Genomic DNA, 103,659 nt, shown 5'->3' on the forward strand with positions numbered 1-103,659 from the left:
AGAAAGAAGAAGGAAAGTTGCTGATTATAAAATAAATAAAAAATTACTATTTATTTTTTTAATTTAAGTTTAATATATGATTTTATAGAGCAAGTAACATTTTTAGAATATAAAGATTTTTGGTAGGATATTAAAATGTTTCCGAGCTCTATAGTCATTGGCTATAGATGGCAAAAGAGTACTGAGAGCATATTTAAAAATAGAAGAAAACACAAAATCCTTCAGAAATTATCTTAAGGAAATTGAATAGAGGACATCTAGGAATTGATTCCAGTGACCTAAATACTTTGAAACGATGTGGGAAACCACAAACACCAAGATTCATAGCACAAAAAAGGTTCATGAAGGAATGGCTAGTTGGGTTTTAGTCACTAAAAAACTAAAAGAAAAGTCACAAAAGTCAAAGGTTAGGTCAGATAGATGTGACCCTCCGTAGCAAATGTTTGCACAATTTTATTTTAATCGCAGTGCCAGAGTTTTTAGCGTAAAATAGTGAGAATTTATGAAAGTCTAAAAATATAATTGAACCACCACAGGCCACACTTTTCCGCTTCAGCAGGAAAACCAGATTTATCTTACTGACTGATCCAATGACATCATCTCTCTTTTTCTGACAAAGAAATATTACACACAAGCCTGATTTATGTTGCTTGTCCAACAGTTTGAATAAGGGGATCCGACTGTGAAACTGGACACTACAAATAATTAAAGGCTCATATAGTCTGTAGTGCACTTCTTTAATGGTTGATGCTTTGAGTCCACTTTTTTCTTTTCTTCAGAAACAACAAAAACATTAAGTTTAATCGTTCCGAGCGAAACCCGAATCAATGCCAAACTGACATTTCAGAAGAATTTGTGACCTGTCATTATCTCACATAGCCCATATTTGGTGCTTCTTTCACTTCTCATTACTCCAAAAAAAATATTTAATCGCACATACTCTTTTCTGACTTTTACAAGATTGGAAACTGTGTAAATTGCCCAAGCGGAAAGGAACATAAAAAATAAATTGGTAACAAAGTGAGAGAAACAGAAAAAATATATTATAACAATAAAAAAGATTTCCCTGGGGTCTAAGACATAAAATGGTTGAGATAAAATGGGAATTCTAAAGACTTCGAATAGCATTCTCTCGTTGTTAGCTCATAGAGTGCAATATCAGTCTGGAAGTCATTAGCTAAATGTTCCGTTTTAATGGCAGATATATGAATACTTTGGGAGGTGAAGAGAGGGGAAGGCTATCTGATATTATGTAATGTGGGCATCAGGTTCTGTGACGTAAGGAGGATCAGACTAGGTTATGCTGGGATCACTGAGACTGTAATATGGTTTAAGGTTTATTTGGGAATATAAAGCAAACGTGGTGCATGCAAAACCCTCTTAATATTGCAAGACTTTCCTAATTAAAATATCATGGCACATCAGTACAGAACACGAGATAAGTTTTACTCATGTCCGTCTTTTAAAGCTGTATCTGTTATGTGCATCGGTTTCTATATGCTTGCTTTTATTCCACATAGGTTTGAAAGTACAGTTTCTTAGAAAGTGTTTCTCTTTCTTAAAATCCCATCATTTATTATCCATACAAAGGCAACAAGAAAGAAAAAAGATTGATGAATCTTCTGTAGATTTCCTTTGAACATGGACACATATGGGACCAAAATCCATCTGGTGCACTTCCCAGATACCCCATTGGGACAGTCTATGGTCAGAATGTCCTTTCTTTTCGAGCTTTGATTGCTACGTATAAAGTACCTCCCACAGTCATCAGTTCAGAAAAAGTATTTTCAAAGACATGCCCTTTCCTCTGCATCAAAATTATAGTTCTATAATGCATTTAAGGAAGCCTTTATAAAATGTTATGTTTTTATTATTGCAGTTGGCCTTTAAGGTCAGAACTGACTGTTTTTAACTTATAGCTGCACATAAAAAGGTAAGCTCATGATCGTATGATGTACTTTGGCAGGGACTCTTGTTCTGCGTGTATTATGTAATTAACGAGGAACCTTTCTCAAGAGCTGATTATTAAACACACATCTTGGCAAAACAGCACCAGAAACTGTTTGAAAAACCTGGAACTGTAATTTAGACTCCATGGACACAAGGAAGGAAGAATTATTATTTTGTTCACTCTAATCATGCACTTTTAAAAGGGCAGAACTCATGGGGATACTTTCTCATTTCAGACATATGCGGGATATAATGTCATTTCCAGCATATAGAAGTGAAATACACAATGATGTCATCCTTTAGGCCTTTGTTGAGGCCAGATTTTGCTCTGATTTTTTTCACCTAGGGCATGTTGTAAACTTGTACATCATCTGTCTCATCTGCTGTAGTATATATCTCCACTTCACATGCTTTTGTAAGATGTTCCCACTCAACGCAAATGGACGGAATGTCTACCTTTGTGTGTTCAGAAAGGGATGGAGCATTTTTTCAAAGGAATGTAATGCTCTTAATAGAACAGGTCAAATTAAAGTCATAAATCTTAAATGGTAAATGCCACATTGTGCTGCCCTGATCTTTAACTGTGTAGTGTAAATAAGAATTCCAGCTAAGACCAGCTTCCTGTCTGTCTGTCTATCGTCTGTCTGTCTATCGTCTGTCTGTCTATCGTCTGTCTGTGGGACATATTTGATATTTTATATTGGACTACAGAATGGATACATACACATTACTGTTCAAAATATGTTTTTGTGTGTGTGTGTGTGTGGGGGGGGGGAATCAAAATTATCAGTAAAGACATCAAATAAATGCTGTTGAACTCTATTTAAGTCACACACAAGAATCCTGAAAAAAGATAACTCCGTTTTCCACTGAAATATGAGGTGGCGCAACATTGATAATAAAAAAATATTTCTTGAGCAGCAAACTAGCATTTTGGAATGATTTCTGAATGATCATGTGACACTGAAGCCTGCTGAAATTCAGCTTACATCACAGAAATAAATTAGAGTTTATAAGCACATAGAAAGCGATTTTAAATCAAAATAACATTTAAAAATATTATTATTGTGATTATATATTTTTGAGACATGTATAATTGCACAGTATAAATAACCCAAAAGGCTTTTTTTTGTGGGCGGGGGGGGGGGGGGGGGGTTGTCTGGCATTTGTCTAAGGACACTTCTTTTTTATTCCTTTTCGCTATAAACCTGGCCTTAATCTTAGCCTTCTCACATACCTATGCTCACATTTAGGTCTTCACCTCAGCCCCAGGCGCGATTCAGAAGTGCATTAGCTAATGAAAACTGTCATGACGTGCTGTCACAGAAACACCCCAAACCTCTCCAGCCACAGTGCAACCCGCCTCCAGTCCCCCAAACACCCTCCCGCTTGAAACCAAATATGCGTGCCCCTCATGATAAAATTGAAGAGAGATCAGTTATGAGGAGTGAGCCCGCGTGAGTCCGACATCATCTGGATTTATCACGTATCAGCCTTGGAACATCGAAACATTGTTTAGTAACACCTCCGGATTGACTGCATTTTTTCCGTGCGCGGTTTTTAAACGTTGTGCTTTGGGAACCGTGGCATCTCCAGGTTTTTACGCACTGACTTTTTGATCATTATCGTGGGTTTACCATTGTGGAACTGACTGAGGAGTAGCACAATTTGTTATTTTCGTCTTGTGCATAAAACAAAACTTATTTTGTTAGTACATTTTTGCAAAAACATCACGGAGTTCGCCTTTGGTTTGGGTAGGTGAGGTGCCCGTTACTCTTTTATTGTTGTTATGGGGAGTCAGAACAAATGTGGTGGGTCTTTTTAAAAGTATGTGTTATTTTTTATTTTAAAGAGGGCATATAACGGTTTTAACGGTGTTACTTATTGTTTTCATAACTACAAAAGTGAATACATTTTAATCAGAGTGCACCAAATAGACGCTCGTTTCTCAATTACGCATGCGATTGGACGGCGTGAGGCATGTCTAATAGTGTGTTTTTAATTCTAGGTGAGGTATCCTTTCAACCGCGGAGAGCCACTGTAAGGCAGAACAATTGATATTTGGGTACCATTGTGATCCATAGAAGAATGATTCTCCGAAGATGTCTCCGAATATTGGCCCTTTTGCTTCTGTTCACCTCTGTAAAATCTCAAGGTAATACTGTAGGATCTTTCTCTATAGTATCTAAATAATCTGTATTACTTTTCTGATGTAATGAATTTGTGTATCATCCTAATAACCAAAATATTTCTATAAAAATATTTAATATTTTTAATATACATTGCTTTCTATTTTTTATTTCATTGCTAACTACACTAACAATGTCAGGTATTTCTAAAGCATTTATTCATCTCAGTTAATGTTAATCTCAACATTTACTAATACGTGATTAAAATCAAAAGCTAAACCTAAACTATCATGAACTAACAATGGACAGTTGATGTTTTTTTATTAATTGATGTTAAAAAAGATGAATAACTATAGCAAATGTACTGCTAATAGCTAGTTAATATTAGTTAATGCATTAACCTTAATTAATGGAGCCTTCTTGTAAAGTCTTACCATTTCTTTTCATTTTACTATAACAATTATATCATTATTAAATATACAACAGTGTACAATTGGCGACAGCCTCATTTGTTTTCTTTTGGTATCACAGAATATCTCAGGATGTCCTCTGTCAGACAAGTAGTCTGGATCAAGGTTGTTAACAAATAACTTGACCATGAACTTTTATTCAAAATAATACATTTATAGCCTAGATTAAATACATTATTAAATACATTTATAGCCTAGATTATGTAAAAGGGAAAGTGCGTTTTCATGTCCTCTGTCCATCATTTACATTTTTAATCCATCTTTAACCACCTTTTGCCATCATTTTAAATGGCCCTGTTTAACAGTAAAAATAAGTCAGAGTTCATGTCAACAAATGTAAAATAATATCAAAACATATACCCTTTTTTAGATGCGACCCTGGAAGATGAGACAGTTTTTGACATGTTTGAAACCAGTGGGATCACACGCAAGACTATCGGTGTGAAGCTTTTCAAGGGTCTGGACAGCGATGCTCCAGCATACCGCTTCATCCGTTTCGACCAGCTCCCCTCTGTCAGCTCCTCAGCTCTACAACAGCTTCTTTTGCAAATTCAAAACAATGAAGGCTTTATTCTGACAGCCACTCTGCGCCAGGACCGCACATCCCGCGGCACCATTCTTGCCCTGGAAGGCCCCGGAGAGCGCAGGCAGTTTGAGGTCGTTTCGGATGGGAGAACCAACACTCTAGATTTGGTATACTGGTGGGCCGATGGCTCACGCAACGTGATCTCTTTTGAGGATGTAGACCTCTCGGATTCGCAGTGGAAGAATGTTACACTCTATGTGCATGGAGAGACGGCAACTTTGTACATTGGTTGTGGACTCATTGATAGCTTTATTCTTGATGAACCTTTCTATGAACACCTGAGTGCCACCGGTGCCCGTATGTTTGTGGCCAAAGGGTCGACCCGGGAAAGCCATTTTAGGGTATGTTTGATGTCAAATTATTAAAATAAAGCGCATGCAAGTAGAATACATTAGGGCATCTACAGGATATCAAGAATAATTACCACTAATACATTTTTGCTCATTGTAAAGCAATTTAGTCAGCATTAGTAGTTGAAGAGCAAGCCAAGCAAGTGGCTGGAAAGTGAGTAATAAATTACAGCTGATCCTCGAGCGTTCTGTAAATCTAACCCAACTTCCCAGTCCTGTGAGATATATGTGAACGGTTGAAAATTGGCAAAGTAACCTTGACAGCAGCTGTTGTTTCTTTCAGGGCTTGCTGCAGAATGTACGTTTTATCTTTGACACCCCACTTGAGGACATTCTGGAGAGCAGGGGATGTGATCTTGGAAACCCAGGTAGGAGGGGCTTGTGAGTCTTAACATTCTTTTAACAAGGTTAGCCAGCCAAAAAAGATTTGTGGGATCAAGATGAAGTTCCTGTTTAATGGGAACTGCTGTACTGAATGTATAACTCACAGACAGGAAGGGATTTGTTCAGTAATGATGTCCGTTTTTGATGGAATATATTTTGTGTTAATTTTTTTCCTCAGTGTCAGCCGTATGATGGCTGTGGAAAGAATGGGTTCTTGAGCTACAGGCTTTTGACATCCCATAGCTCAGGGGAAGGTTTTTGGCTCTTGACAGTTAGCTTTATAAATAAATATGCTTAGGGGTTCATGCTTGTGGAAACCTGTGCACATTCACTCAGACTAGGAGCAACCAGCCTGACTGAAGGAATTATTAGCATGGAATTGCCATAATGTGCTTGTATTACAAGCCTGTATTTATCTAAACGGGCCATCCATCAATCCGGTTTGACTTTGTATGTGTTTTAGAGCACATCGACCCTCTTGATTTAGTTTTAAGATTGGTATGTTTTTGTAAATGTACAAATACAGCGTTATCTTGTATTTAAATGAGTTTACATCGTTATAAACAAAATAAGTACAGATAGATGGGTCAGTAGGTCATATGATTATAAGTTAATGTCATATGAACAGTTAAAAATCAATGCAACTACACACACAGAGAGAGAGAGAGAGAGAGAGAGAGAGAGAGAGAGAGAGAGAGAGAGAGAGAGAGAGAGAGAGAGAGAGAGAGAGAGAGAGAGAGAGAGAGAGAGAAGAGTTATAACACATTTATAGCCACTTGAGGAAATGAGCATAGATATAAAAAAAGAGCCCTGGCTTCAAGGCAAGGCAAGTTTATTTATATAGCACATTTCATACACAGTGGTGATTCAAGAAATTACTCAAATAAATAAAAATATCATGCATAAGAAATAAAAAAATAAAAGCAGAGAATAATACTGATTAAAGCGATTTCTTCTTTTGACGGCTTCCACTGTCTCTTCACCTCTAACGGAGTGTGTAAACTTTACAGTGTCTTCTTTTGACGGTTTACACTGTCTAATGGACAGCAACTTGTACACTTATACACGTTTCATATATACAAAAATGATGCAGCTATCTTAAATGCAGATGCATTAATCTTAATTTCTTTGTTATCTGTCAATATCAAAAGAATCAACGTATTATATTTACAACATATAATCCACAAAGTAAATTCTGTTTCATGTTAGACCTAATAATAGTTCATTGGGTTAATTCACACTCCTGCCACACCCTGACTTTAAAATTATACTATGTTCCTTTGGAAATAACTTCAAAATTGTGCTTCTAAAAATGGCAGACAAGAATTGCTGAGATAGGTCTCTGTGCCTAGAAATAGTTTGCTCGCGGTTACATGTGTGTTACATCACAGGAGCCCATGAAATGTTTTAATTTGGCTTCCTATTACAATCTTCAAGCGCCTGAGTGTTGTGTATAAAGAGGCTTTATTGCAAACAGGTTTAGTCGTCACGCTGTGAGATACCCAATGTCTGAATTCTCCATCCTTGTACTTGCCTTAAAGGTGAAGTGTGTCATTTTTCGATGTTTAAAGGCTTCCTCTAATCCCTCGTAGCTAAGACAACTATAAGTAAGCCATATGATTACTTTGAAAAGTGTAAACACTGCGGCTCTGTGGCTGTATCAAAACATAGCTGTGTTTGTTTGAGCATCTCAACCAACCCGACACAACATTGGCTTAACCAGTTCTGTGATTTAAGGATAGAGCTAGCAGTTTGGTAGGTTTGGTTGACCAACGACAAATGCAATGTTTTTCAGTGTATACACTGCCGTTTAAAAGTTTAGGGTTTGTACGAAAAGTCACTTAAACTCACCAAAATGGCATTTATTTGTCCAAAAATACAGTAAAAATAGTAATATTATAACAATGTAAAATAACTGTGATTGATATCTGATTGATAGATGATTGATAACTGATTTTGATGTATTTTTTAATTTATTGCTGGGATGAAACATCCATTATTCATTCAGAAATCATTCTATTATGCTGATTTGGTGCTTAAAGGGATCCCATGGTGTTGGGACTTGTATGGCTTAATATAACATAAATGATGTCTCTTACTGAATTATGTGGTAGAAAACCCATGAAAGATCTACGTTATTTAAAAAATCGATTTTATATTTGGACCATGGGCGGCGCCATTTTGTTTGCGTTCTAGGTTGATGACGTAGAGTGGTTGAACTCCTCAATCAGCTGGCGTTACCCGTTGCTATTTTTACCACAACGCAACTCGAAAATTGTTTCAGAGTTAAACAAAACAAATGAATTGCTTTGTAATTGTACTTAAAACACACTCAAACATACATGTGCACACAAACTCACCTACACAAGTCACAAACAGATCGGCGGGCGCGCACACACACACCTGACTGCTCTGTCTCAATCGCATGCATCATCACCAAAACATCCTGCCTCTCTTCCTCACGTTACTTTATCCCATCGTCCTACCTAGATATTTCCCTCTGCTGGTCACATTAGGCATTATAGTTAATCTACTATCAACAGTCTATCTAGGGAACAGGATGTGTTGAACAGGATATCAACACAGGGAATAGATTGAGGGTTATGTATGCGCGCGCAGTGCGTGCGTGTGTGTGTGTGTTCGCGCCGATCTGTTGGGGTGTGTGTGTGTTCGCGCCGATCTGTTGGGGTGTGTGTGTGTGTTCGCGCCGATCTGTTGGGGTGTGTGTGAGTCTGTGTGAGAGAGAGAGTTTGTGTGCACATGTATGTTTGAGTGCGTGAAGTCGGACAGCTGTTTGTAAATCGGCTTTACTCGTTGCGGTGGAACGTGAGACTGAATGACTGCACTCGAACATGTCCACTATGGTGTCGGACAACACTACAAATGTCCGTCCCTTCAAATAATGCCCTATTTAAGGGTATAGGGTCGATTTCAGATTCAGCCCCTGTCGTGGAGACTGAGCAGCCCAACATCTCGATTGAGACAGAGCCTGTCGTGTGCGCGCCCGCCGATCTGTTTGTGACTTGTGTAGGTGAGTTTGTGTGCACATGTATGTTTGAGTGTGTTTTAAGTATAATTACAAAGGAATTCATTGGTTTTGTTTAACTCTGAAACAATTTTCGAGTTGCGTTGTGGTAAAAATAGCTACGGGTAATGCCAGCTGATTGAGGAGTTCAACCACTCTACGTCATCAACCTAGAACGCAAACAAAATGGCGCCGCCCATGGTCCAAATATAAAATCGATTTTTAAAATAACGTAGATCTTTCATGGGTTTTCTACTACATAATTCAGTAAGAGACATCATTTATGTTATATTAAGCCATACAAGTCTCAACACCAGGGGATCCCTTTAAGAAAAAAAAATTCTCTCAGGACCACTGTCCTCAAATATGATTGACTAATAGCATAAAGTTTGGATTGGCGGTATTGTTCTCTTCTGGGCAAGATGTCCCTACGCATCCATGCAGCCTATAAGAGCAGGGAGAGCAGCAATAACTCCTTTTGGGTAAACAGAACAAAACCAACATAACATATTTCATATTAATTAATTATTAATGTCAATATTATTAATGTCAATATTTAAACGTAAAAAATAATCAGGAAATTAGTCTGATTCAAAGGAAATTATAACACTGTAACGCGGTTCTTAGATGGGAAGGAAGGAGGCGGGAACCGGCGAACATTCAACAACTTTATTAAGTAAATAAATAAACAAACAAAGCGAAAGTAAACCGCGGGCAGCCCCCCACGGACGACTGCCAGCACACACACAACAAAACGTAAACAAAACCTAACATAAAATCCAGAACTGGTCCTCTCTCGTCTTCCGCTGCCTTCGCTCCTCCTTTTATGCTCTCGTCACTCGGGCCCCAAGACGAGACCGGTGTGGCGTGCAGCTGGCACTCATTAGCACTCGTCACCGGCCCGCTCTCACGGTCCCTTGCTCCGCTGCTTGCCACAAATACCAAATCCTGACGGATGAGAGTAGAGTAGGAGATGGGGATGGAGGAGGGTAAATGAGCGCTGGAGAAAAAAGTATTTAGTCAGCAACCAATTGTGCAAGTTCTCCCACCTAAAAGATGAGAGAGGCCTGTAATTTAATCATAGATACACTTATAAGAGAGACAGAATGAGAAAACAAAAATCCAGAAAATAACATTGTCTGATTTTTAAAAGATTTGTTTTTGTGCAAATTATGGTGGAAAATTAGTATTTGGTCACCTACAAAAAAGCTAAATTTCTGGCTCTCACAGACCTGTAACTTCTTCTTTAAGAGGCTCCTCTGTCCTCCACTCGTTACCTGTATTGATGGCACCTGTTTGAACTCGTTATCAGAATAAAAGACACCTGTCCACGACCGCAAACAGTCAGACTCTAAACTCCACTATGGCCAAGACCAAAGAGCTGTCAAAGGACGCCAAAAACAAATTGTAGACCTGCACTCGGCTGGGAAGCAATAGGTAAGCAGCTTGGTGTGAAGAAATCAACTGTGGGAGCAATTATTAGAAAATGGAAAAAAACACTGATAATCTGCCTCAATCTGGGGCTCCACGCAAGATCTCATCCCGTAAAGGTCAAAATGATCACAAGAACGGTGAGCAAAAGTCCCATAATCACATGGGGCGACCTAGTCAATGACCTGCAGAGAGCTGGGACCAAAGCAACGAACTCTACCATTAGTAACACACTACGCCGCCAGAGACTCAAATCCTGCAGTGCGAGACGTGTCCCCCTGCTTAAGCCAGTACAAGTCCGTGCCCGTTTGAATTTTGCTAGAGAGCATTTGGATGATCCAGAAGAGGATTGGGAGAATGTCATGGTCAAATGAAACCAAAATTGACCTTTTTGGTAAAAGCTCAACTTGTCTTGTCTGGAGGAGAAAGAATGCTGAGTTGCACCCAAAGAACACCATACCTGCTGTGAAGCATGGGGTGGAAACATCATGCTTTTAGGCTGTTTGTCTGCAAAGGGACGAGGACGACTGATCTGTGTAAAGAAAAAAAATGAATGGGGCCATGTATCGTGAGATTTTTAATAAAAACCTCCTTCCATCAGCAAGGACACTGAAGATGAAACGTGGCTGGGTCTTTCAGCATGACAATGATCCCAAACACAACGCCCGCTTAACGAAGGAGTCGCTTCGTGAGAAGTATTTAAAGTTATTGGAGTGGCCTAGCCAGTCTCCAGATGTCAACCCCATAGAAAATCGTTGGATGGAGTTGAAAATCTGTGTTGCCCAGTGACAGCCCCAAAACATCAATGCTCTGGAGGAGATCTGCATGGAGGAATGGGCCAAACTACGAGCAACAGTTTGTAAAAACATTGTGGTGACTTATAGAAAACGTTTGACCTCTGTCATTGCCAACAAAGGGTATATAAAAAAGTATTGAGAATAACTTTTGTTATTGACCAAATACTTATTTTCCACCATAATTTGCAAATAAATGCTTTAAAAATCAGACAGATGGATGAACTAAGAACTCTCATAGTTGAAGTGTACCTATGATGAAAATTACAGGCCTCTCTTATCTTTTTAAGTGTGAGAACTTGCACAATTGGTGGCTGAGGCTGACTAAATACTTTTTGCACCACTATATATGTATGCTCTGATAAACGTAGTATCCAAATAAGTAGACGTGATCAGCTGACAGTGCAAGCCTGACAAACTTGACCTGCCAGAACTGACGCTACGTCAGTTATTTTGTGAGAAACATGATACATTTTTTCAGGATACTTTGATCAGTAGAAAAAAAAATGTGTATATTGTCTAATACTAAAGACATAAATACTGATCTGTTCATCATGCAAAGTCCTGGTGTGACTTTAGAAGACTTTGAATATAATAGTGAAATGTGGTATTGGTGCTTTATATAACTATCTAATTATTGTCCAATGGCTTTTGAACCACACATCAGAATTAATTCTACATTAGCATTTCTTCTGTCTTTTCCCAGTGGAGGTGAATGTAGTCAGCGAGAGTGCAGAGGAGGTGGAGGTTCCATCTTCAATAGCCAGCAATGTGATTGGCCAGAATACAGATGTTCCAGCCACCAGCTCCTCAGAAATTATGTGTGAACGTTCCTGTGAAGAACTGGCCAACCTCTTCCAGGAGCTCAAAGGTCTCAGAGTTGTCGTTAGCAACCTCATAGATGGTCTGCAGAAAGTGGTAAGTCCTGTTGTGTTGCTTTGACAGATCCGAATGTAAATCTTGTGCTAGACCTTATCAGACCTAAACAAGACCAGGCACTTAAAACTGCTGTCATTTAGAAACGAGATGTTTCCCTTGCCTCTAAGATCTCACATGCAGATATAGCATATCATATTGTTGACGTTAAATGATTTTGTCAGATGTTTAAAAGAACCTGAGCTCACTCCAGCGTGGGCAGTTAAGTTTGTGGGCACATGAATGCGATAGTTGGACCCTAATTGGGTATCTACTCACATAACTGTGGCTGAATGTGAGCTCAGTAAATCACTGTTAGATGTTTCTGTTGGAAAACATAAAACATTTTCAATATATGAACGTTTATAGTTATTTTGACTGCTTGTTATGTTTAAATGTGTGGAAAGCCTGTATTACGTCTCCTAGCACGAAGACGGACAGTTTATCAGTTAATTTCAAACTCAAACTGATTTTTTTTTAGACAGAAGAAAACACAGCGATGAAGGAGGCCCTAAGTAAGATGCAGAATCTTTCGGAACAGAGCATGTGTTGGCAAGATGGCCGTATGTTTGAGGACAAAGAGGACTGGATTGTGGATAGTTGCACGAAATGTACCTGCCAAGAAGGAAAAGTTGTTTGTCGTCAGATCACTTGCCCTCCAGTGGCATGTGCCAGTCCCTCCTTCATCGATGGTGAATGCTGTCCAGTGTGCCTTCGTAAGTGCAACCAGTTGTTTTTTCTATAGTTTTGAAGTAACACTTTACAATAAGGTTTTATTAGTTATATGATCTAATACTGAACTGCACTACTACAGCATTTATTAATAATGTTAATTATTATTATTATTATTTTTTTACAAAGTTATAAATCATGCGACGTGTAAAAAAATAAATAAAGCATTTAAATTTGGTATATTTTCTCATGATGTTGTATGCGTCTTGTATATGTCTAGCAATGGACAGTGAGGACGGCTGGTCTCCATGGTCAGAGTGGACTCAGTGCACAGTCACGTGTGGGAGCGGCACTCAACAGAGGGGGCGCTCTTGTGATGACACAAGTAATACATGTTCTGGACCCTCGATTCAGACGCGCAAGTGCAGTTTGGGAAAATGTGACCGCAGAGGTATGAATACAAGCATTCTCTGTGTGGTAACTTCTCATGGGTCCTTCATAGCGCGCTTAGTAGTAACATTGTTTTGCACTCACAGTTCGTCAGGATGGTGGCTGGAGCTTATGGTCTCCCTGGTCGTCCTGCTCTGTGACATGTGGGGAGGGACTGATCACACGTATCCGTCACTGCAATGCTCCCGTTCCACAAAGAGGTGGCAAAGACTGTGAAGGTGACGGACGAGAGACACAGAGCTGCCACGCAGACCCTTGTCCGAGTGAGTGTTACATCCCAGCAATGAAACAAATAGGGTTTGCATATTTAAATTTCATGTAAAATTGAATAAATGTGTTAGCACCATTGAACAAATTTAACACTGTTACAAGTAACAGTCCTACAAAATTTAAAGCTCAACCCCCATAGATTGAGCCCAACTACACACACTCAATCTTATCCACCCAGCTGTTCAGATCTTAACTGGAAAACATAGAGAGAATGATGTCAGTCTTTCCATGGCTTATATTATCATTAGAGAAGGGACGCTACACAGATTTGGGCAATTTGTTCATCAGAGGATTATGGCAAAGATACTTATGACATGGCCAATTAATGAGATTCCCCTCGGAGACACAGCAGATGCCTGGAAACACTCTGAAATCAGGGATATTGAATGTTTAGGATCTGGGCTAACTTTTAGCGAACAGCAGCAATAGAGGAGGGAGAGCTATGTGCATTGTGCCTTAATATTCTGAGCATTTATTTGTTATTTCCACATTAGCAGGGAATGTGCAAGCACACAGATTGCATTATTTTAGAGGTGTTACATAACATATCAAGGGTTCCAAAATAAAATCCAAGTTAATTTAAATCTAAAAAATGGTATTTATTAGTTAGTTTCATCACATGAATATCAATATCTGTTCTTTGAAGTTGGCACTACTCTATCTTAAAATTGCATGAGCTGATCAAGGGCACAATAAAACTAAATAACAGCCAGATTAATACAAAACAAAGATGAATAACAAGCAGATGGACATTATCACAATAAAAACAGCCTAGTGCTTTACATTATGCAATAATATAAACATTAATTTCATGAGGTCACAAAACAGATGCTGTAAATGCCCTCCAGGGTCGTTGAGTCACTGCAGACAAATTTGTGAATCAAACTTTTGGCCTGCGACATCTAATAGTCGGAAATTTCACCACATGTGCTTGTTTCTCCATTTAGTTGATGGTGGCTGGGGTCCATGGTCTCCTGGGCATTGTGTTCAGCAACATGTGGAGGGGGTCTGAAGAGTCGTGTTAGAGAGTGTAACAGCCCTGAACCACAGCATGGAGGAAGGAAGTGTCTTGGAGACTCCATTGAAAATGAAGTATGCAACCGACAGGAGTGTCCAATTGGTAAGAAAAACAAACTTAGGAATATATGCCTTGTTAAAGTGCCTTTCCTTTTCAAACTCCTAACATCTCTTTCCTTAGCATTAGAGAAGTAAGAAAGAACTGTGTTGATTTCACAGACGGCTGTCTTTCGAACCCTTGCTTCTCTGGGGTCGAGTGTAGCACAGCTTCTGATGGATCCTGGGAGTGTGGGCCCTGCCCGAATGGTTACCGTGGCAATGGAACTTCTTGTGAGGATGTCAATGAGGTAAACAAAGGCCCTGTTCAATCAGATCACAATGAGGCGAGGATGACACCTAACTGATATTTTAATGTCTCTCTTGTCCACTTTATGGTCTATGGGTGTAAACAGTCATTCTACAATAATTTTATGAAGCGACGAGAATAGTTTTTAAAGGTGCACTATGTAGTATTTTTGCAGTAATATATACAAAAACCATTAGACCAGTGTTAAATATTTTGTTCAGTTGAGTACTTACAATATCCTAAATGTTTCCAACTATTTGTAAATCCTATTGCCAAGAGTGTAGTGATGTATGAATGACAGCTTACATAGAAGTCTCTTTCAAACCAAATTCTGTTGATTAATGCAGCAAATTCACTAAACCCGATGCGAAACCTTATGTGATATTCCCATTCACGTGGATATTAAAATTACCTTAACTTATACACCTTAACTTGCCCTTCATGTTTGTGCTACTCCAGACACGAATGATCACGGGGCTTGTTGAAGAGAGGTGTGCATTGGTTTTTTCTAAACTTTTCAATTGGTGGACGATAAAACTGGTAAAAAAATCACATATATTTACATGGAGGAAGGAACCAAAGCCATATCTAGAAACCAGAACATCCTGGAGACTAAGGGGCCAGTTATTGTAACATGGCAACTGCCTAACAATGCTTTAGCAACCACACAAAAAGCAAAAATGTATCCATTATCTATTTTCAATAGAGTAAAAATTTATGAAGCTCTGCTTAACTCAGAAATCACTTTCAAACCAAACGGCTGTCTGCAACAAATTAACATAACCTGAAGTGATATATAATGTTATATGAGCGCAAATCAATGTATTTAACAATGCAATTAGTTTTGCATGTGCAAGAACCTGCAGTAATATATATATATATATATAAAATCTGGCAATCCTGATCCTTGTATAACTCACTGTAACACTCTCTCTCTCTCTCTCTCTCTCTCTCTCTCTCTCTCTCTCTCTCTCTCTCTCTCTCTCTCTCTCTCTCTCTCTCTCTCTCTCTCTCTCTCTCTCTCTCTCTCTCTCTCTCTCTCTCTCTCTCTCTCTCTCTTTTACCTCCTTTGTGCAGTGTGATATGGTTTCAGATCTTTGCCATAAGGTGGGTGGCCAACAGCAATGTGTGAACACTGACCCTGGATTCCACTGTCTCCCCTGCCCCCCACGTTACAAAGGGACTCAGCCCTACGGCATGGGAGTGGAGTCAGCTAAAACCAACAAACAGGTCAGTCACACACATCACCTCACATACCACGTACCAGGCGGCTAATTTATGTCCATCCTGCAGCCGATACCCTCAGAGTCTCAAGGTTCTGCTTCATTTCAGTATCTGTTTACCCCACTCATGAATAGGTGTGTGAACCCTACAACCCCTGTAAGGACAACAGCCACAGTTGCCACAAGTATGGTGAATGCATCTTCCTTAGTCACTTCAGCGACCCGATGTATAAGTGTGAGTGCCGTATTGGTTATGCTGGAGATGGAATCATCTGTGGAGAGGACTTTGATTTGGATGGATGGCCCAACCAGGACCTTGCGTGTGGAGCAAATGCCACCTACCATTGCAAAAAGGTACTACATAACTCACGATTAACCAGTGTCATGCCCTCCATTTGGGACCAGATGTAAATTTTATAGCAAAAATGTATAAATCATTTAAAGGGGTATATCATACACAATATCTGTCAATATCGTGACATTCTTTAGTACCTATAGAGTAGTACTGCATTATTCATATATCTGAAAAGTCTTTAGTTGTAGTTTAAAATAATATAAAAGGCAGATCTGCTGTATAGAGTCTTTCCAAATAAAACTGAGCGGTATCATGTGGGCGGAACTAAAGAGTCACGTTCGTGTTGTTTACTTGATGTGCACTTATGCGCCGATAGCCAACAACACACAGACATTGGAAGCAGTTTTACTCACCGTCTGTGGTTCCAAAGCATGATTATGAACCTTTACCATTGTGACCGCTCCATCTTTTAACATTAGACGATCTGCAAATCCGTAGTTGAACTGGGCCTTGTTTATAAAACAATCATCGCCGAAATGCAGGGAACAAACATAAACATTTGCACAACTCCTTTGCTGCTCCAGAAAAATTAACTCCATGCACTGTCCATTAAGGTTACATTCTTTGGGAAGCTGAACAGGATTGTCTTGCCCTGAAAACAAAAAACAACTTGGGTTATGTTTATAACCCTTGTTCCCTGAGAGGGCATCGTGACGACACTTTGGGGAACGCCCCAGTGTAGCGCGTCTGAAGCATGAATGAAATCTGTCACCGATCCTGATTGGTGCTGCGTACTGATGTAGTATGTGAAAGCATACCTGGAAGCTATTAGAGAACGCTGGCACATAGTAGAGACAGCTTTGTGATGAAGCAGGCGCTCTCACGTGAGAAGGTGTGGCGAAGAGAGTGTCTCATTCCCTCTCAGGGAACAAGGGTTATAGTCATAAACCGAGACGTTCCCTTTATCGAGGGAACTCGCACTGCGTCATTGTGACGACACTCTGGGGAACGAAATACCCACTATGCCACACCATATCACGCCCGCCCAACTGTGAAGCTGGCCTCCAGGCACACTTAGGACACGAGCACCAGGAGACAGGTAGCTTGCTAGTTCCTCCTCGACACGAGGCAACGCCCCCTAGCCAGACTCAGACATGCCGATGACACAACCGAAATCCAGGACTGGCGGATTCGATAGGCCAAAACGGCAAGCCTGGCGTGGTGGCTGAGCCCGCTTTTTGAAAAAACGTCCATCCAACTTGCTCACAGGCTGGACTTCAACCTTTTCCTGTGACCAATCAATGCTTAACTTGGCCACAGCGCGGGTCAACACATCGACTAGCTCTTCTTGAATAGGAGGGTGAAGAGGTGAATCCACCTGCACTTCATCCGCCTCAATGCTGAGCCGATCTGACCACTCAGAATCAGACAACACTGCTCATTATCCACCTCACGGGAAGAAGCAACATTGCGGGCTTTTGCACGAGGCGGGAGAGCTATTGATTCCTCGGACGAGGAGTGGGAGGATGCCTCAGCATGCCCACATCCCGTTGCGAGAAATCCATTTGTGAGCCCCATGATCGGCGCTGCCTCAACAGGCCAGCCGTGAGCGCAGCACTCGGAGCAGCAGCTTTTCGCATTCGCTGCAGGTGACCCCCTCGAGAGCACCCTGAGCGTGCTGCAAGCCGAGACTACACACACAAGTTGTACACACACTGCATAGAACTGCACACACACCGGTATGTGTCATGGGTGCACACACCGTCTAATACATTGAAGTCAATATGTTTTCTGGTGAGTTTATTGCTATGAGTAATGTAGACTGTGCATTGATTCATTGGTTTTGTTTAATTTAAATCATGCCTCACCCTAGGGTTTAGCTGGTGACTGCTATTAGATGGTTTCTAAGAAATATAAAATGGAAAGAAATATCGTTTCACCTTAATAAACCCCACAGGACAATGGCATCAAGTCAGGCAGGGGTCCCAGTGACCATGAACTAGAGGAATGTTTTGATTTGGCCCAGTGTTTACTGTCTATTGTGCCTTTTGGGATCATATATTTTATATCCCTTAAATGTCTTTGTGGTGAAATGTTTAGCCAAAGGGAGGGAGAGCAAAAGTAATAATTACATCATTCTTCTCCTGTGATGGATAATTGCTTGATTATGTCATGATACACCGTGGAGAAAAACCAGGACCAGAATCTGCAAGACATCACAGATCTGAAGCCTGGGAACCCAAGAGAGCCAAGCGAGAAAGCAATAAAGGATAAAATATGTGCACATAGCAAATAAAGGAAAATATTGGTAATGCACACAATGAAGAATTGAGTACTCATAGCAGAAGAAACTTGAAATTCATAGTAATGCATGAGGGTGATTTGATGTGGTTCATTTGATATGTGTAACTATTAGATGGTTTCTGGAGTAAGACCTGTTCACATTGCACACATAAGCAAAGCGTTAGTGTGACAGCTAAGGCTCAAAATGAACTTAAAAGTACATTTACACACCCACATACACAATGCAAGCACAGGTGTTATATAGCCACATTATTTAAAATTCAAATTAAATATATCTTTAGCTGAGTCTTGCAGGTAGACAGAGATTATATATTAGGTAATGGTAGGGGAAGTGAATTCCATAATTTAGGAGCATTGACACTAAATGACCTACCACCTACAGTGGACAGCCAGAAACCAGGAGTGAACAAAAGACCAAGCTCAGATGATCTGAGGGACCGAGCAGGAGAGTAGTGGAGTAAATCAGACAGATATGGAAGTGCAAGACCATTTAATGCCTTGAATGTTAGAAGTAATGTCTTAAAGTGATGCCACATGTGGCCAGTGAAGATCATGCAGTAGAGGAGTTATGTGAGCAGAATGCCTGGTGGAGGTGAGGACTGAGTTTTGAACATACTAGGAAGACCAAGAAATAGAGCATTGCAATAATCCAGACGGGATGTGATAAATGCTTGAATTAAGATTTCAGCATCAGCCATAGTGAGAGAAGATCGAAGATGTGCAATATTACAAAAATTGACAAAAGAGTTTTTAACAACAGAAGAGATGTGAGAGGCAAAAGATAGAGCTGAGTCAAATAAGACACCAAGATTATGGACAGATGAAGAAGGTTTAACATAAGGATTAACAACCTTTTTACTGAGGTTGCAGAGCCAATAATCAGTATTTCAGTTTTGTTATTATTTAGTTTAAGGATATTTAAGGACATTCAATGCTAGATATCCCTATGCAGTGAGTGAGTCAGGCAAGGATGGCCTATCAGAGCTGGTGGTGAGGTAGATTTGAATGTCAGTTCATGCCTGCATATGATGTTAGGAAGTGGATATATATAAATGGCAAACAGAAGTGGACCGAGAACTGAGCCCTGAGGAACACCCTGTGAAAGCGGAGCAGTGGCAGATTTACCATATACCCTTGTATGGTGATACAATATTTTCTGTCGCTGATCTAGGAGATGAGCCAAGAGATAGCTGAACCAGAGATACCAATATTAGAAAAGCGAGAAATTAGTGTTTCATGGTGGACTGTTTCAAATGCAGAGTTAAGATCCAGAAAAATCTAAATGTTTTCTTAACCCTGAATACATAGACAGAAGAATATCATTTACCAAACGAAGAGCAGCTTCAGCGCTATGTGACGAGGAAAATCCTGACTGAAATGGTTCAAATAGGCCATTAAGATTGATCTCAATTGTGAAGCCACAACTTTTTCCAGATTTTTACTTAGGAATGGTGTCTTAAGAATGGGGGTCACAGAGACAGTTTTAATTCTGCTGGAACAATAGCAGATGTTAAGCTAGAATGTATAATATGTGTTATGAAAGGTTCAACTTCACAAACACACCTCTTAAGCAAAACAGTCAGAGTAGGGTCAAGCTGGCAGGATGTAGAGCTAGACTTCACAATTACATCACGTATGACAGCAGAAGTAGTGAGAGTAAAAGCAGTGAGAGAGTTTGTAGAGTGAGCGGAGTCAGCTGACATCAAGTGAACATGGATGCAGTGATTGACTTAAACTGACGCTGAACAGATGCGGGGTTAGCACCGCTTTTTACACAGGGTGTTATGAACCCGTGTTAACTCTGCATTGCGATGCCAAATTTGTACAGTGTGAAACGATCCAGTGTTAGAATGTTGCAACTGAATGCTTAGCAACCGACAACAAATCGTATTTATATTCACTCGCGTTGGGCAGTTACGTAAACACTGCGCAATGTATATAAACTTCACAATTTCAATTGTGAAAAGCCCTTTTCTGTTCCTCCATATTAATATCCATTGGTCATGCTTGCTCTGTGATATGTTTCTGTAATTAACATTAAACTTTATTCTGCAATCTCTGCAGGACAACTGCCCGACTCTACCCAACTCTGGTCAGGAGGACTTTGACAATGATGGGCAAGGAGATGCTTGTGATAAAGATGATGATAACGATGAAATTGTGGATGAAAGGGTGAGGAAGATTTAGTACATGTACATGTGATTTAGTTTATGGATCTGTGTTCACGCTACCAACATGTATTCATATTCACACATGTATGCTTTTATGATATATTTCTTCCAGGACAACTGCCCCTTGATGTATAACCCCAGGCAGTATGATTATGACAAGGATGATGTTGGAGACCGCTGTGATAACTGCCCATATGAACACAACCCTGCTCAGACCGACACTGACAACAATGGGGAAGGAGACGCCTGTTCTATTGATATGGATGGAGATGGTACAAAAAGCTCTGATTTGCCTTTTATAATCATTGTGACTCTTTTTAGAATGCAACAGATGTTTGAAACACATATTCTTTTCTTATTTCTGTTTATAGAGATTCTAAACGAGCGAGACAACTGCCCGCTCATTTATAACACAGACCAGAAAGACACGGATATAGATGGTGTCGGAGACCAGTGTGATAACTGCCCCTTAGTCCACAACCCACAACAGGTCTGGAGGAAAACAGAGACTGACTGCTTTTAAATATCCTTATTCATTCATTTTTTTAAGAATGTTACCATTTTGTGTTTGCAGACGGATGTAGATAATGATCTAATTGGAGACCAGTGTGATGACAACCAAGACATAGATGAAGACGGCCATCAAAATAACATGGATAACTGTCCATACATATCCAATGCTAACCAAGCCGACCACGACGGAGATGGGAAAGGAGATGCTTGCGATTTTGACGATGATAATGATGGCATTCCTGATGACCGTGATAACTGCAGACTAGTTTCCAACAAGGACCAACAGGACTCTGATGGTAAAACACTGTTAAACATACTACATAGAATTAGACACTCCTTATTTTGGTCTCTGATTATAGTATTGAAATAATAATCAAGTAGGTTTGTATGATAAATTATTAGCATGTCAGTTATTGGCCCAAACATTTTTTTTATCTGTAGGTAAAAAAAATCCTGGTTTATGAAAAAATGCCTAAAATAGTCTAAATTTAATACAAATCAATTAAAATATTCAAATATAACATTTAAATATATCTACATAAACTTTACTTTTTTGAACCACTGCATTAGCACGTCTTACTGTGCACTCATATCATATCTCACTTCTGCTGTTTACCATTTCATCCAGAGTAAGGAATGTGTGGAAATAATGATGTGTCTAATTATTGATATATGGCATTGGCGCTGAAGCGCCATGTGAACATTTGTTCTGCAGAATATCAGAGAATGGAGGTAACCGATAAACAACATCCAGAATTTTCCTCTGGGCTCCTCACACCTGTTTGTCTCAATACACAATCCTGCATTCAATTTTTGTGTCATGCGAGCGTCTGTTGTTTTGGACGTTGTTCATATTTCCTATGAGCGTCGTCCAAGAATCTGTCCCATAAAAAAGAAAATCAAAGACAAGGCATGAAAAGCAGGCAGATAAGAAAAGCGTAAATTTCTCGCTGGCATCAGAAACGCCGGAGAGTTGCAGTAGTCCCCGTCTCTTTGTGTTTTATGAGGAATTTTAGACACACACATATACAGTTTGACGTTAAGCCTAAATGGTATAATGGTGGAATAAGTTCTCTGTTGTCAAGCCATGCTTACTGCTTGGGTTTTCTTTTATAAAGTGGATTTGAAATTTAAGTGGGGTGAAATTTGCCTTGGCATTCCAAAGGGTGTTCATTTCAACGGCCCTCTGAACTCCAAGTGCTAGCTGAAGCCGTCACGGTCTGTGGGGAGATTGGAGATCTTTGAGGTTTTGTTGGCTTTAGAGAGACAATCTTAAAGCTTTGGGAAAAGCCATTGTTTTCCAGTTTTCCAAAAGTTAAAGTACCTCTTGGCTAGGATTGCACTATGATGCCAGTAGTTTGCAGATCAAATGATTGAATGTTTTGAAGCTTAAATTTGTATTTTCTAGGTCAGTGGCTTTGAGTATTTTATGAAGTGGTTACACTGATTATAAGTGGTTATATCTTAGCACGAGGAGTGTATACGGCCTCATATGTCTCATGAGCTCATAATGATTTGTTTTTTTAAATTGCCTGTTTTAACCTACTTTGACACTCAAGATGGAGGGCAAGCATTGCAGTTAAGCCGTTGGTTTAAACATTATTATTTTTTTCTCCCAGGTGATGGTCGTGGTGACACCTGTGAGAATGACTTCGATAATGACAATGTCCCGGATATATTTGACGCGTGCCCGGAAAACAACGGCATCAGTATCACAGACTTCCGGAAGTTTCAAATGGTTCACCTCGATCCCAAGGGAACCACGCAGATTGATCCCAACTGGGTGGTCCGGAACCAGGGCAAAGAGCTTGTGCAGACTGCCAACTCCGACCCTGGCATTGCAGTGGGTAAGTGAGCTGTAAGGCAAACATTTCCATACATAAAAAGGTGAAACGTTCCAATATTGATTTTGGATCTTGGTCTTTCTGCGCAACACGACAGGCTTTGATGAGTTCAGCGCTGTGGATTTCAGCGGGACCTTCTATGTGAATACAGACAGGGATGATGACTATGCAGGTTTTGTGTTTGGATACCAGTCTAGCCGGCGTTTTTACGTCGTAATGTGGAAACAGATCACGCAGACGTACTGGGAAGACAAGCCATCAAAGGCGTTTGGCATCTCTGGCGTATCTCTCAAAGTGGTCAACTCCACCACAGGCACTGGGGAAAATCTACGCAATGCATTATGGCACACAGGCAACACCAAGCAACAGGTGAACTCTCTCTTCACTTTTATTAGTCCTGACAGATTTCTCTTTTTATGCCATTACTAACAATAAACTGTCCAATAAATTCCCTTAATTCAAAGCAGTGCTGTCTGTCTTAGTGCTTAAAATTATGAATGGCTTTACAATGCATCGTTTAGGTACGCACTCTGTGGCATGACCCGAAGAATATCGGCTGGAAAGACTATACTGCCTACCGCTGGCATCTCATCCACAGACCCAAGACTGGCTTCATTAGGTATAGACGTCCATCTTGTTTAAGTCAGCAGCACACTGTCTGTCTGTCTGTCTGTCTGTCTTTAACATAATATAGAATATAATATAGTAAATAATTTTGTATATACTTTTCAATAACATTATTAATACAAATATAATATAACAAGATATGATATAATATATGATAATGAAATTATGACACAGTAAAAAAATATAAAAATGTAATATATAATTATATTATGTAAAAACAACGTATACAATTGTATAAATCACATTTATATATTATCATATAGTCTGTCTGTCTGTCTGTCTGTCTGTCTCTCTCTCTCTCTCTCTCTCTCTCTCTCTCTCTCTCTCTCTCTCTCTCTCTCTCTGTGTATATAATGTATACAAATGTATATTTATAAAAATATGTTTATAAAATAAATTTTCCCCAGGGTTGTTGTGTATGAAGGCAAGCAGATCATGGCAGACTCAGGTCCCATTTATGACAAGACGTTTGCAGGTGGAAGACTTGGGTTATTTGTTTTCTCCCAGGAGGCCGTCTTCTTCTCTGACCTCAAATATGAATGCAGAGGTGAACAAATTTGACTTCCAAAATTCTTCCAATATCCGGTAATCTTGATTTTTTTTCTGTTATTGATCATTTTCTTTCTTTTTGCAGATAATTGAGTGTGACTGAAGTACATATTGTATCTCCTGTCATGAACTTTTTTGATGAAAGCAAACCGGATCAATGTAGTGCCTTAATTTGTAAAAGAAGAAACCGAGGCATTCTGCAATAAGAGCCTGCAAATCAACAGACCAAGCGGTGTCTTCAAGCGGTGAACACACCGTCTGCTGGACAAGTGCGAATGGAAGCAAATATTTGGTCAGCATTGCTTTAGATTCTCAGTTAATTGTTGCACAAATAATATTTGTAATGCTACAACGAGTCCTGCCATCTTGAATATAAACCCAAGGCGTGTTGAGGGTTTATAGTTTTTCATTTCATATCATTTATTCTTTTATATGTCTTTCTAGTCATTCCTATGGAGAACATTTTGTGCTTTTTGTGTTTGTTGCAAGCGTTTAGGGGAGATGTATTATATTCAGACATTTTCTATTATCTACTGTAACTTATTTGTCTTTTTTCTGGTTATTAGTTAACATTCTTTTTGTATTGTGTATCCCTTGCTGATAAATTGTAAATACTTATTTATTTGTTTACATTGACAACTTTTTACAAATGAGGTTTAAAAAGATGTTTTGCATATGTTCTCAAAATGCATTCATGTCAGTAAGGCTCCGTCATTGGCTATTACTGTATGTATCTACATAAAGTGAATGTGACAAGAGGAACTGTAATGTAATATTCCTGAACATTTCAGAAGGTGTTTCACATTTCTTCTATTAAACTACAGAGGCTGCATGAAAGTAACCAATGCTTAACACGTGCCCTCAGTGACCCCAGCAGCAGAGACTTTCCTTGCTCTCACAGGTACAATGGTGACAAACCAGGATTGTGATCTCAGTAACTCTCCAGTTTCTAGGTCAGCCTAACTTGGCAATGAACCAGCAATATTCGCAGTATCCCCGTCTACCAGAACCCTCTTGTATGCCTTTATATTCAATAAGCGCCATTCAGGAAATGCTAGAGAGATTTAATATAAATTTCTTTCTTATTTAAATGAGATAAGGGAATATATATTATGTCTCTCATATACATGCTTTAAATCAATTAACTTGTTTCATTTACAGTCGTTGCATTCACTGCCTAACATGAAGCACTTCATTAGATGTTGGATTCAAGATTCGTCTACAGGCTTGCTGCTAATTACATTTTTATCATTTGTGTTTGTATTAACTAACAATTGTTGTTGTTTTTTTTCTCACGTGTTTTCATGGCAAATATTTGATGAAATCACTATTTGTCAATAAAATTATATACACAAATATAGTCTAATATAGTTTTAAGGAGTCCGCAAACACACACACATGCACACACAAAATATTTAGCCCTAAAGATATGATATGTGTATTTGAGTTGCATATAACATTTCCATCTATTTGTATATCATAAAGAAAGTAATACAATTAATATGATGCATATTTGTCAGTCATACATAAATGATTGATTTTTGCACTCAAAAAAAAAAAAAAAAGGTTATGGCATAGGTCATGCATCTGCACATATCAACATGATATATTGTATTAAAATAGCTTAGAATCAGCATGAATCTGGTAATTGTGAAAACATTTACATTTATTCCGGTAAAAGAAAATAAGGGGTTACACTTTATTTTAAGGTGTTATTGTTACAGTGTAATTATATATTTAAGGAGTGATTGCTACTAATTAACATGCACTTACTATAGGGTTAGGTTTGGGATTGGTTGAGGGTTAGTTGCATGTAATCATGCATAATTTATTGTTACAGTGCATGTAACATATGTAACGGACACTGTAAAAATTAAATGTTACCAAATAAGGTTAGCTGTGGAACAAGCTATATTTAATCATTATTTAAGATGACAAATATGCAAACAGTTGTTGTTTAATTAAGTGTATTAGCACTGCAGAAGTTTTACCTGTTCCTTGCATCATTTATGTATGACTGACAAATATGCATCACATTAAGTTTATTAGTTTAAGTTACATGTAATCCAAATGGATAGAAATTGTATATGCTATTCAAATACATAAATATTATGGACCCACTTTATATTAGGTAAGTACTATATTAACTACTTTGTACAAACATTTTAATTAATAATTTGATACAATACACTTATTGTTTGTACATTGCATTTTGAAAACTGCCTGCATGTAATTATATCTGTAATTCATTTCTAGTTACAATGTTGGCACTTCCCTTACACCTAACCCTACCCTTAAACTTACCCATACCACCACACCTGTGCCTATTTTGATGTAAGTACATATAGTTAAGGCCACTTAAAATAAAGTGGGACCAATATTACATAGAGGCCAAAGTGTCTGCTTTTTCATCAGTAACACCATTTCATTTATTTTTGCTCACAGAATAAATGAATCATGGCTGACTGTATTTAGTACATTTCTGCAATGGCATTAAGAACCAAAAACAATATTTTTGCATTATGCTATACATCCATGCTGCTAAGACTAAGTTGCCACTGCAACATACAAAATACCAAGTGCATCTTTAAGGAACCTACTCTTAATAATTAATAAAATTAATTTTAATTTGTGGTTTATTTATTCTTGAAAATAAAGACATGGACTACTAAAAATCGTCCCTAATGTTCTAACCATGTCCAATTTTGGTAGTGTTTTTCTGTCTTCCATCTGGTGATCCTTTAGGCTCTCTTTTGGAGCATTTAGAGGAAAACAGTGCTTGGTAGAATTAAGGCGGCATGCTGTCCTCTAGTAATTCTTGTCTCTGAAATAGTGCCCATATTTCACTGCTTTCAGATGCTGGAGAGCATAAGTTTTTGGAGGCTGATGTGGTAAAGATATGCGAGTGTGTTTTCGTGTGCATGCAAGCGGACACAACTGTGCAATTAGGGCATAATTAAGGGGAAGTGCTGTGTTAAATCTAATGACTGGGCCATATAGTAAGAGGAAAACAGACATTTTTGTTAACAGACATGGAGAAACGCATATGGAGGAACTGAAGCTGATTCTGATCACATTTCATGTGGGAAGTGTGTGGTTCTTGAAAGCAGAAGATTTTAGACATTGAGAACATCATGAAATATGCCATCCTTGGTGCACATAAATGAGTCTCTCTAACGCTTGGATGTTGTGTTACCGTTATTTAGTAGGCCTATAAACAGATCCAGCTGCGCTCACGGTACACTGCAAACCCAATCACACAGACAGCATTATGGTGCTAATGCTTCTGCCGTAATTTTCATGTGGAGGAAGCTGAGCTGCGTGTCTCCCGAGGAGATATAAGACGTAGCTCTTGTTCCAAGGACAGACACAAAACTGAAATAGAGGAAGAGAGAGAGATCTCAGAGGAAGCTTCTAAGAAATTATTTAGTCTATGTTTCAGGAAAGCATCATTAAAAATGAATGCTTTTGTAATATTTTACATGATTGAAGCATTTAGGTAATAAAATGAAACACTTGAGATATTGCTGGACCACAGTGTTTTTTACTATTTTGTACAACAACCATCAGGAACCACCAAGATCCATTTACCTTTTCACTTTTTATAAAGCATTCAATAAAATCATATAAAATGCACATGGATACTTTTTTCAATATTACAGAGATGTTCTTATAATGTTTGGGAAGATATTTACTGAAGTACAGCCAACAAAAGCTATCAATCTGCCAACATTTCCTCTTGTCTTGTTCAGAAAAATATATTTGAATGCATTAGTGCATGCAGGTTAATCATTATGAAAAAGAAATATGGATATAGAGAATATAGCAGTTGTGTTTTTATGAAACAGTATAACGACAATAATTTCTTATTTTTCTAAACAAAATAGAACAGTAGGAAAAATCTATATTAAATTTTACTTAAAACATTTTTTTCACAAGGATAATAATGAAAATCGTTGAGTATATAAATACACACAGACACACAAACACAGGCCACAGTTCCAACGTTTGGGATCGGTAAAAGTATTCATGTTAGTTTCATTATTTGTATTGCTCATCAAGGCTTTAATTTTGAATCAAAATATAGTAAAAACAGTGATTTGTGTGTTTTTATTATACACTGTATTGCCAAAAGTATTGGGACACCACTCCAAATCATTGAATTCAGGTGTTCCAATCACTTCTATGGCTCAACCCGATAGATCCAATCAAATTTCAAGCCAATAGAACACCTTTGGGATGAATTAGAGTGGAGACCGCGAGCCAAGCCTTCTAGTCCAACATCAGTGTCTGACCTCACAAATGCGCTTCTAGAACAATTGTCAAAAATACGACTGATTATCCGACGACTAGATTCAGTTTTTTTAAGCTAGGTTCAGGCTTTATTTTGTTATGTGAAGGACAAAATCCAGGGGGAACTGAAAAGTTGCAGTGTCCTACATCACTGGACTAATCTTTATGGTACTTTAGACTGCAATGGAAACACAGATGGCAGCTGGTCTGGAGGAAAAGAGTTCCTGTGAAAAAAGTTCTTGGGACAAATTGTTCCAGGTAATTTAGGTGGAAACGGGAATATAGTGTACTTGTAGAATGCAACATATTATTGTAGAAATACATTATTTATTACTTATCCTAAAATGCTGATTTTGGTGCTCAAGGCCCATTCATTTTTTCGAAGACCAATCCAGATGGAAAATCCACCCTGATGGTCCTAAATTTTATATTGTTTGCGGAGAGATAATTGATAGTTCAGATCAAAAGTTTACTATACTAAATGGAGTTTCACACTATCACCTTTATATCTTGTGCAGAAGGCAAAACTATAGCAGCACTACAATTTCCTAAAATCCATAGACCTAACAAAACTGGGAAAGTGGCCTAGAAATATCACTGCAGGTCTTAAGTGCGCAGACAGAATGACTCTTTCATCAAAGCTCTTTCATCACATCAGTATGTTTTTAAAATGATTTTGTCTGCTATTGTCGTTCTTGTTCCAGCAAGAGTAAAGTGCAGAAGATTAATGGGTCATGATGAATAGAGCGGTCCAGTGTTGTTTTTGAACATTAAAATACAGCCATCTGAGCAGTGCATTTCCTCTCAAGATGCAAAATAACTTCTTGCAAATTAGTCACTCGAAAATGTAATCATCTTTTAAAATATTATACTTTCATCTTGTTTTGGGAGAATATTGCAGAGGCCAAGCAAGCAGATAAGAAAACATTTTCCATTTCATGTTTTTTAGAATTCCTCTTTCAGAAACACAAGCCTGCCATATGCGGAAAGATGGGCCTGTTTTGCAGTAAAATATATTTTATGGAAATTCAGGGCAAAGATTAGGGTTTACGAACTTCTATTATCATCTGCTGAGACCACATAAAAGATGCAGTGGTTACATAAGATAAAAGACAATACAGTGATGTAATGTGGACCACCCAGTTGTTTTTAGTGACCTCAATATTTGGGCGGTGAACAAACTAATTATCACACAATGCAAAAATGTTAACAAGTTTTCCTCGATAGAACACAACAGAGACAGAGCAAATTATTTTTTCAATAATGTTTTTAACTTTAACTTTGTGTTTTGGACCCCATTGACTTTTTACATTTTTGTTTTTTTGTGTGGGGTGGGGGGTGGGGGTTGTCAAATATCCTATCAAATATCTGATAGGATCATCTATTTTGGAACATTTATTTAAAAAATAATTGGTTGTCTTCCAATTGGCAGATATTACTGACCAGTATAGCAGAGTCTTCCACACATGTTCTAAACATTAAGTGTTTAGGTTCATCTAACAAATACTAATGTTGGCAGATATTAGTGACCAGATAATTGGCAGATATTAGTGACCAGATAATTGGCAGATATTAGTGACCAGATAATTGGCACATTTTAGTGACCAGTATAGCAGAATAAAAGTCTGTCACACATGTTCTGCTATGTGACTGTTTAGGTTCATTTAGCAAATACTCGTGTTGCGGCCAAAAACAACAGCTTGTTTTGTAGAGACCCATAGAGTTAAGAGGAACTAAACTGTCAAAACAGTGGTTGAGCTCTCACTAATCACTCTCTATGGTTATTATGTGCTTAATTACACTGACTTACTCATGTTTGTCCTATAGGTCCGAAGTTATTTCAAGCGAACATTTAAATAAATCTCCTGACCCTGAAACGTCTAAACGAATTCATCTTTACCTTCATTAGTCATACTTTACTAACAGACAGACTCATTTTTTTTTAGCAAGATATAGAATCAGAAGGGGGGAAAAGTTCAAAATTGTAGTTTAACTTTAATCTAAAGTCGAAAAAAATTGCTTTCTTATGCTTACATCTAAACAAAACTAACCTTCATCAAGATTCTGTCAAAATACATGCCTTAACCCCCCTTCTTCTTTTTTAGGACCAAGGGAGTTTAAAAGAACTTGTTCCAAAGAACTCCTCAGCTCATTAGGGAACCACATGGAAAAACCCATCTGTTTCATTCATTCACATAAAGGTATAAGTCATTTGCAAAGGTAACGCTCATTTTAAGTTCGTTTGATGTTAGTGCAAACAACTTAATTAAAGACACCAGTCTGACTTCACTATTGGCAGGCAAATAAAGATGAATTAATGCAAGGGTGCCAGATTCAATGTTTTAAAAATACAGGGAACCACAAGACAGAGTATTCATTTCAGAGCATATTACAGATGCATCTTTTCAGTTGTCGTATAGAGGCATAGCAAATTGATGATGTATGTTTCAAGGTAGATTAAGAGGATATTAACTTTGCCACATTCTGGCCGTAAAATGAGCTCATAGAGGAAGTTCAGCACATTTCAAACTCCAGTGACTTTTTTACATTTCTGTGTACCAAGCCAGTTATCTGTCTGAGAAGTGAAGCTGATTAGCTCTGCACTCAAAACACACACACACACACACACACACACACACACACACACACACACACAAATGGTGTTGAGGTCATGAAGGTAGGTGGCAGATTAAATTAGAAACACTTTCCAAGAAGCAGACTCTCAAAATGTTAAGAGTTATTACAGTTTTTCTCAGTCGCTTTGGTACATTTCTCGAATCAAACTCACAATTTGCAAAACACTAAGTGCATTTCTCAAAACAATTTGTACAAATAGCAAAACACCAACCTGCAAAAGCCACTCTCTTACTCAAAATCCTTAGTTCATCTCTCAAAAGTAAATATCTGTGTCAATGAACATGTCAGTGTCATCAGAATGACAAGTCCTTGTGTCATTGTGTACGGATAAGACAGTCAAATTCTTTAGATATGTTGTCAATATAACAGTCTACTCTGGAGGGATGTTCTGATGGAAAATATGGCTAAAGTTTTGATGACAATTATTGTCAATAAGTTACATCTTAGTGTATGTGTGAGTGTAATTGCAAGAGAATGGAAAAGATTCAAATTCACACTCTTACTGTTTGTACTGTATTTTATTGACAGAGCATATATATATACATACCTGCTAGTTGATGCTTTATGAGAAGCACCTTCATTAGAGAAAGTCAAGATTCACCTGGAAGCAATTTACCAATTCAGGACAGATTTAGAAAAAAGTCTAATGGAAATATAGAAAGTATAAAAATATGCTAGACATATTATGATAACTTGTAAAGACTATAGGCTATGAACTAATGCCTAAATGTTGTTGGGGCTTAGACTATTTAACAGAGACCCAATATAATATATATAAGAGTATTGTACATAATCATGTGCATGGATGTAAGCATTTGCAACTTGTTCAAAGAAATGAGAAACTGCTTTTTTGATGTGCACAAGTGACACAATGATCTGAGAATTGAACAGGTAGTTTTGAGAATTTCAATTCTGATCTGAGAAATGCACCAAAGCAACTGAGACAAACTGTAACTTCATGTGCTCTGTGGTTACTCCAGCCTCTCTTTTTTCCCTCTTACATATTTAAAACCCAGTAGCAGTCAAATACTATCGATAGAATACAATTAATCGATTTCCCATAATCATTAACTTTATTTCAACTATCAAATGAACACTGTGCAAACTCACCTGCACTACTATGGATGGATGAATATGTGGTGTGATAGTTGGTTGGTTAAATAGACAGACAGACAGACAGACAGACAGACAGACAGACAGACAGACAGACAGACAGACAGACAGACAGACAGACAGACAGACAGACAGACAGACAGACAGACAGACAGACAGATAGATAGATAGATAGATAGATAGATAGATAGATAGATAGATAGATAGATAGATAGATAGATAGATAGATAGATAGATAGATAGATAGATAGATAGATAGATAGATCATGAGACATAAAGCGGTAATTGGAAATTATACTCGATTTTAGTAATTCTTTATTTTGTGATTCCTAACATAAACTGCAGAAGTGCATATAAGAATGCCAGTGAGTTTTCTGCCAGTGGCCTTAAAAAGGGGGCGATATAAATCAGAGGAGGTAATGCAGGCTTTATTCTCAACGGAATCTACAGAATGCAGCGTGCTGCTCACCCCAGCTCTTCATGAACTGGACCTAGCATAAGAGCCCCTGTGGGGTGGACCTGCCGGCTGAGATGTCTTTTCCAGATGCCGGCAGGGATGCCTTTTCTGTGTCCTGACTACAACCTACATGTCGAAAGTGAACCGCAGAAGTTGTTGAGCCAGGAAGCTTCCTCTGCGCTCAACCTGAAACATATGCACGTATATGCAGCATGTGGCCCCAATCAATGACGTTCCCCAAAAATTACAGCTGAAAACATACACGCTGAGTGGCAGCTTCTGCCAAAGCACGCAACCCGGCTAACGAGTGGCCTGCCTGGCGGGAACATGGCGTCAGGGCGTTTGTGCATCACAAAAGGATGACAACACTGAGGCCAGCTGTCAGATTCGTCCTGATCTTAATTTCAGCACTACTGCAACATAATCCTGGGAACTGGTCAACAGCCCAGGGATGGTCAAAACAACCCTAAGAGAAGGCACAAACACAAATGCCAACCATTGAGACAGAATGTTGACTTTGGCTAGAGAGCTCTGCACGTGTGAACTCATGTCCTGTCTGAGAGGCTATGCCATGGTTACAGTGAATAATAGGCTGTGCCATGTTAAGACGAATGATAGACTAATGTCAAGGTTAGGTGGAGACTCACAACATGATCTCCTTTGATTTATGAAGTAATCTCATGTTGGGTTTTGGGGAAATTCTTGTGTTCAACAAATAGGACATTTAATCCCTATGTGCGCACAGATATTTCATCTGTCTTTTTTTTTCAGCCAATAACTGGAAGAAAAAGGCCTTCTGTGAAGCACTAAAACGAAGTTGGAATGCTTTGAAGCATTTATGCTTCTCTGCTGTTATGCGCAGCGCACAGGTGTAGATCAACATAAGTGTCGACAAAGCCACCGATTAATCTTCATTCTGTGTCCTCCCTTTGACATAGGAAATATCACAGGTTTTTAAGAGTTCTGAAAAATATGATTAACGGAAATTACATTTGAATAATGGAATAAGCATGTGAAAATAGCTCTAAACAGTAGGCGATAACCTAATGGTAGCCTCATAAAACACAATCCAACCATTCAAAACACATTACAAACAACTTCCTGTGTATTTAAAGTGTATTTAAAGTGGCCAAACATGGAAATCACAAGCTTTTAAAATATAACACTTACCACAGCAGGCGAGAAGTACAGTAGACAAAGGAACATCAAAGGTCTGCGGGGCGTAAAACAGGAACGATAAATTATACCCAGGTGTAAGTTTGACATTGTTAGACACATTTTAAAGGACTATAACTCTACAGATGTGGTATAGTAAACTTATATATTTTTCCACTCACAGAAGAGGAATGCAAATATACGTGCTAAGGTGAACGACCGAGTTCGCTATATTAAAAAAAAAATTGTTGGAAGAATAAACAGACCAAGATTTAGACACTTTTTAGACACATTTCCCCCTACTTTTTGGAGTCAGAGCACCCTCTAGTGGTCATTCTAGTGGTTCAAACATTGAAAGACCCATATTTGTCATCCAGTAGGCTAATGGCCTTCTCAAGGTGTGTGACCATGGCTCAGCATATTCTAAAGGAGCTTGGACAAAGTACACGTTTTGGCGCATGACAGCGTTATAAATGTTTAAAAGGTAAAAGTAGGCCTATGGTTGTTGGATGGCCAGCAAATGATGATTATTTTATCAAGAATAACAGAGTTTTATATCAATCTTATTGTCGGTGACATTTATGTCAATAATTGTCATAGTAGATTAGTTTTAACATCACTACAGTGTAACAAGACATTGGCCCAATAACATTATTGGCTCTGAGTGCAGCGTCTAAGCCTGTGGGTGCACAACCTTGACTTCTGGCTCTCTGGTCTGGCCAGAGGTCTCACATTTCACTCGATCATCCAGAAATAACCCAAAGGAACAGAACAGAATATAAAAATAAAGCTCTAGCAGTATGCCTTCTGCTCAATATCAAGAATGAAGTGTACTGTCATCCAATGATGCAGCAATGCTGAATGGCAAGAGGTAGAGGAAGTACAGCTGCTACATCAAGCTGTCATCCACCCACACGATCTGGCATTAAAGCGATGACAAGAGCATTGTTTGAGAGAGTTTTTGATTGTAAAATTATTAAATAAGGTAAAAGTACAATGACAATTGAGACAGTCCTACAAGGAACTTGTCAACGTAAGCAGTGATGATCTCATATGCATTAGCCTATCTGCTATTGTGCATCGGCTGCTTTAGAATGTGCACAGACTGGTTTATTGAGATATGCATCTCCTGAAGTAATGCTGACACGCAGGGTGGAGTGATGTTTTTGAAATGAAGAAATGTTTTAAATCAAGGATGTGATGAGTTGACGGGACAGTTCACGCAAAAAACTGAAAACACTATCATCATGTCATTCCAACCTTGCATGACTTCAATTCTACTGGAACAAACTAAGTGAATATTTGAAGCGAATGAGGGCAGCTCCAACAAGGAAAAAACCCAAACAAACAAAAATATAGCTGACACCTGTGATGTCTCACACGCTTGAATATATATATATATATGTTGTAAAAGTGCAGGTCCATACAATTTCTGTGATATTCCATGTGTGTTAGCTATATGATAGTAATAAAAATACCTAAATTAAGTAATTATTTAATGACAATCTTGACATTAATCCTAGCTCTGTACATGTTTTGTGATTGTTCTTTTGTCAGCTATTTTCAGTAAATCAGATAACAGAATACCAAAACCGGACCAAATGTTTAATGTGTGATCAAACTGATGTTTTTTCTGGAATTTATAAGATTACCAGTGTATGATTTATAGGCCTTTTTAAGCCATACTGACGAAAACAGCACTACTTTTATGATACTATTACAGTATATTCCACTTTTATACTGTGGCTTCATTTATATTTATAGATGATAATAGACTGAAAAGGTCACTGATGTAGTAGGCCTAGCTAAAATGTAGATTAATCAGCTCTTCACAGAAACCAGACAAGAGTTTGGGCTATATCTATACCAAAAGCTTTTTGAGGAGGAGGCATATTAGGAAGGTCAAACAACACTGTAGTTTGGGGTCACTTTTCAAAAGTTTTGTTATGCCATAGGACCTCCCCAATCACCACCTGCATGTCAAACCTGTTCTAACAGAAACTGGCTATTAGCCTAATCTACTGGGGCTTTCACATATAATTGTCTCTTTGAGAGAGCTGCTTACTCGTCTCTGTCTTCTAAAGGCAATTTCCTCAGGTTTACCTTACTGGGTGTGCCCACCGTGATAAATGTTATGAATAGAGCTGACCTGCGTAAGGTGAGGCGCGGAGGAACGAGACGTCACGAGCCTGACGCAAAATATTAATCTACTACGGCGAAGGCAATCTTATGAATATTAATCAGGAAACGCTGACGCCGGTTGCAAACTTCCAATGGCGAAGCGTATCTATAAATATGCATTAGGTAGTGCTGACGTTTCGTTGTTACCTTCTACAGGCGAATGTTAGCTTCATGAATATTAACAAAAATATTTCACCATAGTACGTTTAGTAAACGCGGCTCCTGGTCGCCCGTCACATCAGCTCCGCAATACCGGCAGGAGACAAACAGGAAATTATAACTTAAAGACAGCCGCAGGAGTTTATTTATTAGTAAGAAACGATTTAATTCCTGTTATTGGACTACCTGTATTAATTATCTCACGTATTTTGCCGCGGAGACGATGCTTCAGTGTCTTTCGGGAGGTTCGTGTGTGCGTGTCATAGAAGGTTACAGGTCTACGTGGTATTTCGTTTTCTTGGTGCTGGCGTATGTGGTGTATCTGATATTCGGGGCATTGGTGTTCTCCGCGGTGGAGCTGCCGTATGAGGAGCAGCTTCGACAGGAGCTTCGGAACGTGAAGCTGCAGTTTCTAGAGGACAATGAATGTCTGTCCGATGAAAGACTGGAGGAGTTTCTGGCCAAAGCATTAGAGGCGAGTAATTACGGAGTGTCGGTTCTCAATAATGCCTCCACTAGCTGGAACTGGGATTTCACATCTGCGCTCTTCTTTGCCAGCACTGTGCTTTCCACGACAGGTGAGCATAGACATTCTCTTGACAGCACTATTCATGCTATCCCAGTAGTTTTAAATATAATTTAGCATCTGAAGTCATTCATTCCTTACCCAAGAGGCTCAATGACAGAATAGAGACCAGTGATGTCATATTCTAAGGTCGACCTGTCCTTTGTGATAAAAGCTTTAGCTGACGCCTGTGATGTCTCACACGCTTGAATGGTCTTGTTAAACAGCTTAACATTTACAGTCATATTTTTATAAAACAAAGATAACTCTAGAAACTATGGGCAATCACGTAGGCCTATATTCATTTGAAAATTCCCTACAACTTTTTATTAAATTCGCTGTTAATTAATTATATTTTATTAGATATGTAGCACACACCTGTACAAATAAATGTGTCTATTATGTTTTTTAAGCTATATTTAGGCTATATACACATTTAGTTTGATCTCTCTTATTTACATTTTCACAGATTCTGCAAGTGGTTCACATACATTTTCTTGCAGCTATATATATATATATATATATATATATATATATATATATATATATATATATATATATATATATATATATATATATATATATATATATATATATATATAAACCACTTGCAGAATCTGTGAACACTTGAATAATTGTAACAAAATAAGATAGATCATATTAAATGTGTTATTTTGTATTTAGTGGTGTCCTAAATAAGATATTTTACTTTTTTTTTTACATATAGCCTAGTCCACAAGACAAAAAAAAAAAAAGAATCCAGAATTTATTACAATTACATTGTTTAAAAGTTTATGAAGTTTATGAACATTGATTCTTAATACTGTGTGTCTTTACCTGGATGATCCACAACTGTTTTTTGTTTTGTGATGCCCAACGTTCTTCAGAAAAATCTTCAGTTTTCCAGCTTTTTTTTTTTTTTAACCCTCTCCAGCAGTGACTGTATGATTTTGAGATCTATTTTTTCACACTGAGGACAATTGAGGTACTTAAACACAACTACTGCCCTTCAGAAGCAACAGAATGTACTTACATGTTTCCCGGAAGACAAATTCAGTACAATTTACCTTGATCTTCAAATTCAAAAAGTTTTCACCCCCCGGCTCTTATTGCATTGTGTTCATATAGTCACTGCTGGAAAGGTTTCAAATATGCACAAGATGCTAGAAAACTGAAGATTTGGCTGGACCTGAAGGATTTTTCTGAAGAACGTTGGGCAGTTTAACTGCTCAGGACAAGGATTCTTATTCACATATCTTTGTTTTTTCTTTTACTATCTGTGTACTGTTGTTGTCTGTGAACTAGAAGCTTCATCTGCCACCAAAACAATTTCCTTGTGTGTGCAAAGTGCAAACATACTTGACAATAAAGCTCTCTCTGATGCTGATTCTGAAAAGAGACTTGCCTGTGTATGATGGCTTCCCACCCTCTATAAATAGTAAAAAGTCAACAAAGCTTTATGGGCCTGAAAGTTAACATTTACAATATATTACTTACATGTAGTAACATTTAATTAAACAATATATAAATGGAGGCATATCAAATATTTAAAAAAACATTAACTTAGCCTGCAAAAGTAAAAATACATAAACAGTAAAATAGAATAAGCTACATGGACATTATTAATTAATTAGATTTAAAATATCTGTCAGGGGTCAAGATGCTTTATTAAACATTAGTTTAAAAGTAGCAACTTGAATTAAGACATTATTTTGGCCCCATATTTGAGCCTTTTTTGTACTAATGATGTTGACTATCTTCACAAATCCATTTGAGAGGTTTTAGGATATTTATTAGGTTACTCTTACAAATACAGCAACAAAAGTGCATACTCCTATACAGTGCATGTGGAGCCCTAGTGGTTTTGTAATTCATTGTTAATGATCGGTGGGCGATTTGAAGGGTGTCTAAAGGATAAGCACGAATGATCGGTGGGCGATTTGAAGGGTGTCTAAAGGATAAGCACGTAGGGTGTGTATTTCCATAGATTATGTAACTTAATCCAGCAGGATTTAAGTTCTACAACAGGCAACAACCTTGACAATCCTGGAGACTTTTCTTTATGTCATTAAGATGGTGTTTGATACACAAACATAACTGCTTCATTTGAGTCAAATGCTAGATGTGATTGTCTCAGAATATACAAAAGACTTCTTCAAAGAGCTTTGTGTGTTTTCTATCCAGGATATGGCCATACCGTTCCTCTGTCGGATGGTGGTAAGGCCTTCTGCATCATTTACTCAGTGGTGGGAATCCCATTCACCCTGCTGTTCCTGACTGCGGTGGTCCAGAGGATCATGGAGTTCACTACCCGCAGGCCTGTGGAGCACCTGCACCGGCGATGGGGCATGTCCAGACCTTTGCTGGCCGCCCTGCACGCTGCCCTACTGGCCATTATAACCATCTCCTGCTTCTTCCTTATACCTGCCATCATCTTCTCAGTACTGGAAGAGGAGTGGAACTTCTTAGAGTCCTTCTATTTCTGCTTCATCTCTCTTAGTACTATTGGCTTGGGTGACTATGTACCAGGAGAGGGCTACCACCAGAGGTTCAGAGAACTCTATAAATTGGGCATTACCTGTAAGTGCACAGTCAGTTGAATTATTGATGTACAGAGCCATATATTGTGTTACATTATATATATTTCCTTTTAATTTTAATTTCATGCACACTACCCTTCAAAAGATTGGGACAGGGATTGTTTTCTTAATGTTTTTTAAAGTCTCTTTTGTTTTAAATTTGGTTGAACTTTAGCTTAGTTTCCTAAAGAGATCCCTCAGGGGTCATTCCCCATCTCTCGTTAACCCTATCTGTCTTTCTCCTATACAGTCTATCTGATATTGGGCTTGATTGCAATGTTGGTGGTTCTGGAAACCTTCTGTGAACTTCAGCAGCTGAAGAAGCTCAGGAAGATCTTCTACCTAAGGAAAAAAAAAACGGAGGACCAGCTTAACATCGTGGATCATGATCACCTCTCCTTTGCCTCTGTGTCTGACCAGGCAGCCTCATTTAGAGAGGATAAGAATGATCTTTTTCCTGATGACATAGTCTCCTCACCTACTGTTACCATTAATGGACCAGTGGACAAATGAGGCATAATGAAATTCCATATCTAGAACCCGACATGTTAATGTCTCTGAAGCATCTCCACCAAAAGCATAAATGTATTGTTAGTGTACTCTGCTGTCAATTTAGCTGAAACCTATTATAGATATAAATACTTGAAACACCGGCTGAAGGTAAGTTACAGTACTGTGGAAAGGATTGTATGAATCTGTAGAACAATGCAAAATATCAGATATTCTCCATGCAGCTACTGAACTAAAAAACGTGTTGTGACCAGGGTTTTTGGTGCGCGTGCATGTGTGTGTGTTTGTGTGTGTGTGTGTGTGTGTGTGTGTGTGTGTGTGTGTGTGTGTGTGTGTGTGTGTGTGTGTGTGTGTGTGTGTGTGTGTGTGTGTGTGTGTGTGTGTGTGTGTAACAGATAAATCCATCCATGCCTTCTGTTCTAAGAATAAATAATTAACTGGTAAGTGGTCATAGACTAGCTGTATATATTCCATGTACAGTTCTTATTAGGTAACTTAAAAGGGATATCCTGTATTATGGTTTTACTGTATTTTTTTTTTTTTTTTTTGATATACTAATTTGAGGAACTGCTTAAGGCAGGAATAAACTACACATCTTTTGCACAGGTTTTTGCACTGATTTGCGGTTTGGACAAGTCAATGCTCCGCTATAAAAAAGAAAGGTTCTTTATTGGCTTTGATAGTTCTGTTAAGAACCTTTAACATCCATGGAAACTTTATATTGCACAAGTTTCTTTATTGTGGAAAAGCTTTAGAATTTAAAAACGGGATAAGGGGAAAAAGGGGGTTATTTTATGAATGTCCACCAAAAAGGTTCTTTGGGGAACCAAAAATGCTACATTTTGGAACATTTATTTTAAAAGTCTGAGCCATTCTACAAATGTAAGGCAGTCAGTTTTAGCTTCAGACTTTGATTCTATCCAGTAAGAGGATATCAGACAAGTTATCAAACTTTTCATATGTCAGCACAATTATCCATAAGTTTGATCCTCAGCCGTTTACTGTAAAGTTTGTGTAGTGTATTCTAGCCTAAACCTTATTCAAAGTTTGCAAGTGTACCGATGTCTAGTTTTTTTTATTATTATTTTTTTATTAGATTTTTAGACAGGGGCAGGTCCCTGGTGACTTATTTTCAAGTTTAAACATTCCCGTAAAGGGAATTTTAAATATATTTATAGTAGAGGCATCAGACAATCAAAACGCTGTATAATTAATTTCTATACTGAAGGTACTGAAGGGATAATTTTTTTGCCTTAAGTCGTGTTGGCTCTTTTGAAGCAGTTCTGTTTTTTGAAGTAGGCATTGTCCACCACCTAAGGGTGCTGTAGTGCATTGAGTGCCATTACTTTTGTATTGTAAGCAAAGAACAGTCACATCAGTCCATCATTATGCATCAATTATGTGACTGGTATATTGCTATTGAAGGGAATAAATCTTATTTTATCATACATTTATAGTTTTCAGTTTTATACTTTAATTTTATTTCACATGCCTAAAGATGCTGTAAGTTGTGCATTTGTTTATATGTTTCCAATTGCACTTCATCAAAACAGAATAAACCGGTTATAGATAAAGTGATTGTATTGTGTCCATTCTTCAGCCAATTGCAAGATACACATACACAACAGAACAGCACACAATTAAAAACAATCTCTTCTCCACCTCTCAGAGTTTACCTTATAGGCTATATCGGTGTGTTAAACCTTGCTGGGGGTGAAGAGGCTTTGTGGACCTGAGCAGCTGTAAGGTCTGTTAACAGTATCAGGATGCCTGCTCAGTGCTGTTAAAAGAGATATTTACTCTGCTGTTTGAAAGCGAATTTGATGCCATCCTGTAATAGTGGTGCTGAAATTGAGCCGAGGTTATGTTAACAAGGCCCCGCAGCTGTGCTCACCTTGGACATATTTCAATAAGTTGTCCTCTTTTAAGAGCATGCAAAACTATAAATGACCTTCTTGAGTTCCACTAGACATTCATCTTAATGTTACGCTCATTATCATCACAGCATTAGATATTGTTGAGAACGATGAGTTTGTAAATGGACAATGCTTTTTGCTTGTAGGTGATATAGAGGTTATATTTCAGAGGGGTTCTCCAAAGGTAAATCATTTCTTCATATTAGCATGAGAAAATGTTGTTTTTGATTATATGTGATTTATTGTTATTATGTTTGTTTGTTTTTTATTTATGATGCACTATTAACATTGAAATGACAACTACATTTATTTTTGTACATAGCCTACCTCAGGAAAACTGATGGAGGTCTCAATAATGCTTTATTTACAGTAGATATTGACTTTTGAGGTGTTTCTCCTAAAAATCATGAGGATAAATAAAAATAGGCTAAATTGAGTCATTTGTTGACATGACAAACAGCAGAAGTACACGCCTCAATATTAATCTGAATATGGATATTAGCAAATACATAAATACATTTAAATAATAAAAAGTAATAGCAAATAATTTGGCTTCATAAGTATTTGACTGAAATATTGGAGATCTGTTTTAACAATCTGAGACATTGCAGAGTTTTTCAGAAGAAAGCTCAAGATAAAAAATCTCATGATGTGGTAGATGTTTTGTCTGACTGTTGAAAGATTAACACATTTAGTTGTTATACACAACATGTAAAATTATTCAAAGAGGTCATCTTACCCCACCACAGGCTTATATGAACTCAAATATCTGACCTCATATCCCCCGCCAAATCAATATGTATGCTTCATATTCAATTTTAGTTTAATTGAAGATATGCTATAACAGCAACACTATGCATTTAATTTAAATGAATTCACTCATAAGATAAAAACAAAGATGTCTAAAATGTAAAAGATGTCTAAAATTAATAAATAGTAACACTACCAACATGCAACTCTGGGCTTCTATGCCAAATTATGGGGGAGCCATCTTACCCCAAGGGTTTATTTTTATCGTTTCACTTTGAAAAAACATCTTGTCCCAGGTGGGATCTTACTCCATCTTACCCTGTTGTTCACCTTGAAGAGAACAAACTATTGAATATAGCAGTTGTTATTTATAAATGTCTCTATTTAACTTTGCCTTTGGTTTGTCCTTGATAAATGGGAATAATCTCCACCAGAGTGCTTCGATAGTTCTAACCCAAGATTTTTCAATTAAACTCCCTCTCCCATGGCCTGTTTATCCAAGCCAGTCAGCCTCATTAGATGTCAGGTCTCGCTACAGTGTGTGCCAAGCTCAATTTTGAGTTAAGCATATGCAGTGCAGACCTCATGGCTTCTCCCCATGGCATTCTCCAACTGAAGGTGTCGAGAGGGTATTGACGCCGCTATCAGAAGTTTTTGCTTAGCTAAGCACAGGTCTACTAACTGAGGCAGCTGTGTGGGGTGGAGACGGTTCTTCCGATCGATAGGTGCCAAACAGTTACAATGAACTCCCCTTCACACACACAGTCACACACACACACACACCGTGGCTCACACCCTCCTAGCCATCTTTCAAAACCTGGCTGTGGACCGTGAAGCTGCCACACTGCAGGGAAAAGATCCCCACACATGATGTGCCGGCGCAATGCAGAAAGGGGACGAAACTCCAGCACCCTGTGTACAAATGTGTCCTCAGAAAGACAGGTAAAAACTTTTACATTTGATTACGTGCTGAAAAGCTAATCTGAGTGACAGTTTAATGACAAAATGGCATAGTGATGCTTTTAAGGTGTTTTATTAAGACAGTCACCAGCATAGATCTTTTAATCCTCAACTTATTGTCTAAAGTCTTGCTATTCTTTCCTTTAATTTAAAAGTGTGGCTTTAAAATATTTTTAGCAACAGACAGCAATATCACAGGTTTTGCAATTGTGTTCATGTGAAATATAAAGTTGGTTATTTGTCTTTGTTAAATTTGCTAAAAGAATTACTTTACAATAAGGCTTCAATGATAACATTTCTTATATTAATATAACATGAGCAATAAACAATATTTCTACAGCAATTATTATTAAACTTAGCCAATGTTAATTTCAACATTTACTAATACATTTTTAAAACTAAATGTTGTATTCGTTAATGCACTATATGAACAAACAATGAACAATTACCTAATTACCTAAGATTAATCATTTAAAAATGATATTGCTTGGGTGGTTAGTTCGTTAATAATGTTAACAAATTAGACTTCATAACTGAATAAACTATGAAAAATGCCATTGTGAAAAAGTACATGGAACTAACATAACGTATGTGAAAACTAACATATTTCATGGTGCTTGCTATAAGGTCTGCATCACAGTTATAAATGCTAATTTAATAGTTAAAGATGTGAAAGACTGAACTTTTTGTATTCAACATTTGCGTTACATGTATAGGTTGCTGTGACATGCACTTTTCTTGGCAAATCAGATTTAAGATTTTTATCTGGTGGACAATAAAATGGGAGTAAAAAACCTCATAGATTCACACTGGAGGATTAAACAGACATTAGGCTAAATTGATCCAAGTTGTATGTGGAGACCATAGTAACACAAAACATATGCGTATAACCATTTAGAATGATTTAGCAGCTGCATAGCAACACCCTGGTAACCACCAGTGACACCCTAGAATTGTGGCATTTGTGGCAGTTTTGCATGGGCAGTTACCTTACACATATCTTCTGAAATGTAAAAAAAAAAAACATTATTAAGAGTTGAGATCTAAAACTTTGTGGATGGGAAAACAAGCTTTGCTTGCAATGTTGTCTTCCTGGGTAACTTACCACCCTAAAAGAGCCACTTCCTTGCACGTCTACTCTTGGCCAGTTTTCTTCGTTTCCCCCTGCCATGCACTGGCATCTCTGCTGTGCCAGACAGATGGGCTGTGCTGGGCTGCTGTGTTTGCTGCAATATAGCTGTTCACCTTAATACACTGAAGCAAGACACAAGAACAACACATATTTCCACAAATTATTGTGTAAAACGCGAACAGTGACATTAAAAAGTCTAGTCTAGCCCCCCAGGTTAGTTGGTCACTAAACTAATTTTTATTTTTTGTTTATTTTGTATTTATTTAGCCTATTTAAACATTTAGGAGAATTAAGGAGAAATGCAAACAGACATAGCTACAATACAAGTACTGCAAATGATGCGCAGCATATAATTTATAGCTGGTGCTAATTCTCTTAGTGACCAAATTGGTCTAAATTAGCTACACTGCAAAAAACAAAACAAAAAAACAAAAAAAAAACAAAAAAACTTGTGAATGTTCAGGGATAGTAAAAAGGAGATCCATAGCGGTAAGGGATTTTCCAATGTTTTCTTTTTAATTTGTTACGCTCTCTCTGCATCAGGTTGTGTTTTCAGGGTTAACAGACATTTCCGTAAAATTACTGGATGTCCTGGCAGAAAATGATCATCTTTTTCTTTCTTTTTTCTTCAGTGTAGACTAGTGCGAGTCTGAAAAGTGTGTTTTAAGAGAGTTCATTGGTGGTCCACAAGAGTAAAATCGTCAATAAAAAATTTAACATTATTGGAAGCTCATATGGGTATCATGGGTACATCTATCATATTTTGGGTCCGCGCAGGCGCACTGCGTTCACAGGTGGTCGTGTCTTTATACAGCAGCGAAGCTCCAGCTCAATGCTATGGATCTCCTTTTGACTATCTACCCGGAACAATTACGATTTCTAAACGCTAAATACTTCTTAAAATGGGCTCCTCAGAGTGCCGAATGAAACAGAACTTCTCTGTCTCAGTCTCAGAGTGAGTTACATTTCTTGGCAAATAAATATGAGAGGCTTTAAATTAAGCGCGTGCGCACGAACCGCTCATTGACTATAAATACATTCATCCTCAGACTTTTGAACAAATTCGTCTATCTTGTAATGATATGTACCAAAAACAAGTTTACACAATTGTCTGTTTAAGACAGCAGTTCAGTGCAAATGCAAGTTCTGCCTGTCGAACGCGCGCGCTCGCAGTTTTGTACAGTTTCATTGATTGGCAGCTTTTTGTCGTATTGCGTTGTGTCGTGCCTCAAATTTGCAGTGTTGACGGTGTGTTTACAAGCGTTGTGTTCTTCTAAGCTCTGCATTTCAGCTGAGACCCACTGTTGTCTGATGTCTCTTCTTTAACTTCAGGGGAATGATAAAGCCTTCAGACATGAGTCCGCGCCGCTTGTCAGATATCAGTCCTCAGATCAGACAGCTGAAATCCCTCGTCACTGATGAAGAACTAAATGAAGAACTGAAGTCGTCGAGATCGGTCGAGTACATCAACAACGCATCCATAGAAGAGCGGATTCTGAGGATCACTGGTTACTATGGCTATGTGCCCTGGAACGGGTCTGTCAGAGGTAACGTAGTACACTTGATTTATGCGTGTGTTTATTAGTTAAAGGTAACAAAATAAATACAAAATTAAAGTATCCAGGGAACTTTGAATAGACAGTTCTTTTTTATGGAATATTGTAGTATTTATTATAAATAATGTATCTGTGAGCATTGTTATTATTAGTCATGGGATGGGTCATCTGGGGCCTATTGCACAAAACTAGGATAAGGGATTAAGCTGGGATATCTTAGTGATCCTGGCACCATTTGTCCACTAATATGCAGTTATCTTTCGTTATCGTTATTTTTAGTGGTGTGAGTGTGCCTTCAAGACAGCGGTGTACTAAATTTTGCATACAGATGACAAGATCACCAAGATATCCTGGCTAAATCCCTTATCCTAGTTTTGTGCAATCAAAATAACTCCTCCCTCTTTCAATTATATCTTCTTTCTGATGATGGATGTGTTTACTGGTGTGGGGGCGGGACAACCACTGTCACTCACATGAGATCACAGCAATAGCAAGCCGCAACCATCCAAACAGTAGCCTGGTTTTACCAGACTCTCGTACATTTCATTTGTACATAGAGTCTGGCCACTCTCCATTGACAAGGGTTTATTTCCGCGAAGGCGGGCACCCTGTTGAGGTTTAAAACTATTGGATCTGCCCTGAGCCACTCTGGATCTGCCATAACCAATCGCTAATGTTTGGTTGTGACGTATGTCATGCGCACTTCGCCCTGTTTCACTCATGGAAATCCGACAAAATAAAAGTGCACATGTGACATGTGCATGCCACCTCAGTAATAAAACTATAGGATAAAACCTAAAACTCGTGCATTCGGATTGTGATTTATTCACGCCACGGTGGAGAGGAGAGCTTTGTGTTCGGGAACGCGGCGCTCACGTGGTCCGTAACATCATTTTATGCTGTAAATAAAATGTCATATGCTTGGTATGATAATAAATGCTGCTATAAATAACGGACCGATTCAAATGTTTAAGTGCTTTTATTTTAATTTGTTTGAGCGGTGATGAAATATATTGCTCTTCTAAATACTTGCCAGCATTTTAAGGAAATACAAGTCTATAAATGCATCCTAATAACAGCAAAGCAACCGTATGGTGTTCTGCAGTGGTCAAAACTGATTGCAAACAGTGAATTTTGAAGTGATATATTGATGAAAACTCAAGAGATGTGGATTCGGACAGCTGTTACATCAACATGACCTTGCGTTTGTCAAAAGCAGTAGGTAACTCGGCCGGGGATTTTTCCACGGGTGGTGAGACGGACGGCAATAAAATAACTGACCAGTCCCTGTAAATTAAATGATGGCAATACCTTCCGACCCCACGAGAAACAGTTACCGTCTGAATAGCTTCAGCAACTCCTTCATCACTAACGGAGCGAGCTGGAAAATCAAACTTTTCCTGAATTTACCCTGTTGGAGGGCCACCAACAAACCCCAGCAATGACTGTTATTGCTCCGGCTTTAACTTCTGGATATTCGGCAGCGGTGCCACAATGCAATGAATGGTTTAGTTTGCATCTTTTTCCGCCGCCATTACTGAACTACATCTCAAACTAGCGCACGACATCAACGTCATCGTTCTCAGCCACTCCCTCTGTTCGCTGATTGGACCGGTAAAAATTTGTTCGGAAAAAACCTAAGACTACACAGCAGTCCCAGACGTAGTACTGAAGGAAAATGAAAATTGAGCGGAAGTACGTAGGAGGGCAGAGCCAGGCTATCCAAACAGTTCCAAATGGACAAAATAAAGTCCTTCAATTTTACGCAATGTTTTTTAATTTTTATTTTTTTAATTTTAATAAAATATAATTTGCATTAAAGAGTACAGAAATCTATCTAATCTAGATGCACCCTAGCGGCAGCAAATTTAATCTGCCCGCGAGTGTAGTCTAGCAACTCTCAATACCCTTCTGAGCTGTAATCGCCTTGCCGGGCCAATCACATCGTGTATAGAGTTGGTGGGCGGGGCCATAATGACGACGGGCGAGTTGCGTTTGCGTGCTTCTAGTAAACACAGAAACTGGCGAACGGCGGTCTTTCGAATCAGCTTTGACCGTGACTCTGGAAGACTTGGAGTTAAGCTTTTCTCTGAGAAAAGAACAAAGTACGGTACTGAAGTTATTCGGAGTTCGGAGTTTTGCTGACCGGATACGGCGAATGTTTAATCTATCAACGAGCTCTGTTTCACCTTCTTTGCTCTGGTTGGTGGTTGCGCTATCCTATCGCGTGTAGAGGGAGTTTGAAAGACAACCGTTTATCCTGCCCCTCAGATTGAGCCGTCAATTGTGAGTTTCCAGACCAAACATCTTGATGTGGGTCTGGGTTGTCAAGCTACATATAACCATACATATTTGGTTAAACTAAAGGGAAAAAAGAAGACAGAAAGAAAAAAAGATTGAAAGAGAGGCTTTTTACAGAAAAAAACATGACCTTTTAAACTATATTTTGCTTGTTCGAGAAGCCATTTCACTCGGATAACATCACAATAGTGAAGAAAAGACTATCACGCTATCCTTTTGTAGAACTGTAAGGGTAATACTATATAATTCATATAGCAACAATTATATATTTTTTTTCCTTAACTTGTCCTATGTAGAGAAACAAAATAGTAATACTTTATTCATGCAGACCATGTGACGTCACTGTACTTAATCACCGCCATTTTTGTGTCCAGTCTTATAAGATCTCTTAAAGGACAACTCCGGCGAATTTTTAAGTTTATCTTGATCGTTATATCTTTGTGAGTACAGTCTATAGAAGAAGAAAAAAACGAACCGGATTGGTGCTTGCAACAAGGAGTTATTACAGTGAATGCCCAGAGCCCCCACTCAGCTAAAATGGCAGCTTTGGGGGCATTCACGTAAAGAGTGTCTATGGGCCTCTTAACAGACACAAAATGCAATTAAAATGTCTGTCCAACATGAACAGGTCTCTTACATGACAACGAGATGCGTTAAGCCACTTAGCCATTGTTTAAATTCACCTGTTTTAGGCGGCTAGCTGTGTCTCGCGCTGAAGTCCTGCAGTAGACGGAAAAACAGTCCAGTGGGGAAGAGCGTCGTGTGTATGAAGAGGCTCTGCTCATCGGCTCGACGGTTCTCAGTATTGAACGTGACCGAGAGAAACAGTTTTCGATTCTGTACTGCTGATCCTGAGGATAGGACCGCTCGTTCAGTTACTCGCGCATGCTCAGTATCAGTGGCTCGTGAGTTCATCAGATCTCTCAGCAAAACATGTCTCAGTTCAGTGAACGGTTGGAGTTACAACATATTATTCAAGACATTAGTTTATTTCTATTCGGAGGGACTGTCACTCATGTCAGAAAGTGAGTAACTAAAATAATGTGTGCGATCAGCGCTGATTTGAGACGCGAACCGTTTAGAACGATTCAGTCCGATTTGGTGAACTGGTTCGCCCGGTTCACTAAAAAGAGCGATTCGTTCATGACCGGACATCACTAGAGTGATGATCTGATCGGGCTCATGAGTGAAGATGAAATTGTTCGTGTTTGTGCCTTTCCGAATTGTATAAATTTGCAGCGAACACTTGACTAACTTACAAAGACACAACACAGCCGGCCGGTTGAAGAATAATGCCATTCCGCGGCACATGCATGTTGTTCCTTTATATGTAGCCTAAGTATATGTTGTTGTACAACAATATGTTGGCATTTAGGTATTTTATTTTATTTTATTTTATTTTATTTTATTTTATTTTATTTTATTTTATTTTATTTTATTTTATTTTATTTTATTTTAATGTTTAGGCAGTAGATTTTTTGGTAGCACTTTTTCTGGTGTACGGTGATGGATTGTTAAGATATATCCACCTTATTCTCAGGGGCGCTACTGTAGAAATGTTAAGAAAAGTAAGCTGGTGTCGCAGATTTTAAGGGACAAAACACAGTTGGAAGTAATAAATAAGGATCACAACCAACAAAAGTTTTTTCCAAATATCGATTCTGTTTCTCAAATTGTCTCATCTAAAATGCGCTGTGTTAATTGCCATATCGGACACAAAAAACGGCGGTGAGAATGGCGGAAAAGATGTCTTCGGTACCCATGAATTATACAGTGAATTCAGGGTGATTGAGGCATTTTTTGCCATTGAGATCATCCCAATTAAAGTAATCCCAATTAAAAAAGTGTCCCAATCACCCTGAATTCACCTCTATTACATTTTATGACTTATATATGCATTATGCAGTCCTTAAAAGTAGGTTCAAGCTTAAAGGTTCAAGCCGGGATCTTTTTGCATTTCAGCTGTTTGTCCAGTCTATGAGTTTGATAGATGTTTTTTTACACGAGAGGTGAACAACTATGCTGTATGGGGTAAACAAACACATCAATCAGAGTCCTACTTCACACCTCTGCATACCCCACACACAAACATTTCATCACTTCTTAAGAATACTGTTGACACAGGCACAAGCAACAAAATGTATCATCCATTTGAAAAACTGCTGAATCATTGGTAGACAACTTTCAATTACTTTGTAGTGTGTATATATAGTACTCAATAAAAACAAAATCCAATTTTTATGAAATTTTATTCTGAAAAATCTGTTTAGCGAATTGGACCCCTGATGTATCTTGCTGTATTTGAGAGTTACGATGTGCTGCTCTGGCAATGATTCTACTTTCCATGAGAAGGTAACTGAGTCAGAGCCCAGATTTGCTGAGTCATCAGGGGCAGATGAGGTCTCTCTCAATTCTCATTTCCATTCCTCCACTGACTGCGTCATAGCTTTTTTTATATTTTGGTTATAGTTCAAATTTTAGTAACTTAGTTGTGTGTTTTTGTCTTTTTAATACACTGTTTGTCTTATTAGATTTTATTATTATATATTTTTTTTGTTTTAGTTATTTTAGTACATCAAGTTAAACTAAATGAAAAATGCTACCTTGGCAAATTAACAGAAATGTAAGTATTTAGTTAACTAAATACTCCAAACACTGTCATGTCTTTGTTGCACAGTTAACTCTACCCTCTCCTGCACTCAATGAAATTCACCACAGCAGCTTCTTATATTCACCCTCAAGCAGTTGAGACCTTAAAGGGTTAGTTCACCCAAAAATGTAATTGATGTCATTAATGACTCACCCTAATGTCGTTCCTCACCCGTAAGACCTCCGTTCATCTTCGGAACACAGTTTAAGATATTTTATATTTTAGTCCCAGAGCATATGCAGTCTATGCACACTTTACTGTCCATGTCCAGAAAGCTAATAAAAATATCATCAAAGTAGTCCATACAGAAACGACATTTGCGTGAGTCATTAATGATATTATTTTTGGGTGAACTAACCCTTTAAGCTGCCAAGTCCCTGTTAAGGCAATTCTATGAAAAAATTCTAAACACATTATAAATGTTAGAAATGTATTGCTAAAACACATTGCAAAGACTGTGAACTGTGAAGTACTAAATTGTGGAGTTAGACCGTTAAACAGTTTTTGCTTTGCTCCGGATTTTCTAGATGGGGTTAAAACAGTGGCTCGATGACGCACTGGACCGTCTGAGCCCGGCCCCGCCCCTAATGTTGATGACGCACTGAGGCTCATAACTGAGCACATTCGCATCAGTTTGCTGCTCAATCGCAAGTACTATTAGTTACTATAGCCTACAGTTTGCTAGCTAGCTATGCCTTCGTCGCGGAAATGCGTTACCTGGATGTAGTCACTTACAAAACAGTTCGTCCTTATTTAAATTTCCGAAAAATGATCTTATCAAGAAGCGGTGGATTCATTTTATGAAGAGCCACTTTGAAGGAGAGCTGAGGATCGCCTCTGTAGTGATCATTTTACACAGGATAGTTTTATAAACTTTCGTCTGAGACAACTGGGATTCACTGATAATCTACTGTTACTGGTGAATGAGGCTGAACCGACTATCTCCCGCTTTCATCCTCCCGTCCCGCTGACAGCCGGTGGCGGCATGATCCGCAATAACGTTACATGCCCACCAATGAGTGTAAGTTTCCTTGTGTGCTTGTGTTATAATTACAGCAGACACGTTATTTTAGTCCACAGTAACTAAATCCTGCAACCCTCTAATGTGATTTTGTTTTGTTTATATGAATTACATCAATATGATTCCTTAGACAATTGATTTCAACTATTATATCTGTAAACCTGTATATATTATATCTGTAATATCTGTATTATATCTTTTAGTTTGATATGTGACTATAAAGTGGCAAAATACACTTTATTCTATGTTATTTATTGCTAGCCTAACTTTATTTGACTATGTTTATGCTAGTTACATAAGTAGCTATATTGCATAAAACGGAGAGGAAAAAAGCACGGACCATTCTGTGGCAGATCGAGGGGGATGATGTTGGTTATCTAATATGTCAGTGTCCTCTAACGCTGGTTTCACACTGCACGCGCAAGCAGTGCGTTGGCAGGGCAGGAGCAGTGCGTATGGAGAGCGGGAGCCGCGCGCTGTTGTGCATCATTCATCTCGCGCAGATGAACCGCGGCTCGTTCTCCTCCGACACTGTCATTCTCGTGATTTATGATGGGAAGCATAAATGCTGTCAATGCGACCGTTTTCTCATTTGTCTCAAAAACACATGCATATAACATGTTGTATAGGTAGCTTACATGATAAAAGTAACCTTAATATGCCTCTGGGTTTAATAATTTGTGTGATTATTAACGGTGAGTATTATTAGTAAACTGTGTGAATGCTCTAATCTTTTAACATGGGTGCCGAAAAAAACAAGGGGTGACATGGCACAATGGTAGTTGGGCTCTTCATCATGTTATTATAGTTCATAGAGTAGATTGCCAATGTACTTTGGCACCCAAAAATTAAAATTTGATTTTCATCTGCTTACCACCAGGGCATTCAAAATGTAGGTGTGTTTGTTTCTTCAGTAGAACACAAATAAAGATTTTTGACTCTACCAACTGAATGTCTCAACAGAAATCAAGACTCATCAGACCAGGCAAAAATTTTCCAGTCTTCAACTGTTCAATTTTGGTGAGCTTGTGCAAATTGTAGCCTCTTTTTCCTATATGTAGTGGGTATGAGTGGTACCCGGTGGGGTCTTCTGCTGGAGTTGCCGATCCGCCTCAAGGTTGTGCGTGTTGTGGCTTCACAAATGCTTTGCTGCATACCTCGGTTGTAACATATGGTTTTTTCAGGCAAAGTTGCTCTTCTATCAGCTTGAATCAGTCGGCCCATTCTCCTCTGACCTCCAGCATCAACAAGGCATTTTCACCCACAGGACTGCTGCATACTGGATGTTTTTCCCTTTTCACACTATTCTTTGTAAACTCTAGAAATGGTTGTGGGTCAAAAACTTTGTAACTGAGCAGATTGTGAAATACTCAGACTTGCCCGTCTGGCACCAACAACCATGCCATGCTCAAAATTGCTTAAATCACCTTTCTTTCCCATTCTGACATTCAGTTTGGAGTTCAGGGGATTGTCTTGACCAGGACCACACTCCTAAATGCATTAAAGCAACTTCCATGTGATCGGTTGGTTAGATAATTGCATTAATGAGAAATTGAATAGGTGTTCCTAATAATCATTTAGGTGAGTGTATATATGATCGTGCCGGGTTTTGACCTTCTTCGGCGGAAGTAATGGTGTTGGGAATGTTAGATGAGATTTGTCTGCTATATGAGGTAAAAAACCCCACATAAATCTTTTTTGGTTTCTCACAGAAACCAATCGTTTCGTGTCTTAAGACATCAATGTATTGTCACGAGCCACAGACTTTAATATGGGTTTGTATGTCTATGTGTTTTTAATTCTGATAGTGACTCTCATAAACACCCCACTGGCATGAGTAACAGTTATATGAGCAACAGTTGGAGTTAAATATCTTAATTTGTGTTCTACTGAAGAAGCAAACACACCTACATCTTATCCTGGGGTATATCCTGGGGTAAGCAGATAACATAAAATGTACATTTTGTACATTGTAGACAATGTGTGCCGCTCCGAGCTGGGACTCGTATCACATGGTCTATCCCAGACTTTGGTCAGTTGTGTGGTTATGATATTCAGGGGTCACATTCGTTCTGTCGACTGACTGTTACTTGGGGACGGTTCTGGACAGTACATACTAAATGTCTTACTACAGGCCATTAGGACACAAGTATGGAGGAGAAATTAGATGCCTTGTAATACACTTAAATGCTTTTCTACATTTCCATGGACAGCAATACTTTTGATGAACTTGTTTATGGTGTCTTGCTGGCTGTTGTTGTATCTTGTTTTAATAATGTGTTATAATCATGTCTTACTTAAAAGAAAAGCCTAAGGACAGGTCAGAAATCATTTCTGTTGCAATTGACTTAATGCTACAAATATGGAGGGCCATTTCCATCCAAGTTTTTCTTACTATTGTAATTTTAATCTTACAGGTGTGACTATACAGTTTCTTATAACTGCAACTCTTTGTCTCGCAATTGTAACTTTATATCAATTTCAATCTCAATGAGACTTCCTGGTAAAATAAAGGTAAATAAATAAATAAATAAATAAATATATTTACAGTATGACCTAACACAGTAATATATATTCAAAGACGCATTAAATTGATCTAAAGTGGCTGTAAATGCATTTATAATGTTCCAAAAGACTTATATTCTAAATAAATGCTTTTTTAAACATTTTTTTCATCAAAGAATCCTTACGCAGCACAATTGTTTTCAACATCGATAATTAATGTTTCTTGAATAACACATCATCATACTAGAATGATTTCTGAAGGACATGATTACGGCTGATGAAAATTTGATCACAGAAATAAAATGCATTTTAAAATGTATTAAAAGAAAACTGTACTTTAAACTGTAATATTTTATATCTTATTTTTAATCAAATAAATGCAGCCTTGGAGGGCATTAGAAGCTACTTTTATTTTTATTTTTATTTTTTATTCACCGACCTCAAACTGCTTGATTTCCTGGTGTCAAGTTTCAGGTTTATGTTGAAACATTACTTGATTTGATACAAGTGTATTCTAGACTAATGCATTAAAGTTTATTGCTTTAAGAAAAGAGTTGGCAGTACAGTACAGTTAAATGCCTGTGGCTATTCTTATGTCTTTGTATTATGCAATTATGTTGTCTGTATCTGCAGAGGAGGACCAGTCCAGCAGTGAGAAGGTGGAAGTGAAGGTAGATGGCCATTCTGCTACAGAAACAGTCAGATCAGATTGCCAGAACAGGCTTCAGAGGCTCCGCTGCTGTTTGTGTATGACTGCCGTCCACCTGCGCAGAGCACTGTGGGGCGTCGCTATGGTGATCTGCATCTGCGCGTCTTGGTCAGGCTGCACTCAGTTGGCCAAAATAACCGTCAGACACTTGAATATCCCATTCTCCCTCACTTGGTTCTCCACCTCCTGGAACTGTGCCATCTTCCCTCTTTACTACCTGGGTCACCTGTGCTGTAGCAAAGACAGACAGACCCCCAGACAGCGCTTCAGGTGAGACGGGTTGTTTCCTTTCATGCAAGAAGATCTTTAAGATTCTGTGGTCTGCGAAGCTTCAATGTGTTTCAAAATGAAACTTTGCAAAAGTGCTGCACTGTGTAATAGTTTGGATTTATGCAGACAACTCAATTTGGCTTGCAGAAGCAGAGTGACTGTTGACTTTGCAGTTCTTTTGGGCTAGGCTGCTCAGATAGAGGACTTGACCTTAACCTCATTTTCTTAACAATGTCCCCTGGCATTTTTGTCCTTTTCATGAGTTCAGCACAATATTTTTTTTAAAAGGTTTAGTCTTTTGTACTGAGCAGCACTTTTGGAAGTGGGTATAATTGAACAAAACCAGAGTTTCTAGGATAGTTGGTTTTATCACTTGTTCTCATTCTTAAAGTCATCATGAAATCAAAATCTATTTATTACTATGTTCTTAATGTGCACATTTTGTTGCGTTCATCGGTGTTCAGTATTTGTCTTTGTAATCTTAAAAATGTAATAACTTGCTCCACCTCTTAAATGACTTTCCTCGCCTGATGTTGGTTAATGTTACACAAATATTTTCCTTCACAAATTTCAGCAATTTACAGCAGTAATTTAATAATGGTTAATTTTAATATAATACATGTTACAGCATTATTAGAAATAAAAGCTTTGCTTACTAGAGACAGTAAGATTTTTGTTTTTAATATGGTATTACATGATTACAATTTAAAATAGATGTGATTAGATGAAATGCATAAAATAGTATTACAATTTAAAATAGTTTTGAATTTAAATACTTTTTTACATACATTTTAATATAATAAAACATTTGCAGCAGCCATAAGTCTAGTCTTCATGGTTACATGTTCCATCAGAAATTATTCTAATATGCTGATTTGATGCTAAAAAAAAAAACATTTCGGATTACTATCAATGTTGAAAACAGTTGTACTGCATTATATTTTTTAACCATGAAACCATGATTTTTAAAAATCAGTCTTTGATTAATAAAAAGGTCAAAGATCAGCATTTTGTTTCATTTATTTATTTAATGCATCCTTAAATATTAATGCTTTTAAAAATGGGGAGAAAAGTCTTGCTGACCCCAAACTTTTTGAATGGTGGTTTAAATTATTTATTTAAACTAAAAAAAAAAGTGTGATTATTGTACAAAATCACAATGCATCTTTTTTTTAAGCAATTAGGGGTAATATTTTGGATCAAACATCTTTTAAAGAGTTTACCCCAAAAATAAAAATTATGTCAATAATTACTCACCCTCAGGTCATTCCAAACCCATAAGACCCTTGTTTATCTTCAGAGCACAAATGAAGATATTTTTGATGAATTCTCAGCGCTCTCTGACCCCTTCATAGAGAGCTAATTAATTACCACTTTCAGGGTCTAGAAAGGTAGGAAAGACATCCATAAATTAGTCCATGTGACTCCAGTGGTTCAAACCACTGGAAAAGAAAAAAAAGAATGACGCTCATTAGAGAAATATTATAAAGGATAGGCATAATAAGCAGTGGCTTCTGCCTATACCTTTTTTGTGTATGTATTTTTTTTTTTTGGTTATTTCTTTGGTTATTTTATTTTAAAACTTTTGTCTTATTGATTGTGGAATTTTCTGTAAATTACAGAAAGAAAGAAATAAAGAAAAAAGTAATTTTATGAAGCAACAAGAATAGTTTTTGTGTGCAAAAAACCCCACAAAAATAACAACTTTCAATATTCTCCTATGCTGTTGACATAGTAAATACAGTGCAGCACTTCAGAGTCACGTCAGAGCTACACCAGCATGCAGGCTTACCATTGTCTGATACTGTTCACATGAGCACAACGACGCATGCGTGTGATACTGATGCAGGAGCTGACAAAAGTCAACAGTGTAAGAGGCTGACAAAGATTTGAAGAAATTGTTGAAAAAAGTAGTTACTTTTGTTTGTTTTTTTGTGCACAAAAAGTATTCTCATCGCTTCATAAAATGATGGTTAAACCAGAGGTGGTAAAAGTACTCAAAAGTTATACTCGAGGGAAAGTATATATACCTAAATAAAAAAATACTCCAGTAAAAGTAGAAAGTCCTCAATTCAAACATCACTTGAGTAAAAGTACAAAAGTATCAGATTTAAAACGTACTCAAGTACCGAAAGTAAAAAGTAAATATTCAAATTAACTGTAAATATCAATAATTAAGCAGATAAAATCTTTTGGGACTGATATGCAATGCTTTAATTGAACAAATGATAAGATTAGATACTGCAATTAAGATTGTTAAATTTGCAATTAATAGGAGACAATGAAGCACCTTAATGCAATATAGGGGTTAAACTTAAAATAGACATGTTCCATAACATTAGCTCCATCAAACAGATGAGGAGCAAGATACTATTAACTAATTCAAAATTAATTCAAAAGCCATAACCACAATGACATATTACGTAACAATACAGTGGAGGGAGAGTGAATAGTCATGTGCCTCAACAAGTAAAGTCATACTATAATTTTGCCAATTGTTATGATTAATGATGAATTAAACAGACAACTGAGAGTCGGAATGCATGGCTTTGAATACATGAATTTACATTATAAGTTAATGTAATATGTTATTAGGGTTTTAATGATGTCAATGGCAATTCATATATTGCTTAATCTATTAATCATAATGTTCATTAGTTGCTGATGCAGTAATCATTAATAAATGGTTTAGTTCTTCATTAGTAATACATTAACTCATGATTATCTGTGCATTAGTTAGGCATGAATTATAATAGTGCACCTGTATTGTAAAATGTTACTGATGTTTTCATAGTAAATTGTGTGCCGCAAAAAAAAAAAGTTTGGGAAACACTGAGCTAACGTGAGTGTGGCAAACCTGACTTGTCAGCTTTTCCAAGTCTATACCCGACTGGATCATCCATGACCGACCACACCGGTTTGGAAATCAAGTGTAATAAATACTTAATACTTGGAGCGGGCATGGGGAAATGTATTAGAGTAAAAAGTAAACTTTGCCTTTAATATTGCAGTGGAGTAAGAGTAAAAGTAGATGCAAATAAAATATACTCAAGTAAAGTACAGATCCCCGAAAAAAAAACTTAAGTAAAGTATCAAAGTATTTTTACTTGATTACTTACCACCCCTGGGTTAAACCACTGGAGTCACATGGACTATTTTAATGATGTCTTTACTATCTTTCTGGGCATTGAAAGTGGTAATTAAATTGAACTGCAATTCAATTTCTGTCAATGGAGGGGTCAGAAAGCTTTTGGATTTCATCAAAAATATCTTAATTTGTGTTCCAAAGATGAATGAAGGTCGAGTAATTAATAACAGAATTAAACATTTTGGGTGAACTATCCCTTTAAGATCAAAAACGTCAAACATTCAGTCAGTTGGCAATCAAAACAATTGGCAATCTGTATTACAAAAATGCATATTGTAGAATGATAAATGATGGTATGATACATTTTCTGCATGTGTGTGGCTTTACATAGAGAGTGTTGTCAGTTCTTGGGAGATGACGGGCTGTCACTGAGAATGCTGCTCTCTCGTGTTGCCCCTTTTGGAGTGCTGTGGACGCTCACTAGCTACCTGTACCTGCAAGGCCTTCGCAGAATCCCCGCCACTGATGCCTGTGCCCTTTTCTGCTGTAGTCGTGCCTTTGTCTTCCTAATATCCTGGATTGTCCTGCGGGATCGCTTCATGGGAGTGCGGGTGAGTCTATGATGTTTAAATTGTTTTATGAAATGTTTTTATAGCGACCATACTGTTGTGTGTAATTTATTATAATGTACTTTAAAACATTTTTCCGGTATTCTGTCTGAACACAGATTGTAGCTGCCATTTTAGCCATTGGGGGCATTGTTATGATGACATATGCCGATGGTTTCCACAGCCATTCTGTGATTGGCATCTCCCTTGTGGTTGCGTCTGCATCAACAGCAGCTATATACAAAGTAAGAGAAAATATACTGTAGCAACACATTATAGACCGTCGTACACCATTCACCTGTTGCAAATGAAGATTTAATTATTGCATTCTTTCTTTAGTTGTACAGAAATGTATACATGTAAATGTTTCTGCAGGTTCTGTTCAAGCTTGTTCTGGGTAGTGCAAAGCTGGGTGAAGCAGCTGTGTATCTCACAGTCCTCGGCGGAGCTAATTTGGTCTTCATTAGCGCTGTACCTCTGATCCTGCTTCTCACGGGGGCAGAGGACTTTGTTTCACCTAGAGATTTACCATGGCCAAGCATCTGTGGCATGTCCGCTCTTCTGCTGGGTAAGATGATGGACACAAATACATAAGCTTCTCTTATGTACTTGAATTGCCATCTTCACTTAAAATGAATATCAATGTTGATTTTCCTTTGGTTGCCCTCTTAGTGTTCAACTTCCTCTTGAATTTTGGTGTTCTGGTAACGCTTCCTACTCTGATTTCTCTGGGCGTTGTCCTCAGTGTGCCTGTCAACGCAGGTGAGTTACTGTTTTTTATTATAAGTTATACTGTATGTCCTGTACTATGTCCTGTACTACTAAATATTGTCCAACAAACGTTTTTTTTTTTTTAAATGTTCCTTCTGTTTTAAAATCTAATTTGTGCAATTTGAGAATGTTCATATTAGTATTTCGTCATTATTTACTTAAGTCTCATGTCAAACCTGTATAAGTATTTTAGTGGAACGCTGCTGATTTCCATATAATTAATGTGAAAATAGTGCTTATGACTTACTTCCTTTTGTGTTTCAAGAATAAAGCAGGCTTACAGGTCTAGAACAATAATAATATACACTACTGTTCACTACGTAAAAAAAAAAAAATGTTTTTGTAAGTATTTTATGCTCATCAAATCTGCATTTATTTGATCAAAAACATTAATATTGTGAAATACTATAACAATTTAATGGGGTCATGAATTGAGAAATCAGCTTTCCCTTGAGCTTTTGATATATAAAAGGTCGTGGTAATGTAAGAATATCCTGTAAGTTTCAGAGCTGAAACTGTCCTTTTTAGTCAAAGAAAAGCTTTTATTGACGCCAGGCCCAGCAAACGATCGATCTTAGAATGTGCCATGGCAGGCTGTGACATCAGCGTGTGGTGAAACACCGCCTGAACATAAGATGAACAAGGCTTGATTCTGGCATGACACAGGCCTACTTAGGCCGGGGACACACCCCAAGCGTGCTGTGGGCGTTTCGGCTGCGTGGCGTGTCCGTTTTTATTTCGGCTCCTATGTTAACCGGTTAGAGCTTGCACACTGCCTGCGTGACGCGTGCATGCTTGAAATAGAAGAGACACCTATTTTTCACGCAGCACGCGACCGTGTTGGAAGCGTTTCCAGGCAAAATAGAATTTTATATTAATAGATTACATTTTCATGTTTGAAAGTCTGTTGGTTAAAATAAATGCAAATATAGACCTAATTGTAATAATAAAAAAAACAGCATAATTATCGATTTTTAAATATTAAACCTGTCAATACAGAACGAAATATCCTGTAACCTATTTTGCCTTCAATACCATAGATATGTATGATCAATAGGCTACTGCCAACATCTTCAGTAGGCTATATAATTATATTTAACATGAAGTATAGGGCTTCCCTGTACATCAATAGCCGCAGCAACACTATGGTGTCCAAAGACAGTGAAAACGCCACGCAGCTGCCCCGCGGCTGACACGCAACAGAAGCGCCACGCTCACACTACGCTTGCAGTGTGTCTCTGGCCTTAGAGCTAAACCGAATCAAACTTCTAAGCAATAAACATGCCGCATAAGCTGCATTGGGATTCCAATATTATGAAGGCATAGATTAACTTTATTTTTAAAGAAGATTCAGATTCATGTTTTTTTCCAACTATATTTTTCAAATTTAAACAGAAATTTAAACAGAAATCTGTTGTAACATTTTAAATGTTACTGTTACTTTTTATCAACTGAATTCGTCCTTGCAAAATAAAAGTATTAATGGGAAAGCTCACACAAAAATGAAAATTACCCCATGATTTACTCACCCTCAAGCTATTTTCATTTTTGCGTGAACTATCCCATTACTTTCTTTCCCAAAAGAGAAATCTTACTGACTCAAAGCTTTTGAATGGTAGCAACATCAAATTATTTGAACGTTTTAACAAAATAACTGAATGACCAGCATAAATCTTCTGCACTCCAGTCATAGATCGCTACATGTGTGAGATCCAGCTCAACAGTGTACGCGTCATTGCGGTGTCCATCATTTGTTTGGGCTTCCTTTTGCTGTTGCTGCCTGAGGATTGGGACCAGTGCCTTCCACAGTTACGATCAATGCTGTACAAACGAGAAGAGCCACAAGAGTGCGCCAGAGACAAACACTCAGAGACTCTTCACATCAAGCCAAGAGAAGCCAAGAACTGCAACTTCAAAACTACTCCCAGTGTCCACTGACTAAGCATTTCTTCATCCCATAAGCTTAATATGGGCATCAATCTTCCACATATGAGATGCAATTTAGATGTATTGCAGATCAAATTCAATGGCAGTCCCTGCTTGGTACAGATCCATAAAGGAGGGTGTTATAGATATAGAAGATATTGAACAATTCTATCCCAAAGATTTAGGATTTGATTGGTTTATCTGTTACAGAGTTAGGGATGAGAAATTTTTCATTTTTAAGCACCACTGTGAATCTAGATTTGAATATTTCATAGTTGCTTCATATGTTTGTATATTGCCAATATCTCCAGTGCTGACACATCATCACACTCTTCAACATAACATACGCCTGATATGAGCTGTAATCTCAAACTGGTTCTATATACTCTGCATATGTATTTGACAGTGTTATGGCCTCTCATATAATCTGTAAGAAAGGCTATACCCACAGATTCTTCCGATTATTATCTTACATTATATCAGTGGCAATACTTGTTCAAATATTCCTGTGGAATTAAGGCTTAATGTAAACCTTTGTAAGGATGATTTTTGTTACCTCTCAGTAGCAATAATAAAGAATGAATGTATATCCCATGTTTATTGTAGCAGATATATATCTGGGGGAAAGAATTTATTAGTGTCAGTAAGATTTTTAAGATCGTACTATTAATCACCAAGGACATTTGTTAATTTGTTACAAAACATTTATATTTTAAATGCAGTTATTTAAAAAAATAATAATATATACAAAACCAGTCATTTGTAAATTTAATAGAAATTTGCTACAGGTAACATTTAAATATGTAAAAACAAAATCTCACATAATTTTGCATGTAACTTTAGAGCCATACAGGAAATTCATATACAGAATGTGCCTTACAGAAGCAGACATGAACACATATTTTTAGCACAAAGGATTATTTTACCTATTCATATAAAAAACGAGAAACAGGGAGCACAAGAAGAGCAAAAATAAAAAGCATGCAATGACAGACGTAGCAAAATTTCCCTCCACTTTACAATTTCTTGAACAATGATATCCAGTGATACTCATATGACCATAATGCAAAAGAAGGTCAACGACTAGAGACCTTTGACCTCACAGACATTTATTTATAATAAGTAAAAAAAAAATGGTAAAAGATACTGGCAACAAGAAGATGTGTGCTTTATACATACATGGGAGAACTTTCATACAAACTAAAGGCACACGATACATTGAATGTCAGTGCACTTTTCCTTTTAAGGAAGCTCAGCAACCCTCTTTCATCCAGCTCCCTAAAAGCTAAAACCTGTACTTATGAATTTTTATTTAATTGTTTTCATTTTTACTTTGAGTGGTCACAAAAATCACAAAGGAATGGGAAGAGAGTCTGAAGTTCCTTCAGTTTCATTGGAACTGTTACCGTTCTCTCTCCCAAAACCTGTTTATCCTTCACATGAGGTATGGTGTCCAAATAATTTGAAATGTAAAAACATTTAGATCAATTCAAAACATGATTTTTTTCTCTCTGGAGAAATAAACATTCAGTATTAAGAGACCACAGCAAAATATCGGTCTAAATTACGTCTTTCTGGCCTTTTCTAGAGGACGGACGGAAATACAAGTAGGCCAGAACAAGGAGCACAACTATAAAAAATGTGAAGAGGAGCATTAATGTGACGTATCCCCCATGAGGCATCAGGGGAGTGTCTGGAGCTTCAGCGGGGATCATGTTGGTCAGGTTAAGCATGTACCCTAATGTCCAGCCTGCATCACTGTCTCCTATCTGCACAGAGAAAGTGGTTTTCACAATTACTTTTACTTTAACATAAAAGTAGTGATTCTGTATTAAAAGAATAGAAATATATGAAATTGATTGTATTTTTTAACCTAAACCTAAATGTTTTTAAAGTGTATTAAAGGGTTAGTACACCCAAACATGTAAATTATCCCATAATTTACTCACCTTCAAGCTATCCTAGTTGTATATAAATGTCTTCTTTCAGACAAACACAATCAGAGTTATATAAAAAAAAGAAATATCTTGGCTCTTCCAAGCTTTATAATGGGAGTGAATAGTCACTAAGATTTTGAAACCAAAAAAACATCCTTCCATTATAAAAATAATTCATATGGATCCAGGGGGTTGATAAAGGCCTTCTGAGGTGAAACAATGGATTTTTGTAAGAAAAAATTCCATAATTATACCTTTATAAACCATAATCGCTAGCTTGCATTAACGTCTGTCCGTGCGTTCTCGAGTTCTCTTATAATGGATGTAGAGTAGCGTAAGCTTAGTTGAGACTAGCTTGCTTTCTTTTCTATTTTTGAGCAAATGTAAAAGAGCCTTTCACACCAAAAGTGAAATAAGCCTCAGGCTGAAGGAAATGCAAATTCACACGTGCAAAGTAGAGGCCGCAGCTCAGACTTACCTTTCAGCTCAGCTGCTATTCTATATAACGGAAGAATACGATGCAGGAGATAAAAACTAAAAAATCTAAAGTCATTTTTGTTTAACTCAATCATCAAAGGTCAGCAGCAAGGCATTGGTCAATAAAGTGAGGTTAAATCCACATTATTTGTTTTATTTAACATTTAATTATTGGATGTTTGCATAGTATTCTGTTTTGGCATTTTACTGTTTTTATTCATTTTGAGAAATACTGAATCTTTTCTTTTGTGCAAGTGAGATTAGTAAATGCATGCTCACACTTAGTCTAGAGAACTACAAGAACCATCATGAAACAACGCCTCTGCACTTATGTTTTGTCTCAACATTGGGACAAAAGAGCTATCAGTCAATACATGGGAAAACAAAGTCACTTGTGTTACTTTTTTGAAAAATGAACGCAGATATTTTGTTGTAAATTTTTAAATGTGTTATTTTACTAGTTACTTTTCAAAGTAATGAGTTACCCTCAACACTGTTTATAAAGTTATAAATATGGGTATTTTTCTTACAAAAATGCATTGCTTTGCTTCAGAAGGCCTATATAAACTTCCTGGACCGTATGGATTACTTTTATGATGTAGGATGTTTTGTTTGGGGCTTCAAAATCTCAGTTGCTAGTCACTCTAATTATAAGTACGGAGCCCCACACATGACATGCAGGAAAAAGTTTATTTAGCAAATTGAGAGAAGTAAATAGTAAATAGTGTGCATTATTAACTTTTTTCCCTTGTACTTCATGTGCGGGGGTCTGTAATAAAGCTTGAAAGAGCCAGGATATTATTAATATAACTAATTTAATATAAAGAAGAAAGTCATATACACCTAGAATGGCCTGAGGGTGCTTAAATTAGGGGATAATTTTAATTTTTTTGGTGAACTGATTCTTTAAGAGTCCACCGTATTCTGTGAGGAGAAATAATTTTACATAAATTTACACCATGCTTACCTTTTTAATAAAATGGATGTCGTCCCAGTTCTCAGAGGTGAAATTGTATCCATCTTCCAGAAGAGTGAGTATGTATGTTCCAGAAAAGCAGTATTCTGAAAGGTACTTCTCTTTTATTTTGGGATGGTTTTCTACAAGCTATAAAAGTCAAACAGGTTCACATTTAGACATCTTGTCCCAACAAATTGCAACTGTTTTAAAACATCTTTTAAAGACAGTAAATAAACCATTTCACCTTTTTCCATGGAGTAGAGCAGTACGTTGCCAGCTTCTGCTTTGCACTGGCTAATGAATCTTTGGTCAGATTCAAAAAGTCCATCACAAAGAAAAAAGCAGAAAAAGCCTAGAACATCATATAGCATGATTATCAACAATAGTTTTGATTAACATCCAGACATACAAATTCATTCAAACAATCTTCATTGTTTCTTACCCCAAATTGTCCATCAACAGAAGGCTGGAAAACACCACTGAAAGAGCATTTCGAGTAAGCACAATGGCTGACATTAAAAACCTTTCTGATTGATTGTTGGCACTGAGACCAATTCCCCAGACCCACATGGGAGAAATGTTCATTTGATATGTCTGCTTTATCCATACAAGGGGTATCAAAGACACTTTGAACTGTCTTGGTGAAGTTATATCCAGGATGAAAGCAAGGATCCCTTAACTCAATAGGGCCTGTCTTGAGGAAGAAGAAAAAATTCAAGAATATAAGATACAATAGTATTAGAGTCACATGTGGTCTATATATTTATACTTAAAATATGCATTAAAAAAACAATAGTTAACTTCAGCCAAAGCTAAAATAAAGAAGCCAAATGCACCTAAATGTTTGCTGTAAATTTAAATGTATGTGAATCGACACCAATAAAAAACATTTTAATGGCTTTGCAGGGTACGCATCATAAAATATGTACAGTAATGCATTAAAATGGTTCTGTACACATTTTGCTTTAATGCAACACTAAATTTGATACAATATGTAATAGGGGGACCATACTAAAGTCCCTACTTTTTTTAATTTACATATATTTTGCCTTTAATTAGACTGGACTAGGAAAGGACTACAAAGTGCACGCACAGCTATAAACCATATGCAAATTGCAATGACAAGCATACCTTGTCAGCAGCAAGTGTTGACGCTAATTTCTTGCCCATAGAAATCTTGAGAACTTGGTCCTTGCCGTAACAGAGAAAGCTGTGGGTGTATAGATGATAATCGTTTCCGTACAGCCTAAAGTCAATAGAATTGTCATCTGATTCAATATTCTGTTGAGGTACGAAGGTTATCTGAGTAGAGGCGCCGCCTAGGTCCAGAGCTCCAAGAGTCCCTGTGGGCTGCAAGATAAACACAGGAGCTTACATCTGAAATTGTTTGTTTCATTTCTCATGTTCATTGCATGTTCATTCTTATAATAGATGAGTAATTCACACTATATTCTGCACTTTAATTCAATGTGGAGGAGAACTTTGGGTTAAAAATGACTAAAATTTAAAATGACAAATGTGAAATGTTGCTAAACCCAGATAAAAAAAATACCTTATTTAAGTTTTCGCTCAGGTAATTGACAGTGATCCATCCGAAAGCTCCTTCCTCTTGGCCTGAAATGATACGAGCTCCTTGATAGGAAAAGGGATAAGTCTTCAGTGACCGTTCTACCGAGGCCAGCACCTTTTCTGAGGCTGTTTCGTCCTCCATCCTTGAGAAAATAGATATGATTGAAATTGTTATTGATCTGTAAACAATTAATTAAAGGTTTCATGACATGTATTTTTTTTAAATATTTTAATATGTCCCTTGAGATTCAATTATAATGTTAATGTATAATAAGTAAAAATATATATTTAACCTTTATGCTGAAATTATCAATTTTAAGGGGCAGCTCCATTAAATAGATTTCTGTGGTTTTTCAATTTACTCAACATCAAGCTGTTCCAAACCTGTATGAGTTTCTTTCTTCTGTTAAACACAAACAAATATATTTTGAAGAATGTTGGTAACCAGAGAGTTGTCGATAACCATTGACTTCCATAGTATTTTTTTATATGGAAGAACGCTCTTTTTTGTGTTCTGAATTTTCATTCAGAATTGTAATTTTTGGGTGATCTATCCCTTTAAGACTTGTTAGTAAATTGCCACTATTATGACTGGCTAACGTCATTGAATAGGAAACAGTATCCATGGCAACTCTCTATTGCACGCGAGTAATTATTTAAAAACGTAAATTAAAACATTTTCCATATAAAACCGTCTTTTACAAAGCATTATGAAATCGTTTACTTATGCTTTGCCGTGTTGCTTCTGTGAGATCCAATACAGCTGACTGTTAACAAACATTTCTTTGCAAACTCTCCATTACTCTATAGTTTTCAAGACAACCTGCAGTTTGGGGTGGACGGGTTATAGGTTGGGCTTGGCTTGGCTCCTTAGTTCCAGTGAAAGGAAATCTTAATACTTCAGCACGCCAAGACATTTTTGGACAATTTCATGCTCCTAAGTTTGTGGGAACAATTTGGGGATGGCTTCCTGTTCTAACATGCCTTGAACTGCACAGAGTCCTGACCAGAGTCCTGATCCAGGATGGCATTCAAAATAAACCATCCACTTGTTCCTGCCACAGGATGTGTCAAAGTGAAGGCTTCTATTTAGTCTTCCAATGTTCCTTTAGTCGACAGACTCAAGCGTGTGGAGTAAAGTGAACGTGCATCTGTATACTGTATCCAGTGTAGACAGCATCAGTAATTATAATGGGTTCTATTTGCTTTTGACAAGACACCCGCATCCAGTGTAGCATTAAGCGACTGAACGCTAGTGGGTGGCAGTCATATGACAATGCATTTGCCTATGTGACATCCCCCAATATCCAAACAAGATGTTTTTGGAGCTTGATTAAATAAGTGCTTTGTTTAAATTAAGCTCTGAATATTGCAGGATGTTTTAAAATAGTATAGTGACCATTGTAGGCTAATTTGATTTCTCATGTACCCCTTTAATAAAATTGTTCAAATAAATTAGTTGCAGTATATACACTACTAGTTAAAAGTCTGGAATAATTAAGATTTTCTTTAAGGTTTTGAAAATTATCTTATGCTCATCAAGGCTGTATTTATTTGATCAAAAAGTACAGTACAGTTACACAGTAAATTATGGTAAAAACTGTAATATTGAAAAATACAAATAACTGTTTTAATTGTCATGTTTTAAAATGTAATTTATTTTCAAATAAATGCTGTTCTTTTGAACTCTGTATTCATCAAATAACCAAAAAACACCAAATGAGCTTATTAGATTGATTTCTGAAAGATCGTGTGACCGAACACAGCAGTTATGTCTGCTAAAAAAAAATCAGCTTTGCCATCACAAAAAAAAAATCACAATATTACTGCTTTTTAAAGTGTTATTATCAAATAAATACAACCTTGGTGAACATAAGATAAAATTTATTTTATTGACCTGTAGGATGATTAGAGAATAAAAACAATTCATCATTGACTTATGAAGTCTTTAGTTTGAGTTCTAAGAGTACTATTTCAAATTATTTTTTTGTATCTTTTTGATTCTTAAGAATAGAGAATATTGAGAAGTGATTACTTGAGCAGTCTCATGCCTGCTGTTGCTCCCAGGTACACAGGGGTTTCGCTGTGTCTGTGAGCAGGTATTCTTTGCTTGGCGTCCACCATGCACTCCTGCAGAGATTGGCCAGCCCCATCTGGATTAGCACTGTAACCGGAGATGCCTTTGCCTACAGAATTACAAAAGTGTTATTGGAAATGGTGTTGACATAACTACTAAAGCGATAACCAATTAAACTCCTGACTTTGTCTTTCATGGAATACCAAAGGAGAAATTTAGCAGACTGTCAAAACTGTGCTACAATGAAAGTGGAGGGGGACCAGGAGTTGCCAAGCCACATAAGGAAGGACAAGATGTATCAAAATAATCATATTTTGTCAATCAATAAATATCAATCAATCAATCAATCAATAAAAAGTAACAAAAATTTTTTTAAGTGGTCCAAGACCTTAGGGGCACACACACACACACACACGTAGTGTTTCCATGTTTTACATTCCATAGGCCTAATGGATTTTATACTGTACAAACCGTATTTTCTTTTCCCCTACACTTACCCTACCCCTAAACCTACCCATCACAGGAAACATTCTGCATTTTTACTTTCTCAAAAAAACTCCTTCTGTGTGACAAATCCTTCCCTCACAATTCAATTCGACCCCATTAGAAATAAATGTAATGCTTCAGTATACTTAGAGAAAACCTCAAAATTAAATAAAACAAATTTGACTTTACCAAAAAGGATTTTATGTCTACATGTGTATCTAAATGAATTCTGAAAAGATAAACTAGAGAACTGAGTTTAGGTCCCAGCGGACAGCTCTTTTGCTATAAGAGTCATGAAATATCATTCATTCAAATATCGGGTCATTTTGATTTGATACACGATGTGAGGCAAGGATGAAGGTTCAATTTCCGAAAGACATATGATAGCTTTGTGTGGGGAATAGACTGAAATTCAAGTCATTATTTAATGAAAATCAGTCACTTTATGTAAAAAGAGCAACTTGGACAATCTGCTAAATATCTTTTTTGTTGTGTTCCACGTAAGAAAAATTCACAGAGACATGGGGGGACATATCATCAAAAGATTATAGTTTTTATTTTGGACTATCCCTTTTATGTAAAAAAACAAACAAAAAAACAACTGTATCCAGATTTTGAAAACAGTTTTAGTTTTAATACAATCTAGATTACATTCGATATTGACCTTGAAACACAGTAAATTAGGGATCCTGTACCTTTTACATTGCAGGTGTGTTTCTGCTGTACCATGCCCGTGTTGTTCTCCTTCTCGGCAGGCCATTCATAGATAAACACAGAGGTGTGCGAGGAGCCTGCATCCAGAACTATTCCATACTGTGTACAGAAACAACTGCATCAGTGAAGTCTATACAAATCTAATCTGTTTGATACACACAGTAAACTGCTCACTCATACCTTGTACTTCTGGGGTAAAGGCTTGTACTGAACGACAGAAACGGACACCATGACGATGATCCCAACAATGATAAAAACAGTCAGAATGACACACGGTGGCCTGTGCCACGGGTTCTTAACTTTTACTTCTGAAACGAGAAAATAAAGAGACATAAAGTTGACAATTTACATAGTATTCAACAGCATCTGTGCTTACTGTGAGTCTCTTTTTACAGTGTGAGCTGAATAAATTCATAAATGTTGTTCATTAAAAAGGTTGCATGTATCTCATATCAGTGTTACATAACTGAATATAGTAGTCTTTTAAATTATTAACAACAGTTTTACAGACTACTGTCGATATCATTCAATCCTGCATTCAGTGCAAACTAACTCAATCTGTAAACCTCCCATGCAGTCTAATAATAAATGTAAAGTACTTTTGTGTTTTGATGAGGCTTTTATTTAACCTACTGTCAGTTTAAGGGAAAAACAAACAGCGTTTGAAAGCATGACGGCACTGTGTCTGCTGGGCATTTCAGCTGTCTCCACACTGTGTATTGAGTAAAGCCCTCCTAGAGGCCCTTCATTTGTGTTGAAGTTTAATGTAGATATTTTACTGATCAGGAGAATTTTCCCCGCTCCAATGAATAACTTTGTAATGAAAGAAAATACCCTGTTCATATTTTCTGTGATGGACAGGACATCTGTCTGGGGTGTTTCCCTGCCTTTAGCCCAAAATGCTGGGATAGGCTTCAGCATTCCCACGAACATATGTAGGACAAGCTGCGTGGAGAATGGAAGGATGGATGGATAGTTTATATTTTGGCTGAATGTTATAAGCATACCCTTGGGAATTGCTAAATTCTGCTTTCTGCTTTTTCCATAAAGTGTGTGTGTATGTGTTTGTGTGTGTGTGTGCCCTTTTTTATATTACATTGTGGGGACCAAATGTCCTCATAAGGATAGTAAAACCTGAGATCACCTACATACGGTATAAAAACCGTTACGTCTATGGAGAGTCCCCACAAAGCTAGTGAACTGTGTGTGTGTGTGTGTGTGTGTGTGTGTGTGTGTGTGTGTGTGTGTGTGTGTGTGTGTGTGTGTGTGTGTGTGTGTGTGTGTGTGTGTGTGTGTGTGTGTGTGTGTGTGTAGGTTTTAATTGTACCCTTTAGTCTTAGGGTATAGTGCGGCCTCTGTTTGGGGTTTTAAAAAAAAAGAAAAAAACAATTAGGTACTTTTATTTTTTATTGACATGGAAAATTGTAGGAAAAATGACAGAATACATGAATATATACCAATTGACATTTAACACAATTTATAATGAAAACCAAGTTCCAGTGAACTCTTAATCCTTTATGTCTTTAGGTCCATCATTATGTGTGTTTTGAGTGGCAGGTCTCTGCAGATGATGAGGTTGTGGGATGTGACAGCATCTGAAATGCACACACACACACACACACACACACACACACACACACACACACACACACACACACACACACACACACACACACACACACACAATTGAATTTAGAGTTACAGTGTTTCTTTTCCAGTTGTTTATGTTAAAACAATTATTTATGAAGGCCAAAATTAGCAAAAATGTACAGTATGTGAGCCCTTTACAATATATTAAAAGGACAAGAGAGATAGCTTTAACGTTGTTTTTGTGACTGGGTATGTTTATGCATAAAGTACATTTTTAAAAAATCTAACTATATGGATCACACATTCAATATCTCTATTACTTGCTTAGAGGAGAAGAGAAGTACCCTTACCTGAGCAGAGCTCTCACACTTAGATTCTGTTAATCTAAAAAGAGAAAAAAGGCATGATTGGAAGGAAACCATTTACAATATTTTCAAGTTAAAATGCATAGAATAAGAAATAAATTATTTACCTGAGTGTGTGTCTAGTTGTAGCTGAGCTCCAGAAAATCATTATTGAGGTGCTTTTGACAGATTTGAAAAACAAAAGGCGAGAATAAAAAACCCTAAACTATAACCCTAAAGAATGAAAAAATCCAGTATATAAAGTGTTCCTCAAGAGTCAGTTAGAACTCTAACTACATGTAAAGAACCTTTAAAGAACCATCATTTTTTGAGTGTACTATGAGATGATTAAAAAAATGAAGGCAAACTTACGTCGTATTATAATAAGTTTATGAAACATCTGATGTTATTTTAATTGTTTTATTTATTTATCAGCTACTCAACTTTGTACATTAATGAATTTAGCAATACAGTAGTGGAAACCAGGGAATGTTGCAGTGATGTAACCGAGTTTAACTAATTAGAAATGAAATCACTATCATGACCATCTCTGAGGTCCACACATAAGCTGTCACTATGTAAAATTATAAATGATTAACATGAGAAAAGAAAGTCCTTTTCTTTTATGTCTAAATTTAATTTGTGATGATCATGTCAACTTAAGTTAAAATGACAGATCTTATCTAAATCAGTACTATGTTTAATGTATATAACGTTTTTATAGACTGATTTTAAAATATTTAAAATTGAATAAGGGTGGTGATGGGGTATGAAAATTTGAACAAGTAAATCTGATTACTACATGTGTGCACAACATTTATGTTTTAGTGTTCATACTCTGGTAACGTTTTGGGCAATTTACTCCAATTTTAACGAGAAATCTTCACACATCTGGAAATATTCTTTTATAACGTTGGAGGCACACATTAAAAAAAGAACAGATCTCCCCCTGTAAGCCAGTCTACTTCTAATCCTCGCATGCCCAATAAAGCCACATCTCAGCAGGTTTGCGGAAAGGTTCGCATGATTTCATGCAAGCGGAAAGTAGTTATAATGCCAGGATTGAAGCATTTCAATCAGAGCGCCTTGCTGCGTGTTTCACCTACCCATCAGGACACGCGCAGGCAGGGCGTTTGAAACCGGTGAGAACGGCGTGTCAACGACTGTCGAGGTTTGTGTGCTAAGTCCCAGTCAAAAGAGTGTCAATCGATTCCTGCCCACTTTTCGGTATTCGGTAGCTACATCAGTATCAGGATTTCACTGATTGACTAACGACCTATCACAACTGTGTGCCAAAATGCAGCTTTGCTTGGCAAGCGAATGCGTGTGATTTTGGGGAAACACCCATTGTGCATGTGGAGCCAGGCTTTCAGTGCGTCACGGGCGGTAGTGAGCGGAATTCCCTAGTGCAGTGCGCGGAATTCCCTAGTTGCAGTGCGTGCGCCCGTTTTGAGAATCTGTGTGTGAGCTGCATACAGATATGGGACTGAAGCTCCGTCTTTGGTATGCACGTCAGTGGGTTTCAAGTATTTAAGGAAACACGGCTGCGTTCACACTTTTAATGTTTGGTTCGATTAAAACGAACCCTGGTGCGATTGCTCGGTTAGTGCGATTAATTTGAACATATAACGCTGCCATCCGAACCCTGGTGCGCACCAAACAAGCGAACCGAGACCGGTAAAAATATGGGTCTCTGTCCGCTTCCAAAAGAACTCTATTTCGATTGAAATTTGAACGCAACACGGACCAAAAACATGTAAACGAACCAAAAACAGGACGTCACAAGATGCCACGCTACAAGTCAGTTGATTTGACGACGGAAAGATCGGTGCATCCAGAATGAACGAGCAGAAATGAGATCTAGGCCTACAGCTCTCTGCTTGCAGTGTCAGTGACGCTCGTCAGGTAAATGAGTGAAACAAAACACACATTTTTATCAAATCATGTCATTAATAGCGGTTCACTACCGCGATTTAGTATGATTCAGTGTTCAGATCAGCAACACACTACCGGAGTTCACATGAAACGAACCCCAGACCGCCTCAATCGATATATCAGTATATATCAGTATATATCGATATATATATATATATATATATATATATATATATATATATATATATATATATATATATATATATATATATATATATATATATATATATATATATATATATATATATATATATATATATATATGTGTGTGTGTGTGTGTGTATATATATATATATATATATATATATATATATATATATATATATATATAGCCTATATATATATATATATGTATATATATAGGCCTATATATATGTGTGTGTGTGTGTGTATATATATATATATATATATATATATATATATATATATATATATATATATATATGTGTATATATATATATATATATATATATATATATATATATATATATATATGAACTGTCTTCACACACTTCATTAGTGTCTTGCGCAAGCGTTGTGTTCGGTGAATGCTCGATCAACATCAGCCATCGTGCAAAAAGACAACCGCCTAGCAGCACTCTCCCCAAGAAGCGTTACATATGAGCCTCAAACATATCCAATGAGCTTTGGAATCTAGACGGGATAGATGTGAATTTGACACTCAGTTTGTGTGTCGGTGTGAACGTAGCATTGTGTTGAGCTATATAACAGTTTTCTGTCGATGAATGTATCCAAACAGCTGCTCGCTTGTCTAATAAAACACATAAAATATTAAAGCGTCCATATGGTTTCTACAAAATAAAACTGGAACATGGGTATGATGTCACTGACACAGACACAATCCATGTTCTGGTTAAAATAGTCTATTTCTCCGGTTATTAACATTCTTGGAAATCCAGTGTTTCTCAGAGGATCTTGAATACAGCAGATTAGATCATTTGGACCAGTTTATGACAGTTTTGTCATTTTTATGGCTTAAGAGCCCCATTTCCCTTTAGATGGAAAAGAAATTCCCAGGATATTCCTCCAAAATTCACCTTTTATGTTCCACAGAAATGAATACAATGAGGGCAAGTCGATTTTGTCCACTATCCCCTATAGCAAGAACAGCAGTGCTATTTGTTCTGCAAAATAGCATCTGCATGCCGTGAATGCAGTGCATGAAGAGAAGTGATCAGATTTAAGAACAAAGTTCTCCTTGTGTGTTCCGTAGACAAAAGGTCATATGGGTTTGGAACAACATGAGGGGAATTACTGATGAGGGTAATTAAAGTAAATAGAAAATTATTGCTTTGGCACTTGTGGAAGGTGCTATATTTCAGGACAAATTGTTATGTTGTTAACTTTACAGCATATTCCACCCAAATATTTTACTTGATGCATCAAGGTCATTTAATTGTCCTGAGATATCTCATAACGGAAAGTGATCAGTCTAATTTCAGGTTCCTTTTTTCTTGGTTTCCTTCCCTGAATTGAACGTCCGTTTGTGGATAGTCTAGTGTTGCCTGGACACAATGAAAACACTCCTTGTTAGATTACAGGGTTGGTAAGAATTTTTTTTTCTTTTCTTTTCTTTTCTTTTTTAAGTGTAGACACTTATGACCACACAGGCTGCTATTTGAACAAAATACAGCTAAGCAGTAATACAGTTTAAACAGTAATACATGTTACATTTTAATTTATTCCAATGATAGCAAAGCTGCTTCAGAAATCATTAGAATATGCTGATTTAGGGGTCAAAAAAATATTATTATCAATGTTGAAAACAGTTGTGCTGCTTAATAATTATTTTTACGAATAAGTCACTTATAAACAATTTTCAAGTTTCAACACCCTCAAGTTGTTTCAAACCTGTATTCATTTCTCAGTCTTCAACTGAACACAAGGGAAGATTAGGAACCTTCAACTGGAACCATTGACTTTCATAGTAGGAAAAAAAAATACTATGGAAGTCAATGGTTCCAGTTAACTGTTTGGTTACTGACATTCTTCAAAAAATCTCCCCTTGTGTTCAGCTGAAGAAAGAAATTCATACAGGTTTAAAAACTCTTGAGGGTGAGTAAAGGATGACAGAATTTTCATTTTAAAGTGAACTATCCCTTTAATGCAATTTGAAATATGTATTACTTTTTAATGATGGTAGCCTAAATATTAAATTATTTAACACCAAGATACACTGCTAAGTATCTGAAGTCACATCAATATAAGACAGAATACAGAGGATGCAAATATCCAGTCCTCACTGTCTGCTTTAGTAAGACTATCAGCAGATTTTGAACAGAACTAAACATATGTTGTTATATTGCACAGACCAAGACACTGCCTGGGGAAAACAGCTGTACATACAGATAATGCAATTTGCAGCTGTCCAATTTGGATCTCTTATACACAGAAGAGCATTGGTTGTGAGCAAATTGCTACATAAGGACTATGACAACTAATTTACTGAGAACTTAAATTTACATCCACGTGGTGGTTAAAGTCAGAGGAAACCCATGGTAAATGAGCCATCTAGGATGACCGACAAATTTCTCATTGGGACTGAACATCCCTGTTTTATTGCTCTGAAAACGAAGATTAACATTTAGTATTGTAGTATTGTATCCTTGTTTTTTTTCATACATGATTTTGGCAGTGTTCGTATTATTTTATGCAGCAATTCATAATCAAATAAAACTTTGGTAATACGTTTAAAGGCATGATATGTAATTTTCGCCGCTAGAGGTCGCTTATTCAAAACAAGGGAGTAGCTTGATGACGCCTTGATTTCACGGAATCATGGGAGTTGTTGTCTTCACCGTCGGTGGAAAAGAATCCGATGGGACTCGGGCAGAAATCATATTTATGGATGAGCTAATATATTAAAGATTGATTAATGTTACTGTAGTATGAAGCAGGGTGGGGCTGAAAGCCATTAGAGCGGAACGAGGCCGCTGGAGCGATTGCTAATGAGAGACGAGCGGGACACGCAACTGGAGAGCAGTGGAGCTTTTATTATCCGCTTCTGGTCATGCGTATGTGGGGTAACACATTTTATCATATTAGATACATTTGAGTGCGTTTAAAGTTATATTATAATGCTACTCTGTGTGTTCGCTCAGCAGCTACTATGAGACACTTGTTGCACACTGCAGTAAGCGAGATCGATATTAGGCCTGGTACTCACAATAAATCAGGAAAATGAGATTTAAACAATAAGACGCATGGAAGCATGGAACACATGGCTTGACAGTACAGAAAATTAGCAGATTGTGAAGAAAAACGGAAGGACCGCTGTTATGTTAACAAAATAAAATTAACCAATTAACTATTAACCGAACAACTCAATCAATGCTCTTTTTTGGACAGTCTTCTACACTGTTTATTGCATTCTTTCAGATTTCAGACAGATAAAATGCATCCCCTCTGAGCGTTTACTGTAAATGTCTCTTAGTTTATGCCAAATGCAAGTTGTTACGGATATACCCATAGAGACAATCTTAGGTACAATCTTTGGCACCAGTAGCATGTTGCTTGCTTTACTTAACTGAACTTCATTATGGGGGGTCCTTTGTGAAATGATAGCTGTTTCAATAGATGTTTGCATAGCAACCTACATGTCTCAGCTGTGAATCTTTTATTGACTGAAACATAAGAGAGACGTCAGTGCACACTCATGCTCTCAAGTAAACAGAATTTCTTTCTACCTCGGGTGTTTCTCTAAATTCCTCAATAGATCAGCCATAATTGAGACAATGTCGTCATATACTTAATCCTTTGAATGCATACAGCACGGACAGTTTTCATTATGTCTCATCAGACTGAATAGTCAAATCCATGACTAAACATGTTACATCAGGTTTAATATCTACTCTGTAAGGTTCACCTGCACTGACATGCCTTGGGTACCTGAGTAAGCTTGTTTTAGGTAATCCAAGTCAATGTGACAATCTTGAGATATTGTCAATAATGGTATGTGACTTCACACCCTATTCGGAACTCTGTCAGTGGTTCTTGCAAAACATTCGTGAGAAAGTTTGATATCAAAGGTGTCAAGTTGTAATGGGGTTTAGGTTGTTTTGTGTTGTCATGTATCAAATGAACAGTAGCTTTTCTTTTAAAAGAATGAAATTATGTTCATTCATTCAAATGTGGTTTAGATTACAAAAAAGTAATTGCATTATCTGGAAAAGGCTATCTGATAACAAAGCAGTATTGTGATTATAAATATTAGATTTTTTTAAAGGGACCACAATATTTTCTATATTAGGGCTTTTGATTTAACACGTTAAATTGGTGCGATTAACTATGGAAAAAGAACTTGTTAAAATTAATTAACGCTTTTTATGTTTTGTTGTGCAGCTCTTAGCAACACAGAACAGTGTTTCATTACTGAATGAATCCACTGTTTTTAACTAATCAAATGATCCAATGTTTCAACGACCCATTCTGGGGCTGCGTCCGAAAGCTTGAAAATGCTGCCTTTATTCCAAGATAGGCATGTCTGAATCTTCACTTCCTGTCTCGTAAGATACCTTCATCTGATTTTTTTTTTTTTAAGATAGATGTATACCATAGAACACAGATGTATCATACTTTTAATATCATGTAATATTTAATATATCATATCATGCCTTTAATATAATCCTTTGCGCTCCATTCAGTGACAATTAAGCAAAAAAAAATTAAGACAGCATCTGAAAGTTGATGTTGGTCAATTTGTGCGTAAATGTGTGTTCTTGGCCAAAATTTTCCACTTTTAATTTGATTTTATAGCGAGAAATTAGTATTGTAGAAATTAGTGCCAGTGCATGAATCAGGAAGTAGATCGCCGAGCGGTCGTCAGTTGCAGCAGTGTACGAGCCGAGCTCTACCAGTCAGTTTCTCATGGAAATCGCTTTTTCCTCTTCCCTTTTGCTAAAACAACTTCTGTGAGTATTTCTTATCGTGTAATATTATAATATTTTCATCTTTTGTAAGATTATTCAAACTTCTAAGTTAACTTTATGTTTATTACTGCCGATTGTTTACTAACTCGATTGCGTTTATCATATAGATCACCGCTGTATAGATAATCCGTGCTGTTCTCTCTGTTACTTTGTATTAAGATTTAATATTAATGTACATCTCATTTGTATTGTATTACAGTTTCACAATATGACCAGTAAACTTTATGTAAATTAATCCTCTGAGTTTCTTTGGAGTGTTAAAGCTGAATGGAGCATAGTCCATGACACAAGCTCTCTGATCAACAAGTTTATGATTCTTAAGTTTTTGTCCATCAAGAGAATTTTCACAGATGAACACAACTTTTATGAATTTTAAAGCCTATTCAGTCGCCAAGAGTAAAAAGCTAAAGGTAGGCTATAAACCAACTACACCACGGTCCCACAACTTAAACTTCAAAATCACCACCACTAAACTTACGTTAACTGTTTCAGTTTTTATCTAAAAACATTTTCTTAGAGAGTTTGAGATAGAATAGTTTATAAAAGTACAATTATAAGCTTAACAAAGTTGTAAAAGCAGACTGAGTTTACCTGTTCGGCGTGATTATGTTTAATCTCCCAGACTGTTTCTGTGGTCCCATTTAGCCACTTGTTAGCAAATGCCTCTTTCAAGACATGTAACAGCTTAATAAAATCAGTAAGGGGGTAATACTGATGTATTTTATATCATAGAATAAAACATGAAAGTGTCTTGAACTCATGTTCACCACAGACTGAGTTTCAGCCATTTAACCAAAACCCATTGAGTTTCGGGATGATGGATCCGGAAGTGCTAAAATACTAACTCGTTTCCCTAAGCAGGCCTACAAAGTGATGTCATAGTACCACTCAATGACAATGAAGCTATGTAACTGATGCTAGTAGAGCACATGATAATGACACCATGGTGAATTTAGTACATCTGGATTACATATATAAACACATTCATAGAACTTAGTGCCCTGAAGTAATTACTTATTAAAATACACTATATTGTCAAAAGTATTCGGATACCCCTCCAAATCATTCAATTCATGTGTTCCAATCACTTCCATGGCAACAGCTGTATAAAATCAAACTGATGTTGGTATATAAAATACATATATAAACACATTCATAGAATTTAGCGGCCTTGAAGTAATTACTTATTAAAAATACACCACCGGTATATCTATGGCCACAGCTGTATACAATCAAACTGACGCTGGTACAGTATATAAAACACATAGAACTTAGCAGCCTTGAAGTAATTACTTATTAAAAATACACTATATTTCCAAAAGTATTGGGACACCCCTCCAAATCATTCAATTCAGGTGTTCCAATCACTTCCATGGCCACAGCTGTATAAGATCAAGCACCTATGCCTATTGGGTTTCCATGGCTGAGCAGTTGCATCCAAGCCTTACAACACCAAGTGCAATGCAACACGTCAGAATCAGTAAAGCATGCCACCACTGGACTCTAGAGCAGTGGAGACGTGTTCTCTGGAGTAACGAATCACACTTCTCTGTCTGGCAACCCGATGGATGAGTCTGGGTTTGGCGATTGCCAAGAGAACAGTACTTGCCTGACTGAACTGTGCCAAGTGTAAGTTTGATGAAGGGGGGATTATGGTGTGGGGTTGTTTTTCAGGGTTTTGGGCTTGACCCCTTAGTTCCAGTGAAAGGAACTCATACCAATACATTTTGGACAATTTCATGCTCCCAACTTTGTGGGAACAGTTTGGGGATGGCCTCTTAGTGTTCTAATATGACTGCACACCAGTACACAAAGCAAGGTCCATAAAGACATGGATGAGCGAGTTTGTTGTGGAGGAACTTGACTGGCCTGCACAGAGTCCTGACCTCAACCTGATAGAACAACTTTGGAATGAATAAAAGCAGAGACTGCGAGCCAGGCCTTCTCGTCCAGCATCAGTGCCTAACCTCACAAATGCGCTTCTAGAAGAATGCTCAAAAATTCCCATAAACACTCCTAAACCTTGTGGAAAGCCTTCCCAGAAGAGTTGAAGCTATTATAGCTGGGAAGGATGGTCCAACTCCATATTTAACTCTACGGACTAAGAATGGGATGTTATCAAAGTTCATGTGCATGTAAAGGCAGGTGACCCAAAACTTTTGGCAGTATAGTGTAAGTACCTATACACAGACAGCCATAAAGATGAATGAATCAGCCGTTTGAATGACTCAGTTGAATGAATGACTAAATTACTCACTCATTAATACAGTGACTTGCTGCCACCTACTGGCAGTTTTAGTTTCATATTTAGAGTATAATTTCATGGTAACATAAGATTTCATTAGATAACATTATATACTTTAGTTAACATGAATTAAGAAATAACACTTCTACAGCATTTATTAATCTTAGCTAATGTTTATTTCAACATTTACTACATTATGGAAATCAAATGTTGTATTTGTTAGCATTAGTTAATGCACTGTGAACTCACATTAACAAATAATGAAAGACTCTATTTTTGATAATTTAACATTCACGGTAACAAATGTATTGCTCATTGTTAGTTCATGTTAGTTAATACATTAACTAACGTTAACAAATGCGACCACCTAATTGTAAAGTGTTCATTTTTCATTCACTATTCATGCCACATCTGAGGCTAAATGCCATATTTTAAAATATGAAATTATTTCAACATGAATTACAAAGTTATTATTATTTCATGCAAATTAATTAAATCATTATATTTTATTAAAATACATATTGAATAGTCATCCATAGAGAACGATTTTGTGTAATTTTTGCATCTGCCAGTAGGGAATATGCTAAAATGTAGGATTTATGAAGCAGAGTGGATAGTAAACACTATAGTGTTTACTATCCATTCTGCTGGTAATAAAATTGAGTAAAATGGCAATTAAGTAAAAAAATAAAGATTTGCGTTGTTCCAGCTTATTTTATTTAAAAAACTGAACAAACAGCTAGAATAATTTATTTGAGTCTAGCTGTGTGCTCAGTTTGTTTAAATAAAATAAGCTGGAACAACGCAAATCTTAATTTTTTTACTTAATTGACATTTTACTCAATTTTATTACATTAAATGAACTAAAATTTGTAAAATGTTAAGATAACCTAAAGCATTTGTGTTGGGACCACATTAATCATTTATGTTGCACTGACTGAACTGGGCAGTGTATTTCTAGTTCCCAGCATGCTTTGCATAGGGATGGATCAGGAGAGTAAATGTTGAAATTAAGTGCTGTTTAATGTGTTTTAGTAAAGGGAAAGACCTGTTAACATTTGATGTTACATTTGACAGTTATATTTGACATTTAAAAGTTGTGTCGATTTTTTGAGGTTCCCATTATGGTGAAGTATAGACCTTGTGGTTAGGCTGTACTGTTCTCAATAAGCTGTAACTGTGCTAATGAGACATGTTTTACTTGATCATTACTTGCATGTTACAATTACCAAGTGATTAAGTGTTGTTGACTAATATTTTTATAGAAATAAAGAAAAATATAGCTGCAAGCAGTCAAGTCCAAAGAAGAAAATGAGACATGCCAACATAGCTGGAAGTGACCGGCTGCAACAATGAACCATTAAAGACTTATTAAAATAAGCTTAGACAAAATATATATACAATTATACATACAGTAAAAAAAAAGCTTTAATAATCTATCACTTTTGACCAATAGGTGGCGCTGTGACCAAATGAATGTGGTGTGGTCAGAAGTGAGGTGACAATGAACCATGCACAGTTTGTTGTCAATATGTCAAAACATTGCAGAGATACAACCTTGAGTCATTTTGGCATCATGCCTCAGCTTTGTCGCTGTGGTAAACAAAAACAATTTTATCTATTGATATGAAATCTATAACTTTTTGTCGGGATGGTCGATTTTGGTGAAATTCGGACAAACGGCCTAGGAGGAGTTTGAAAAAGTAGGTTTTTAACTAATAACAAGATGGAGGAGAGGAAGTTTTACCAAATATGGGGAAAAAATGCTATCAATATTTTCAGCAGTAGCCAAGGACTACATTATGACCAGTTTCTTTTGTAATAGGCTAATTTATTCAAAAGTTATTATCTTTTTTGTAAATTTTGTTATACATTTTGGCCACAAGGTGGCGCTGCCCCGAAACCCCAAAAAGTACCTTCAGGACATGGTGCAGAAGAGGCATAGCGAGTTTCTTAATGAAATGTTAATGTATTCGTAAAATACATCATTTTTAGACAAAATTCAAAATGGCCGACACCCAAAATGGCTGATATGGGATAATGGGATATCTGTTGACTCGGCATGACATCCCGAATCTAACGAGACCACTTTTATGGTGTTTGGCCAAACCCATTAGAAGTTATGAGCCAAAATATCCATTTTTTTGTATCTCCGGACCAGTAGGTGGCACTGTGCTGAAACACTGCAGGTCACTTCCAAGTCATGCTTGTGATGAAACGTACCAAGTTTGGTTTGAATACCATAAAGCATTGCAGAGATACAGCCTTAAGTGTATTTTTGCAACCGCTACGTAAAATTGTTTGCGTAAAAACTTGTTTTAAAAATTTAAAATTGTTTACGTAAAAACTTTTTTTGTTCGCGAGTTTATAAAAAATAAAAGAATTTAATGATACACAAAGTACTTACCCAACATGATCATAATTTTTGAGAGAAATTGTGAAGGTGTATGCATATACAAACAATGTCTCCGTTTAAGATTTGAACAAATATAATCCAAGCCCCTTTGATGACGTGGATGATTACGTTACTGTTGATCATCTGTCCGTCACATAGACAGTAAAAGAAATGGACCGAGCGATCCCATTGACGTCAACGGCGAAATAATGAAGTCAACCTAGGGGCACTCACTTCCTGATGGCTGAGCGAACTGCGCAGGCTCAGACTGAGCTTGACGACGTAGATGTGACGTGAGCCTCCTGTCTGACAGCTGTAGGTCTTCTAGTAGATGTGGAAAGTGAAATCTGAATCACGTTGTTTAAATATTTTCTCCCGTTGCTTTTGGTTCACTATGAGCTTCTCCTCATTCTTCCCCCTTGACTTTAACAGACTTTATGTCTCCACGTCCCCCCGACTGTCTCATAGACAGTAAAAGATTGTTTCTGAGCATCTCCTCCTGTCTATACGGTAATTTCTCAACCGTGCGACAGAGTCGCGTTGGTTATGACCATAGACTGTAAAAAAATATGGACGTAGTGTCCGTGACGTCACCCATAGGATTCCGATAAGCCGTTCTGAAGCTTAAAGTATGGCCGAGCTGGGCGTTGCCATCTTGTGAGTGAGTCATCGCGTGTCACTCCCGGATTACAGAAAATGGGCAAAAAGGCGGGATGTGCGCGGAGCTGAGGTGACGCAATAACTACAGACGGCGAATAAATGCCTATCCACTTGTAACCACGCCCTTAATTATGCAGAACCTTAAGGCTTTATATAACGTAAACGAATGAGTTATAAAAAAATTCACCCCCCTCAGAGTTGTCATGAAGATCAAAATTAGCCTTATAAGCCAAAACCACAATTTGTACCAGGCTGTAAACATGTTTTTTTCTGCTTTAAAGCTACACTGTGTAACTTTTTTAGTTTATTCTTAGCTAAAATCACTTAGTTCTTTCAAAAATATATGTGCTCATTAATGTATATTTACTTCTTTCAAGTAATAATACATTCTCGTAATTTTATAATATACCATTGAAAATACATAAGTGTTGAGGGTTCGGATGGCGGTCGCCATGTTGCTCCTCCATCTTGAAAGTACATTTGCCAAAGAGGGACATTCCCGTAAATTCAAGCTTCGCTTTTCGCGTTTTTACACTCGATGGCACCGTGTCGAATGTGAAGAGGAGGATTGCTTGAGGCTGCTATATGATGATGGAGGATCACTCTTAAGCCCCTTTCACACTGCACGTCGGACCCGCAATATTCCCGGAGCATTGCCGGGTCGCCTTCTGTGTGAAAGCAACCAAGTCCCGGAATTGATTACCGAATTCGACCCGGGTCGGGGACCTACTAGTAACATTGCGGGATATGTATCAGAGTCGCCAGGAAAGCGGAAAAGAGAATTAAGACGTTAACGCAACGGGCAAATCAACAAGACAAAAGTAAATATTGGAGTGGCCTTTCCAAGATGGAAAGAGCTCATGAGGAGCAACGATTTTAAAAAGAACGCTGGCGTTGCCTGCTTTCTTTTCGACAGGTAATATTAATTCAGCCTATTTGTGTATATTGGAAGTTTTATTGTTGCTTGGCTAATTGTATCATGGTGTGCTGTGCATAACACTAGAACGACGTCTAGGATAGTTTTCCTCGCGTCAATGATGAAAAAGTATTGTTTACCTTATAACATAAATCCGTGTTCTATGACGGATAACATGAGATTAATATTTTAATTGCATTATAATTTGTTTGCCTTACGCTAGTGATGTCGTACAATATACACAATAACGATAGCACTGATAAAATAACCTGATAGCTGATGTTAGCAATGGACTGGTTAAAAATAACGAAAACGTAAAACTATTATTCATTTTACATAGATTAATTTGATCATAGATCATTTGGTAAATTAAATAACTGCAAATTATAATCGTTTTCAAAAGTTACCTCATCACATCAAGCAACACTCACCGAAGAGGTCGAACTGGAAGCCATGACTAAATCGGCCACCGTAGGAGTTGAAACGAAATCGAAATTGAGAGGAGCAGAAACTATTATTCACTGGATGTCATATACCTTTACACCACTAGATGGGGGAAAATATCACACAGTGTAGCTTTAAAGTTGAGAATTTTAACATCGGGCTCAATGAGATTCTGCTCCCTTCTGGAGCCTGTCCCTAGTGGCCAGTTGAGGAATTGCAGTTTACATTACTTCCGTATTGGCTTCAAGAGAGATCGCGGGAGGTTGCCGCTTGGTTATGACGCAATCGTTAGCCTATTTTTACAAAAACAGCTTCTGCGGGGCAATAGTGTAAGATACAAGGTAAAGGAGCCTTTTATGCATTGTCGTGTTTCTTTAGAAATAAACAATGGACAAATGGAGTCTTTAAACGCCTCAGATGTAAAGTTATTCACTGTCAAAGTGATTCAAAAATGAATGGGAGTCAATGGGATGCTAACAGCAGGTGATGGCTTGGTTAGCAATGGCAGCCCCTAGGGGTGGAACACTTTCCGAGCGCTAGATTACCCCCTTGGTCCGTCATCGCCTAAAGCCCGCCCTGATGATTTTTATTGGTTCAATCAGTTTCTGTTCGGAGATAATTACTCCTCTATGGAGCGAGACCAGACCGAACTGCCTGACCTAAACATTTTGTGGGCGGGGCTAAGTTCGGCTGGCATCCAGGCTACAACGGCCTAGGAGGAGTTCGAAAAAGTTTTTGGAAAATTAAAAATGACAGGAAAATTTGCATGACAGAAAACAACGAAATTAATTTTGTTTATAGCCCGTATGGTTCAAAAGTTATTAGCATAAACATGAGTGCAAGTTTGGACAGGTGGTGGCGCTAGAGGGATTGAGTTTGAGACTCCACATTTTCTATGTTGACATGTCATATGTTGACATTGACATATGTGTGCCAATTTCCACAACTTTTTACCATACGGTTCTATGGGCTGCCATAGACTCAAGAGCAGAAGACGGAAGAAGAATAATAAGAACAGGAACGGATACAATAGGTGCCTAAGCACCTTCATTGCTTGGCCCCTAATAAATTCATGTGACGCAGTTCCCATAGACTAAATATGGTCATCAATTCTACCCCTTTTAATCCTACTTTATCTAGTTGGAATGACGTGATAAATTTTTATAGTTTTAACTAAATGATTTTAAGTTCATACAACATTGCATACATGACTGCAACAAATTATTTCAAACCAATTCGATTTTGTTCAACAGTTTATTTTTTTTAGTGTATCTGGAAACCAACTCTCATGCTGACAGGAGTGAATCCAGCACCTTCTGCCAAAAGTGTTGGGTGTGAATAAATGTCATGGCCTGATTCAGAGCTTAAACTGATGAGATCTTATAAAATCTCATCTTGACAAGTATTTTTGACCTCACTACTGCCTCTTAGCTAGCAGTCATTCAAGATTACAGTAATGCTTTTCCATTGAGTGTGCATTTCCCATTCATCCGTGATGCTTTTCTTAGAGGTAATGAAATAAATTGTGCCTTTCTTACCACTTTGCTATGCTATCTAATAGAGTAAAGTTCATTTGAAAGCAATCAGACTGTTTTATGTGAGAGCCAAGAAGCCTCTTTAGATCACTGGCAAGCATTATGATGTTCATTCAGTCTCACACTCATAACTGAAAGTGTCTGGTTTAGCGGTTTAGAGAACTTGCAGTCAGAATTTCCATAAGAGAGAATTGCTTTTGTCACACCCATGTTTGAAGCGCGTGCCAGTGTGATCTTGTGGTTAACATGGGCTTGTCAGCACAAACACATGTCTGAGGAGAACAGATTCCCAGCAGATGACTTCCACTAGCCTTCTTAAGAAAAGAGACATGCCAATGCCAAATCCTAGTGTTATTCTTTAGTATTATGGTTTGGGGAAAGTGGTTAAGATCTGAGCTTTGATCTCTATAATAAACCAAGATAAGTAAGTTTTCATCATAACAGGAAAGGACGTTGATTATGTGTTGTTTTTAAGAAACTCTAATAAGTTATACACAACTACACACCGTCTCATTTCCTCAGTGTATCGAATGACGTGACCTTAAAGTGTGATGTATACATTTCAGCACCTCAGAAATATTTCAGGACAGTCTTCCCCCAAGGGTTTGTTCAACCAGAAAAGGATGTTTATTTCAACTGCTGTGACCTGTTTGGGGGTCAGAGGAAGTGAGCAAATGAGTCTGTCTTCCATGCAAGTTGTGAAATGACTGATGACTACAAAAGATCCCATATAGATAAAGTTTTAAATAAAAAAATTAATAATGAACAAAAAAAAGTCCAGAAATGCATTCCTAATATAAAAGTAAAAAAAAAAAAATCATACATTTCTAAATATATTTATATAAATGTATTTATATATGAATTTAACCTAGATGCATTTTAATATTGGAAATTGAGTTTGTTGACTTTTGAAGTACATTATGTAATATATTCCAACATTTTAATTTAAATGAAATATATTTTTAATCTAAAAAAAATAAAAATAAGCATGAAATGTTGCAATAATCGTATCTGTGTTGGGGTACACTCTGCTGGGAAGGCTTTCTAAAAGATTTAGGAGTGTGTCTATGGGAATTTTTGACCATTCTTCTAGAAGCGGAGGCACTGATGCTGGACGAGAAGGCCTGGCTCGCAGTCTCTGCTCTAATTCATCTCGAAGGTGTTTATAACACAGCATCCCACACTTTGCATTGCACATGGTGATGTAAGGCTTGGATGCAGCTGTTCAGCCATGGAAACCCATTCCATGAAGCTCTCTACGCAATGTTCTTGAGCTAATCTAAAGGCCACATAAAGTTTGAAGGTTTGCAGTTATTGACAGACCATACTCTGTGATTGTAAGTGGCCCTCCACTTCATGGCTGAGTTGCTGTTGTTCCCAATTGCTTCTAATAACATTATAATACCACTAACAGTTGACTGTGGAATATTTAGTAGTTATGAAATTTCACAAATGGACTTATTGCACAGGAGGCAACCTATCACGATACCATGGCTGAATTTCCTGAGCTCCTGAGAGCAATCCATTCTTCCACAAATTCTAGAAACCTAACGACAGCAAATCTAATCTGCTGTGAGTGTCGTCTAGCAACTCTCAATACACTTCTGAGCTGTAAAAACCAAACTCTGGTCGGGCCAATCACATCATGTATAGAGTCAGTGGGCGGGGCTTAACATAATGACGGCCGACTTGCACTTGTATGCTACTAGTAAACACAGAAGCTGGCAAACAGCGGTCTTTCGAATCAGCTTTGACCGCGACTCTGGAAGACTTGGAGTTAAGCTTTTCTCTGAGAAAAGAACAAAGAACAGCACTGAAGTCATTCTTAAGAAGGGAAGATGTGTTCTGAGTTTTGCCGACCGGATACGGTGAAAGTTTAATCTATCAACTAGCTCCACTTCACCTTCGTTGCTCTGGTTGGTTGTAGCACTATCCAAATGCATGCAGAGGGAGTTGGACAAGCATTTATCCCACCTCTCAGATTGAGCCCTTTCAGTGGTGAGTTTCCAGACCAAACATCTTGATGTGGGTCTGGCTTGTCAGGCTATTGTAGAAGCAGTCGGCATGCCTAGGTGCTTGACTATACAGCTGTGGCCATGGCATGGAGTGATTGGAACACCTAAATTCAATGATCTGGAGGGGTGTCCCAATACTTTTGGCAATATAATGTATATTTAGCATATAAAATATTTGAAATAGTTTGGGAATATTTTTTTTACGGTCATATGCCATGCCATTATCCCCTCTACTCGAGGAAAAGGTTCTGGTAATTTTCTGCTATATTATCCATTAAGTTTACAGATGTTTGCGATGCGTAATTCAAAATGCAGTGAAAATACCTGTAAAAAATCCTTTATATTAACACATTATTGGGCCAGTTTTTTTTTTTCGTGGAACACATAGGCTTTATCTCTGCTTACTAACATTTACATTTTGAGTGACACACAAACATCTCAGCCAACAAGCTCAAGGAAGCCTTATTGTGAAAGAGAATATTACACGTTCTCACAATTGTAATAAATCTTCAACAAAAAATGACATATTTCAATCACAGTGGCATCTTTTTCCGTTCAGACCTGACCAGTCAAGCCTGGGCATTGATATATACGCACATTTCCTGTATATTAGAAGGTAGTCCAGGATGCTTTAAAAAAAAAATTGATCATAGTTTTCATTGCTCAGTCATTTCTATTTTTCACCACCCACTCAAATGCATGTCTTCATTGCAACTATGTAACACTTGCAATCTGTTTGAGCATGTTAACCCCACCATTTTGATTGATTCATTTAAAGTGAAATGACAAAGTGCTGGATTGTAAAGAGACGCAGCAGGACACATGAAGTGGTCTTTTTTCTGGGAGTCAAATTGAGTTTGAGCTAAATTATTTATTAAGCCAAAAAGTTTTGTAAAAGTTTTTTACATTTATATATATATATATATATATATATATATATATATATATATATATATATATATATATATATATATATATATATATATATATATATATATATATATATATATATATATATATATATTCTAATGCCACATTTGCTTTATCAAATAATTTATTTACATTATAATTTTACCACATCAGACTTTCCATTTCAAAAATTAGACTTTGTTTTATTTTGCAGCAAACAAGTTGTATCATGTGCCATAACATTCTTAAACCGAACCTAACTGATGTTAATCAGCTTTTAGTAAATGCTTTGTGGTTGGTGATCACTTGAATTTTCAGTGAAGATTACATATTACTATACTAGTAAACTTATATTTCCTCAAAAAAAATCACAATCTTCTTCTGCTTTCATGTTCATAAAAGTACTATAGTCAGATGGAGATACAGCACAGCACAACTTCTTAACTTCTTAAAAAAGATAAAGCTTTTGTTCATTACTGTGCAGAGGTCATTTCAATATGCATTTTTAGCTTTTTAACTTTTTTTTTTAAATCATGTGAACAGGGGCACAGTTTGTCTATGACAGTTGTTCTCACTGATAGTGCATGAGAAGACCACATCTGCAGGACGTTGGTACAAATTGATCTCAGACTCAACCCACGCATCACTCACACATCTGAATATGTCAAGTGAGATCTCAGTGACATGCGATCAGAGCCTGTATAGCCACACAAGCTTTATGCAATGACACGTAATATACCACACTCTGAGGCCACAAAGAATCCATTTTGCATGCAATATTTTCCTATACGTCCTATATTTCACATTAAACTTAAATATTCAAGTATTTAAATAGTTTGAGTATGCATTTTTCTTATTTCAACTTTTTTTTTAAACAATTTCCTTTTTTTTTTAGAAACTTGTCTTGCCCAAAGATGCATTAGGTTTTTAAAGTACTCCTATAAATAAAAAGGAATTACTTCAGTTAGGCTTCCAAAAGAGGCCCCGTGTGTGGGAGGGCTGGACTTCCTCAATTGCACATGACTGGAATAATGAGGAACATCTACACTGACTTTGTTGTGTCAGCTACAGGAAGTTTGGTTTGCTCAAGACATTAAGTGGAAGATGGCACAGTGAGTACAAGTTTGCTCATTTTAGCATGAGAAGGAAACTTCTCCTATCGAAAGCATTCTTGTAATTCCTTGCTTCTTGCAAGAAAGCAAAACTCCATCAGACATGTTGTAGCTTACAATAACTACAATAACTCCAACTAACTAACTAAATACGCTTTAGTCATGGTTACAATGGGGGAAGTTTTGTTTCTGTAATTGCTCTGTTACCAGACGGCCTTTCCACTTTTAGGAAGAAATCCTCTGGCGTTATGTAACAGTCTTTCTCTCCCTCTTCCTGATGCTGCCTCAACGCTCTCAGTCCTGCACAAACTCTCACAGGCTCTACTGCTAAAGATGTTAGATGGACACCAGATGCTGAAACCTGATGCGTCAGAAGAATATGCAGCCTGCAAAGGTTTTCTGTATTTTTTTAATCTTCCTTTATTTACTTTGCTTCTTATAATGTGTTTGCACATCCCAAATGTAGTGCAAGATCACAGAACAAATGTGGATTATCCAGCCACTTTTCCAGTTCCTGATATACAATAAGGCTTATTAGCAGTAGTAAATATAACTGATGCATGAACTTTTGAACTGTTTGACAGGCAGTCAAACAGTTAATAAAAAACAGCATGCTTCAAAGAACATTTTATAGCCTTTTAAGCTTAACTGAGAAAGTTTTGGGGTCTAACAATGCCCTTCTGGAATTTCCATTGTGATCATGTCACTGATTTAAGCAGTAAAATGCTAATTATGTCATTTGAGTTACTGCTTAGTTAATTAGTTAATTCAGCGAACAACAGATCTTTAATTAGAAAACCACTAAAAAGCATGCGGGAAGCTAAAAAAATAAACATAATTCCCCAAGTTAACACAAAGATGAATAAATTACCACTCATGCATAACCACTAACTACATGTAAGAATCTTTAAGAAAGCTTGATTTAGTGCAAAAAATAAATAAATAACTAAAAATCAGATACTTGTGAGTATATTTGCAGTTAGCCAAATCATTGTCCTGAAGTTGTGTGCCACTTTTTCTTTGTTCCTTCCTTTGTGCATCACTTACCAAATTACATCCTGCCCTGCATGAACCCAAATGGTGAAGTGTGCGTTCATGTGAGTGGTTGTCTTAGACTCACCTCCTTGTTCATCCATGAATGCAGCGACCTATAATCCTCTCTCTCTCTCTTTCTCTCTCGCCCTCTTTCTGACTCGTTCCAGCTCACAGAGTGTTGTTTCGGACGTTTGGCTCGGCTCTCTTAGAGGGTCTTTCCCATTCTTGAGGTTCTTTATAAGGCTAGGGGGCATGAGTGGGCGGGCCAGACGCCAAGCTTTCTCCCTCCCTCCACCACCAACCATGTTAACGATCTGCTTGTTACCTCTTCCTTCTCAACTGTGTGCTTGAAGAGAGAGAGAGAGAGAGAGAGAGAGAGAGAGAGAGAGAGAGAGAGAGAGAGAGAGAGAGAGAGAGAGAGAGAGAGAGAGAGAGAGAGAAACGCTGACAAAGAGTGTGTCTGTGTGAGAGAGAAACAGACAGAGAGAGTTTACCTTACGGTATCAACATTCACACTCTAACCGTGTTCGTACCACTTTTGTCAGAGCTCTGACCAGAAACAAAGACATATTTGTTTCTCTGGGTTACAGCTAGCTCTGTCACAACCCATCGTTATCATAGAAAAAAACTAGAAAAAAAAACATCAACACAGAACAAAAGACATGTTTTGTTCTATCCTTTTGTGTTGTCTGTTTTTGTGACTGGGTCTTTCATGCAGGTGATGCCCTTGAGACAGGAGTGTTTATGTATATTAATAATGATCTCTTTAATGTAGGACGTGAGAAATATGAGACTCATTCAGGCTTATCTTGTGTAGTATTACAGTAGGGATATTTCACTTGAATTAAACTTTCATTGTATGAAAAAGAGCAGTTGATATTCTGCATTCTGCTAAAAATAAATTAGTCTGATTCTGTCCCCCTGAATGAGACTAAATTCCCGAATTAGGTCATACATTTTAATATTGACATTAAGGCTATCTGCAATACATTGTTACTTTTGTGCTGTTTACCCTAAGGGGGTTTAAAGGTGTCATGAACTGGCTTTTTTTTGTATTATTATTATACTGTTGTCTGAGGTCAACTAATGATGTTCGTGTGGTTTTTACATTCAAAAAACATCATAACAAATAAGTAATAGGCACTTTTCTACAGTGGTTTTGAGGCTCTCTCCAAAACGCTGGGTTTTGATGGCCTTGCCGCACTGGAGACTTGGAAGTAAACGCCCACGGCTAGGATTGGATAAGATTTGCATATTTAACCCCATACGATTCAAAGATATATATGGCCTCAGATTTCGACTGTTCAACATTCACTGCTCGTTAAACATCACACTATATTACTTTATCTGGACAAACTCAGTATCATCAGAAAGATTGAAGACTCCAGCTTCAATATTTGAACACTGTTTATGATAAAACTGGGTTGCAGTGACATTATTTCTTAATTTATGTAAGGAGTGCATTATAATCGATCTGTTATGAACAATATTTTGAATAGATTACCAAACGCACGTTCATTCTCTCTCGTCTGCACTGGCTCATTTGTGTTCAGAGATCGCAGAGAACAACTTTCAGCTCTTTTAGCTCTTAACGTTTAGCTCTTCGTTCAGAAGTGCTCATATTTGGAGAAATATTGACATATTATCACGTTTGCAAAATATTTCATCATACAGTATACCATTTCTATTTATTTCTCATGGAACGATTCAATATTAAAGAGTTAAAACATGCGCAGACCTCTTTCTGGGTCTCTTCTTATATGCATGGGATATGAATCGTTCATTTGCTGACTGAGCCGTCAGTCTTATGACATAATCAAAACAGCCTGACGCAAGACACGCTCCTGTTGTCTCGGACACTTCCTTATTCTGGGCTGGCTCTGTAAAGAACGAGTCTATTCTACATTTCTATGAGTGAACTAAAAAGCTAATAAATACACGATAACTATGGAATACGTTTTTTGTGTGATTGTTCATGTGATTTCAGCTATTTTATATCAATAATGGATGTTTACAGTATGACTGCCAACAGGTATAGCAATTAGCTACATATAAAATGATAAATAGGCTATAACATATTTTAACATCACCATTTCACTCTCAGAAAAAAGGTACAGTTCTGTCACTGGGGTGGTACCCATAGTACTTTGTACAACCCCTAAATGATACATATTAATACCTTAAAAGGTACATATCAGTACTTTAAGAGTGCATATTAGTACCTTAAAGGAACATAGTAGTAACTCAAAGGTATATTTAAGTACCTTTTTGGTTCTGTAGCTTAGGGTACAACCCCAGTGACAGCAATGTACCTTTTTTCTGACAGTGTTGAATGAAAATCCCATTAGGAAACTAAACAGGAAACCCGACAGGAGACTAATAAAAACACTCATGGTCTAAAGTGAGATAAAGAATGAAAGTGTAATTTTAATGTTTTAAATTGTGTTATGTAGCTTGATGCTAACTGAAGCTCTAATGCACCTGTTGCAACAAGAGCTTTGTCTATTTATGTTACAATAATTCACAGAATGTGCTTTCAGTTTTGTTTTCTTTTCTTTTAGAAAGACTCTAGATAATTGTAGCTTACAAAATTGAATACTGTGCTGATAATGGGCCATTTAGGCAGGCATACATGTTATAATGGGTTGAATAATGGCTGTTACAAAACAAAAGATTCATAACAAAACAATAATGAGGATTACGCCTCAGACATCCAAAAGTGTGAAATGGTTGTCGAGTGAGCACATTGTAGCATTAATTGAGCTGTTCAACTCGCCAGACATTAGACAAAAGACTGCAAACGTGTCTTCAGGCCAACAAACATAAAAGACATCTAAAACACAATCCAGACATGGTCTTTGAAAATGTGTCATAAAATGCATAGTTTTTGACATAACAGCCTTAAATAAAGCGTGGACACACTTCTGCCTTCAATTTAGTTGTAGTTATAAAGGCAAGGCAAGGCAAGTTTATTTATATAGCACATTTCATACACAATGTCAATTCAAAGTGCTTTACATAGAAAGGAATTAAAATAGGGATAACAAATTCATAAGAAAAAGAATACAATGTAAAGAGAATTAAAAATAATAAAATGATGATAACCAAAGAAAAGAACAGGTAAACTAAAACAGTTATAAAAAGAATTTAAAAAATGATGCATAGATAAATGCACAGCTGAACAGATGTGTTTTGAGTCTGGATTTGAATGTGGCTACTGTTGGAGCACATCTGATCTGTTCAGGAAGCTGGTTCCAACTGCGCCTGGCATAATAGCTAAAGGCAGACTCTCCTTGCTTTGAGTGAACTCTTGGTATTTCTAACTGATTTGATCCTGCTGATCTGAGGGATCTGTTGGGTTTGTATTTAATCAGCATATCTGCAATGTATTGAAGTCCTAGGTCATTGAGAGATTTATAAACAAGTAGTAGTACTTTAAAATCAATCCTAGATGTAACTGGAAGCCAGTGTAAAGACCTGAGGACTGGTGTGATATTGTCATATTTTCTGGTTCTGCTCACAATCCTGGCAGCAGCGTTCTGTATGAGCTGCAGCTGTCTAATGGTCTTTTTGGGAAGGCCGGTGAGAAGGCCATTACAATAGTCCACCCTACTGGTGATGAAAGCATGAACAAGTTTCTCTAAGTCTTGCCTGGAAACAAAGCATCTAATTCTTGCAATATTTTTCAGATGTTAGTATGCTGATTTAGTTATTGTTTTGACATGACTACTGAAACTCAGGTCTGACTCGAAAATCACACCAAGATTCCTGACTTGATTTTTTGTTATCAGACCTTTCACCTCAAGATATGCATTCACCTTGAGAATTTAATCTTTGTTTCCAAATGAAGTGATTTCAGTTTTGTCTTTGTTTAACTGAAGATAGTTTTGGCACATCCAGTTGTTAACTTCATCAATGCATTTGCACAGGGTGTCAATGGGGCTGTAGTCATTAGGTGATAGTGCTAAGTAGAGCTGGGTGTTGTCAGCATAGCTGTGGTAAGCAGTAATTCACATAATATTTTTATACATGAAGAAAAATATTTAAAATATTTAATTGTTTAATTTTTATGTTGCAACCTATATATCTCTATATTAATAACTGAGTAATTCTGAGTATTCAGCTGTAAACTCTCAAGTGTTGGCTTTCTAAATATATATTGGTTATGTGTATATTCAGAATATACACATATGAGCAGCTGTCTTTATACTATGAGTATGTCTAAATGTTCAATTTGCCAAAATGGAGGACGACAGGTAAGGGGTTAATGAGCTTCAGCTTCCCTTTTTAGTTTAGTTAAAGGTGCACTATGCAACTTTCCGTCCACTGGAGGGCGCCTATTCAAAACAAATGCGTAGTTTGATGACACAAAGTTTGAGCGCAGCATCTTGGGACTTAAGGTCTTCACCTCACAGCCGGTGGAAAATAGGACTCGGGCAGAAATCATGTTCATACATGCGGTTATTAATGTTACTGTAGTGTGAAGCAGAGCAGGACTGAGTGTTGTGGAGCTGAGCATGGCCGCTGGAGCGATTACACAAATACCCGCCTTGCGAACACTGGGACTTTTATTATGACGAGACGGGACACATTACGGTTATGATTATGAGGTAATGCAGCTCTGTTTATCATATTAGATACATTTAAGTGTGTTGAAAATGATGTTATGACGTTACTCCTTGCGTTCACTTGTTCACACTGCTAAGAGTAAAGCGTTCCTGCCAAATAAAACCCGAAACCGAGGGTAGCGCAGATATGATGCAATTGGCAGGCGACTTCCTCAGACGCTATGCTAAAACGTCCCAGTCCGAAGTTAAAATAGCAATTTTCTTACAAATAGTTGCAAACATTTGGGATATTGTAGGTACTCAACTGAACAAAATTTATAACACCGGCCTATTGGTTTTTGGATATTTTACTGCAAAAATACTGCATAGTACACCTTTAACATGAGCGAGGGATTGATTTGAAAGTGGAAACCGGGATGATTCTCTCATAGGGCTCGTAAATGTCTTTATCTAACAGACACAATGATTTATTTCTCATCCACCCACGATTGATTGGAATATAATTTCTGTATTACATGGCCCGCACAATCTATGGATATAAGCGCAAACACGCACACACACACACACACATGCTCGCGCGCCCAGATCAAGAAAATACTATTTCTGGGTGTACGTTTTGGTAGCCCGTCTGGAAAACACACAGACCCAGGACTACTATTACAAATAAAAAATACATTTTACTCACATAAGTTTGTTGCACCATTCCTGTCGGATCCAATACAGATTGGCACAACATTAAGGCACAACATTAAGGCACAACATTGTGTCTGCAAATCGAGCACCTGAGATTCCGCAGTGAAAAGAAGCGAACACACAAAAGTTCTTCCCCACATGAGCTGGAACTTTATTAAAAATAAATGAAGTATCACACATTCCTAATATTAAAATCCGAAGGAAGCTTATGCAGCGACTGTTTTCTTCCACAATATCTTGCTATTGGTTCTCTGACTGAAATTTATTTTTTGTACAAAATGTACAATGTATTGTTTTTATTTAATAAAATAATAATATATAACAAATATATAAATACAATGTTATACAATACAAATATAAATAATTATATATTTTATATGCCTGAAAAATGATTTGCTGATATTACATTAACATTTGAGCCTGTTGTCTTCAAGAAAATGGGATCTATACAAGAGACATTTGTACAGCATTTTCACTTCCTCAACCAGTGAAACTGATTGACACACACATAAGAAGGTATGCTGGCATGAGAACAATTATCTTGTGATTTACTGAAGAGAGAATTTTTTTGTTGTTGTTGAATACTTAGAAACACAGATGCATTCTCGAAAGAGCAGTGTTCAGCTTCCCTGAGATGAGCTGTTGCTAATTAAAAGGGTAGTTCACCCAAAGTGAACATTTAGTCATTTCCCTATTTTTTATATTGTGTCTTACTCATTTCCCATAAACCGTAAGACATTCGTTTATCTTTGGAACACAAATTTATTTATATTTTTGATGAAATGCGAGAGCTCTCCGACCATAGACAGCAATTCAACTTTCAAGGCCCAGAAAGGTAGGAAAGACATCGTTAAAATCATCCATGTAACTAAAGGGATCAACCTTAATTTTATGAAACGAGAATATGTTTTGTCCACAAAAGCCCTCCAAAATAGCGACTTTATTCAACAATCTCTTCTCGTCTGCATCAGTCACCTTTGCTGTTGACCTAGTAAATACAGTGCAGCGCTGTCGAATGCCGGCTTACCATTGGCTGACGCTGCTCACATGACGCATGTTCTGCCGTAAAACTTGGAAAGGCTGCACTGTTTAACGTCAACAGCATAGGAGACTGGAATTTGTTGAAAGGTGCCCTAGAATGAAAAATTGAATTAACCTTGCCATAGTTAAATAAGAAGAGTTCAGTGCATGGACATCACATACAGTGAGTCTCAAACACCATTGCCTCCTCCTTCATATGTAAACCTTCTTTGTGAAAAACACCACGGAAAAACAGGCTATTTTCAACATAATGCCACATGTGATGCAATCGCTGGGATCCTTAATATATACACCCCTAACATTTGCATGTCAGCCAATTCAGGCAGAACTGCTGCTAACATCATCTTCTTCACCATCTAAGTTGAAATGATATTCATTTGACAAGACTTAGTCAATTTGTTAAAGGTCCCGTTCTTCACGATTCCATCTTTCAAACTTTAGTTAGTGTGTAATGTTGCTGTTGGAGCATAAATAATACCTGTAAAATTATAAAGCTCAAAGTTCAATGCCAAGCGAGATATTTTATTTAACAGAAGTTCCCTTTCAAAGCCTACAGCGAACGTCGGGTTTGGACTACACCCCTGCATTTCCTTGCTTGAATGACGTCACTAGAACCGTTTGTTTACTATCCCTCCGCCTACAAGTACACGCAAAATAGGGGGCGTGGTCTTGTTGCTCTTTCACGTGGAGAAGAGCGCATTCAGAGCTTGCATCTCCCAGTTATGGTAAGAGGCGGGACCTTTCCGGGCAAAGTGCGCTAAGCTGCTGTCCAATCAAAACACGGGAAACGCTGGCCCAATCAGAACTCGTTACGTGTTTCTGAAGGAGGGACTTCATTGAACAAGGAAATCATCAGGCCGTTTTTAGGACAGAGGAAACAGCGCTGTACAGATTAGTAAATTGTGTGAAAAATACTGTGTTTTTTTTACACGCGAAACATGAACTCATGTTATATTGCACACTGTAAGCATAATCAAAGCTTCGAAAACACGCGAAGAACGGGACCTTTAAATAAATACACATTTTTGAGAACTGAAGTCTGATTATTTTGCAGCGGGTGAGTAGTAAACATGACACTGACTTTTTTGAGTGGCTTCTACATTACTTTGTTTGGCTAAATATATCGAGTTTTAAATCAGTACTCTACTGTCAAACTGTAATGTTACTGTAAACAACATATTTATGCGCTACCCAGTTCAATTCGTGATTCAAAGTTAAGAAGCTTGTAAAATCATTGCATGGCGGATGGTAAAGATGTGTTAGCTGTCATTGAGCCGTGCAGTGAAACAGCCAATCAGAGAATATTAATACAGAACTCTCTATTAATGTCAGAGCATTACATCCTAGAAAGATTTCTAGAGTTGTAAATGGACCTGTAAAACCGTATCTGGACAATTTTTGACCTTAAATAAGCCACATACCCTCAGAGAACAATGTAAAATATTGTTTCAAATCATTCTAGGGCACCTTTGAATAAAGTCGTTATTTTTGTTTGTTTTTCACGCACAAAAAGTATTCTCGTCACTTTGTAAAAAATCAAGCATTGCGTCAGTTCAGGCAGGCCACGTCAGTCAAGCTCGCATCAGCTAATAGCCAGCTGTTTCTGACATACCAATCCACTTTGGACACTTATCACCACTTTCTCAGGATTTCTCTGTCGCATTGCTGCTCGCAAGCAAACGCTCTCCCCAACTCCACCTTTACCATGTGTTTAATTTGCTTTATATCTTTCCAGGTCTCTAGATTGGCAAGCTTTTCTCTCATGTATTGTCTACACTCATATAATGTGAATTTTTAATAACATATGTATACTGGTTCCATTATGTACTCCTTAAGTAGTTGACTTGCTGCTCTCTCTACTCTGTCAGGCATGGGTGCATGGACAGGTGTGGGGAGTTCTTTCCCAGAACAGAGCCATACCGCCAACACTAACTGTATACTTTTATTGTCAACAACAATAATACACAATATACTTGACAAAGGGGTCCTGACTGAATTAAGGTTGAACCACTGAAGTCACATGGACTAGTTTATGTCTTTACTACCTTTCTGGACCTTGTGGTAATTAAAACTGCATTCTATTCATATAGAGTGGTCAGAGAGCTCTCAGATTCAATCAAAAATATCTTCATTTGTGCTCCAAAGATAAATGAAGGTCTGATGGGTTTGGACTGACATGAGTGAGTATTTAATGACAGAATTTTCATTTTTGGATGAACTAATCCTTTAATATGCAATTTTAGGTTTTTGTTAAAAGTTAGCGTGAAATATTCTGAATATATTTTGAACAATAAAAGTCTTTGAGGCAATTCCTTAACCTTGGAAATGCATTGGAACGTGGTCACTCAAAGTGCAAACTAGTTGCCCTTTTAAATTTAGAACACAGAAGGGACCTCTGTGATATACCAAATGCATAATACATAACTTTTAAAAGTTCATTCTCTACACGACTTTCCTCAAAAGAAAATGCATCGTCTGAATGACTTCCTGGGGCCCATGCAGAAACAGACTTAAACAGCATATTCTTTCAATTAAACCTCCAGAAAGCTGTTTCCTTGTGTATGTTTGTATCCCCTGTATTTGGATGGTAACAACATAATCAAGTGTCTCATCTGGTTTCCATGTGACTTGTTTGTTTTCGTTTTTATTTTTTGGAAAAAATGTAATTGGATTGAAATATCTGATTGAAGAAAAAATAGCAGATGTGTTCATAGGAAACCTTTGAAAGGGAGAGCCTATTAATCTCCTTGCATCCTCAGGATATGGTATATGACTGAACTATTCAGTGTTACTGGGGTGGACATTGCACAATATAAACTTTTCCGTGACCTTCCCATAAAAATAAAAATAAACTACATTTCAGTCATTGTCTGACCCCACACCTTATGGGCTCCCAAAGAGTCTGATGATAATATGGAGTTTCTCATTTTCAAGATACTATGTGTTGTTAGCATGGGCTCAAAAGAATAATCAACCAATTCTGCACTGATCTCTGTATATTAATTAAAGTGTTACTAACAAAGTATTTTTAAATGAACCCCCATCAGAATAATCGCACTAGCCAATCTTCAAAAAGTAAACGGAAAACTTTGTAAACTTTGCAAATGGTGATTCAGATCCAGCAGTCTCACTATATATAATGGCTGTTTGGCAATGATGTCAACCATCTGCTTCCCACATGGAGAAACTCTTTTCCCTTCAAAAAGGTTTTCTGCTACACAATAAAAAGGACATTTGTGGTACACAACTTGGACAAAAAGTATGCACCCAGTCAGTTATATTGATTTTCGATTAATCCAATAATTTTGAGGTCATCACAAATGCTGCAGGACAGCAGTATCAAATTAATAAAAAATGAAATAAAACTATATTAGCATGAGAAAAAATCAGATGTTCCCATTGCTCCTGCAGCACAATGAAGTCTATTTAAAGAACATTCAACGCAGATGCCATTCTCATTTGATTTATATAGATAAAAGAGTGCATAATGTGATGATGATGACACTATGAATGAGATTATTTCTGTGTGTTGTGAGTGGTACTCCCTGAAATAGGTTTTAAACTAGTTTAGTCAGACATTAAGGAGCTGTTCAGTGCTTTTGCATTTTTTAGGCTAAGCATGTATGGCCCATTATTCCCCACTTTACAAAATCATCTATCGATTCACTTAGCTGTGTTAATGAAGGGAAAAAAAAAGAACGACAAAAAACTTGATACTATCTTGCCTTTTAAGTCAGTGTGCAGTTGCAAACTGCTTAGACTAGTCTTAAAATTGTCATCTATTTTTTTTTCTTCAAGACTGGTCTTTTTATTTATTTATCACAAGTTACATAAAAAGGTAGCCTATATAATTTGAATTGGAAATGTAAGATGGATTACCCTTTGATTCACACTTATTCACAGTCTTAACAGTGATCGAGTTAATGCAACTGGCCCAGGTTTTTATAGCAGAAGTATGATTTCTGTCTAAACTGACACATGAGTTGTGCCAGGTGTTTCACTCTGGTACTTGTCTTAGAATTTGTCACGGGATCAGGGCTAAGGCTGTGGAATGTGGAAAATAAATAAAACCTGTCCAAACATCTGGACTGTGTTGTTTAGAGTGTCCTTGTTGATGACGTGCTCCTTTAAATTGCTTGCAGAGTCATATAGGCTACACTGAATAGATTACACGAGGCCATCATTCCTGTTATGCACATTTTTATGACTCAATCTTAAGTTTTAAACTCACAATTATGAAATATGGAAATCAAATCAGGTATATCTGCAATCTGAGATCACAAATGTATTTAATATTTATACCGGTTTTTTTTTCATGGTTCTCTAATTTTCACATTTCTCTTTCTCTAATGTTTCAAATAGGCTAGCCTAAAGGTTTTATTGTTTCAAACAATAAAAACAAAGATATTATTCAATAAATTTTACATTTTAGGTAGGCTGCACATTTTTAAATTTTGTTTCGGGAAAAAAAAGAATGTTGAAAAGTTTATTGCATTAACCAGAACATGAAAGTCTGCTTTATTAGCTATTCAAACGTTCCAGAAATGCCTAGTTTCCAGATACAGGCCTTCTTCATTTCTTCTTTTGGGTTCTTCTTTTGTGTTCAACAGAAGAAAGAAACTCATATAGGTTTGGAACGACATGAGGGTGGGTAAGCGAGATAACGGTGAAATACATTTTTGGGTGAATATAGCCTATCCCTTTAAAAATTCACTCGAGTTTCGCTGTCATAGCTAGTAGACGTGCTGGAGGAAGAAGTGGGTCACCAACCCACTAAAGACCTAAGAAAACTATGCAAAGTGTCAGCATTATAATGGTCTATTGTCCATGTCCGACCCTTGGAATGCAGATGACCCGTGAGTGTATCCTGATGTTTACACGCCGCCCTCTAGTGCTGGAGACGATTCAAACCCATGTATTAGCCTACT

The 103,659-nt window shown here is 37.3% G+C and overlaps 4 protein-coding genes and 1 long non-coding RNA gene across 6 annotated transcripts; 3 read left to right on the forward strand and 2 right to left on the reverse strand.

Moving 5' to 3' along the window:
- Window positions 1-3,400: 3,400 nt before the first annotated feature.
- Window positions 3,401-25,653, forward strand: thbs2b (thrombospondin 2b). Its single transcript, XM_067429984.1, is given in 22 exon segments — window positions 3,401-3,704; window positions 3,959-4,105; window positions 4,920-5,476; window positions 5,769-5,853; window positions 11,826-12,037; window positions 12,516-12,750; window positions 12,987-13,157; window positions 13,243-13,419; window positions 14,374-14,397; window positions 14,400-14,546; window positions 14,663-14,790; window positions 15,867-16,019; window positions 16,148-16,366; window positions 20,676-20,783; window positions 20,895-21,054; window positions 21,154-21,272; window positions 21,357-21,591; window positions 22,915-23,142; window positions 23,237-23,508; window positions 23,661-23,758; window positions 24,174-24,313; window positions 24,401-25,653. Coding segments are annotated over 21 exon segments (3,543 nt in total). The 5' UTR covers window positions 3,401-3,704; window positions 3,959-4,038; the 3' UTR covers window positions 24,409-25,653.
- Window positions 25,654-36,363: 10,710 nt separating this feature from the next.
- Window positions 36,364-40,280, forward strand: kcnk1a (potassium channel, subfamily K, member 1a). Its single transcript, XM_067429404.1, has 3 exons — window positions 36,364-36,888; window positions 39,060-39,455; window positions 39,705-40,280. The coding sequence occupies exons 1-3, from the start codon at window positions 36,534-36,536 to the stop codon at window positions 39,965-39,967; spliced, it is 1,014 nt and encodes a 337-aa protein (XP_067285505.1). The 5' UTR covers window positions 36,364-36,533; the 3' UTR covers window positions 39,968-40,280.
- A 5,076-nt stretch (window positions 40,281-45,356) lies between these two features.
- Window positions 45,357-62,417, forward strand: slc35f3a (solute carrier family 35 member F3a). 2 transcript variants are annotated; one of them, XM_067429745.1, is made up of 8 exons: window positions 45,357-45,677; window positions 46,055-46,269; window positions 55,389-55,734; window positions 59,214-59,433; window positions 59,550-59,675; window positions 59,806-59,998; window positions 60,103-60,192; window positions 61,889-62,417. In XM_067429745.1, the coding sequence occupies exons 1-8, from the start codon at window positions 45,625-45,627 to the stop codon at window positions 62,137-62,139; spliced, it is 1,494 nt and encodes a 497-aa protein (XP_067285846.1). In that variant the 5' UTR covers window positions 45,357-45,624; the 3' UTR covers window positions 62,140-62,417. The 2 variants fall into 2 exon arrangements, with proteins under 2 accessions (XP_067285846.1, XP_067285847.1); XM_067429746.1 differs by lacking the exon at window positions 45,357-45,677 and adding an exon at window positions 45,730-45,970.
- Window positions 62,418-62,872: 455 nt separating this feature from the next.
- On the reverse strand, window positions 62,873-92,754 carry entpd1 (ectonucleoside triphosphate diphosphohydrolase 1). Its single transcript, XM_067429744.1, has 10 exons — window positions 92,515-92,754; window positions 70,526-70,653; window positions 70,327-70,444; window positions 69,104-69,254; window positions 67,052-67,211; window positions 66,631-66,849; window positions 65,942-66,193; window positions 65,744-65,851; window positions 65,509-65,646; window positions 62,873-63,896 (listed from the first exon to the last, which is right to left on the reverse strand). Exons 1-10 carry the CDS (start codon window positions 92,528-92,530, stop codon window positions 63,687-63,689), a joined length of 1,500 nt encoding a protein of 499 aa, XP_067285845.1. The 5' UTR covers window positions 92,531-92,754; the 3' UTR covers window positions 62,873-63,686.
- LOC137056553 (uncharacterized) lies at window positions 71,880-73,681 on the reverse strand. Its single transcript, XR_010900380.1, has 4 exons — window positions 73,386-73,681; window positions 72,408-72,458; window positions 72,286-72,319; window positions 71,880-71,940 (listed from the first exon to the last, which is right to left on the reverse strand). It is a non-coding gene; the product is annotated as an uncharacterized lncRNA (long non-coding RNA).
- Window positions 92,755-103,659: the final 10,905 nt, after the last annotated feature.

The sequence above is a fragment of the Pseudorasbora parva genome, chromosome 21 (genome assembly GCF_024679245.1).
Source record: "Pseudorasbora parva isolate DD20220531a chromosome 21, ASM2467924v1, whole genome shotgun sequence".
NCBI classification, from domain to species: Eukaryota; Metazoa; Chordata; class Actinopteri; order Cypriniformes; family Gobionidae; genus Pseudorasbora; species Pseudorasbora parva.

Bases quoted from the DNA above. Each gene is read 5' to 3' on its own strand.
- entpd1 (XM_067429744.1), bottom strand. The intron at 69,255-70,326 runs GTACAGGATCCC...GTAATTCTGTAG, and splicing joins ACACACCTGCAATGTAAAAG to GCAAAGGCATCTCCGGTTAC. The intron at 66,194-66,630 runs GTATGCTTGTCA...TTCTTCCTCAAG, and splicing joins CAACACTTGCTGCTGACAAG to ACAGGCCCTATTGAGTTAAG.
- slc35f3a (XM_067429745.1), top strand. From the start codon at position 45,625: ATGGGCTCCTCAGAGTGCCGAATGAAACAGAACTTCTCTGTCTCAGTC. The intron at 46,270-55,388 runs GTAACGTAGTAC...CTGTATCTGCAG, and splicing joins CTGGAACGGGTCTGTCAGAG to AGGAGGACCAGTCCAGCAGT. The intron at 59,676-59,805 runs GTAAGAGAAAAT...ATGTTTCTGCAG, and splicing joins CAACAGCAGCTATATACAAA to GTTCTGTTCAAGCTTGTTCT.
- kcnk1a (XM_067429404.1), top strand. From the start codon at position 36,534: ATGCTTCAGTGTCTTTCGGGAGGTTCGTGTGTGCGTGTCATAGAAGGT. The intron at 36,889-39,059 runs GTGAGCATAGAC...TTTTCTATCCAG, and splicing joins CACTGTGCTTTCCACGACAG to GATATGGCCATACCGTTCCT. The intron at 39,456-39,704 runs GTAAGTGCACAG...TCTCCTATACAG, and splicing joins CTATAAATTGGGCATTACCT to TCTATCTGATATTGGGCTTG.